The sequence below is a fragment of the Panthera leo genome (assembly GCF_018350215.1).
Source record: "Panthera leo isolate Ple1 chromosome F3 unlocalized genomic scaffold, P.leo_Ple1_pat1.1 chrF3_random_Un_scaffold_30, whole genome shotgun sequence".
NCBI lineage: Eukaryota > Metazoa > Chordata > Mammalia > Carnivora > Felidae > Panthera > Panthera leo.
The window spans coordinates 658,857-803,035 of record NW_024962231.1 but is presented as its reverse complement, the minus strand read 5'-3'; the positions used below and the strand labels follow the sequence as shown (position 1 = coordinate 803,035).

Genomic DNA, 144,179 nt, shown 5'->3' with positions numbered 1-144,179 from the left:
AAGAAGGGCATTATATAATAATTGTAGGGTGTATCTATCAAGAAGAACTAACAATTATAAATGTCTATGCTCTGAATACGGGAGCCCCCAAATATATAAAACAATTACTCACAAACACAAGCAACCTTATTAATGAGAATGTGGTAATTGCAGGGGACTTTAACACTCCACTCACAGCAATGGATAGATCATCTAGACACACGGTCAAAAAAGAAACAAGGGCCCTGAATGATACATTGGATCCAATGGACTTGACAGATATATTTAGAACTCTGCATCCCAAAGCAACAGAAGATACTTCTCGAGTGCACATGGAACATTCTCCAAGATAGATCACATACTGGGTCACAAAACAGCCCTTCATAAGTATACAAGAATTGAATCATACCATGCATACTTTCAGACCACAATGCTATGAAGCTTGAAATCAACCACAGGAAAAAGTCTGGAAAACCTCCAAAAGCATGAAGGTTAAAGAACACCCTACTAATGAATGAATGGGTCCACCAGGCAATTAGAGAAGAAATTTAAAAATATATGGAAACAAAGAAAATGAAAATACAACATCCAAATGCTTTGGGATGCAGCGAAGGGAGTCCTGAGAGGAAAATACATTGCAATCCAGGCCTATCTCAAGTAGCAAGAAAAATCCCAAATACAAAATCTAAGGCGCACCTAAAGAAAATAGAATCAGACCAGCAAAGATACTCCAAACCCAGCAGAAGAAGAGAAATAATAAAGATCAGAGCAGAGATAACAATATAGAATCTAAAAAAAACTGTAGAGCAAATCAATGAAACCAAGAGTTGGTTTTATGAGAAAATAAACAAAATTGATAAACCTCCAGCCAGGCTTCTCAAAAAGAAAAGGGAGATGACCCAAATAGATAAAATCATGAATGAAAATGGAATTATTACAACCAATCCCTCAGAGATACAAGCAATTCTCAAAAATACTATGAAAAATTATATGCCAAGAAACTGGACAACCTAGAAGAAATGGACAAATTCCTCAACACCCACACACTTCCAAAACTCAATCAGGAGGAAATAGAAAGCTTGAACAGACCCATAACCAGCGAAGAAATGTAATCAGTTATCAAAAATCTCCCAATAAATAAGAGTCCAGGACCAGATGACTTCCATGGGAAATTCTACCAGACATTTAAAGCAGAGATAATACCTATCCTTTTCAAGCTATTCCAAAAAATAAAAAGGTAAAGAAAACTTCCAGACTCATTCTATGAAACCAGTGTTACTTTGATTCCTAAACCAGACAGAGACCCAGAAAAAAGCAGACAACTACAGGCCAATATCACTGATGAACATTGATGCAAAAATTCTCAATAAGATACTAGCAAATAGAATTCAACAGCATATAAAAAGAATTATTCACCATGATCAAGTGGGATTCATTCCTGGGCTGGAGGGCTGGTTCCACATTCGCAAACCAATCAATGTGATACATCACATTAATAAAAGAAAAATACGAACCATATGGTCCTGTCAATCGATGCAGAAAAAACATTTGACAAAACTCAGCATCCTTTCTTAATAAAAACCCTCGAGAAAGTTGGCATAGAAGGAACATACTTAAACTTCATAAAAGCCATTTATGAAAAGCCCACAGCTAACATCATCCTCAATGGGGAAAAACTGAGAGCTTCCCCCCTGAGATCAGGAACAGGACAGGGGTGTCAACTCTCACCACTGTTGTTTAACATAGTGTTGGAAGTACTAGCATCAGAAATTAGACAACAAAAGGAAGTCAAAGGCGTGAAAATTGGCAAAGATGAAGTCAAGCTTTCACTCTTTGCAGATGACATGATATTATACATGGAAAATCCAATAGACTCCACCAAAAGTCTGCTAGAACTGATACATGAATTCAGCAAAGTCACAGGATACAAAATCAATGTACAGAAATCAGTTGCATTCTTATATACTAATAATGAAGCAACAGAAAGACAAATAAGGAAACTTATCCCATTCACAATTGCACCAAGAAGCATAAAATACCTAGGGATAAATCTAACCGAAGATGTAAAAGATCTGTATGCTGAAAACTATAGAAAGCCTATGAAGGAAATTGAAGAAGACACAAAGAAATGGAAAAACAGTCCGTGCTCATGTGTTGGAAGATTAAATATTGTTAAAATGTCAATACTACCCAAAGCTGTCTACACATTCAATGCAATCCCAATCAAAATTGCACCAGCATTCTTCTCGAAACTAGAACAAGCAATCCTAAAATTCATATGGAACCACAAAAGGCCCCAAATAGCCAAAGTAATTTTGAAGAAGAAGACCAAAGCAGGAGGCATCACAATCCCAGACTTTAGCCTCTACTACAAGGCTGTAATCATCAAGACAGCATGGTATTGGCACAAAAACAGACACATAGACCAATGGGATAGAATAGAAACCCCAGAACTAGACCCACAATAGTATGGCCAACTAATCCTTAACAAAGCAGGAAAGAACATCCAATGGAAAAAAGACAGTCTCTTTAACAAATGGTGCTGGGAGAACTGGACAGCAACATGCAGAAGGTTGAAACTAGACCACTTTCTCACACCACTCACAAAAATAAACTCAAAATGGATAAAGGACCTGAATGCGACACAGGAAACCATCAAAACCCTAGAGGAGAAAGCAGGAAAAGACCTCTCTGACCTCAGACGTAGCAATCTCTTACTTGACACATCCCCAAAGGCAAGGGAATTAAAAGTAAAAATGAACTATTGGGGCCTCATAAAGATAAAGAGCTTCTGCACAGCAAAGGAAACAATCAACCAAAACTAAAAGGCAACCAACAGAATGGGAAAAGATATTTGCAAATGACATATCAGACAAAGGGCTAGTATCCAAAATCTATAAAGAGCTCACCCAACTCCACACCCGAAAAACAAATAATCCAGTGATGAAATGGGCAGAGAACATGAAAAGAGGCTCAACATTGCTCCTCCTCAGGGAAATACAAATCACAACCACACTCAGATATCACCTCACGCCAGTCAGAGTGGCCAAAATGAACAAATCAGGAGACTATAGATGCTGGCGAGGATGTAGAGAAATGGGAACCCTCTTGCACTGTTGGTGGGAATGCAAACAGGTGCAGCCACTCTGGAGAACAGTGTGAAGGTTCCTCAAAAAATTAAAAATAGACCTACCCTATGACCCAGCAATAGCACTGCTAGGAATTTACCCAAGGGATACAGGAGTACTGATGCATAGGAGCCCTTGTACCTCAATGTTTATAGCAGCACTTTCAACAATAGCCAAATTGTGGAAAGAGCCTAATTGTCCATCAACTGATGAATGGATAAAGAAATTGTGGTTTATATACACAATGGAGTACTACGTGACAATGAGAAAGAATGAAATATGGCCCTTTGTAGCAACGTGGATGGAATTGGAGAGTGAGATGCTAAATGAAATAAGCCATACAGAGAAAAATAGATACCATATGTTTTCACTTTTATGTGGATCTTGAGAAACTTAACAGAACCCCATGGGGGAGGGGAAGAAAAAAAGAACAAAAAAAGAGGATAGAGTGGGAAAGAGAGCCAAAACAAAAGAGACTCTTAAAACCTGAGAACAAACTGAGGGTTGATCGGGGGTGGGAGGGTGGGGAGGGTAGGTGATGGGCATTGAAGAGGGCATCTTTTGGGATGAGCACTGTGTGTTGTATGGAAACTAATTTGACAAAAATTTCATATAACAAACAAATAAATAAATAAATGTGAGACCTGAACACCATATATTTGTTTTTTTTATTTTTTATTTAAATTCCAGTTAGTTTACATATAGTGAAATATAGTTTCATATATACCATATGGTGATTCAACATTTCCATACATCACAGGGTGATCATTACAAGTTCACTCCTTAATCCCCATCACCTATTTACTCCATTCCCCACTGACTTCCCTCTTGGTAACCATCAGTTTGTTATCAATACTTAAAAGTCTGGGGGCGCCTGGGTGGCTTGGTCGGTTAAGCGTCCGACTTCAGCTCAGGTCATGATCTCACGGTCCGTGAGTTCAAGCCCCGCGTCGGGCTCTGTGCTGACAGCTCAGAGCCTGGAGCCTGTTTCAGATTCTGTGTCTCCCTCTCTCTCTGCCCCTCCCCTGTTCATGCTCTGTCTCTCTCTGTCTCAAAAATAAATAAACGTTAAAAAAAAATTTAAAAAAAAAATACTTAAAAGTCTGTATGGATTCGCCTCTTTCTCTTTTTCGTCATTTTTCTCATTGGTTTTCTTTCTTGAATTCCACATATGAGTGAAATCACATGATGTTTGTCTTTTTTTCTCACTGGTTTATTTCGCTTAGCCTCATACCCTCTGGCTCAATCACATGACTTTGCTAATAGCAAGAATCCATCGTTGTTGTTTTTGGTTTTGTTTTTGTTTGTTTTCTTTTCATGGCATAGTAATATTCCATTATATATGATACCTATATATACATTTCTTGGTCCATTCATTGGTCAATGGACACTTAAGCTGTTTGCAAATTTGACTATTGTAGGTAATGCAGCTATAAACATCTGGGTGCACATATTCCTCTGAAATACTATTTTTGTGTTCTTTGGGTAAATACCTAGTAATGCAATCGCTGACTCATGGGGTACTTATATTTGTAACTTGTTGAAGAAACTGCACACTGTTTTCCAGAGTGGCTGCACCAGTTTGCATTCCCACCAACAGTGTAAGAGGGTTACTCCCTCTCTAAATCCACGCAGAAATGTGTTATTTCCTGTGTTGTTGATTTTAGCCATTCTGACAGGGGTGAGGTTCATTGTAGTTTGAATTTGCATTTCCCTGATGATCATCATATTGAGCATCCTTAAAAAGGTCTGTTGGCCATCTGTATATCTTCTTTGAAAAAAAAGTCTTTAAATATCTTCTGCCCATTTTAAATTATATTAGTCAGTTTTGGGGTATTGAGTTTTATAAGTTCTTTACATATTTTGGATATTAACACTTACTAGATATGTCATTTGAAACTATCTTCTCCCATTCTGTAAATTGCCTTTTAGTTTTGTCGATTGTTTCTTTCACTGTGCAGAAGCTTTTCCTTTGATGAAGTCCCAAAAAATTATTTGTGCTTCTGATTCCCTTGCTTCAAGACACATATCAACAAAGAAGTTGCTACAGCTCAACTCAAAGAAGTTATTGCCTGTGTTCTCTTCTAGGATTTTTATGGTTTCAAGTCTCACATTTACATGTTTAATCAATTTTGATTTTAATCTTGTGTATGGTGTAAGAAAGTGGTGCAGGTTCATTCTTTCTCATGTCGCTAACCATTTTTCCCAGCACTATTTGTTGAAGAGACTGTCTTCTGAATAGGATATTCTTTCCTTTTTTGGTCAAAGGTAATTTGACTTAGGTGTGGGCCCATTCCTGGGTTTATATTCTGTTCTACTGGTCTGTGTGTCTATTTTTATGCAAGTAGAATATTGTTTTGATTACTCCAGCCTATTTATTATTTTCTTTACTTTTTCATTCAAGTTAGTTAACATACAGTGGAGTATTGACAACAGGAGTAGAACCCAGTGATTCATCACTTGCATATAACACCCAGAGATCAACCTATCAAGTGTCCTTCTTAATGCCTACAACTATTTAGTCCTTCCCAACTCTCAATTTCCCTCTATCAACCTCCTGTCGGTTCCCTGTATTTAATAGTCCTTTATGGTTTGCCTTGATCTCTGTTTTTATCTTATTTTTCCCTCCCTTCCCCATTTCATCTGTTGTGCTTCTTAAATTCCATATATGAGTGAAATCATATAATACCTGTTTGTCTCTGGTGACTTATTTTGCTTAGCTTAATACACTCTATTTCCATACACGTTCTTCAAATATCAAGATTTCAATCCTTTTCCTTGCCAAGGAGTATTCCATTGTATCTATAAGCCACATCTTCTTTATCTGTTCATCAGTTGATGGACATTTAGGCTCTTTCCCTAATTTGTCTGCTTCTAATACTGCTGATATAAATGATGGGGGTGCATGTGGCCTTCAAATCAGCATGTTTGTATCCTTTGTATAAACACCTAGTAGTGCAATTGCTGGCTCATAGCATAGTTCTATTTTTGGTTTCTTCAAAAACCTCTGTACTGTTTTCCAGAGTGGCTGCACCAAGAAGACCTAACAATTATAAATATTTATGATCCCAGCATCGGAGCGCCCAAAAATAGAAATCAACTAATTACAACCACAGTGAAATTTACTGAAAACAATGCTGTAATAGTATGTGATTTTAATACCCCACTTACAACATTGGGTCACTCCACCTTTGTAATATAACTTGAAGTCTGGTTTTGTGATACCTCCAGCTTTGCTTTTCTTTTTCAAGGTTGCTTTGGCTATTCAGTGTCTTTGGTGTTTCCATATTCATTTTAGGATTGTTTAATCTATCTGTGTCAAAAATGCTGTTGGTATTTTGAGAGGGATTGCATTAAATGTATACACTGTTTTGGGTAGTATAGCCTTTTTAACACTATATGCTCTTTAATCCATGAACATGGCTTATTTTTCCCATTTCTCTGTGTCATCTTCCATTACTTTTATCAGTGGCGTATAGTTTTCAGAGTACAGGTCTTTTCCCTCTGTCCTTTTGAAATTTTGGTTCAGTTTTAAATATCTGGTGCAATTGCAAATGGAATTGATCGCTTATTTTCCCTTCCTGCTGCTTCATTACATTGTGTAGAAATGAGATGGATTTCTGTACATTGGTTTTGTGTTCTGCAAGGCTACTGAATTTGTGTATCAGTTCTAGCAGTGTTTTGGTAGACTCATTTAGGTTTAGTACAGAGATTATCCTGGTATCTGCAAAAGGAGAACCTAGTATTCTTCCATGAAATTTGGATGTTTTTTTTTTAACTTTTAATTTTAATTTTTATTTTTTGTCTGATTGCTATGGGTATGACTTCCCGTACTATGTTAAATAGCAGTGGTGAGAACGCACATCCCTATCTTCTTCCTGAACATAGAGGAAAAGCTCTCAGTTTTTCCCCATTGAGGATAATATTAGCTGTGGGGTTTTTATAGATGGCTTTTATTATGTCGAGGTGTGATCCCTCTACGCATGCTTTAATGAGGGTTTTTTTAAATAAATGGATGCTTGTCAATTAATTTTTGTGTGTCTATTGAATTGATTAGATTGTGCTTATCCTTTTCGTATTCATATGATGTATCATGTTGATTGATTTTTTAATATTGAACCAACCTTGCAGCCCAGGAATAAACCTCAGTTGATCCCGGTGAATATTTTTTTAATGTATTGTTTGGATTACTACTATTTCGTTGAGGATTTTGCATCTCTGCTCATCAGGGATATTGGTCTGTAGTTCTCTTTCTTAGTGGAGTATTGATCTGGTTTTGGTATCTGTGTAATGCTAGACTCATAGAGTGAATTTTCAAGTGTTCTTTCCTTTTCTATATTTAGGAAAATTTGAGAAGGATGTGTATTAACTGTAGTCTAAATGTTGATAGAATGTTCCTGTGAAGGCATCTGGCCTTAGATTTGTGTTTTTAGGAGATTTTTCATTACTTACTCACTCTCTTTGCTGGGCATCAGTCTGTTAAAGTTTTCTATTCTTTCTGTTTTGGTAGTTTATATGTTTCTAGGAATTTATCAATTTCTCCAGTTGTCCCGTTTGTTGGCATAGATTTTATCTTTATATTATCATATAATTGGTGGCGGTTTTGTGGTGTTGGCTGTTATTAATCCTCTCTCATTTGAGGTTTTTTTTTATTTGGGTTATTTCTATTTTCTTTGTGATATTATGACTAGAAGTTTATCAGTATTATTTTTTTCAACAAAACTAGCTCCAGATTTCATCGATCTGCTCTCTTTTTTTTATTGTTTGTTTGTTTTTTTACTTTTTATATTAAGTATTTCTGCTCTCCTCTATATTACTTCCTTCCTTTGGCTGGATTCATTTGTTGTTTGCCTTCTAGCTCCTTTAGGTGTAAAGTTGGGTTGTTTATTTGACCTTTTTCTAGCTTCTTGAGGTAGATATGTATTGCTATATACTTCTCTCTTATGCCCATTCTTCTTGGATACCAAAGGTTTGTACCATTGTATTTTCTTTTTCATTTGCTTCCATTCATTTCTAAAATTCCTACTTTGATTTCCTGGTTTACTCACTATTGTTTAGTAGCATGTTGTTTAACCTCCATGGATTTGTGGACTTTAGAATTATTTTCTAGTGATTGACTTCTAGTTTCATAGTGTTGCGGTCAGAAAATATGCATAGTAAGATTTCAATCTTTTGTATTTGTTCAGGCATGTTTTGTTACCTAGTATGTAATGTATTCTGAAGAATGTTCCCTGTGTGCCCTTTATAAGAATGCATATCATTCTGTTTTAGGATGAAATGTTCTGAATATATCTATTAACCGGCATACCATTCAAATCCATTGTTTCCTTTTTGATATTCTCTTTAGATGATCTTTCCATTGAAGAAAGTGGGGTTTTAAATCCCCTAAGCTTATTGTAGTACAATGGATTAGTTTCTTTATGTTTGTTATTAATAATTTGATATATTTGTGTGGTACCATGTTGGTTGTGTAAACATTTACAATTCCTTTGTCTTCTTCTTGCATTGATACTTTTATTATTTTCTACTGCCATTCTTTTTTTATTCTTTTTAATTTTATTTTTTTTATTTTTTACAATTTATATCCAAATTGGTTAGCATATAGTGAAACAATGATTTCAGGAGTAGATCCCTTAATGCCCCTTACCCATTTAGCCCATCCCCTTCCCACAACCCCCCCCCCAGTAACCCTCATTCTTCATCTCTTGTTACAGTCTTTGTTTTAATGTCTAGTTTGTCTATATAAGCTTTGATACTCTAGGTTTCTTTTGACATCCATTTACACGATTCACATTTCTCCACCCCTGCCTTTCAATATGCAGGTGAATTTAGGAATAAAATACACCTTTCTAGGTCACTTGTAGGTGGATCTTTTTTCCTTATCCATTCTTAGACTCTTTACCTTTTGACTGGAGCATTAAATCCACTTTCATTCAAACTAATTATTGATAGATATGTTTAGATAGTGTCATTCCATCACTTGTTTTGTTATTGTTGCTGCAGTTTTTCTCTGATACTTTCTTGTCATTGTCACTCCTGTCTCTTTTGTTCACTCAAACAGTCCCTTCTATTATGCCTTGCAGTGGTCACAGACTCATTCAGTTTTCATTTGCTGTGTGCTGTGTGTGTTGGCTGTGTACATGCCAACTCTTTTTTAATTTCTTGGTTTTTGATAATAGCCATTCTAATAGGTATGAGGTAATAACTCCTCATTTTCATTTGCATTTATTTGATGATTCGTGGGGTTTACCTTGTTGCCATTTACCTCTTTTGCCATCTGCATGTCTTCTTTTTATACATATCTATTCAGATTTTCTGCCCATATCTTATTTTAATTTTTCTAAGATTTATTTCATTTTTAGAGAGACAGCATGCAAGCAGGGGAGAGGGGCGGAGGAAGAAAGATAGATAATCCCAAGCACGCTCCACACTTACCCTGGAGCCTGATGCAGTTCTTGTTCCCACAACCCTGGATCATGACCTGAGCCAAAATCTAAAGTTGGATACTCAAACGACTCAGCCACCCAGGTGCCTCAATCTGCCCATATTTTAATGAATTTTTTTTCTTTTTTATTGAGGTATATACTTTAAAGGGTAAACCTCAACCAAATAAATACTTTGTAACTATTTTCTCACATTCAGTAAGTTGCCTTTTCACATTGTTTTTTGACATATAGATCAGTTTCAATCATAATATCAGTTATCTATAGTATTTTAATAACAATAACTTCCTGTAAATATATAACTAAAAGAAAAAAATAGAGGCTTGAATTTCTCTAAAGCACATCCAGTCCACTAAAGATGAAAGGCTTATAGAACAATTTCCACAGCTCCCCGCCAAATTTCCATACTTTATCCACTTGTTGTGACTTAAGGTATTTTGACTCAAGCTCAACCAAATATGACTAGGCAATGTGCTATTGAGAAGAACAACCTGAGCACTATGTTGAACAGGGATTCACTCATGCAGAAAGTGTACTGGTAATGATCATGAATATCAGTGACACTCAGAACCACCTGAGGGGAGCTGAACTTACTATGGTGAAAATATGTACCTAGTCAAGCCTGATGGAGAAAATTTCTCATTCATTAAATTGGATAAACTTATTTCAATGTAGTCAGTACACTGGGATGATATAACTAAGGTCAAATGACTGTTTCTAATATATAATAAATAATTGTATCATTCAAATATCCTCTGTAAATTTAAGCCCATTTTTGCCATGCAGCTACCACATCATTTCTTTCTTTCCCTTTACAGCAAAATTCCTGAAGCTGCGCTCCTTGTCTCCGTTTTTGTTCTATTCATTCTCTTTTAAAGGCAGTCCCTAGCTTCTAAACTTAAGATCAGATCCCAGGTTTAGCTTTCTTCCCTATCTGAACCACACACCTGATGCTTCTTCTCTAGATGCTTCTCATCACATGCTGTCTGGGACCCCACTCTCAGCTGTCTTCATTTCCTGGAAGACACTTCAAATTTAACAAGTCCAGAATTTACAATCTGAATTCCTTCCCTCCAAATTTCTCCCATTGTCATCTCCATCTCTGCTAATTACAAATTCACCTTCTAATTTCCAAGATGAAAACGCTTTTAACTTTTTGACTCCTCTCCTTTGCTTACAGGTTATCCTTACCCTAATTGTCCAATCTACAAAAGAAGACCATAATTAAAACACATTGACCAACTTCCTAGTAGCATCCAGGACCCTGTGACCACCATTTCCATTTAATTTCTCATTAGCATCATTTTCCCCCATGTTTTAAGTGATATCTGTTTATGTCTTGTTTATTTCATTTTGTTTTATATACAAGTTAGTTAATGTACACTGTGGTCTCGGCTTCAGGAGTAGAACCCAGAGATTCATCTCTTACATATGACACCCAGTGCTAATACTGAAAAATGCCCTCCTTAATTCCCATTACCCATGTAACTCATCCTGTACACCCTTCCAGTTAACCCTCAGTTTGTTGTCTGGATTTAAGAGTCTCTTATGGTTTGCATCCCTCTCTGCCTTTATCTTGTTTTTCTATTCCTGCCCTTATGTTCACCTATTGAGTTTCTCAAATTCCACATATGAGTGAAATGATATGATATCTGTGTTTCTCTGACTGACTTAATTGGCTTGTTGCAAATGGAAAGATTTCATTCTTTTCATCATGGAGTATGTACCCATTGTATCTATGTACCACATCTTTTTATCCATTCATAAGTTGATGGACATTTGGGGTCTTTTCATAATTTGGTTGTTGTTGCTAATGCTGCCATAAACATTGGAATACATGTGCTCCTTCAAATCAGCACTTTTGTATTCTTTGGATAACTTCTTACTAGTGCAATTGTCATTGTCTCAGGGTATTTCTATTTTATTTTTTTTTTTAAGAACCACACTGTTTTCCAGAATGGCTTCAGTGGTTTGCATTCCCTCCAACAGTGCAACAGGGTTCCCCTTTCTCCACATCCTTGCCCACATCTGTTATTGCCTGAGTTGTTAATTTTAGCCATTCTTACAGGCGTGACATGGTATCTCATCATGGTTTTGAATAGTATTTTCCTGATGATGAGTGTTGTTGAGCATCTTTTCATGTGTCTGTTAACCATCTGATGTCTTCTTTGGAAAAGTGTCTACATATGACTTCCGCCCATTTCTTCACTGGAATATTTGGGTTTTTTATGTGTTGAGTTTGGTAAGTTCTTTTTGGATGTTGGGTACTAACCCTTTATCTGATATGTCATTTGCAAATATCTTCTCCCATTCCATCAGTTACATTTTAGTTTTGCTGATTTTTTTCTTTGTTGTGCAGAAGCTTTTTACTTGATGAGGTCTCAATAGTTCACTTTTGCTTTAATTTCCCTGGCTTCTGGAGACATGCCAGTTAAGAAGTTGTTGTGACCAAGGTCAAAAAAGTTTCTGCCTGCTTTCTCCTGTAGGGTTTTGAAGGTTTCCAGTCTCACATTTAGGTCTTTGATCCATTTTGAATTTATGTGTATAGTGTAAGAAATTAGTCCAGCTTCATTGTTCTGCATGTTGCTGTCCAATTCACGCAGCACCATTTGATAAAGAGAGTGTCTTTTTTTCCATTGCATACTCTTTCCGGCTTGTCCATGATTAGTTGGCCATATATTTGTGTGTCCATTTCTGGATTCTCTATTCTATTCCATTGATCTATGTGTCTGTTTTTGTGACAATATCATACTGTCCTTATTATTACACCTTTGTTCTATAGGTTAAAGGTCAGGATTGTGAATGCCTCCAGCCTTGGTTTTCTTTTTAAATATTAATTTGCAAATTCAGGGTCTTTTGTAGCTGCACGAAAGTTTTAGAATTGTTTCTCTAGCTCTGTGAAGAATGCTGCTGTTATTTGGATAGAGATTTCACTGAATTTGTAGATTTCCTTGGGTAGTATCTACAGTTTAACAATATTTGTTCTTCCAATCCATAGGCATTGAATGTTTTCCCATTTTTTTGTGTGTCTTCCTCAATTTATTTCATAAGCTTTCTATACTGTTCAGCATACAGATCTTTTAGCTATTTGCTTAGGTTTATTCCTAGGTGTTTTATGGGTTTTGGTGTCATTGGGAATGGTATTGATTCCTTGATATTTCTTTCTGCTGCTTCATTATTAGTGTATAGAAATGCAACTGATTTCTATACATTGATTTTATATCCTGCGACGTTGCTGAATTCATGTATCAGCTCTAGCAGTTTCTTGGTGGAGTCTTTTGACTTTTCCATGTAGAGTATCATGTTATCTGCGAAGAGTGGAAGTTTGATTTCACTAACATCTTTTACTGAATTTCCAGATTCCACCCCACTCTGCACTCTGATCTTTCAACCAAGCAGCCACAGTGACACTGTCACAATGTCAGGTTGCATATGTCATTCCTTTGGTCAAAACCCTCCACTGGCTTCTAATCTCAAAGTAAATTTTTCATCCTGTTTTTCCACCTCTAAGTTACTAAGGAGCCCTGATCTTTTCTTCAGCTGATGCTTATTTTATGAGCCTTCAGTACTACACTACACTTGAGGACGTAAAATTACTTCTCCATTCCAGGTGCAATTTCCACTGCAGTTGTTTGCACCTTTTCCTTCTGCCTGCGATTTTTTTCTTTCAGGTTCCAACAGCACTCATGCCCTTACTTCTTGAGGTTGTTCCCTCCAAAGTCTCCTTCCCCCTAAGAACTTCCTTAGTCCTGTCTTCTCAACTGTTTTTTCCTGCCCTCAACTTCATTCTCTCTTTTCTAGGTACATTGTCCTCTTTTAGTTAGCTCTCTAAGAATGACATAGATTTTTATATGTTTACATAATTTTTTACTTAGTGTTCACTGTAACATAACCACCATTAAAATAGTGAATGGTGTCTGTTTTATTCCAAAGCTGTTTTCTCAGCTTATACAACTGTACTTTGAGGTCTGGATGAGAAGGCAGGTTCTTAATTCTCATCTGAAAATAGAGATTAATGGGGAACATGTGTGCAGACCACTAGAAAGTACTTGAACCTGTAGGGTGCATTAAGGAAATGTGACACGCTATTCTAGTAATCAGAAGTAAGAGTTACTGTTTTAAATTTTGTTGACAAGAATTGAGACAATATAATCTACCAGGGCAACGTGACATAGGAAAACAAGTTCACCCATGGGAAAGCTTGGAACCCAGATGCTCTTCCTTCTTTGTTGTTCTCCAGAAATAAGCTCATTTTTTCCCTTTGGTGGCTCCTATGTCTAACCATCCAAACACTAGGTCTTCTTTAGCTTCTATAGATGACACGATAATTATGGAGATGAGCAACTGAAATCCCTTCCTTAAAACTATCTTGAACCGGCCTCTTCTTATATACATGAATGCACTGTAATGACAGTCATGTAAGTCTGTATTTCTCCATTTTATTAAAATGAATGTTCAAAATTCAAGACGGGAGGTGAGATAAGGAAAATTCTTTCAAAAAGATGTTAAGGGAATCCAATTCACATATTCGACCTCTTAGTGAGTTATAACACATTCAGTAGAGGTTTCAGAGTAGAAAGACCACTTTTTTAAATCTTATGAGACAATAAATTTATAGATTTTTGAAAACACCTTTATAAATTTGTGATTGTTTTGAATTGCAAATACACTTGTCTTTTTCTTATTTTACTTGTTTTTCCCAAGGTCACTTCTATATGTTTTTAAGAAGACATCTTTTATCTCTTTTCAAAAAAAAATTCTTTATTTTTGAGAGAGAGGCAAAGAGAGAGTGAGCCGGGGGTGAGCAGGAAGAGGGAGAAACAGCATCCAAAGCAGGCTTCAGGTTTTGAACTGTCAGCACAGAGCCCGATGGGGGTCTCAAACCCAGGAATTGTGACATCATGACCTGAACCAAACCCGGACACCCTATCGATTTAGCCACCCAGGCACCCCAGAACTTTTATCTTTAAAACAGAATTTGTTTCAACTAATTTAGAATACTTTAATCACATGCCTTTACTCTTTTAACCTTGTAGTTATATAAGGTTCTGGAAAATGAAGATCTTTTAACATAAATACATAGGGATTTAACCTACTAAGGTATGGAAAAACATGAGATGTGGTGGTCAGAAAAAAACACGGCTAGTCAGCAGTCTTGTAGTTTACTGATTATTTAATACGATTGTAATCAAAGCCTTCCAGTAGTTTTTTGTCTCTTGTTCAGTGAACACTTTCCCTTCTTTTATTTTTCATACGGGAACTGAGAAATTAATTTCTGGAAATTATAAATACCCGTCTCAGAAAACAATGTGTTTCTAGCTTCACCCTACACTAAATAAATTGCTACACAATCATAGATGAATTTTATTTATTCAATTTTATATGGGTATCTGATTTCTTCTTTGGCATTTGTACACTCAACAAAGTTCTTCTTATGACTAACCTTGGTGAGGAAAATGATTTCCTTTCCTGGCATTCTTAGCTCTGTTTTCCATGTTACCAAATAATGTCATTGTTTCCATTACCAGAAACCCTCAAAATTACGTAATTCTGTCAGTGTCCAGTCACATGTCTCACAATGATATTCATAGAGTATGGTAAATATAATGAAAATGAAACTCTTTATTAGTGTAATCATAAGCAGAACACAGTATGTTATTTTGTCATGTGGATCATATATTTAAATAAATATACAATAGACTGAACGCAAATATCTGTAAAAATAATTGTAATCATTATATAACATAATTCTAACAATCCCATATTATTGTCAATATAAGGGAACAGATTTTATCAAACTTTCCTTTTTTCAAAAGAACATATTCATCCTATGAAAAATAGCACATGCTTTTTTGTAAAAATCTTCTTCATTTTATTACATCTCTAGTTCAATGAACTGATCTAAGTGCAAACTTTATGGTTAGTGTCTTGTTCCATCCATTAAGTGCCATTTTTTCCTAGAAATATTGACAATTATGCATATATTTGGGGACTTGTAATATTGAGAATTTCCTAAAATGAAAGCCAGTGGAATGAAGATAAACTTGACTTTTATTATCTGTCTTCTACGAATGTTCAGGAACATCACTTCTTCGACAGCAAATTTATCACTGTTCATAGTGAATGCTCCTATATGCATTTAGATGTTAAAGTTGTTAATGTATCTAATAGGACCCCATTTTCCTTCACACTCTGGTCTATCTCTAGGTGACCTGTATGCATTTTTTCTCTATTTCATTTTTTCCCATATCATCACTATATTATTGCAAATTCCACAATTTGTTCATGTTGGAGTTTCCAAATCCATCAGATAAAAATGCAAGTCACAGAGTTAAGCATTTAGATAAATTTTAAAAATTGAGGTGTACAAGTATGTTCGTTCCTGGGAACTATTAGTTACTCAGTTCCCGCGGTAGATACAAATTTCCAAATATACACTAAACTTCATTATAATTTAGCTGCCCACCCAAATGAGTGGGAACCACGTTACTTTCCAGTCCATACTGTCCTCAAGAGTCTCAGCAAAAATAATGCATATGATGGTCAAGAAGATAAACTCTTTTTCAGGATTTAATCATCATTTACAGAATAAGGGGCATGAATTACAGTAGATGAGCTGAATATCCCTTGGAACTTAAATATAATGGATTTAAATTCTTATGAATGTTATTTTATCTAATCATTTTGTTGTTGAAGGACTTCTGATGTATGTGGCATATCCACATATCAGTTATGTACTCATCATATATGGAGCTAATCAATAATTATACTTATATTGATGGTTAGATTATGCCTAAACATTCTCTGGCTACATGTCCAAGGACACTGTTCCTTGGAAAATGAAGATCCTTATTCCTTTAAGTCAACATCCTATAGTGCTTTCCCTGAGTCCACCAGGACAATAAAAAAAAATGTACTGAGGTTTCAGATGTATGTTGGCGGGAATTATCAGTTGTCTTGTTCTATCACATACAACATATGTGTCCATCTATTAGATTAGGCTTGGTAAAAAATAGTATCAATCATAATCAACTATACATTTTAAAATAAGTTTACACCATACTAGGTTATCTTAGATTTTTTAGACCAATATTCTATCTCAAGCATGGGATTCTGAGCATGTGCCAAGAGGAAGAAATGTCAACATTTCTGCATCCGATTATATATTTATATGTATTGGCCATCTAGTTATAAGTGATTTTGAATATATAATTGAACACCATTCCATAACAAAGAACCAAAACTGGAGTGAATGTGGCTTTTTTTTTCTATTTTATTTGCAGCATTCAACTGATCACTGGACTAAAATACAGAAATGATTGTGCACGTATCAAGGAATAATAAAGTGAAAAGTGATGGAGAGTTATTTGGTGAATTTTAACAGGATGTCTTGATACTGCAGATATCTTGATAACATCCTGAGTGGAAATTTTTTCATTTTTGAGGACCTAAGTATTTTTCAACTTATGGGAGCATATCCATGTGGTACATGAGGACTTCAGTACATGATCCCCCATGATAATGTTTTAAATATGAAATTTATTGTCAAATTGGTTTCCATACAACACCCAGTGCTCATCCCAGCAGGTGCCCTCCTCAATGCCCATCACACACTTTCCCCTCCCTCCTTCCCCATCAACCCTCAGTTTATTTTCCATGATAATTTTGATGCAACCTCACTGATGTCACTCTTGCTCCTTCACCCAATGTGCAGCATGATCTGATTTTCCCATACCAAATCTTGTACTCATTCATTTTGATTTTCAGACTTTCATATAGAAAAAAAGTCTTCCTTAAGTGGACTTTTAAGGATCTCCTATTGAGACTAAAGACTTTTAAAATATTTTAATTTTCTCTTATTCATTATATATATATTGCCTATGTGGTCAATTCTAACTTAAATAATTTTACAATGGTTTTAATATATATTTCCCTGTGTACTGGCTTTAAACAGATTTTTTTTTCAACCTTTTAGGTCATCTCTCTTTCCCTATCAATGCTTTATTTATTTATTTATTTTTTAAAAATTCTCTTGGTGTGTCATTTTTGTGAACACCTAGTAGTACAATTGGTGGGTTGTAGAGAAGTTCTATTTTTAACTTTTTGAGTAACCTCCATAATGTGCTGCACCAATTTACATTTCCACCAATACGGTATGAGGGTTCTCCTTTCTCCACATCCTCACCAACCTGTGCTCCTCTTGTGTTTTGATTTTAACCATTCGACAGGTGTAAAGTGATATCTCATTGTACTATTCATTGGAGCTTGTACATGATAAGTGATGTTGAGCATCTTTTCATTTGGCTACTGGCTGTTGGCATGTCTTCTTAGGGAAAATGTGTATGCATGTTTTCTACACTCTTAGGGTATTTTAGTGTTCATTTATTTTTGAGAGAGAGACAGAGCACAAATGGGGTAGGGGAAGAGAGAAAGAGAGGGAAACACAGAATCTGAAACAGGCTCCAGGCTCTGAGCTGTTAACATGGAGCCCAGTGTGGCGCTTGAACTCGTGAACTATGACATCATGACCTGAGCTGAAGCCGGATGATTAAAAAAGGAGTCACCCAGACGCCCCTATTTTTGTGTATGGTGTATAAAAGTGGTCCAATTTCACTCTTTTGCATGTTACTATCCAGTGTTCCCAACACAATATGTTGAAAAAACTGTCTTTTTCCCACTGGCTATTCCTTCCTGCATTCTTGAAGATTGATTGACCATATATTTTTTGGTTGATTTCTGGGTTTTCCATTCCATTCAATTGATGTATGTGTCTATGTTTGTTCCACTACCATACTGTATCAATCCCTACGGCTTTGTAATCATATAACTTGAAGTCCAGGATTGTTCTGCCTCCAACTTTGCTTTGCTTTTTCAAGCAAAGGCTATTCGAAATTTTTGTGGTTGCATACACATTTCAGGAATTCACAGTTTTAGCTCTATAAAAATGCTGTGGTATTTATCGGGCTCCCGGGTGGCCCAGTCGGTTGAGCTTCCGATTTCAGCTCAGGTCATGATCTCACATTCTGTCAGTTCGAGCCCCAAGTCGGGCTCTGTGCTGTCAGTTCGGAGCCTGGAGCCTGCTTCGGATTCTGTGTCTCCCTCACTCCCTGCTCCTCCCCCACTCATGCTCTGTCTCTCTATCAAAAAAATGAATAAACGTTAGAAAAAAAGCTAGTGGTATTTTGATAGGGATTACATTAAATATGTAGATTGCTTTGGGTAGTATAGCTATTTTAACCATATTTGTTGTTCTGTCCTTGATCACAGAATGTCTTTCTGTTTCTTTGTGTCATCTTCAATTTATTTCATCTGTGTGTCATAGCTTTCAGAGTACAGGTCTTTCATTCTCTGGTTAAGTATATTCCAGGGATATCACTGTTTTCAGCGCAATTGCAAATCAAATCGCTTCCTCAATTTCACTTTCTGTTGCTTCATTACTTTGTATACGTTAATTTTGTATCCTTGGACCTTACCGAATTTGTGTATCAGTTCTAGCGGATTTTTATAGTCTTTGAAGTTTTCTGTATAGAACATCTGTCATTAGTGAAATATTGACTGCATCCTTACTGATTGTATGTGTTTATTTTTGTCTTATTGCTGAAGCTAACACTTCCATTCCTATGTTGAATATTAATGTTGGAATTGGACATCTCTGTCTTGCTCCTGACTACAGGAAGAGCTGTCAGTTTTTCAGCATTGAGGATGATATTAACTGTGGGTCTTTCATATATGGACTTTATGATGGTGATGGATGTTCCTTCTATCCCTATGTTGTTGAGAATTTTTTTTAATTAAAAAAATGATGTTATATTTGATCAATTGCTTTTTGTGCATTTATTGAGAGGTTTCTTATCCTTTCTATATTGATGTGGGGGATCACTTTGATTAACTATAAATATTGAACCACCGCTGCAGCCCAGGAATAAATCCCACTTGACACTGGTGAACAATTCTTTTAATATATTGTTGGATTCAACTTTCTAGTATCATTTTCAAATTTTTGCATCTATGTTCATCAAAGACACTGGCTTGTAATTCTCCTTTTAAGTCAGGTCTTTGTCTGGTTTTGGATTGAAGGTAATTCTAGCAACGTAGAAGGAGTGTAGTTTTCTTTCCATTTCGATTGTTTAGAAAAGTTTGAAAAGAATGGGTATTATTTCTTCTTTTAATAGCTGGCAAAAATCCCATGGGAAGCAATCTGGCCCTGGAATTTTGGGGATATTTTTTAATTATTATTATTGATTCTATTTCCTTGTTATGAATTTTTCTATTAAGAAATTTTCTATATCTTTCTGTTTTACTTTTCTTAGTGTGTGTTTCCAGATATTTAAATTTTTTTTCCAGATTTCCTAATTTGTTGGCATACATTTTTATCATATACCATTAAAATTGTTTGTATTTCTGTGGTGTTGGTTGTGATTTCTCCTCTTTCATTTGTCATTTGTATTATTTGGGTCCTTTTATTTTTCTTTTGATAAGTCTGGCTAGGAGTTAATAAATTTCATTAATTCATTCAAAGAAACACCTCTTACTGTCATTGATCTGTTATGCTGGATTTGCATTTGTTTGTTTCTACATCATTTATTTCTGCATTAAAATTTATTGTTTTCTTTCTCCTACTGGCTTTAGGCTTTATTTCCTGTTCCTTTTCTCGCTCCTTAGGTGTAAGGTTAAGTTTTGTATTTGAGATTTTTCTTGCTTCTAGAGGTAGGACTGTATTGCAATATACTTCTGCCTTTTTTTTAAATATGAAATTTATTGTCAAATTGGTTTCCATATAACACTCAGTGCTCATCCCAACAGGTGCCGTCCTCAATGACCATCACCCACTTTCCCCTCCCTCCCACCCCCATCAACCCTCAGTTTATTCTAAGTTTCTGAGAGCCTCTTATGGTTTGCCTCCCTCCCTCTCTAACTTTTTTTTTTCCTTCCCCTCCCTCATGGTCTTTTGTTAAGTTTCTCAGGATCCACATATGAGTGAAAAACATGGTGTCTGTCTTTCTCTGCCTGGCTTCTTTCACTTAGCATAATACCCTCCATTTCCATCCGCGTTGCTACAAAAGGCCATATTTCATTCTTTCTCATTGCCAAATAGTATTCCATTGTGTATATAAACAACAATTTCTTTATCCATTCACCAGTTGATGGACATTTAGGCTCTTTCCATAATTTGGCTCTTGTTGCAAGTGCTGCTATAAACATTTGGGTTCATGTCCCCCTATGAATATGCACTCATGTATCCTTTGGGTAAATTCTTAGTAGTGCTATTGCTGAGTCATAGGGTAGATCTATTTTTAATTTTTTGTGGAACCTCCACACTGTCTTCCAGAGTGGCTGCACCCGTTTGAATTCCTACAAACAATGCAAGAGGGTTCCCGTTTCTCCACTTCCTCTCCAGCATCTACAGTCTCCTGATTAAACACATTTTTAAAATATGCATTGCCTTCTTGGTCCTATAAGAATAGAAATACATATTTTAAACATGTTTTTCTTAAAGTAAATTAAGGAAAGACAAGATATATAAATTCTTACTGTTTTTTATTTTTTATAATTCTTGCAATGTTTACTTAGTTTGAAAGAAACAGAGAATATGATGGGGAAGGGCAGAGGGAGACACAGAATCCAAGGCAGGCTCCAGGCTCTGAGATGTAAGCAAAGGGCCTGATGTGGGACTTGCACTCAGGAGCCATAAGATCATGACCTGAACCAAACTCGGACACTTAACTGAGTCACCCAGATGCTCCCCTACCGTCTTTTATAATTATAAAATCATTTATACTGGTACTAATTGTGTGTGTGTGTGTGTGTGTGTGTGTGTGTGTGTGTATGCATGCACGAATACACACACAAGTACGTGTATTCTGATTGTGGTCATAGTTTTCTAACTGAAGAACTTCCTCTAGTATATAAGGTGGCTATCACCAATTTAGCTCAAGTTTTCTTTTTCTGGGATGTCTTCATTTTTATTTTTCATAGTTTCCTGGGTACAGGATTCTTGGTTGAAAAGGTTTTTGTTTGTTTGTTCATTTGTTATTGTTGTTGTTTTCTTGTTATTTATTTTGGAGTGCTTGTTGGAGGAGGTCATAAAGAGGACAGGAATGTTGGTTGACCTGTGAGCTACAATTGGACATTTAGAGAATCCTCACCCTTTTCCCTGTCTTTGGAAGTTATCTGCTACACCAATCCTATGGTGGGAGCTATTTCAAGGACCATAGCCTTGGAGAGTAAAGCGTATTTGAGACCATCTGGATGGTGTTCATGACTGAGCCCAGTCATGTGCTACGTAAACTTCAAGATTTTGGTGAGAGGATCCAGAGATCTACTCATCTACTCATCTTGCAGCCAACCTAACTGAAGTTTGTATGTGCTACTGCTTATTAAATCTTCCATCTACCAATCTGGACTGTTCTGCCTATTTTTTTTTTCTTTTTCTTATCTCTTGTCCTCTGTGAGTATGGGGTCCAGTTTACAACCCAAAAGCTCTATACAAAAAAATTTAAAAGGAGTTTAAAGAGATTTCAAGATGGTAACAAATACTAGACCTAAGAAATTGTCCTGGATTCGACAATGTCATAGTGATAGTGGCGAATAATAGATTGAGCTGGATTTTGATGGCAGAAATAATTGTAATTTTAGACTGTAGAATACTGTAAAACAGGTATTTCTCATGTCAAATGATTTTTTTTTGGAGAAGCACAAAATGATTTGTGAGAAGTATACTATATTGAGTTCAAACAGGCTAAGAACTGGTATCCTATTCATATATTCATAACTTTAGAAATACAAAAGTCACCAATTTAAGAAAAATGATGTTTTGATAAGAAAGGGAACAGAAACATGTCAGTCATAACTATGGTTAGTGTTAAGGTTAAAGTTAGTTATAATAAAGATGGAGTTGATCCATATCACAGACAAAAAAATAGAAATGGCAGTTGCTAAGGAGTGTTCGGTCTAATACGGAGTGTGTGACATAAAACAACCCGTTGGGTACAAGCATCAGAACGGACTAAGTTATGGGCCAGGCATAACACACCACCACGAGATCCTGACGCTTCATATCAAAGTAAGATATCTTTGCACAGACATTTCATATTCCAACCCCCATCTCTGCTTGGATGGAGCTGTCCTTTCTGCCACCTATAAGTTCCCCTGGAAAAATGGGTGGAGGAGTGAAAAACAGCCCGAATTTTTCTCCCCATGCCAGATTGCTTTTCCCTCCCAGAGCTGTGTTCTTAGGAGGACAAGATTTTACCCAGTACGGGTCAGGACGGGAGGACATTTTCCTAATTCCTCAAATGAGCTTGTAGTTTAGTTTTGACCTAAAATAGAGACCAGTTGGGAAACATGTAAAAGACACTTGGAATCACTTAAATTAGTGTGGTACCCTGGAGAATCTTCCATGGTATTCTACTTCTTTTGAAATTAGGATGGTTGATTATTTTTTCTTGACAGTAACCAAAACAATACAATCCACCGGGACAAGGTGGCCATTCAAAATGAGATCATACATGGAAAATTTGGGAAAGCAACTGCTTCTTGTCTGTTCTTGCCCAGGAGTGAAATAAGTTTAGTTTCCCTTTCGTGGCTCCAAGTATAGCATTTCCAAGCCAGGGCTTGTCCTAGTTCTACAGGTGACATGATAATTATGGACCTGAAGGGAGATGATCTACTGGAGTCTTTCTCTTATAACAGTATAATGTGGGACACATCTCACAAACAGACTCACCCCAAAGACAGTCTGGTGAGGGTCTATTCCTCAGGCGTATTAACCGAGACTGCTAAAGAAGCAAGTGGGTGATGGGATGAGACAGGATATTCTTAACAAAGTATTATAACTTCCTTATAATTCCAGGCATTTTCCAGCAAAGCATACTTAGATACAGCAGACATTATAAGACTAAAAGACCAATTTTATGAATCATGGGAGGTTAACAACGTTTAGATTTTTGGAATAATTTTTATAATTTTTGATATATTTTGAACTAGAATTGATTTTCTCTTTTTCTTATTATACCATTTTTTCCCTCAGTTTATGTGTTTGGGTGTTATTATGTGTTTTGATATATAAGGAATCTGAAATAACTCAAAATGACAGTTATACTTTGTTCCTTTAAATCATTTTTAACATTTTGGGACTCATTACAATTATTAGGTCATAAAAGTGATGTTTTAAACATTTTTACATGAATTCTATATTAGCATATTAATGTAAATATTTTATTTTATTCCTTTATAGTGGGTTCTAACATAGAAAAATTTTCCTGTTTACAAAAAATTGATCTGGGAATTCCACTTTCTGGCACTTATATAATATTTGCAGAAATAATGAAGTTAGTACATGATATGATGAATGTTCATACAAGATTATTACAAGAATGCTTAGTCTGCATGGTTTCAAATTCCATTATTTCCTAAAATAAATTAAATTTACATATTTTAAATATAGTAAATCATAAGATGTCCTTTACATTAATTTTGTTGAGATAGATTGAGAACAGAGCAATAGTTTGGCAAAATGGAAAGACAAAGCATTATCTTGTGATAAAATTTATTTTCTTAATATTGTGACCATGCTGTTTCTTCTTAACACTTCAAATGGTTATTTGTTCAATGGAAATTTTATTGACAAATGTGCAGGTAAACTATAATTTTATTATTAAAATCCATAACTACAGTAAGTGAATTCATTTGGCATAGTGTCTTCCAGTGTGTATGCTCTAAAAGTATGAGAAAGAATTGGTGTAGGATAGAGAAAGATATGATGATAAATGTCATTGCCTATTTGGATGAGGACATCAAGCTCTCTTGGATTTCAAACACTAAAAACCCTCTATGCCTCTGGATATAAGAAAATGTTAAGATTTCAAGAGAGAACTCATGTAAAAAAAAGTCTACCCTTCATGCCATTAAGGAGGATTATGTCAAGAAAGAGACAGCTTGACTGATTCTAATTAACATACTTAGAAAACAGAATATACTCCTCCAAATTCCAGTTTCAAAATTGGTGATATCCCTACATGTTAATTTTTCTATACACTTGATGAGACTCCCTTTTATTACTTTGTGGAACAGAGTCACAATGATAAAATACTTTGCAAGATCTTGGAATAAAAAAGTGTTATACTTTTCTGTCATCCTCTGTTGTGATGGTCAGAAAGGCACACCACCAAGATTTTTACATTTTTCCAAAATTTATTGCATGATATTTCTGATAAAACTCTTCCAGCATTTTTTCTGTCTCCTAATTCTGCAGTGATATTTCCTTCTTGTGATTTTCCCCAGGGAAACTAAGAATTAAATATCTTGAAGTTACAAATCTCCTTGTCAGCAAACATAGTGGTTTCAGCTTTACCCTACTCTAAGATCAATTGCCAGACTACTACATGCATTTCAGTTATTCAATGACTTCCGATTCTTATATTTATTAATTTGGGACTTGTACCTTTTTTAAAAATAAATTTTTATGGAAGTAATTTTAATGAGAATGGTGTTTTCTTTTCCTGAAATTGGCAGCTGTACTTCTCAGGTAGAAACCTATTGCCACTGAACCAAAAAATATCCCCTCATTTAGTTACCTGCAATTCCAACAGTCACTTTATGTGTTACAATGTCCAGTCATAGAGTATACAATGCTGTTCATATAATATGAGACTGATCGCTAAAATGATACTTTTTATTTGTATAGTAATAACACAAGCATAATATATTTTTTAAATTTTTTTAACGTTTTATTTATTTTTGAGACAGAGAGAGACAGAGCATGAACGGGGGAGGGGCAGAGAAAGAGGGAGACACAGAATTGGAAGCAGGCTCAAGGCTTGAGCCATCAGCCCAGAGTCTGACGCGGGGCTCGAACTCACGGACCGCGAGATCCTGACCTGAGCTGAAGTTGGATGCTTAACCGACTGAGCCACCCAGGCGCCCCAAACAAACATAATATTTTATTGCACAGATAATATTCTGAAAACTACAATGGGAAGTGAGTGTTCCAATATCTTGTACTTCATAAAATAATGCAAATTTAAAATTGGATTATTAAAAATTTGGTAAAACAGATGTTACAAAATTCTGTTACTTCAAAAAGCATTTTCATCTACACAAAATAGCCTTTAAGTTTTTGAAATTTATGTACTTTTTTCTTTCTTATTGTCCTCTTTACTCCAGACAGCTGACCTAAACCCATAGACTTTATGATCGGTCTTCTGTCTGGTACATGTAACAGTGTTATTTTCCCCACCATTATCTGGTATTGTGTACATACTTTGGGACTTCCAATATTTATTATAGGCTGGGTAAAATTCAATGCAAGAGCTTAAATTTGACCTGCATTTTGCCTTCTGTGAGGGATCAGCTGCAAGGCACTTAGCTCGTCCAGCTTATTATTGTCACATAGTAAATTATCAGATGCACATCTGATTTTAAGTTCTCAATGTATCAGTTTGGATCCAATTATACTTTGCACTCAAGCCATCTATAGATGACAGCCATGGATTAATTTTGTTCTAATTCTTCTGGGTCATTACTATATTATTGGAAATCCTAACATCCTTACATCGTGGAGCTATAGGCTATTTTTTTTAAAAACAGAAAACACATCACTAAGTTTAAATTAAAGAGAAACAAAGATGACCTTCTTTTTTTTTCAATATATGAAATTTATTGTCAAATTGGTTTACATACAACACCCAGTGCTCATCCCAAAAGGTGCCCTCCTAAATACCCATCACCCACCCTCCCCTCCCACCCACCCCCCATCAACCCTCAGTTTGTTCTCAGTTTTTAATAGTCTCTTATGCTTTGGCTCTCTCCCACTCTAACCTCTTTTTTTTTCCTTCCCCTCCCCCATGGGTTTCTGTTACGTTTCTCAGGATCCTCATAAGAGTGAAAACATATGGTACCTGTCTTTCTCTGTATGGCTTATTTCACTTAGCATCACACGCTCCTGTTCCATCCATGTTGCTACAAAGGGCCATATTTCGTTCTTTCTCCTTGCTGTGTAGTACTCCATTGTGTATATAAACCACAATTTCTTTATCCATTCATCAGTTGATGGACATTTAGGCTCTTTCCACAATTTGGCTATTGTTGAGAGTGCTGCTATAAACATTGGGGTACAAGTGCACCTATGAATCAGTATTCCTGTATCCCTTGGGTAAATTCCTAGCAGTGCTATTGCTGGGTCATAGGGTAGGTCTATTTTTAATTTTTTTTTAAATTTTTTTAACATTTATTTATTTTTGAGACAGAGAGAGACACAGCATGAATGGGGGAGGGTCAGAGAGAGAGGGAGACACAGAATCTGAAACAGGCTCCAGGCTCTGAGCTGTCAGCACAGAGCCCGATGCGGGGCTCACGGACCGCAAGATCATGACCTGAGCCGAAGTCGGACGCTTAACCGACTGAGCCACCCAGGCGCCCCAATCTATTTTTAATTTTCTAAGGAACCTCCACACTGCTTTCCAGAGTGGCTGCACCAATTTGCATTCCCACCAACAGTGTAAGAGGGTTCCCGTTTCTTCACATCCTCTCCAGCATCTATAGTCTGATTTGTTCATTTTGGCCACCCTGACTGGCATGAGGTGATATCTGAGTGTGGTTTTGATTTGTATTTACCTGATAAGGAGCGACCTTGAGCACCTTTTCATGTGCCTGTTGGCCATCTGGATGTCTTCTTTAGAGAAGTGTCTATTCATGTGTTCTGCCCATTTCTTCACTGGGTTATTTTTTTTCGGGTGTGGAGTTTGGTGAGCTCTTTATAGATTTTGGATACTAGCCCTTTGCCTGATATGTCATTTGCAAATATCTTTTCCCATTCCGTTGGTTGCCTTTTAGTTTTGTTGGTTGTTTCCTTTGCTGTGCAGAAGCTTTTTATCTTCATAAGGTCCCAGTAATTCATTTTTGCTTTTAATTCCCTTGCCTTTGGGGATGTGTTGAGTAAGAGATTGCTACGGCTGAGGTCAGAGAGATCTTTTCCTGCTTTCTCCTCTAGGATTTTGATGGTTTCCTGTCTCACATTCAGGTCCTTTATCCATTTTGAGTTTATTTTTGTGAATGGTGTGAGAAAGTGGTCTAGTTTCAACCTTCTGCATGTTGCTGTCCAGTTCTCCCAGCACCATTTGTTAAAGAGGCTGTCTTTTTTCCATTGGATGTTCTTTCCTGCTTTGTCAAAGATTAGTTGGCCATACGTTTGTGGGTCTAGTTCTGGGGTTTCTATTCTATTCCATTGGTCTGTGTGTCTCTTTTTGTGCCAATACCATGCTGTCTTGATGATGACAGCTTTGTAGTAGAGGCTAAAGTCTGGGATTGTGATGCCTCCTGCTTTGGTCTTCTTCTTCAAAATTACTTTGGCTATTTGGGGCCTTTTGTGGTTCCATATGAATTTTAGAATTGTTTGTTCTAGTTTCGAGAAGAATGCTGGTGCAATTTTGATTGAGATTGCATTGAATGTGTAGATAGCTTTGGGTAGTATTGACATTTTGACAATATTTATTCTTCCAATCCATGAGCAGGGAATGTCTTTCCATTTCTTTATATCTTCTTCAATTACCTTCATAAGTTTTCTATAGTTTTCAGCATACAGATCTTTTACATCTTTGGTTAGATTTATTCCGAGGTATTTTATGCTTCTTGGTGCAATTGTGAATGGGATCAGTTTCTTTATTTGTCTTTCTGTTGCTTCATTATTAGTGTATAAGAATGCAACTGATTTCTGTACATTGATTTTGTATCCTGAAACTTTGCTGAATTCATGTGTCAGTTCTAGCAGACTTTTGGTGGAGTCTATAAGATTTTCCATGTATAATACCATGTCATCTGCAAAAAGCAAAAGCTTGACTTCATCTTTGCCAATTTGGATGCCTTTGATTTCCTTTTGTTGTCTGATTGCTGATGCTAGAACTTCCAACACTATGTTAAACAACAGCGGTGAGAGTGGGCATCCCTGTCGTGTTCCTGATCTCAGGGTAAAAGCTCTCAGTTTTTCCCCATTGAGGATGATATTAGCTGTGGGCTTTTCATACATGGCTTTTATGATGTTTAAGTATGTTCCTTCTATCCCGACTTTCTCAAGGGTTTTTATTAAGAAAGCATGCTGGATTTTGTCAAAGGCCTTTTCTGCATCGATTGACAAGATCATATGGTTCTTATCTTTTCTTTTATTAATGTCAGGTATCACGTTGATTGATTTGCGAATGTTGAACCAGCCCTGCATCCCAGGAATGAATCCCACTTGATCATGGTGAATAATTCTTTTTATATGCTGTTGAATTTGATTTTCTAGTATCTTACTGAGAATTTTTGCATCCATATTCATCAGGGATATTGGCCCATAGTTTTTTACTGGGTCTCTGTCTGGTTTAGGAATCAAAGTAATACTGGCTTCATAGAATGAGTCTGGAAGTTTTCCTTCCCTTTCTATTTCTTGGAATAGCTTGAGAAGGATAGGTATTATCTCTGCTTTAAACTTCTGGTAGAACTCCCCTGGGAAGCCATCTGGTCCTGGACTCTTATTTGTTGGGAGATTTTTGATAACCGATTCAATTTCTTCACTGGTTATGGGTCTGTTCAAGCTTTCTATTTCCTCCTTATTGAGTTTTGGAAGAGTGTGTGTGTTTAGGAATTTGTGCATTTCTTGCAGGTTGTCCAATTTGTTGGCATATAATTTTTCATAGTATTCCCTGATAATTGTTTGTATCTCTGAGGGATTGGTTGTAATAATTCCATTTTCATTCACGATTTTATCTATTTGGGTCATCTTCCTTTTCTTTTTGAGAAGCCTAGCTAGAGGTTTGTCAATTTTGTTTATTTTTTCAAAAAACCAACTCTTGGTTTCGTTGATCTGCTCTATCGTTTTTTTTAGATTCTATATTGTTTATTTCTGCTCTGATCTTTATTATTTCTCTTCTTCTGCTGGGTTTAGGCTGCCTTTGCTGTTCTGCTTCTATTTCCTTTAGGTGTGCTGTTAGATTTTGTATTTGGGATTTTTCTTGTTTCTTGAGATAGGCCTGGATTGCAATGTATTTTCCTCTCAGGACTGCCTTCGCTGCATCCCAAAGCGTTTGGATTCTTGTATTTTCATTTTCGTTTGTTTCCATATATTCTTTAATTTCTTCTCTAATTGCCTGGTTGACCCACTCATTCTTGAGTAGGGTGTTCTTTATCCTCCATGCTTTTGGAGGTTTTCCAGACTTTTTTCTCTGGTTGATTTCAAACTTCATAGCATTGTAGTCTGAAAGTATGCATGGTATAATTTCAATTCTTGTATACTTATGAAGGGCTGTTTTGTGACCCGGTATGTGATCTATCTTGGAGAATGTTCCATGTGCACTCGAGAAGAAAGTATATTCTGTTGCTTTGGGATGCAGAGTTCTAAATATATCTGTCAAGTCCATCTGATCCAATGTGTCATTCAGGACCCTTGTTTCTTTATTGACCGTGTGTCTAGATGATCTATCCATTTCTGTAAGTGGAGTGTTAAAGTCCCCTGCAATTACCACATTCTTATCAATAAGGTTGCTTATGTTTGTGAGTAATTGTTTTATATATTTGGGGGCTCCGGTATTCAGCACATAGACATTTACAATTGTTAGCTCTTCCTGATAAAAAGGTCCTGTAATTATTATATAATGCCCTTCTTCATCTCTTGTTACAGCTTTTAATTGAAAGTCTAGTTTGTCTGATATAAGTATGGCTACTCCAGCTTTCTTTTTGCTTCCAGTAGCATGAGAAATAGTTCTCCATCCCCTCACTCTCAATCTAAAGGTGTCCTCAGATCTAAAATGAGTCTCTTGTAGACAGCAAATAGATGGGTCTTGTTTTTTTATCCATTCTGATACCCTATGTCTTCTGGTTGGCACATTTAATCCATTTACATTCAGAAAGATACGGGTTTAGAGTCATTGTGATGTCTGTATGTTTTATGCTTGTAGTGATGTCTCTGGTACTTTGTCTCACAGGATCCCCCTTAGGATCTCTTGTAGGGCTGGTTTAGTGGTGACAGATTCCTTCAGTTTTTGTTTGTTTGGGAAGAACTTTATCTCTCCTTCTATTCTAAATGACAGACTTGCTGGATAAAGGATTCTCGGCTGCATATTTTTTCTGTTCAGGACACTGAAGATCTCGTGCCAATCCTTTCTGGCCTGCCAAGTTTCAAAAGAGAGATCAGTCACGAGTCTTATAGGTCTCCCTTTATATGTGAGGCATGTTTATCCCTTGCTGCTTTCAGAATTTTCTCTTTATCCTTGTATTTTGCCAGTTGGACTATGATATGTCGTGCAGAAGGTCGATTCAAGTTACATCTGTAGGGAGTTCTCTGTGCCTCTTGGATTTCAATGCCTTTTTCTTTCCCCAGTTCAGGGAAGTTCTCAGCTATTATGTCTTCAATTACACCTTCAGCACCTTTCCCTCTCTCTTCCTCCTCTGGGATACCAATTATGCGTATATTATTTCTTTTTAGTGTATCACTTAGTTCTCTAATTTTCCCCTCATACTCCTGGATTTTTTTATCTTTCTCTCAGCTTCCTCTTTTTCCATAACTTTATCTTCTAGTTCACCTATTCCCTCCTCTGCCTCTTCAATCCAAGCCGTCGTCGTTTCCATTTTATTTTGCATTTCATTTAAAGCGTTTTTCAGCACCTCCTGACTGTTCCTTAGTCCCTTGATCTCTGTATCAAGAGATTCTCTGCTGTTCTCTATACTGTTTTCAATCCCAGCGATTAATTTTATGACTATTATCCTAAATTCACTTTTTGTTATATTATTTAAATCCTTTTTGATCAGTTCATTGGCTGTTGTTATTTTCTGGAGATTCTTCTGAGGGGAATTCTTCTGTTTGGTCATTTTGGATAGTCCCTGGAGCGGTGCGGACCTGCAGGGCACTTTCCCTGTGCTGTGGTGTATAACTGGAGTTGGTGGGTGGGGCCGCAGTCAGACCTGGTGTCTGCCACCGCTGGGGCCACAGTCAGACTGGTGTGTGCCTTCTCTTCCCCTCTCTTAGGGCCGGGATTCACTGTGGGGTGGCGTGGCCCATCTGGGCTACTTGCACACTGCCAGGCTTGTGGTGCTGAGGATCTGGTGTATTAGCTGGGGTGGGTAGGCAAGGTGCACAGGGGCAGGAGGGGCAGGCTTAGCTCACTTCTCCTTAGGTGATCCACTTCAGGAGGGGCCCTGTGGCAGCAGGAGGGTGTCAGATCTGCTGAAGGAGGTTTGGCTCTGCAGAAGCACAGCGTTGGGTGTTTGCTCAGAGCGAGCAAGTTCCCTGACAGGAACTGGTTCCCTTTGGGATTTTGGCTGGGGTTTGGGCTAGGGAGATGGCGCTGGCGAGCGCTTTTGTTCCCCGCCAAACTGAGCTCTGTCATCCCAGGGCTCAGCAACTCTCCCTCCATTTGTCCTCCAGCCTTCTGGATTTCTGAGCAGAGCTGTTAACTTATGACCTCCCAGATGCTAAGTCCCGCTTGCTGTCAGAACACACTCCCTCCAGCCCCTCCGCTTTTGCATGCCAGACTCGGGGGCTCTGCTTGGCCGGCAGGCTGCCCCTCTGCCCCGGCTCCCTCCCGCCAGTCCTTGCAGCACGCACCGCCTCTCTGCCCTTCCTACCCTCTTCTGTGGGCCTCTCGTCTGCACTTGGCTCCGGAGACTCTGTTCTGCTAGTCTTCTGGTGGTTTTCTGGGTTAGTTAGCCAGGTGTAGGTGGAATCTAAGTGATCAGCAGGACGCCGGTGAGCCTAGCGTCCTCCTACCCCGCCATCTTCCCTCCTCAATGATGACCTTCTGATATCTTGATGACAACTATCAGTTGTTTGCTTCTAGAAGTTAAATTAAATTTTCACAATTTGTACTGAATGAAGTTACACTTTACACCCTAATCCATGGGAACCATAATTAGTTTGTTGTCCAGACTCAGCCTTATTGAGCTGAAGAGCCTCCCTGGAGAAACATAACATTTGATGATCCAGAAGATCAAAGATTTTGTCAGTGACATAGTCATTTTCAAAGTTAAAGATATGAATTAGAAAGCAAAAACTGGAGAGAACTTGGTGTGAGATTTAAAAAAAAAAGTATTGTCAGTATTTAAGAGTCTCTTATTGTTTGCCTCCTGGATTGATGGGGGGGTGGGTGGGGGAGAGGGGAAAGTGGGTGATGGGCATTAAGGAGGGCACCTGTTGGGATGAGCACTAGGTGTTGTATGGAAACCAATTTGACAATAAATTATATATACAAAAATGAATTAATCAATTAGAAATTTTCAAAAAGTATTAGAATTCTTATTTATGTTATTTTATTTATCTGTCTACACGATGTGCCATAAGCTATGTGTGGTATATTAATAAAATGATTCAGATATTTTGTTAATAAGTAAATTTATCTGTAAGAAGTCTCTTATGCCCATATATTCTGTTATGGTAGTGGAGCATGATCCTTTTAATGTGGAAAGCATCGTGCCATTAAATGAATGCTTTCCTCTTGCTTTTCCTGTATACCACGTAAAAATAGAACCCATCAATGCTGAGGTTGCTGATGTATTTTGGTGGCCTCTATCAGTTGTTTAGTTCTTATAGATAGGGTAAATGTGTCCCTTTTTAGGTCAGGCTTATGAAGAAAATGTAAAATCCATTAAATCCACTACAAAATGGGTCCTTTATAAACTCCTGCTTGGGAGGCAATTTTAGAAAATGTTCAACCTCAGACATTAATTTCCAAGCATGAGCCAATAACATTAATAGCAAACATTTCTGTATTGTCTCATATATTTATATGTATTGACCAGTATAGTTATAAATGCCTTGAATATATAATTGAACATTTTTCCACCTCAGCGTATCTGTGATTGTGATGGTCTTTCATTATACTGCACCATACAGCTTAAATTTTGTAAATCATGCATTAAATCATATTGATAAAATAATTATGCCTGCTTCCAGAAAAATAATATAAAATCTTAGGTGCAAAATTATTCAGTTACAAACTTTGTAAAAATTATGATTTGAGATATTTTAGAGGAAATATTTTACTCTTGATACCCTAAGTATTTTTCAAGGCATATGGATATAGACCTATATTAAGTAAAGTTTCAGAAAAAAGGAATTAATACATAGTTATTTCTATGCAACTTCATGAGTGTAACACAATAGATAAATGTTGTTTTTATCCTTTTGAAAATTGATAGTTGGGCTAGCATTTAACTCCTGATATGAAAATAATTTACATTAGAGATCTCTGGAATGGAAATTAAACTGGGAGAGAATCAATTTGTAGTTGTGGGAAGATAATTTTGATAGGGTTGAGTTAAGGAGAACAATTCTCTTCCCACAACTATTTTTGTGACTTTATCGCCAGAACCTGGACATATTTTGGATTTAATGGAAAATGGAATATAAGTTTATGGAGGCTGGCAAGATTACTAATATCCTTGTTTAAAATACAGAAATTAGGGGAGGCTGGGTGGCTCAGTCAGTTAAGCGGCTGACTTCAGCTCAGGTCACGATCTCATGGTTCGTTGGTTCGAACCCCACATCGGGCTCTGTGCTGACAGCTTGGTACCTGGAGACTGCTTCAGGGTCTGTCTCTCTCTCTCTCACTCTCTCTCTGCCCCCTTCCCCGCTCAGTATATCTCTCTCGCTAAAATAAACAAACATTAAAAAAATAAAATAAATAAAGTAAAATACAGAAATATATGGGATTGTTAAAATGTGTCACATATAATCACAATGGACCACAAACTTGGGAGAATAAGAAAGTTAGAAAAAATCAAAGTGATGCAATGAGACAAAAACTCAATTCGGAAATTACTTTTTTTCCCATTATTTGCTTAGATTAGTCTTTCCTATTTGTAAAAAAAAATAATTCAGTTTTCCCTATAACTATCTTTTTTAGAGATTTTATATGCACATCACTGTCATGGGTGCTAAATATTAAGTAAGTTAACAGAAAACAAGCAAAATGTTTTGCAAAGAGGAGGACTCGGGTACAATAGGAATATTCGTAATGGAAAACTTATGTAGGCCTGACTGTGAGTGTGTTGGTGTTTGATATATATTAAAGTCATTTGGTGTAGAAAATATTGCTGAGGCAATTACTAAAAATAATGAGGTGAAAACCCTGATGGCTGTGAGGATTTTGACTCCTGAAGAAAGAACACTGGTGATAAGTAGTTTATTTTTTTCCCAGATATACAAAACATTTATTACTTATGCCATTAAGACAAACTCTGTTCCCTTATTTTTACCATTAAATAATGTGGTTTTTTTTCAAGCTGGCATTGGACTTTCAGCCAACTTTTTTCTCATTTTCTTCCACATCTTCACACTTCTGAATCACAGACCTAAGCCTACTGACCTGATCGCATATCACTTACCCCTTGTCCAAATAATGATGCTCCTCATCGTACTGTGATTGTTGTCTCCAGGCCTGTTTAACTCACTGTTTTCTCAGAATGACCTCAAATATAAGGTATTTTTCTACATGTACAGGGTGAGGAGGAGTCTCTCCATCTATACTACCTGCTTTGTGACCATGACTCAAGCCATCACCATCAGCCCTAGCACCTCCTGTTTGTCCTGTTTTAAACATAAATTCACAAATTATGTGATCTATATTTTTGTCTTCTCATGGTGCCACAGTTTGCCTTGCAGTAGTTACCTGATCTTCTACACTGTGGCTTCTTCCAATGTGAACCAGACACAACTGCTGTCTCTCAGCGAACTTTTCTCACTATCCCCCATGAAATTTGTTATTCATGAACTGTTTTCCACCCTGAAAACATCTTGTGATATCACCTTTATATGGATCGTGCTTCGTTCAAGCGTATACATGGTAATTCTCTTGTTCAAGCCTCATAGATGGTCCCAGCACCTTCATATCACCAACTTCTCCCCAAGAGTCTGCCCAGAGAAAAGAGCCACACACAATTATGCTGCTGGTGAGTTTCTTCGCGGTCATGTACCGGATGAACCTTATCATGTCATCATTGGCAATACTGCTTTGGGTGAATAACTCAGTCATCTTGGGTATCCAGAAGCTTGTGGTCAATGTCTATGCCACTGTCAGCCCTTCGGTGCTAATCATTTCTCATACAAGAATAACTAATATTCTCCAATTTATGCAATGAAAATGTCATCCATTTTTAAAAAGTTAACGCTGCAAAAAAAAAAAAAAACAACAAAAAACTGGATACTTTTTTTACCCATTAAACAAGTGTGTGAAATAACAAAATAACACTTTTAATTATATTTGAATGCTCTTAAAACCAATATTGCCAATGATGATATAGTTATTTTAGTCCCATGTCCACCATTACGTTCTATTACCATACAGTGGACCTTACCCATTCATTTTGATTCTTAGACCTTTCTACAAGATACCTTTTCTTTCCTCTTGAAGTATACTATTAGGAAGCTCATATTTCTCTAAAGGATATTAAAATGCTGATTCCAATGGGCACATGCACTCCAATGTTTATAGCAGTGCAATCAACAATAGCCAAGTTATGAAAAGAGCCCAAATATCTATCACTGATGAATGGATAAAGAAGATATGCTGTCTATACCCCAGAATACCACATGGTGATCAAAACAAATGAAATCTTGCCATTTGTGAAAACGTGGATGGAACTAAAGTGTGTTCTGCTAAGAAAAATAAGTCAGTCTGAGAAGGACAAATGTATAATTTCACTCATATGTGGAATTTAAGAAACAAAACAGATGGGTATAAGTTAGGAAAGGGAAAATAATGTAAAAACAGAGAGGGTGGCAAACCATAGGAGACTTTTTTTTTATTTTTATTTTTTTTGAAATTTATTGTCAAATTGGTTTCCATACAACACCCAATGCTCATCCCAAAATGTGCCTTCCTCAATACCCATCACCCACCCTCCCCTTGCTCCCACCCCCCATCAACCCTCAGTTTGTTCTCAGTTTTTAAGAGTCTCTTATGCTTTGGCTCATGAGACTCTTTAATACAGAGAACACATAGGGTTTCTGGAAAAGAGGTGGGTGGGAAATGGCAAAATGAGTGATAGGCATTAAGGAGGGCACTTGGGATGAATACATATGATGAGGGCATCATATGTAAGTGATGAATCACTAAATTCTACTCCTGAAACCAATACTGCACTATACGTTAACTAGTATTTAAATTAAAAAATATATATACATACGTAACATGGGGGAAAGAAGGAGTAGAAAATTGTTTGCTGGGATAGTGTGTGTGGGGAAATAGGGAGCGGCTGGTAAAAAGGTGCAAACTTTCAACTATAAGGTCTGAGACTAATGTGAAACTTGGTGACTATCATTGATAACACTGTATTGTATAATTGAAATTTGCTGAGAGTAGAACTTAAATTTTGTATCAGAAATAACCATGTGAGATGATGGATGGGTTAACTAGACGATGGGATTGCTTTCACAATGTATATGCATATCAGATCACCAAAGTGTATACATTACATGTCATACAATTTTGTCACTTATACCTCAATAAAGCTGAAATTTAAAAATCAAGTCCTTAATGTAGTCAAATTTCTCAGGCTTTTACTTTTTTTTTTTTAACGGAGCAAGTTATTTATTTATTTATTTATTTACTTTATTTTTTATTTTTTTAAATTTACATCTAAATTAGTTAGCATATAGTGAAGCAATGATTTCAGGAGTAGATTCCTTAATGCCCCTTACCCATTTAGCCCATCCCCCCTCCCACAACCCCTCCAGTAACTCTCAGTTTGTTCTCCATATTTATGAGTCTCTTCTGTTTTGTCCCACTCCCTGTTTTTATATTATTTTTGTTTCCCTTCCCTTATGTTCATCTGTTTTGTCTCTTAAAGTCCTCGGTGCTTGTACTTTTGAAAATAGTATTCTTATTTATTAAAGTTATTTAATTATCCAGTTTTGGCTTGAATAATTTGTATGGGCATCAATATTTTTTTTTTCTTTCTTTTCTGGCAATACAATAGCTGTGGAGATTTTGCTCTCCTATTTGTAAGTTTTCAATCTCTCTGTCTCTCACCCTCTCTCTCTCTCTCACTGTTTTTAATCCTTTTTTTCAACTTGTGGAGTTTCTCTGTTTTACTAACATATATTTTAATTATTTTATTTATCTCTCTTTGGCACACCCCTCTTCTAAATTCAAGTCTTCATGTCAGGTGTTTGAACTCAAGAATTTATAATTCACTATTTATTTGATTATTCATTTTTTATTTTACACATTTAGTGAAACAGTTGGATGTGTCTATTGTCTTATTCCTTCTCATGCTAGTATTCATGTTTCTACAACTAATATGTACATACTTCATTGTTTTGGACTATATTCTTTAGTCATTGAGTTTCATACTCCAGTTTACTCTTCCTCTTATCATCTCAGTTTAATTTAATCTTTAACTCTTATATATGTATTAAGTGTATTATGTTTAGAATTTTTACTTTTTATATGACCATTGCCAAGCTTATGGTGTCTTGTTATTCCACAGTATTTTGATTTTGTTTTTCCTACATATTTTTTAAACATTTTAAACATAATGCCAATATCTGACGTTTATGTGGCATCTAATTTCTGACACACCATTCTGATTTTGTATTTTCTTATGGGCTTTATGTTGACTTTTTATTTATTTTTGAGAGATAAAGAGACACACCAGGAGTGGGGAAGAGGCAGAGAGAAAGAGAGAGAGAGAGAGAGAGAGAGAGAGAGAATCTGAAGCAGACTCTAGGCTCTGAGCTCTCAGAACAGAGACCAATGTGGGGCTCCTACCCACAGACTGCGAGATCATGACCTGAGTTGAAGTTGGCCGCTTAAATAAGTGTGCCACCCAGGTGCCCTGGGCTTCAAACTTTTTAATTTGATTCTTACTTTTGGGAAATATCACATTTGAAAGTCAGTGCATTTTTTTATTCCATTTGTCCTGAGGGAAAAAAAAGTTCAACACACATGAATTTTAAGTCCCTGTGATAAACCATTATCTGAAGGGAACACTTGCTTCTTAGTCAACTCATCTAGATATTCCCTTGATGTATTTCTGCTCTAGAGGAGATCTCATATTTTCCTTCCAATTCTATTCATCAGGTTTTAGGGTTCTTGTAACTTCTTGAGCGTTTTTAGCTACCTACATTAAAAGATTAGGAAATAACTAATATTTTACCTAAAAGCACATATATATACAGTAACTACACTAGTAAACTATTTCACAAAGATATTTTTGGCAGACAACAACATCTCATGACTCTCAACTTTGTATATTTGTGTAATTATAAATATACTTATGGTAATAATAATTTGTAGAGTATAAATAATTTTTGTTAAGTTTTGAAAATTTATTTTATGTTTTACACAATTTCCTGGTATGATATACTCCACTGTATTTAATATTACCTGTATATGGCAAGAATTAGTTATTTTCTTAGCATTATGCCACCATTAATATAGTTATTTACCTGAATTTATGTCTTTGACTTCAACGCTCTTTTAGCTCATGCTCCCCCTTTCACTTCCAAGGTCATTTTGAAAAATCTCAGGTTTAATTTTTATTTATTCTACAATATACTTAAAATTCTATTAACATCCTGTGAGATTTATGTTTTCATGAAGTTAATTATGATTAATAGGTCTACAGCCATTATCATTATAATTTATGCTTTTTATTTGAAAATTATGTGTATCCTATATTCACTGGTTTAAAATGTTAATATTTTGTAGTTATCTCTAATTAAAGAAACTGCTTAATAAAGTCACTTGAAATTCTTTATATTTATTGTAATATACAAAACAATTTCTTATCTATGATGTCTTAAATGTCACGTAACATGATAAAGATGTACCAAGTTGGCATCTTCCATAAATTTAAGTTGAACATTTTTAACTCAAGTGCCACCTAAATGTATAAAAGACTAGTGTCTAACAGACTGTATTTTCTAAGTTGGTTTTACCCACTGCGATTCATGAAATGTTTATTTTTATAACTTTCTTAATTTGCTATGTCATTTTTCATTTTTTTATGGAAAATTTAGTATTAGGTCTTAACTCAATATTTATTTTGAAAAAAGAGCAGGATCCTTCTTTTGTTTTGATAAAATCTAAATTCAAAAGACATTATTCATAAATTCAGTTTGTATTTAGCATCTATTTTGGTCACACAATAACTATGAGTATTTATATTCATAACCTGTATCCTACAACAGTATAATCATTGGATCATTAATTGGTTTCTCCAAATCATTATTCTCATGTTTTATTCTTCCTGATTAGTTTATGCCAACTGACTAGAAAATCATGAAACAAAGAATACTAAACATTAGCAATAAACACCTCGATATGCACAAGGTACAAAGATAAATCAAGAAATAAAATATCTGAATAGACATTTAGAGAAAGAAATATATAAATAGATTTATAGCAAGAAAATGGATTAATTAAAAATAACTTCACAGATAAAAACGAAAACCTAAATGACTTAATTGGTAATTTTGCCAAATATTTAGTGAATAATTGATCCAAGTCTGCACAAACACTTCCAAAAAATACTAGAAGTGGAATACTTCCCAGGTAATATTAGGTGATTAGTATTACTCTGATTCCAAAAGCAGACCAAGGCATGATAACAAAAGAACATGACAGATTATTATCTCTTGTATATAGACTCATGTTCTCAAAAAGAAAGCAAATGAAATTCACCAAAATATATACAAATTATACTCCATGAATTTTGAGATTATTTCACACATAAAACATAGGCTAAACTTCCAAAAATCAATGTTTTCCAGAATGGAAAAAAAAAGGAACTAAAACTGCATTTTGTTACACATGATATGATTCGGTATATCAAATTTGTAGGGAGTTACCAAAATTTCACAAGAAATAATAAACAAGTTGAACAAGATGCAAGATACAAAATCAATATTAAATACAAACCTACAATATATATTTATATACTAGCAATGAAAAACATTGAAAAGGAAGTGAAAAATACATCCATAATTGTATTAAACAAATAAAAACATTTAGAAATAACTTGAAGAAATGAATTTAAGGTATTGAAAATAAGGAGATATAAATTTAAACTTTTTACAAGTAGGGGCACCTGAGTGGCTCAGCTAGCTGAGGGTCTGTCCTCAGCTCAGGTTATGATCTCAGGGTTTGTGAGTTTGAGCCCCACATTGGGCTCTCTGCTGTCAGCCCAGAGCCCTCTTTGGATCCTCTGTCCTCCTTTCCTGTGTCCCACCCCATTCACGCTTTCTCTCTCAAAGATAAATAAAGCTTTAAAGGACTAAAGTTTTTGAAAATAAAATATTCGTAGCTACATAAACTTTAAAAATCAAAAAAATTAGAAAGACATTAGATGTTTAAGGATAAAATTACTTATTATTTAAGAGTAGGAGGACTTGAAGTTTGCCTCATCCTTCAAACACAGCTAGATAAATATTAAATCATTCTGGACACCCAGAAAATCAATTTGAGGACTTAGAGAACAAAATTGCAATTCTATAAGAATCATTCAAGGTAGGAGATGCAGAGAATTGATTTCATGTAGATAAGGACTGAGGGTGTTGAAGGTGTTGCAGATGGGAAGGAACCCTGCTTACCTTGTCTACCACAAGACATTATAAGCAGCAGAGTAAAAAATCTGAAGATTTAGAAGTTCACCACCTTCAGGGTTATGACAAGCTCAGTGATGGTCTTGTGGGGAAGAAGGGCAGAGACACTGGATTGGACAGTGTGGTCTGAGGATCTCCTGGGTCACACAGGGGAAAGGCTCCTCCACTTGGAGTGCATTTGAGAGTGGCAGCGAGGACTCTATGCGGACAGAAGGAAGGGTGGTGCCCACCTGCTGCACCATCCCAGACATAGGAGCAGCAGCTGGGGACTGTGAGTCTTGGTGCCAGCTTTCTGCTCCACTTTGCCACAACTTATGAACCCCTGGGCGATTGAGCTAATGTTTTCCTGGGAGTCGATAGGAAATAGCAGAAATGTATTGAAGTCCTCCCCCAGAATCAACACTGGGCCACCGCACACAAGTCTCTAAAATTTGGAGTTTAGAAACCCAGCCTGGTGCCTGTGATAAAACAACTCTTACACACACAGGGTGAAAGTAAGGATCTGGTGGAAGCTGGGTACATAAGAAGGGTGATTATTTATATTCTTTGAGGACATACTGATGAGTGGCAGGCACAAGCTCTCCACCTCTGGGACAAGAGAGAGGGTGAGGGAGGAAGAAAAAAACCTTTCACTCTTTGCAGATGTCATGGTACTCTACCTGGAAATCCCAAAAGACTCCACCAAAAAAAAAACAAAACAGCTAGAACTGATACATGAATTCAGCAAGGTGACAGGAAACAAAATCAACATAAAGAAATCAGTGGCATTTCTATACACCAATAATGAAGCAACAGAAAGAGAAATCAAGGAATCGATGCCTTTTACAATTAAGCCAATAACTTTAAAATATGTAGGAATAAACGTAACCAAAGAGGTAAAATATCTCCATGCTGAAAATTATAGAAAGCTCATGAAAGAAATTGAAGAAGACACGAAGTAATGGAAAAACAGCCCATGCTCATGGATGTAGAGAAAGAGGAATAATCTCTTTGCACGGCTTGTGGAAATTCAAACAGGTACAGCCACTCTAAAAAACAGTAGGGAGGTTCCCCAAAAAATTAAAAGTAGAACTACCCCACAACACAACAATTGCAATACTAGGCATTTATTTAAAGGATTGAAAAATGCTGATTTGAAAGGGAACTTGCATCCCATTGTTTATAGCAGCACTATCAACAATAGCCAAATTACGGAAAGAACCTAAATGTCCATCACTGATGACTGAATAAAGAAGATGTGGTGTACATATATACAACGGAATATTACTTGGCAACCAAAAGAATGAAATCTTGCCATTTGCAACAATGTGGATAGAAATAGATTGTATTATGCTAAGTTAAGTCAGTAAAAGAAATACATCATATGATTTCACTCATATGTGAAATTTAAGAAACAAAATAGAAGATCATAGGGGGAAGGAAGGCAAAATAAGATAAAAACAGAGATGGAAGCAAATGATAATTATGAGACTCTTAAATACAGAGAACAAACTGAGCACTGTTGGAGGGATATTGGGTGGGGGTCTGGCTAACTGGCTGATGGGCATTAACGAGGGACATGTTGGGATGAGCACTGAGTGTTATATTTAAGTAATGAATTGATAAATTCTACTCCTCAAATCATTATTAAAGTATGTGTGAACTAACTTGGATTTAAATAAAAATTTAAAAACTAAAAGAAATAATCTAAACTAGTGTAAGAGAAATTATTAAAAAGAGAGAGAGGGTGAAGTCATTTTGCCCTCACTCATTAAGACTGACAAAACTCAGTGAGCTAAACATTGCCACCAACTGGGGACTGGAGCAAAATACACCAAACCCAGTCGCTTTATGCCCTGCAGGTGCATCTCTAAACAGGCAAGTGAGGATAAGACACAGTGCAACAGGACCTTCCCACAGAAGACTAGCACAAACCACTCACATGCACCAAATCTACTGATCATAGACTGCTGCAAACCTTCAGTTTAGTGCAGATAGAATCGGCACAGAATATATATATTCTTTCATTATTTGGATCTACCTTATTCTTTGAAAGATTTTATTTTTAATTACTCTCCATTCCCAACATGGAGCTTGAACTTACCCAAGTTCAAGAGTGGCAAGCACACCAACTGACCTAGCCAGGTGCCCTAGATCTAGCTTCTTTAAGAAACATAACAAAACACTCCTAAGATCAAGCTTGCTTGCTTGCATGCTTTCTCTCTCTTTTTCTTTCTTTCTTCCTTTGTTTCTTTTTCCTGGACAAAATGACAAAACAGTAATTCACTGCAACAGATAAGAACAAGGAGTAGAAGTAATGGACATGGATTTAATCAACAGAGTTATAGGTAAAATACAGACATAAAATTTAAAGCGACAATTATAAGTATGCTAGCTTGGCTTCAAAAAAGAAAAGACTATAGAGAATCCTTTACAGCAGAGATAAAAGAGTTAAAATCTAGGCCGAAGTTGGAAATTCTAGAACTGAAATGCAAACCATACGGAAAGCCATAAAAAGAGGGTGTATAAATCAGACGTATGAATCAGTGATGTAGAAGATAAAAGTATGCAAAATAATGAAGCTGAAAACAAGGGGGGAATTAAAGTATTGGATCATGAGAGTAGACTGAGCAAACTCAGCAAATTCTACGAATGTAATCACATTCATATGAAGCAGTCCCAGCAGATGAAGAGAGAACCAAAAGGGCAGAAGGTTTACATGAGCAAATTATAGGTTAAAGCTTCCTGAATCTGGGGGAAAGACACAGACATCAACATTCAAGAAGCCCAGAGATCTCCTGTTAAATTCAACAAAAGCCAGCCATCATAAGACGTATCATAATCAAATTCACAAAATACACAGTCAAGGAAAGAATCCTGAAGCCAACAAGGGAAACCAAGTCCTTAACCTACAAAGAAAAGAGATCCAGTCTGCAGCAGATTTCTCCAAAGAAACTTGGCAGGCCACAGCGGAAAGTCAGTATATATATTCAACATGCTGAAAGTATGCAGACAAGACTACTTTATCCAGCGAGGCTGTCATTCAGAATGGAAGAAGTAGTTTCCCAGACAAATAAAAACTGAATAAGTTTGTGACCACTAAACAAGCTTTGCTAAAAAATATTAATGGGTACACTCTGTGTGGAGAAAAAAGCCCAAACAATAAAGACTGGAAGGGAGCAGAGAACATCACAGAAACACAAGCTTTATAGGTAACATAATGATATTAAATTCATGTCTTTCAATAATAACTCTGAATATAAATGCACTAAATGTTCAGATCAAAAGACATAGGGTACCAGAATGGATAAAAATAAGACCTAGGTACATGCTGCCTAAAGAGACCGATTTTAGACCTAAAGACAACAGCAGATTGAAAGTTAGGGATAGATGGGGCACCTGGGTGGTTCAGTTGGTTAAGCATCTGACTTCAGCTCAGGTCATGATCACACAGTTCATGATTTGAAGGCCCACATCTGTCTCGGCACTGGTGGCACAGAGCCTGCTTTGGGCTCTCTCTGCCCTTTCCACACTTGCATGCTCTCTCTCAAAATAAATACATAAACTTAAAAAAACATAAAGTAAGGTAATGGAGAACCATCTGTCATATGAAAATATTTCAAAAGAAATCTTCAATAGCCATACTTATATCACACATACTATATTTTTAAAACAGAGTGTAACAAGAGATGAAAACTGGCATGATATAATAATCTAAGGGATCTATCCATCAATAAGTTTTAACATTTGTAAATAATTGTGTCCCCAACATGGTAGATACCATACTGCAATACAATACAATACAATACATAATACAGTAATCTAGGAGACAGTGATAACCCACTTAGGGAGTGGACAAAGTATCCAAGCAGAAAATCAAAAGGAAACAATGACTTTGAATGACACACTAGACCAGATGGATTTAACAGATATATTCAGAATATTTCATCCCAAATCAGCAGAATACATATTATTCTCAAGTGCACATGGAAAGTTATCCAGAATAGATCACATACGGGTCACAAAACATCCCTCAACAAATGCAAAAAGATCGAGGTCATAGCATGAATATTTTCAGACAACATCGCTATGGAACTTGAAGTTGACCTGAAGGAAGAATTTAGAAAAGCTACAGATATACGGAGGTTAAAGAACATCCTACTAAAGAATAAAAGTGTCAACCAGTAAATTAAAAAAAATACATGGAGACAAATGAAAATAAAAATACAACAGTCCAAAACTTTTGGATTCAAAAAAGGCAGTCCTAAGAGGGAAGTGTATTGCAAATCAGGCCTACCTCAAGCAGCAAGAAAGATCTCAACTAATCACACTAGCCTCATACCTAAAGGAACTAGGAAAGGAAGAGCACACAAAGCCTAAAGCCAGAATAAGGGACATAATAAAGACTAAGAAAAAATAAATGGTATGCAAACAAACAAACAAAAATAATAGCACAACGGGGCAACTGGGTGGCTCAACTGTTCAAGCGTCCAACTCTTGATTTAGGATCAGCTTATGATCTCATGGTTGTGAGATCTAGCACTGCATAGGGGCTCTGCTGTCAGTGGAGAGCCTGCTTGGGATTCTCTCTTTCACTTTCTGCCCCTCCTCTGCATGCTTTGCCTCTCTCTCAAAATAAATAAATACACATTTTTAAAAATACCAGTGGAACAGATGACTGAAACTAAGAGTTGTTTCTTGAAAAAATTAATAAGATTGATAAACTCTGAGGCAGACTTACCAAAACAAAAAAGAAAGAAAATAAATAGATGGAATATTGAATGAAAGAGGAGAGATCACAGCCAACACCACAGATATAAAAATAATCATAAGATAATACTATGAAAAATTATATGGCAATAGTCTGGCAATCTGGAAGAAATGGTCAAATTCCTAGAAACTCACAAAGTACCCAAATTGAAACATTAAGAAATAAATATTTGAGAAAACATATAACTAGCAAAGAGATGGAATCAGTATTCAAAAATTTTCCAATAAACAAAACTCTTGGTCCAGGTGACTTCCCACGTGAGTTCTCCAGACATTTATAGAAGATTTAGCCCATATTCTTCTCAAAATTTTCTAAAAATAGAAATGGAAGGAAAACTTCCAATCTCCTTCTGTGATATGCTAGAATTACCTGAAATCCAAAACTGCACAAAGATCCTACAAGAAAGTAGAAATACAGACCAATATCCCTCATGAACATGGATAAAAAAATTCTCAACAATAGAGTAACAAATCAAATCCAACAGTCATTAAAAGAATTATTCACCATGATCAAGTGAAATTTATTCCTGGGACGAAGGGCTGATTCAATGTTCGCAAATTAATCAACATGATAAACCACATTAATAAGAGATAAGAATCATATGATTATCCCAATATATGAAGAAAAAGCATTCGAAAAAATACAGAATCCATTATTGATTAAAAAAAAAAAACCTCAAAGAAGGAAGTAAGGGGCCCTGGAAGAAGATGGTGGCGAAGGAGGATGCTGGGCTCACAGCGTCCTGCTGATCATTAAGATTCCACCCACATCTGCCTAAATAACCCACAAAACCACCAGAAGACTAGCAGAACAGACTCTCTGGAGCCAAGCATAGATAAGAGGCCCACAGAAGAGAGTAGGAAGGACGGAGAGGCAGTGCGTGCTACACGGACTGGCAGGAGGGAGCCAGGGCGGTTGAGGGGCAGCCCGCCCTGCAAGGCAGAGCCCCTGAGTCTGACTTGCAAAAGCAGAGGGGTGGGACAGAGTGTGTTCTGACAGCCAGCGGGACTTAACATCTGGAATGTTATAAGTCAACAGCTCTGCTCTGACAGCGGGAGGGCTAGAGGACAATGGGAGGGAGAGGTGTTGAGCCCCAGAGGACAGAGCTCAGCTCAGCGGGGAACAAAGGAACTGGCCAGAGCCATCTCCCTTGCCCATCCCCCAGCCAAAATCGCAAAGGGAACTAGTTCCCGTCATGGAACTTGTCTGCACTGCGCAAACACCCAATGTTGTGCTTCTGTGGATCCATCCCTCCAACGGGTCAGCCTCCCTCTCGGTGCCACTGGGTCCCTTCCGCAGTGGACCACCAAAGGGAAAGCAAGCTGAGCCTGCCCCTCCAGCCCCTGTGCACCTTGTGGATCCACCCCGGCTAATATGCCAGATCCCATAGAAGCAGCAAGACAAGCCTGGCAGTGTGCAAGTAGCCGAGACAGGGGCCATACCACTCCACAGTGAGTCCTGCCCCTGGGAGAGGGAAAGATAAGGTACACACCAGTCTGATTGTGGCCCCAGCGGTGGGCTGAGGCAGACATCAGGTGTGACTGCGGCCCTGCCCACCAACACAAGTTACTCCAGACACCACAGGGGAAGAGCCCTGCAGTTCCGCGCCACTCCAGGGACTATCCAAAATAATGAAACGGAAGAATTCTCCTCAAAAGAAACTCCAGGAAGTAGCGGCAGCTAATGAACTGACCAAAAACGATTTAAGCAATATAACAGAAAATGAATTTAAACTAATAGTCATAAAATTAATCGCTGAGCTTGAAAAAAGTATACAGGACAGCAGAGAATCTACTGCAACAGAGATCAAGGGACTAAGAAACAGTCAGAAGGAGCTAAAAAATGCTATAAATGAGGTGCAAAATAAAATGGAGGCGACCACAGCTCGGATTGAAGAGGCAGACGAGAGAATAGATGAATTAGAAGATAAAATTATGGAAAAAGAGGAAGCTGAGAAAAAGAGAGATAAAAAAAATCCAGGAGTATGTGGGGGGAATTAGAGAACTAAGTGATGCAATGAAACACAATAATATGAGTATACTAGGGATTCCAGCATAAGAAGAAAGAGAGAAAGGTGCTGAAGGTGTACTTGAAGAAATCATAGATGAGAACTTCTCTGATGTGGGGAAGGAAACAGGCATTGAAATCCAAGAGACACAGAGAACTCCCTTCAGACATAACGGATCAATCTTCTGCATGACATATCATAGTCAAACTGGCAAAATACAAGAATAAAGAGAAAATTCTGAAAGCAGCTAGGGATAAACGTGCTCTAACATATAAAGGGAGACCAATAAGACTAGTGACGGATCTATCTACTGAAACCTGGCAGGCCAGAAAGGAATGGCAGGAGATCTTCAATGTGATGAACAGAAAAATATGGCGCCGAGAATCCATTATCTAGCAAGTCTGTCACTTAGAATAGAAGGAGAGATAAAGGTCTTCCCAAACAAACAAAAACTGAAGGAATTCATCAACAATAAGCCAGCCCTACAAGAGATCCTAAGGGTGATCCTGTGAGACAAAGTACCAGAGACATCACTACAAGCATGAAACATATACACATCACAATGACTTTAACCCATAGCTTTCTATAATACCACTGAATGTAAATGGACTAAATGCTCTAACCAAAAGACATAGGGTATCATAATGGATAAAAAAAGAATACCCACCAATTTTCTGTCTACAAGAGACTAATTTTAGACCTAAGGACACCTTCAGATTGAAACTGAGGTGATGGAGAACTATCTATCATGTTAATGGAAGTCAAAAGAAAGCTGGAGTAACCATACTTGTATCAGACAAACTAGACTTTCAATTAAAGGCTGTAACAAGAGATGAAGAAGGACATTATATAATAATTACAGGGCCTTTCCATCAGGAAGAGCTAACAATTATAAATATCTATGAGCCGAATATGGGAGCCCCCAAATATATAAAACAATTAATCACAAACATAAGCAACCTTATTGATGAGAATGTGGTAATTGCAGGGGACTTTAATACTCCACCTACAACAATGGATAGATCATCTAGACACAGGACCAATAAAGAAACAAGGGCCCTGAATGATACATTGGATCCGATGGACTTGACAGATATATTTAGAACTCTGCATCCCAAAGCAACAGAAGATACTTTCTTCTCAAGTGCACATGGAACATTCTCCAAGATAGATCATATACTGGGTCACAAAACAGCCCTTCATAAGTATACAAGAATTGAATCATACCATGCATACTTTCAGACCACAATGCTATGAAGGTTGAAATCAACCACAGGAAAAAGTCTGGAATACCTCCAAAAGCATGGAGGTTAAAAATACCCTACTCAAGAATGAGTGGGTCAACCAGGCAATTGGAGAAGAAATTAAAAAAGATGTGGAAACAAATTAAAATGAAGATACAACAATCCAAACGCTTTGGGATGCAGCGAAGGAAGTCTTGAAAGGAAAATACATTATGATCCAGGCCTACCTCAAGTAACAAGAAAAATCCCAAATACAAAATCTAACAGCACACCTAAAGGAAACAGAAGCAGAACAGCAAAGATACCCCAAGCCCAGCAGTAGAAGAGAAATAAGAAAGATCAGAGCAGAAATAAACAGTATAGAATCTAAAAATAGGGTAAAGCAGATCAATGAAACCAAGAGTTGGTATTTGGAAAAAATAAACAAACTTGATAAACCTCTAGCCAGGCTTCTCATTTTTTTTTTTTTCAACGTTTTTTATTTATTTTTGGGACAGAGAGAGACAGAGCATGAACGGGGAGGGGCAGAGAGAGAGAGGGAGACACAGAATCGGAAACAGGCTCCAGGCTCCGAGCCATCAGCCCAGAGCCTGACGCGGGGCTCGAACTCACGGACCGCGAAATCGTGACCTGGCTGAAGTCGGACGCTTAACCGACTGCGCCACCCAGGCGCCCCTAGCCAGGCTTCTCAAAAAGAAAAGGGAGATGACCCAAATAGATAAAATCATGAATGAAAATGGAATTATTACAACCAATCCCTCAGAAATAAATACAAGCAATTATCAGGGAATACTATGAAAAATTATATGCCAACAAAGTGGACAACCTGGAAGCAATGGAGAAGTTCCTAATCACCCACCCACTTCAAAACTCAAGCCAGAAGAAATAGAAAACTCGAAAAGACCCATAACCGGCGAAGAAATGGAATCAGTCCTCAAAAATCTCCAAACAAATAAGAGTCCAGGACCAAATGGCTTCCCAGGGGAATTCTACCAGACATTTAAAGCAGAGAGATTACCTATCTTTCTCAAGCTATTCCAAAAAAATAGAAGGGGAGGAAAATTTCCTGACTCATTCTATGAAGCCAGCATTACTTTGATTCCTAAACAAGACAGAGACCCAGTAAAAAAAGAGAACTACAGGCCAATATCCCTGATGAATATGGATGCAAAAATTGTCAATAAGATACTAGCAAATTGAATTCAACAGCATATAAAAAGAATTATTCACCATGATCAAGTGGGATTCATTCCTGGGATGCAGGGCTGTTCAACATTCGCAAACCAATCAACGTGATACATCACATTAATAAAAGAAAAGATAAGAACCCTATGATCCTGTCAATGCAGAAAAAGCATTTGACAAAATTCAGCAAATCCTTTCTTAATAAAAACCCTCGAGAATGTCGGGATAGAAGGAATGTACTGAAACATCATAAAAGCCATTTACGATAACCCCACAGCTAATATCATCCTCAATGGGGAAAAACTGAGAGCTTTCTCCCTGAGATCAGAACACGACAGGGATGTCCACTCTAACCACTGTTGTTTCACATAGGGTTGGAAGTTCTGGCATCAGCAATCACACAACAAAAGGAAGTCAAAGGTGTCAAAATTGGCAAAGATGAAGTCAAACTTTCACTTTTTACAGATGACATGATATTATACGTGGAAAACCCAATAGACTCCACCAAAAGTCTACTAGAACGGACACATGAATTCAGCAATGTCGCAGCATACAAAATCAACGTAGAGAAATCAGTTACATTCTTATACACTAATAATGAAGCAAAAGAAAGACAAATAAAAGAAACTGATTCCATTCACAATTGCACCAAGAAGCATAAAATACCTAGGAATACATCTAACCAAAGATATACAAGATCTGTATGCTGAAAACTATAGAAAGCTTATGAAGGAAATTGAAGAAGACACAAAGAAATGGAAAAACATTCCGTGCTCATGGGTTCAAAGAATAAATATTGTTAAAATGTCAATACAACCCAAAGCAATCTACACATTCAATGCAAATTCAATCAAAATTGTACCAGCATTCTTCTGGAAGCTAGAACAAGCAATGCTAAAATTTGTATGGAACCACAAAAGATCCCAAAGTGTCAAGGTAACATTGAAGAAGAAGACCAAAGCAGGAGGCATCACAATCCCAGACTTTAGCCTCTATTACAAAGGTGTAATCATCAAGGCAGCCTGGTATTGGTACAAAAACAGACACATAGACCAATGGAGTAGAATAGCGACTCCAGAATTGGACCCACAAAAGTATGGCCAACTCATCTTTGACAAAGCAGGAAAGGGTATCCAATGGAAAAAAGACAGTCTCTTTAACAAATGGCGCTGGGAGAACTGGACAGCAACATGCAGAAGGATGAAACTAGACCACTTTTTTTACACCATTCACCAAAACAAACTCAAAATGGATAAAGGACCTGAATGTGAGACAGGAAACCATCAAAACACTAGAGAAGAAAGCAGGGAAAAACCACTCTGACCTCAGCTGCAGCAATTTCTTACTTGATACATCCCCAAAGGCAAGGGAATTTAAAGCAAAAATGAACTATTGGGACCTCATAAAGATAAAAAGCTTCTGCACAGCAAAAGAAATAATCAACAGAACTAAAAGGCAGCCAATGGAATGGGAAAAGATATTTGCAAATGACATATCAGACAAAGGGCTAGTATCCAAAATCTATAAAGAGCTCACCAAACTCCACACCCGAAAAACAAATAATCCAGTGAAGAAATGGGCAGAAAACATGAATAGACACTTCTCTAAAGAACACATCCAGATGGCCAGCAGGCACATGAAAAGGTGCTCAACGTCGCTCCTCATCAGGGAAATACAAATCAAAAACACACTCAGATATCACCTCCCGCCAGTCAGAGTGGCTAAAATGAACAAAACAGGAGACTATTGATGCTGGACAGGATGTGGAGAAATGGGAACCTTCTTGCACTGGTGGCAGGAATGCAAATTAGTGCGGCTGCTCAGGAAAACGGTGTGGAGGTTCCTCAAAAAATTAAAACTAGACCTACCCTATGAGCCAGCAGTAGCACTGCTAGGAATTTACCCAAGGGATACAGGAGTACTGATGCATAGGGGCAACTGTACCCCAATGTTTATAGCAGCACTCTCAACAATAGCTAAATTATGGGAAGAACCTAAATGTCCATCAACTGATGAATGGGTAAAGAAATTGGGGTTTATATATACAATAGAATACTACTTGGCAATGAGAAAGAATTAAATATGGCCTTTTGTAGCAACGTGGATGGAGCTGGAGAGTGTTAAACTAAGTGAAATAAGTCATATAGAGAAAGACAGATACCATATGTTTTCACACTTATGTGGACCTGAGAAACTTCACACAAGACCATGGGGGAGGGGAAGGGAAAAATGTTAGAGAGGGAGGGAGCCAAACCATAAAAGACTCTTACAAACTGAGAATAAACTAAGGGTTGATGGGATGTGGGAAGGCGATGAAGGTGGGTGATGGGCAGTGAGGAGGGCACCTGTTGGGATGAGCACTGACTCTTTCATGGAAACCAATTTGACAATTAATTTAATATTAAAAAAAATAAACATAGATCTACCCTATGACCCAGCCATAGCACTGCTAGGAATTTACCCAAGGGATACAGGAGTGCTGATGGATAGGGTCACTTGTACCCCATTGTTTATAGCAGCAGTTTTACCAATAAACAAATTATGGAAAGAGCCTAAAAGTCCAGCAACTGACGAATGGATAAAGAAGATATGGCATATATGTGTGTGTGTGTGTGTGTGTGTGTGTGTGTGTCTGTGTCTGTGTGTGTGTGTGTGTGTCTGTATATATATATATATATATATATATATATATATATATATACACAAATACATATGGGACAGAATGAAATCCAGCCATTTGTAGCAACGTGAATGCGTGAATGAACTGGAGGGTATCATGCTAAGTGAAATAAGTCAGACAGATAAAGGCAGTTAATGTTTTCACGCTTATGTGAATCTTGAGAAACTTAACAGAAAAACATGGGGGAGGGGAAAGGGGTAAATAACAGAGGGAGGGAGGCAAACTGCAAGAAACTTAAATGCTGAGAAAAAATGAGGGTTGATGGGAGGTGGGGGAGATGGGAAAGTGGGTGATGGGCAGTGAGAAGGGCACCTGTTGGGATGAACACTAGGTGTTGCATGGAAACCAATCTGACAGTTAGTTGTATTTAATATATAAAAAATGAATGGATACATTAACCAGGAAATGCTGAGAAAAAACGAAGGTTGATGGGAGGTGGGGGAGATGGGAAAGTGGGTGATGGGCAGTGAGGAGGGCACCTGTTGGGATGAACACTAGGTGTTACATGGAAACCAATCTGACAGTAAGTTGTAGTTAATATATAAAAAAAACAAATGAATAGGTTAACCAGGAAATCAGCAAATACTTTAAAAACATATACATGGAAGCAAATGAACTTGAAAACACGACTGTCCAAACTCTATGTGATTCAGCAAAGATCATCTTAACAGGAATATACATAAAATTCTATCTCAAGAAGCAAGATAGGTCCCAAATATACATCTAACGTTACACCTAAAGAAACTAGAAAATGTGCAGCAAATAAAGCCAAAAGTCAGCAGAAGAAGGGGAATGGTAAACATAAGAGCAGATATGAACAATATTTGAAACCAACAAACAAAACAGTACAATAGATAACTAAAAGTAAATGTAGGTTCTTTCAAAGAAAAAAAAAACTGATAACATCCCTAGTCAGACTTATCAGGAAGAAAATAAAGAATACTGAAATCGAAAAAATCACAAATAAAAGAGGGAAGACCACAATGTATGTCAAAGAAATATAAACAATTATAAGACCCTGGACCAGTTGGCTTCCCAGAAAATTTCTTCCAGGCATTTAAAGAAGAGTTAATACCTACTTTTCAAAATTTTCCCCGAAAATATAAATGGAAGGAAGGCTGGCAAACTGATTCCAGAACACCATCATTACCTTGGAACCAAAACCAGACAAAGATGCCACACACACATACACACACACACACACACACACACACACACACACACCAAACAAACAAACAAGCAAAGGAGACTTAACGGCCGATATCCCTGATTAATCTGGATGCAAAAATCTCAACAAGTACTATCAAATAGAATTCAACATTACATTAAAAGAACTATGCACAGAGATCCAGTGGGATTTATACCTGGGCTGCAGGGATGATATAAATATTTCCAAATAAGTCAACGTGATATACCACATTAAGAAAAGTAAAGATAAGAATCATGATACGCTAAATAGATACAGAATATGCATTTGACAAAATACAGCACTCTTTCTTGATAAAAAACCCTCAAGAAAAGAAAGATAGAAGGAACAATCCTCAACATTATAAAGGCCATATAGGAAAGACCCACACCGAATATCATCCTCAATGGTAAAAGCTGAGATTTTCCCCCCTAATGTCAGGAACACGACACAGATGTACATTCTCACGGCTGCTGTTCAGTATATTACTGGAAGTCCTAGCCTCAGCAATCACACAACAGAAAGAAATAAAAGACATTCAAATTGGCAAGGGAAAAGTCAAATTTTCACTCTTCACAGATGACACGATATTCTATGCTAAAACCCCAAAGACACCAAAAACTGCTAGAACTGATTCATGTATTCAGAAAGCTGCAAGGTATAAAATCAATATACTGAAACTGGTTGCATTTCTTTACACCAATAGTGAAACAGCAGGAAGAGGAACCAAGGAATCAATCCCATTTACAATTACACCAAATGATGTAAAATACCAAAAAATAAACCTAACCAAAGAGGTCAAAGACCTATATGGTGAAAAATATAGAAAGCTTATGAAAGAAATTGAACACCCAAAGTGGGGCACCTGGGTGGCTGAGTCAGTTAAGCATTTGACTTTGGCTCAGGTGATAATCTCTGAGAGTGTGATTTAGAGCCCTGTGTGGAGCTCTGTGCTGACAGCTCAGGACCTGGAGCCTGCTTCAGATTTTGTGTCCTCCCCCCCCAACTCACACTTTGTCTCTGTCTCTCAAAAATTAATAAACACTTAAAAATTAAAAAAAAATAAGACACAAAAAAGCATAAACATTCCATGCTTGTAGATTGGAGAAACAAATAGTGCTAAAATGCTTATACTACCGAAAACAATCTATACATTCAATGGAATCCTTATTAAAATAACACCCGTATTCATCACAGACTTTGAAGAAACAATTCTGAAATTTTTATGGAAAGAGAAACATCCCCAAGTAGCCAAAGTAATGTTGAAAAGGAGAAACTATGGAGGCATCACATTGTGGACATCAAGCTGTATTACAAAACTCTAATCATCAAGACAGTATGGTATTGGCACAAAAACAGACACATAGTTCAGTGGAACAGAACAGAGAATCCAGAAATGAACCCACAATGTGTGACCAACTAATCCTTGACAAGACAGGAAAGAATATCTAGTGGAAGAAAAGACAGTCTCTTTTGCAAATGGCGCTGAGAAATCTGGATAGTGAAATGCAGAAAAATGAAGCTGGATCAATTTCTTATACTATAAACAAAACTAAATTCAAAATATATGAAATCCCTAAATATGAAGAAGGAATCCGTCAAAACCCCAGAATAGGAAACAGACATTAGCCTCTTTGAACTCTGCAACAGCAAATTCTTACTAGACATACCTCCAGGAGAAAGGGAAACTAAAGGAAAAATGGACTATTAGGACCCTATCAAGATAAAAAATCTGCACATCAAAGGAAACAAACAACAAAACTAAAGGACAGCGGAAGGAATGGTAGAAGAGATTTGTAGATTAGATATCAGATAAAGGGTCAGTATCCAAAATAGATACTTATTAAACACAACAACCAAAATACAAATAATCCAGTGAAGAAATGAGCAGAAGGCATTAATGCACAATTTCCAAAGAACACACCCAGAGGACCAACGGACACAGAAAAGATGCTCAACATCACTCATTATCAGAGAAATACAAATCAAAATCACAATGAGATACCACCTCACACCTATTAGAATGGCTAAAAAAACAAGAGAGGAAACAACATATTTTGGTGAGGATGTGGAATTAGGAGAACCCTTTTACACTTTTGGTGGAGATACAAACTGGTGCAGTCACTCTGAAAACAGCATGGAGGTTCCTCAAAAAATTAAAAATAGACCTACTGTATGACCCAGCAATTGCACCAGTAGGTATATACCCAAAGGATACAAAAATGCTAATTCAAAGGGACACATGCACCACAATGATTATAGCAGCACTATTAACAATAGCCAGAGTATGTAATGAGGCAAAAGGTCCATTGACTGAGGAATGGAGAAATATATGATTTCACTCATATGCGGAATTTAAGAAACACAATAGATGAATATATGGGAAGGGAGGGAAAAATGAGATAAAAATGGAGAGAGAAAAACCATAAGAGACTCTTAAATACAGAGAACAAACTGAGGGTCGCTGGAGTGGTGTTTGTTGTAGGGATGGGGTAATTGTGTGACGGGGATTAAGAAGGCACTTGTTCAGATAAGCCCTGGTCATTATTGAAAGGGATGCATCACTGGGTTGTACTCCTTACAACAATACTACACTACAAGTTAACTAATTTTAATTTAAATAGAAAAAATATATATAAAATACAAAAGTAAAAGAATCCTTATAATGTACAGCAAGGATAATAATAAAATATAAGAACATCCCAGAAAGCTAAGTAATTCAAGTGAAGGATCTAAAGAAGCAATCAAAATCAGAGACCGTCTCGCCATCCAGATCTTGACTGACTACAGGGAGCTCAAACCTGTGTGGTACTCCAACTCGTCCTCAGGGTGATTGGTACAAAGAGACTAGAGATACCTGCACTGTGATATGTCCCAAAGTTCACAATGAAATTATTAATGGTGAAACACAATTAAATTAGTTTTGGGTATAGGGTAGAAGAAATTACATGTCACAAAATAAATATATCAGCAATATGTTTAAATTATTTGATAGTTATTGAGGAGGGCACCAGTTGGGATGAGCACGGGGTGTTGTATGGAAACCAATTTGACAATAAATTTCATCTACAACATATAAAATATTTAAGAAAAGACAGGAAAAATAGGAAATAAAAATAATGTCGAAAGACACACTATACACTTGTAAGATATATTGTGAAGAAGAGGCCTAATACAACTAAATCTTGAAAATTAAATAACTCAATTTAGTACACAATAATTTAGTTAAATATTATATTAGTCTGAGTTGATGAAAGAAATAATAAACTAGAATACTGAACAAAAATGTTGAAGCCAAATCCATTCAAGAGAGAACATTTATAGAGAATAGAATTGTCACTATATTATATGAAGATCAGAATGGGAAGAAATAAGAATCATTTAAATGTTTCACTACTGTATACAAATTAAAAAACAAAACTAAAAAAATGACGATTATAAATTTCTAATTTCAAAACTAGGCATGAAGTTACAAATAAGAAATTAATTGTAACAAAAGCAGATAAATAAAATACTCACCAGAAATATTACTCAAACTGTGTAAATAAAAGAAATTAAAAAATATATAGGTTGTAACATGAGACAAAGTTTACAACCTTAAAATAAGAGAATGATAAATTAGAAAACATACAGAGGTGAGAGTACACTCTCTGCAGCCCTAATAGAAGCTGGAACTCATAGAAATAAATATAAATAGTGCTGAGAAAAGTGTTGCTCAGTTAAAATTAGAGGCACAGCTAAATATCTTGAAGTAAAAAGAGTAAACAGAATTTTCAAATGTTGTATTACCAATAGGTAATGCATTGTAATAGAGTACAATAGTCATGCTTTAGAGTGTATTTCACTGTATTGTAATAGAGTACAATAGTCATGCTTTAGAGTGTATTTTACTTTTATAGAGAAAATTTTCCTTAAGAATGTTTGAGAAATAAAATGAAAGATAAAGGAATGTTCAACACATGGCAATATTGAATCTTACTTGATACTAAACTCAAAAAAAGCTTGTGGGTAATTGTTACCAGAGGTTTCAAAAATATTTATTATTTATACACAGTAAACCTTTCAATGACATACAAATTAAAATTGCATTTAAATGTTATATATAAATAAACACTCTATAATTTGAATGAAATCAAAATGATCAGTTCTAGATAATGATTTCCACAATATGTACCTATAACTTGATTGTAATTTTCCCACACATTCGAAACACATTTTCTATCCTTTTATCAGAACTTATTAGCACCAACGCACTGACAGTGGCATAGACATTGGGCACAAGCTTCTGGAAATCCAGAATGACTGTGTCATATGCCCATAAGAGAGTGGAGGAGAAGGAGATAATGACGCCCACCTAGTACATGACCACAAAAAAAACTTGCCAACAGCAGGATCGTTTGGGTGGCCCTTCTCTCTGGAGAGACTCTTGAGGAGAGGCTGATGCTGGGAAGGTGCTGGCACTGCCTCTGAAGCCTGGACAAGAGAATCACAATGTACACACTTGAGAGCAGCATGCCTCCAACAAAGAAAACATCCCTGGATATTGAAAACGTGAAAAACAGTCCCCTGATGATGGAGTTTAGGCGGGAAAGTGAGCAGTGTTTACTGACACACAGTAGATTGCTCTGGGTCACATTAGAAGGAGCAGCAGTATACAAGATGCAGGCACTAATGAGAGACAAACTGAGAAACCATAAGATGATAAAAGAATGGAAGATGTACTTTTTGCACATTTGTTTAAAGCTGGCCAACCAGGAGGTGCTAGGGCCGATCATGATGGCCTTGAACATGCTGAGGAGGCAGGTGGTGCTCAAGGAGAGACCCCGTGTCACCCTGATCATGCAGAATAAAGCCATGCATTTGAAATCATTTAGAATGTTCAGTACTTCAAACAGGCCTGTAGACATTAAAAAACAGTGCAGTGAAGAGTTTCATTATGTGGACAAAGGCCAAGTGATACATGATCAGGACAGTTGGCTTAGGTCTGTGATCCAGAATTAGCATGAAGATGTCGAAGAGAAGCAGGAAGGTGTTGGCAAAAATTCCAATATGAACTTGTAAAAACTGGCCTATCTTCATACAAATATAATGGACGATATCATCATCACAGTGACAAAGAAAAAACATATTTTGTTTATCTGAAAAATTAGACCTCACGTTATCAATGCCATTTATTCCTTTGTCAAAATCATCACCACAGATCATTTTTTGTTTTACTCAATTAATCATTAAGTCTATGTTGTATAAAGTCTTAGAAATAGAGTCTCAATATTATTTGTGCACCATTTGACTGTGTGTATATTATGTACATACGTAGCTATATGTTATCTTTCTATATCTACCTCTCTATCTATCTGTCTGTCTATATTTGTCATGTAAATTGGGAAGGAGAGAAGGAAAGAGAGGAAGGAGAGAGACATAGAGAAAGAGAGATCTCATATCCATATTAATGCCAGGATGATGTCTCCATTCCCCATTCTCCCCATACAGTATATTCATTTCTTTTTTTTAAAGTTTGCTTTCCTGTTCTGCATTTTTCTGTCTCATATTCAGCATCAAGGATCCTAATAGTCATTAAAGTTTGCAAAGATGTTTGTATAGTTCAACTGTTGCACATTTTACACTAATGGGAAAAGAATTACAAAAGAAACAATTGGGGGGAAAATTATGCCCAGGCAAGTCTTCCATCACATACTGTGACACTTTTTCTTCTTCCTCCTTCCAAACTTAGAGACCATCATGATCGCGTTTGGTCTATCCTGTTAATTCAGCACAATCTCCCCTTAAAATTAGATAATTATTAATAATCTTTCAACAAAAACCTTAATTCTCATTGTCATACAACCTAATGATTCATATCAGGGATATGAAGATTTGCATACAAACATACGAGAGGATGGAAATAACTATTTTATTACGAATCCTATTAACAAACTTTATTGACATTGCACCTAGCACACTCCCCTTTATTTTCATCATGGTGATTCATTTTATAATCTCTTTTTATATCAGTAGGGAATTGCTGAAGTTCAGCTCTCAATTTTCAAGAGGACAAGAGGACAAACAACTAATATCCACTTTATGATGTCCACAAAATTGTTTTAAAATATTTTTATGGACACCTTTGCAGGGAAATTCATTTAATAAAAGGATACCCTCTCGTGCCATTTAAAAATTTCCAATAGGGGCACCTGAGTGGCTCAGTCAGTTAGGGTCTGACTCCTGATTTTGGGTGTGGTCATGATCTCAGGGTAGTGACTGATGTAAGCCTCTGCACTGACAGCTCAGAGCCTACTTGGGATTCTCTCTCCCCTCTCTCTCCCCTTGCCACCTCTCACATACTCACTCTCTCAAAATAAATAAATAATCATTTGTAAAATTGATTTGTATAATTGGACATATTGGATATACACACACACATATATGAATATATGCTCATCCTCATGTGTGTGTGTGTATATATATATATATATATATATATATATATAGGATATATGAATATATTGGAGATATATATTATCACATATATATGCTCATCCTCATGTCTCTTCAGGATATTTCCAATATCAGAATACTTTGTAAAATGTCATTGAACGCTTTTGCAATTATCTTATCATGGTATTTGTCCTATATGTAGGCATAATTATTTTACTCAATTAACGTGATAAGAATATTTAGCTGTATACATATTTCATTTATTCTTCTATTGAAATGAGAGAGTACTCACCTTTGTTTTCAGTGAAGAAATTTTGAGAGTGAATGTTCTTGGCTGAAATTCAGAATATCACTTGCTCTATAAAATTGCTGGGGTAAAAAATTGCTCTATAATCACCTGATATATGGGATTTTATAATGCAGTAATTATGCATTTGATTAAATGGCTGTAACTATGTTACCAAATAATTATTATGTGAGAAATTTATCAAAAAGTCAGAAACAAAAAACTAACTGTTGCCACAAATATATATCTGTACCACAGAGCACTTGGGTTATGCTGTCCTATTAGGCCCTAGAGACTAGAACTTATCTATTAGGCTATACTGACTTAAAGGCACAATGATATCCAAATTGTAGGCATTATATTGCAGTGTCAGTAAAGCCACATTTGGGTGATGGCCACTAATATACATGTATAATTACTTAGTAAGTGTATATATGAAATATTATTTTATTTTATTTTATTTTTTAATTTATTTTTATTTTTTTTATTTTTTAAAATTTACATCCTAATTGGTTAGTATATAGTGCAACAATGATTTCAGGAGTAGATTCCTTAGTGCCCCTTACCCATTTGACCCATTCCCCCTCCCACAACCCCTCAAGTAACCATCAGTTTGTTCTCCATATTTGTGAGTCTCTACTGCTTTGTCCCTTTCCCGGTTTTTATATTATTTTTGTTTCCCTTCCCTTATGTTCATATGTTATGTCTCTTAAAGTCCTCATATGAGTGAAGTCATATAATTTTTGTCTTTCTCTGACTAATTCCACTTAGCGTAATACCCTCCAGTTCCATCCACATAGTTGCAAATGACAAGATTTCATTCTTTTTGATCGCTGAGTAATACTCCATTGTATAGTATATATAAGACACTTCTTTATCCATTTATCCGTCGATGGACTTTTGGGCTCTTTCCATACTTTGGCTATTGTTAATAGGGCTGCTATAAACATAGGGGTGCATGTGTCCCTTCAAAGCAGCACAGCACACCTGTATCCCTTGGATAAATATCTAGTAATGCAATTGCTGGGTTGTAGGGTAGATCTATTTTTAGTTTCTTGAGGAACCTCCATACTGTTTCCCAGAGTGGCTGCACCAGCTTGCATTCCCACCAACAATCCAAAAGAGATCTTTTTTCTCCCCATCCTTGCCAACATCTGTTGGTGCCTAAGTTGTTAATGTTAGCCATTCTGACAGGTGTCAGGTGGGATCTCATTGTGGTTTTGATCTATATTTTCCTGATGATGAGTGATGTGGAGAATTTATCTGGATGTCTTCTTTGGAGAAGTGTCTATTCATGACTTTCGCCCATTTCTTCACTGGATTATTTGTTTTTGTTTTTGTTTTTGTCTTTTTTTTTTTTTTTGGTGTTGAGTTTGATAAGTTCTTTATAGATTTTGGATACTAACTCTTTATCTGATATGTCATTTGCAAATACCTTCTTCTATGCTGTCGGTTGCCTTTTAGTTTTGTTGATTGTTTCCTTTGCTGTGCAGAAGCTTTTTATTTTGGTGAGGTCCCAATAGTTCATTTTTGCTTTTGTATCCCTTGCCTCCAGAGACGTGTTCAGTAAGAAGTTGCTGCAGGCAAGATCAAAGAGGTTTCTGCCTGCTTTCTCCTCGAGGATTTTGATGGCTTCCTGTCATACATTTTATGGACATACATACATACCTCAATGTATGAGGTCTTTCATCCATTCTGAGTTAATTTTTGTGTATGATGTAAGAAAGTGGTCCAGTTTCATTCTTCTGCATGTCGCTGTCCAGTTTTCATAGCACCACTTGCTGAAGAGACTTTTATTCCATTGGATATACTTTCATGCTTTGTCAAAGATTAGTTGGCCATACACTTGTGGGTCCTTTTCTGGGTTCTCTATTCTGTTCCATTGATCTGAGTGTCTGTTCTTGTGCCAGTACCATATTGTTTTGATGATCACAGCTTTGCAGTATAGCTTGAAGTAAGTAATTGTGGTGCCCGCTGCTTTTGTTTTCTTTTTCAAGATCGCTTTGGCTATTTGGGGTCTTTTCTGGTCCCACATAAATTTTAGGATTATTTATTCTAGCTCTGTGAAAAATGCTGATGTTACTTTGATAGCGATTGCATTGAACATGTAGATTGCTTTGGGTAGTATTGACATTTTTACAATATTTGTTCTTCCTACCCAGGAGCATGGAATCTTTTTCTATTTTTGTGTGTCTTCTTCAATTTCTTCCATAAGCTTTCTATAGTTTCATTGTATAGGTTTTTTACCTCTTTGGTTGGATTTATTCCTAGGTATTTTATGGTTTTTGTGCAACTGCAAATGGGATCGATTCACTGATTTCTCTTTCTGTAGCTTCATTGTTGGTGTATAGAAATGAAACTGATTTATGTGTGTTGATTTTATATCCTGCAACTTTGCTGAATTCATGAATCAAGTCTAGAAATTTTTTGGTAGAATATTTTGGGGTTTCCATATAGAGTAGCATGGCATCTGCGAAGAGTGAAAGTTTGACCTCCTGGCTGATCTGGATGCCTTTTATTTCTTTGTGTTTTCTGATTGCAGAGGCTAAGACTTCTAATACTATGTTGAATAACAGTGGCGAGAGTGAACATCTCTGTCTCATTCCTGACCTTGGGGGAAAGCTCTCAGTTTTTCCCCATTGACCATGATATTAGTGTTGGGTCATTCATATATAGCTTTTATGATCTGGAGGTATGATCCTTCTATCCCTACTTTCTTGAGGGTTTTTATCAAGAAAGGATGCTGTATTTTGTCAAATGCATTCTCTGCATCTATTGAGAGGATCATATGGTTCTTGTCTTTTCTTTTTCCGATGTGATGAATCACATTAATTGTTTTGGGGATATTGAACCAACCCTGCATCCCAGGTATAAATCCCACTTGGTCATGGTGAATATTTTTTTTAATGTATTGTTGGATCCAGTTGGCTGATATCCTGTTGAGGATTTTTGCATCCATGTTCATCAGGGAAATTGGTCTAGAGTTCTCCTTTTTAGTTGGGTCTCTGTCCAGTTTTGGAATCAAGGTAATGCTGACTTCATAGAAAGAGTTTGGAAGTTTTCCTTCCATTTCTATTTTCTGGAACATGTTGAAGAGAATAGATGTTAACTCTTCCTTAAATGTTTGGTAGACTTACCCTGGGAAGCCATCTGACCCTGGACTCTTGGTTTTTGGCAGATTTTTGATTACTAATTCTATTTCATTACTAGTTATGGGTCTGTTCAAATTTTCTATTTCTTCCTGTTTCAGGTTTGGGAGTGTATATGTTTCTAGGAAGTTGTCCATTTCTTACAGATTGTCCATTTTATTGGCATGTAATTGCTCATAATATTCTCTTATTATTGTTTTTATTTCTGCTGTGTTGGTTGTGATCTCTCCTCTTTCATTCTTTATTTTTTTATTGTGTCCTTTTCTTTTTCTTTTTGGTCAAACTGGCTAGTGGTTTATCAATTTTGTTAATTCTTTCAAAGAACCAGCATCTGGTCTCATTGATCTATTCTACTGTTTTGTTTTTGTTTTTGTTTTTGTTTTGTTTTTGGTTTCAATAGCATTAATTTCTGCACTAGTCTTTGCTATTTCCTGTCTTCTGCTGGTTTTGGGTTCTATTTGCTGTTCTTTTTCTAGCGCCTTAAGGTGTAAGGTTAGGTTGTGTATCTCAGAACTTTCCCCCTTCTGTAGGAAGGCCTGGATTGCTGTATACTTTCCATTTATGACCGCCTTTGCTGCGTCCCAGAGGTTTGGGGTTGTGGTGTTATCATTTTTATTGACTTCTGTATACTTTTTAATTTCCTCTTTAACTGCTTGGTTATCCCATTCATTCTTTAGTAGGATGTTCTTCAGTCTCCAAGTATTTGTTACTTTTCCAAATTTTTTTCTTGTGGTTGGTTTCGAGTTTCATAATGTAGTGGTCTGAAAATATGCATGGTATGATCTCAATTTTTGTTCTCACTTAGGGCTGATTTGTTGTCCAGTATATGGTCTATCCTGGAGACCATTCCATGTGCACTGGAGAAGAATGTATATTCTGCTGATTTAGGAGGAAATGTTCTGAATAAATCTGTTAAGTCCATCTGGCTCAGCATGTCACTCAAAGCCATTGTTTCCTTGTTGATTTTCGGATTAGGTGATCTGTCCATTGTTGTGAGTGGGGTGTTGATGTCTCCTACTATTATGGTATTACTATCAGTGAGTTTCTTTATGTTAGTGATTAATTGACTTATATACTTGGGTGCTGTCACATTTGGCACATAAATGTTTACAATTGTTAGGTCTTCTTGGTGGATGACCCCTTAGTTATGATATAATGCCCTTCCGCATCTCATGATACAGTCTTTATTTCAAATTCTAGATTGTCTGACATAAGTATGGCTACTCCAGCTTTCTTTTGTTGACCATTAGCATGATAGATGGTTCTCCATCCCTTACTTTCAATCTGAAGATGTCTTTAGGTCTAAAGTGGGTATCTTGTAAACAGCATATATATGGATCTTGATTTCTTAGCAATTCTGTTACCCTATGTCTTTTTTTTATTGTTTTAATGTTTTTTTTTTTTTTTATCTTTGAGACTTAGAGAGAGAGAGCATGAATAGGCAAGGGGCAGAGAGGGAAGGAGACACAGAATCTGAAGCAGGGTCCAAGCTGTCAGCACAGAGCCCAACATGGGGCTCAAACTCGCAGACCATGAGATCATGACCTGAGCTGAAGTTGGACACTGAACCGACTGAGCCACCCAGGTACCCCTACCCTATGTCTTTTGATTGGAGCATGGAGTCCATTGACCTTTAGAGTGAGTACTGAAAGATATGAATTCATTGCCATTATGATGCTTGTAGAGTTGGAGTTTCTTCTGGTGTTCTCTTGTACTTTCTAATCTTTGGTGCTTTTGGTATATATACCAAAAATACCATATATTTTTCATCTTTTCTCCCCTCAGAGAGACCCCCTTAAAATTTCTTGCAGGGCTGGTTTAGTGGTCACAAACTCCTTCCATTTTTGTGTGTCTGGGAAACTTTTTATCTGTCCTTCTATTTTGGATGACAGCCTAGCTGGATAAAGAATTCTTGGCTGCATTTTTTTTTTCTGATTCAGCACACTGAATATATCTTGCCACTCTTGTCTGGCCTGCCAAGTTTCTGTTGATAGGTCTGCTGAAAACTTGATATTTCTTCCCTTGTAGGTTAGGGAATTTTTTTTCCCTTGCTGCTTTCACGATTCTCTCCTTGCCTGAGTATTTTGTGAATTTGACTGTGATATGCCTTGTTGATGGTCAGTTTTTGTTGAACTTAATGGAAGTCCTCTGTGCTTCCTGAATTTTTATGCCTGTGTCTTTCCACAGATTAGGAAAGTTTTCTGCTAGGATTTGCTCACATAACCCTTCTACCCCTATGTCTCTCTCTTGCTCTTCTGGGACCCCTATGATTCTGACATTGTTCCTTTTTAATGAGTCACTGATTTCTCTAATTCTTATATCCTGCTCTTTTGCCTTAATCTCTCTCTTTTTTTTCTGCTTTGTTATTCTCTATAAGTTTGTCCTATATATCACTGATTCTCTGTTCTGCCTCATCCACCCTTGCCACCTCTGCATCCATCATGAGGGCAGCTCATTTATAGCATTTTTAATTTCATTCTATTTTTTACTTCTTTTATCTCTGCAGAAAGGGATTCTCATGTATTTTCGACTCCAGATAGTATTCTTATTGTCGTGATTCTAAATTCTGGTTCAGAAATCTTGCTTGTATCTGTGCTGGTTAAATCCCTGGCTGTCGTTTCTTCATGCTCTTTCTTTTGGGGTGAATTCTTTCGTTTTATCATTTTGAAGGAAGAAAAGGAATGAATGAGGTAGAAAGTTAAGATTGAAAAAAAATAAAATTTAAAAATATTAAAATTTAAAAAATTAAACACACATACACAAAAATTGAATAAATGATGCTAAATTCTGTGTGTTTGGTGTGGGTGTTGAAAGCAGTGTGACAGATTATAGCAAAAAGAGAGGGAGAGACAAAAAAGGGAAATCATTTGAGAATTGGAAAAAATGAATACACTGAAGAAGACTAAAATGAGATGATGGTAGTAAAATAGAATTTGAAAAAAACTACACAAATGTAAAGAATAAAGTAAAAAAAAAAGAAAATTAATGAAAATGAAACATAAATTTGAATCATTTCCTTTCCTGTATTCAAGGAAAAGAAAAGGAAAGAAAAAGAGAAAAAAGATTTTAAAAAGATTGAAAGAAGAAAGAAGGAAAAAGGAAATATTTTGAAAATTATAAAACTTAGATACCCTGTAGTAGACCAAAATAAAATGATGGAAGTCAATAGAATTTGAAAAAAAAATACATAAAGGCAAAAAATATAGTAAAAATTTAAAGAAAAACATTTAATACAAATTGAAAGTAAAAATGAAATTTTTCTCTTTCTGAATTCAAGAAAAAGATAACGAACGAAAAATTAAAAAATAGAAAAAGAAAGAAATAAAAAGGAAATTGTTTGAAAATTTGAAAAGGTGAATACACTGAAGTAGACTAAAATAAAATGATGGAAGTAAAAAATAATTTGAAAAAATTTACTCAAAAGTAAAAATAAATATATAGTAATAAAAATTAAAGAAAACTATTTTTAATAAAAATTGAAAATAAAAATGATTTTTTTCTTTCAGTATTCAAGAAAAAGAAAAGAAGTGTAAAAGAGAGAAAAAAAATAAAAAAAAAGAAAATTGATTTGATGGACCTGCTAACAGATTGAAGTATGATTGAAATTACTTGGTCCTCCCCTAGAAGTCATTCTAGACTAGAAGTCTAGTCATTCTAAAGTAGCACTTTAGAGTCTATACACTAAGCTGGCAGTAAGACTTGAGTTCTTGGGAATGAAGTTGTCCCAGTTGGGTGGGGATCAGTGTAAGAGCTCCATTCTCCACTAGATGGTGCTGCTAGCCTACTAGGGTGGATTTTTGCAGAGCTCATGGGTGCTTATAGGCATGTGCGGGAGCAGTGAAAATGGCTCCATCTAGCTATCCAGCCTGTTCTCCTGGATCAGCAAACATGCACCTGTCCCCTGTCTTCAGCTTTCCTCCACTCCCCATGTTTTCACTCTCCGTGACCAGGCCCCAGGCAGTACCTTTCCCCCAAGTTTTGTCTCAGATGCGACTGTTTTCCCCAGCCCCGTACTTCCAAAGGACTGCGGTTTTGACCAGGAATTATCCAAGAAATGAAAATGAAAATGAGGAGCCATTACCTTATACCAATTAGAATGGCGATTATCAAAAACCAAGAAATAAAAAAGAGTTGGTGTGTTTATAGAAAAAAGAAAAGGGAACACTTGAGTACTATTGGTGGGAATGTAAATTCATGGAGTCACTATGGGAAACAGTATAAAGGTTTCTTTAAAAAATTAAAAATAAAACTAAGACATGATCCAGCAATTTCACTTCTGAGTATATACTGAGAAATAGTATAAACACTAATAAATATACACACATCTTCATGTGCATTGCAGCATTATTTACTGTAGCCAAAATATGAAAACAACTTGTGTCCATTAAATAGATACATGGACAAAGAAAATGTAGTGCAAATATGAAGGGACTATTATTCCGTCAAAAAGCAATCTTGCCTTTTAGAACAGCATGGATAGATGGGTCTTATGGGCAATATTCTATGTGAAATAAATCAGACAGAGAAATACAAATACCACATGAAATATTTATATGTGGAATCTTAAAAAAAATAGAGCTCATAAATACAGAGAATAGACTGGTGGTTGCCAGAGGTGGGGGTATGAAAATGATCAAAAGGGGTAATGGGGGAAAAAGGTACTAATGCCCAGTTATAAAATAATGTCATAAGAATATATGATACAGTTAATAATATTGTATTGCATACTTGAATGTTGCTAGAGGTACCTTTTAACAATTCTCATCACACACACAGAAAATATAACTATGTATGGCGATGGGGGCAGGAGTTACAATGGTTTAGAAGTAGGGAGACCCTAAGCTTGTCTCATGCTTTGAACACAGCTAGATAGTTATCAAATAATTCTGAATGACAAAGAAATCAATCAGAGTCTGAAATGAACAAATACTCAAAACTTCATGTAGAAAAGGGACCACCATTTGGAAGGTAAGAGATGCAGAGAGTTCCCCTGGGGACATATTCCTCTGAGTCCAGCCACCAGGAGGGAGCCTGCTTACAGAAGTTACAGCAAAGTAGTGTAAGGAACATAGTGCAAAATCTTAACCTTTCAGCAGTTTGTCACAGTGGGGGAAGTGCATGGTTAAGGGGCTCAAGTGGTGAAGCACGATGGAATCCCAGGAGTGAAGTGTGGTCTGAGGGTACCTTGGGTCACAAGAAACATAGATCATGCCAAAGTGCTGTGCTATTTCGAGACATAAGAGAGGGGACTTGCTCCAGCTGAGGGCTACATGCAGGGGTGCCTGCTTTCTGCTCTGTTATGCATGAAACTGAACAGGAGCTTAGTCATGCAATTGTTTTGTTTGCTTTGTTCATTCATTTGTTTGTTTTGCAAAGGCCAGCAAAAGCATGGCCAGACCCTCCCGCAAGAAGCAGCAGAAGTCCCTTCTGAGAGAATCCCTAAAATTTAAGTTTTGAAACTTAACTTAATGAGAAACATGCTTGAAGGAGTAAAAGTAGGATGGAAGAAACATACGAATGAATTAATCACCTAGAAGACAGTACTGGAAGGTAATGAACTGAACAAAAAGGGAAAAGAATTATGCAAAATTGCAATAGACTTGGGACCTCAGTGACTCCATCCAACATAATAACATGTATTATAGGAGTGACTGAAGAGAAGTGGAAAGAAGTGGAAAATTTACCTTAAGAAATGATAGCTGAAAAAATTTCTAATTTGGAAAGATAAACAGATACCAGACTCAGGAGACACAGATAGCCCCAAACTTAATCAATAACAGCAGACCCAAATCAAGATACGTGGTCAATAGATTTACAAATTACACTGAGAAAAACAACATCTTAAAAGCAGGAAAACAAGAGAAGTCATTGACTTACAAGGTAAAGCCTATAGGCTAGCTGTAGATTTCTCAACAAAATCTTGACAAGTCAGAACTGAGTGGTATGATATATTCAAAGTGCTCATTGGGAAAAATCTGCTACCAAGTATACACTATACAGAATGGGTATCATTCAGAGTAGAAGGAGAGATAAAGAGTTTCCCAGACAAATGAAAACTGAATGAGTTTCTGACCACTACACCAGTCCTGAAAGACATAATAGAAGGGACTGTTTGAGACAACAAAAGAGATCGAAGTGACAATGACAAGAAAGTATCAGAGAAAAATTCCAGAAACAATAACTATCAATAAATACCTATCAACAAATATAAACTATCAACAAATATCTATCAATAATTTGCTTGAATGAAAATGGGTTTAATGCTCCAGTCAAAAGGTAAAGGGTTTCAGAATGGATAAGGATACCAGATCCACCTGAAAGGGGCCTAGAAGAGATGCATTTTCGACCTACAGTCACCTGCATTTTGAAAGTGAGGGGATTGAGAAGGGTGAATCATGTAAATGAATGTCAAAAGAAAGCTAGAGTATCAAAGTTTACATAGAGAAACTAGACATTAAAACAAAGACATTAAAACAAGAGATGAAGAATGGCAGTACAAAATAATAAAAGTGTCAATGCAAGAAGAAGACATAGTAATTGTAAATGTTTATGCAGCCAACATGGTAACACACAAATATATAAAATTATTAATAGCAAACATAAAGTAACTAATCCATTGTACTAAAGTAAGTTTAGGAATTTTAAAACCCCACTTACTTCAATGGAAAGATCATCTGAACAGAAAATAAACAAAGAAACAATGGATTTGAATGATACACTGGATAACAGATACATTCAGAACATTTCATCTTAAATGTGCTTGCTCATGTAAGCATGCTACACATTCTTATAAAGTGCACACAGGGAACATTCTTCAGAATATATTACATACTAGTAACAAAACATGCCTCAACATATACAAAAGATGGAAATCGTACTGTGCATATTTTCTGACAACAACACTAAGAAACTAGAAGTCAATCACTAGAAAATAATTCTAAAGTCCACAAGTACATGGAGGTCAAAAAACATGCTACTCAACAATAATGAGTGAACCAGGAAATCAAAGTAGGGATTTTAGAAATGCATGGAAGCAAATTAAAAGGAAAATACAATGGTACAAACCTTTGGTATCCAAGAAGAGTGGGCATAAGAGAGAAGCATATAGCAATACAGATCTACCTCAAGAAGCTAGAAACAGCTCAAATAAACAACCCCACTTTACACCTAAAAGAGCTAGAAAGCAAACAACAAATGAAACCAGCCAAAGGAAGGACATTATATAGAGGAGACCAGAAATAAACAATATAGACACTAAAAAACAAACAATCAAACAAAAAAGAGAACAGATCGATGAAACCTGGAGCTAGTTTTGTGGAAAAAATAATAATACTGATAAACTTCTAGTCATAACATCACAAAGAAAATAGAAATGACCAAAATAAATAAAACCACCAATGAGAGGATGAATAACAGCCAACACCACAAAACTGCCACCAATTTTATGATAATACAAAGAAAAATGATATGCCAACAAATTGGACAACTGGAGAAATGGATAAATTCCTAGAAACATATAAACTACAAAAACTGACAGAGGAAGTAGTAGAAAACGTTAACAGACCGATGCCCAGCAGAGAAAGTAAGTAATGAAAAATCTCCCAAAAACACAAATCTAGGGCCAGATGTCTTCACAGAAACATTCTATCACACATTTTGGCAAGAATTAATACCCATCCTTCTAAAATTTTCCTAAAATATAGAAAAGGATGGAACATTTGCAAATTTACTCTATGAGTCCAGCATTACACAGATATCAAAACCAGATCAGTACTCCACTAAGAAAGAGAACTACAGACCAATATCCTTGATGAGCAGAGTTGCAAAATTCTCAAGGAAATAGTAGTAATCCAACAATACATTTAAAAACTGATTCACCATGATCAAGTGAGATTTACTCCTGGGCTGCAAGGGTGGTTCAATATTACAAATCAATCAACATGATACATCATATCAATAAGAAAAATGATAAGAACAATCTAATCAATTCAATAGACAAAAAATAGTTGACAAGCATCCATTTAGTTTAAAAGCCCTCATTAAAGCATGTGTAGAGGGATCATACCTCAACATAATAAAAGCCATCTATGAGAAACCCACAGCTAATATTATCCTCAATGGGAAAAAAAAAACTGAGCTTTTCCTCTATGTTCACAAAGAAGTAGGGATGTGAGTTCTCACCACTGTTACTTAACGTAGTACGGGAAGTCATACCCATAGCAATCAGAAAAAATAAAAACTAAAATTGAATAAACATTTAAAAAATCCAAATTTCACGGAAAAATACCAGGTACTCTTTTTGCAAATAACAGGATAATATCTGTACTAAACCTAAAAGACCCTCCAAAACACTGCCAGAACTGACACACAAATTCATTAACCTTGCAGAACACAAAATCAATGTACAGAAATCCATTACATTTCTATACAATGGTAATGAAGCAGGCGGAAGAGAAAATAAGCAATCAATTCCATTTGCAATTGCACCAGATATTTTAAAATAAACCAAAATTTAAAAAGGACAGAGGTGAAAGACCTGTACTCTGAAAACTGTAAAACTCTGATTAAAGTAATGGAAGATGACACAGAGAAATGGGAAAATATCCCATGTTTGTGGATGAAAGAGCATATATTGTTAAAAAGGCTATACTATCCAAAACAGTCTATACATTTAATGCAATCCCTCTCAAAATACCAACACCATTTTTGACACAGAGAGATTATACAATCCTAAAATTAATACGAAAACACCAAAGACACTGAATAGCCAAAGCAACCTTGAAAAAGCAAAGCAAAGCTGGAAGTATCACAATACCAGTCTTCAAGTTATATTACAAAGGTGGAGTGACCCAATGTTTTAAGTGGGGTATTAAAGTCACCTACTATTACAGCATTGTTTTCAGTAAATTTCTTTGTGGTTGTGATTAATTGATATATATTTGGGCACTTCTATACTGGGATGATAAATATTTATAATTGTTAGGTCTTCTTGGTGCAGCCACTCTGGAAAACAGTACAGAGGTTTCTGAAGTAATTAAAAATAGAACTATGCTATGAGCTAGCAATTGCACTACTAGGTATTTATACAAAGGATGCAAACATGCTGATTTGAAGGCCACATGCACCCACAATATTTACAGAAGCAGTATTAGAAACAGACAAATTAGAGAAAGAGCCTACATGCCCATCAACTGATGAATGGATAAAGAAAATGTGGCATATATTCCTTGGCAAGGAAAAGGAATGAAATCTTGCTATATGAAGAATGTGTATGGAAATAGAATGTATTAAGCTAAGCCAAATATGTCAGCCAGAGACGAACAGGTATCATATGATTTCCTCATATGTGGAATTTAAGAAGCACAGCAGATGAAATGGGGAAGGGAAGGAAAAATACGATAAAAACAGAGAACAAGAAAACAATAAAAGACTATTAAATACAGAGAACCAACAGGAGGTGGATAGTGGGATAGTACGATGGGCTAAATAGTAGTAGGCATGAAGAAGGACACTTGATAGGTTGATCTCTGGGTGTTATATGCAAATGATGAATCACTGAGTTCTACTCCTGATGTCAATACTCCACTGTATGTTAACTAACTTGAATTAAAAAAGTAAATGTAAAATAAATAAGTAAATAAATAAATAGATAAATAAATAAATAAATAAATAAATAAATAAATAAAATGCTGGAGTAATCAAACAGTACACTACTGGCATAAAAAATAGACACAAAGACCAGTAGAACAGAAGAGAAAACTCAGGAATGAACCCGCACATAAGTCAAATAATCCTTGACAAAAAAGGAAAGAATATCCTATGCAGAAGACAGTCTCTTCACAAAAATACTGCTGGGAAAGTGGATAGCGACCTCTGAGAGAATGAAACTCTATCACTTTCTTACACCATACACAAAATTAAAATCAAAATTGATTAAAAATGTAAATGTGAGACCTGAAACCATAAAAATCCTAGAAAATAACACAGGCAATAAAGTCTTTGAGTTTAGCTGCAGCAACTTCTTTGTTGATATGTGTCTTGAAGCAAGGGAATCAAAAGTAAAAAATAAATTTTTGGGACTTCATCAAAAGGAAAAGCTTCTGCACAGCGAAGGAAATGATCAAATAAACTAAAAGGCGACTTACAGAATGGGAGAAGATAGTTTCAAATGACATATCTGGTAAGTGTTAATATCCAAAATATATAAAGAACTTATAAAACTCAATACTCAAAAATTGATTAATATAATTAAAAATGGGCAGAAGATGTAGAAAGATATTTTTTCAAAGAAGACATACAGATGGCCAAGAGACCCTTTAAAAAATTCTCAATATGATGATCATCAGGGAAATGCAAATTCAAACTGCAATGAGATATCACCTCACCCCCGTCAGAAAGGCTAAAATCAACAACACAGGAAATGACATGTGTTAGTGTGGATGTAGAGAAGCAGGAACCCTCTTACACTGTTGGTGGGAATGCAAACTGGTGCCTCCACTATGGTAAACAGTATGGAGTTTCTTCAAAAACTTTAAAAATATAAGTACCCTGTGACTCAGTGATTGCATTACTAGGTATTTACCCAAGGAACACAAAAATAGTATTTCAGAGGAATATGGGCACCCAGATGTTTATAGCTGCATTACCTATAATAGCCAAATTTGCAAACAACTTAAGTGTCCATTGACCAATGCATGGACAAAGAAATGCATATATAGGTATCATATACAATGGAATATTACTACACCATAAAAAGAAAACAAATAACAACAACAACAATGCATTCTTGCTATTAGCAAGGTCATATGACTGAGCTAGAGGGTATGAGGCTAAGCGAAAGAAGCCAGTGAGAAAAAAAGACAAACACCATGTGATTTCACTCATATGTGGAATTCAAGAAAGAAAACCAATTAGGAAAATGACGAAAAAGAGAAAGAGGCAAATCCAAACACAGACTCTAAGTATTGACAACAAACTGATGGTTACCAAGAGGGAGGTCAGTGGGGAATGGAGTAAATAGGTGATGGGGATTAAGAAGTGAACTCGGAATGATCATTGTGTGATGCATGGAAATCTTGAGTCATTATATGGTATGTATGAAACTATATTTCACTATGTGTAAACTAACTTGAATTTAAATAAAAATTAAAAAATATATAAATTGTTTTCAGGTCTCACATTTAGGTCTTAAGTACATTTTGATGTTATTTTATATATAATTAAGAAATAACGAAGGTGCTTTCTTTTGCATGTATCTTTTCAATTTTCTAATGATGTAAATATATTGACCATACAAGTGTGGGTCTCTATTCAGTTTCATTGATCTATATAACTGTGCCAATACCATGATGTTTTGTGTTTTTTATCATTGTAGTGTACCTTGAAATCTGAGATTGTGATGCCGCCAGCTTTGTTCTTTTTTTTTTTTTTCGAAATTTCTTTCTATTTGGATTTGTTTGTAGTTCCATTCAAATATTAGTATTCTTTATTCTACTTTTGTGAAAAAAATGCTATTAGCATTTTGATACGGAGTCCATTGTATCTCTAGGTTACTCTGGTCATATGTATATTTTATCAATATTAATTCTTCCATTCATGAGGATCGTATAACTTCCCATTTGTTTGTGTCATTTGTCATTATTTTGTTGTTTGTTTGTTTGTTTAAATCGTATTATGTTACTATCTAAAAGGAAATTTTCACTGAACACAATTTAAAACATTTCAATTGGGCTTCTCACACCCTCACACATGATGGTGAATGATTTTTGGATTTAAGTTACACTGAAAAAGAAGGAGTCTTAGGTAGATTATAAGAAGGTATTCTCATTTGAAAATAAATATAAGTATACACTTTCAGTCGCTGTGTTTGTAAATATCCGCTCTCTGACATTAAACTTCCATTATCCTTTACTTGCTGTTTCTAGAGAATTTTTTTCCTCTAAGCAATTAGAAGTGAAGGAAATATACATTTAATTTTTACATTTTCAACATTAATTACAAAATATTTCAGATTCCAAAAGTGTTCAAAATATATATAGTCTTAATCCCCATCACCCATATTATCCAATCTCCCACCCACCTCTTCTCTGGTGTCCCAACAGTTTGTTTCCGAGAGTTAAGTCTGTTTCTTGGACTGTTTCTCCTTTCCTCCTTTTATTAATTTGCTTGGTTTCTTAAATTCTGCATATGAGTGAAATAAAATGGAATTTGCCTTTTCTGGGTTATTTTTCTTAGCGTTATACTGTTTAAAGAAGAAGGAAATCTTGCCATTTGCAATAACAGGATGGATCTAGAGAATATAGTGCATATATCCCATCCTATGAAAATGCTTTCTACTCCCTAAAAGTCCAGAGCAGAGGACAACCCGGGACTTGGAGGACTGAGGACCTTGGTTTGCAGATTGTGGCAGAGCAGTGGATGTCAGTGTGGGGACCAAGGTCACGAGCCTCCTTGCTGGAGTCTCAGCTCCTCCTTAGGAAGTGTTTCCAAGGCAGGGCTGAATGCAGGAGTATACCTCATGAGTAACCTAAACACCAGGACAGAGGTGGGAGACAGGGCACCAGGAAGGATTCTGAGAATTCTCACATGGAACCTGAATCCCCCAGGCTCTGTTCATGTGGAGATGCAGAGACAGTCTGAGGCAGAGACAAAGCATGGACCCAGGAGAGAGGAAACCAGGAAAAACCACAGACCCGCATAAAGCAACTTGGAAATGACACCCCACCATTCTCTTCTATCCCTTAGAACAAAGTCACATGGGCCACCCACCCAGGAGGGGAGGGCATGACAGGAATGTGTGACCAGGATTCAGGAATGCTAGGAGACACTATAGGGACTGCCCATAACATTGGCCCAGAGGAGGCACTGGGACTTGAGCCCAAATATCATGGGAGAGACCACGTAAGTGTGTGTCAGGTGGGGACAAGACCTGAACGAGTTCATTTCAACTTTCCAACCGGGCCTGGGAACCAGGCAGGAAATGATGGCTGTATCTGGACCCCAGAGCAGACCCAGGCCCTTTTGAGTGTGTTCCATGCTGTGTCCACCTCTTTCTCACCTTTCCATGGCTAAGTGTGTGCATGAGCCTCATGTGATAGCAGGTATGGGGCATCTCTATAGGCAGATCCCCTGGTGGTGTCCCTAGAAGTAGATGCCAGAATGACCACACAGTGGAGATGGCGAGACTGGGGAGGCCCTGAGAAGGACGGAATTTGTGCAGGGTCACACTTCTGCTTGGGAGAAGGAGCCTGGCCTCAAGCCAGTGCTGTATCCTCAAAGCTGGGGTACTGGCTGCACCCAGGCCTCCTGGGGGCTTTGAGGGAGTTGTGTTGGTGTCCCTGTATGGACAGGGCATGGGGTGGAGTGGAGCCCTTTTTCAGCCTGAGGGAGTGGCTCTTGTATGAGGAGGAAGCCCAGCAAGGGGACCCCAGGCAGTGACCTCACTTCCTTGAGAGCAGAGCACAACAGAATTCAGAACCCGGTAACCAGGCACCCACATTCTGGAGACAGCGTCCTGCTGGGCTTATTTGTTTGGAAACCTGCACATAAGCAACATGCTCTCCTGCTGTGTGCCCAGGACACGAGGGTAAAGGCTCAGGAGCGCCAACAGTGACACTGTTTCCCGATCCTGGTGACACTGTGTCATGTCTCATACTGGGAGCCTCTGGATTCTAGCTTGGAAAGACCCAAAGGTAACATAGGGAGTCCCAGTTCTGACCAGTCAAACCTGTTACCTTTCTTACTTATCTGTGTGGCCCCACTTCCCCTCCCTATGTGTATGTGTATGTGTGTAAGGAAGGGTCATGTGTGGAGGGCCCACCTGAGCAGGTGCAGTCTGAAGAGGGGTCAGATGCCCAGTGGCCATCATGCTCACAACCCATGTCAAGGCTGGCTGAGGGGGACAGGGTGTTCTAGGGACTACTCTTGTCCCCAAAGTTCATCCTGAGCCCTGAAGTTGTATGTCACTGCGTTCTGGGTGCAGGGCTGTGCAGAGGTCAGTGTTCAATCTGGGAGCAGCAGTGGGAGAAGGCAGAAGGACCCTGAAGATGTTCGAGCAGGTCTGTGATACCTCTGGGCCAGCTGCTATTCAAAGCCTTTACAGAAGACTACAGATGAGATGAGGAGGTGGCTGGCAGACCCATGCTGTCTACCCTGTTGAGGTGCCCATTTGTCCACCCAGGAAGGCCACCCTGGACACAGGGAGAAAGTGACCAATGGGAAGTCTCTAGAAACACGGCCTGGAGATTGCCTGGAGTGGTCACAGTCTAGACCACTGCAGAGGACAATGGTCCACCAGATGCTGGTCCAGGAGCTAGAGCCCACGTAGGCAGAGCCAGAGGGTGAGAAGGCTGAGGGTGGGTGATGGTGGTGTATGGGGCCAGTCAGAGATTGGTCACCCAGGGAAGAGCCCCCAGGTCGTGGTGGGGGATAGGAGCAAAAACTGACCTCAGAGTACCCAGCTGTGGATTGCAGGAGGAAAGAGGTCCTGGTGCGTGTTCCTGGCTGCAGCTTCTCTGGGAGGCTCAGGGGTGTGTTCTGTGCCTGCAAAGGGACCTGGAGAGGCAGGCATGGGGGTGATCTTTCTCATCTCTCAGCTGGGGACGTAGACTTTCTCCAAATTTCACTCTGTTTTATACTGAAGAGTCAGCTGCAGGAGCAGAAGCCACTGTGTCTCCAGAGCTTGAGGCAACACCATCTCTGGCATCAGCAGCTCTGTAGGGAGAGGCGCTCTTTGGAGGGACTCCTGCAGGAGTCCAGGAGCCAGAAGATGGCCTGGCACCTGTGCAGGGACAGCCAGCAACTGTGCAGAATGAACCAGCTCCTGCTCCGTATTTTGCCTCTGCTCCTGCCTCTGCTCCTGACCCTATTCCTGCTCCTATTCCAGCTCCTGCTCCTGACACTCTTCCTGATCCTGCCCCTGCTCCTGACAGTGTTTTTGCTCCTGACACTCTTCCTGTTCCTGCCTCTGCTGCTTCCACTGTTCCTTCTCCTATTCCAGCTCCTGCCCCTGCCACTGCCTCTGCCCCTCTTCCTGTTCCTACCCCTGCCATTGTTCTGCCCCTGTCCCTGTTCCTGCTCCTGTCCCCAGCCCTCCCACAGTCCCTGCCCCTGACCTTGCTTCTGCTCCTGTTTCTGTCATTACTCCTGCCCCTGCCCTTGGTCCTGTTCTTGCCTTGCCCCTGGCCAACACCCCAGCAGAATGCTTCTTCCACTCCCCATTTGTGCTTTCCTTCTGCTATATTTCAACTATTATTTTATCATTTTGTGTTTTGTATAGTCTTTATTATTAATTTAAAAAGTTGTTTACATGATTGAAATTGTACAATTCCTGGGCATTGAGTACACTCACAACCCTCTGCCACCACAGCACACAATATTGTTGCAGAATATCTCAGTCCCCAAGGGACACCATGTACCCAGAGCCCTCATTCCCCATTGCCCCCTCCCCATACAGCCTCTGGGAACCACTAATCTCCATTCTCTCTCTTTTCCTTAACTACTCTGGATGATTCCTATACCTGGAACCTCGCAATAGATGTCTTTGTCTCTGCCCACACATTCTAAGATGGGACAGACTAATTTTTGTATTTTGTGTATATTTGAAATAGATTTTTTACTCATTTGATATTGAAATCCACAATGGATTTAAAATTGGATGTGCAAAAATGAGACTTCTTTGGTATGAATTGTCATAACCTTGGGGTACAGACCCATGTTCCTTCTGTGACACCACAGCCTGATGCCAGACAGAACATGGCTGTTCCTCCTATGGCAAAAACAGAAAGAGAAGAATGCAGAAAGCTGGGCAGTGACATCACAGAGGGGAAAAGCATTCCTCACAGCCCAAGTCCAGAGAAAGGTTTCACAGGCCTCTGTTCCCAAAATACTCCAAAGTCATGGTGTTCCTGGGATGAAGAGCAAATACATGCAAGTCCAAGGGGAGGCAAACTCCATGGGGAGCAGTTGTCAGAGATGTGGGATGTTCCTGGCAGGACTTCAGGAAAATGAAACCCTAAGGGGGCAGTGCTGGTCACCCTCAGATGGTCAGGTTTATGGTCTGGGGACAGCAGCCCAGGTGACAAAATAAGGAAACCAAGCCCCAGGAGATCCACAGTGAGAAGTCCTGACCTGAAGGGGAGCAGCTGTCCAGTACCAGGAGACTCCATGGAGCCCAGCTGGTCTGTTGCTGGGAGAGACCACAGAGTCCAGGTGGCCCAGTACACAGATAGCCTACAGAGCCCAGTGTCCTCCCTTCCCCAGCCACCATGTCAGGTCCCAGGAAGATGGGTTAGCTCTGCTCCCCTGTGTTCAGAGGGACCTTATGGCAGGAGGATGGGGTGCCCAAGGAAGAGGGACCTGAGTTCCAGAATGATGAGGTGCAGGCCTGAGGTTAGGACAAATCCAAAGTGGAGTTAGGACACTCCAAAGGAGAGTGGGGAGTCTCACCTAGCTTGTCTTACTAGTGATCCCAGGCTGTGCATTAGCCTCAGTTTACCCATTTGTGACCAGAGGACATAACTTGGCCTTCTTGATGGGTTGCTTGTTGGAATCTCTGAGAGATGAGGTGATATCATTGCCTGGTGCCTGGAGGACAAAAGAGCCACATGGCAGGCTGTCACTGGATTATCCAGCGAACAGGCTCTTGAAGACCCTGTTCGGGCCTCTGCCTAGTACCCAGATTCTGGGAACATTCAGCATTGCCTGAGGAGATGGAGATGATCCAGGATGTCAGCAGTTCCCATGTGAAGGAGGGTCAGCCATGGGAGGAGAGCAGGACACATCCTGTGTCAATTTCCAGGGCCTGGGGATTACATACTCTGACCTCACCCCACATAAAGTCTCCTGCTGTGTGGACCTGACCCTCCCTCATTCACTTCCTCACTGTCTCTCCCATTCACTCCCTCATTCACTCACCCTTCTCCTAATTCAGTCGGTGACCTCCGGTCCTTGTCATGTGCCCTGCAAGGTGACTCCATCAGTGACCCAACAGGGTCCCCACATGTGGCATCTTCCTTTGCAGAGTCTGTACATTCCTGTGTTATTTCCCCTCTGACAAGGCTCAGGTCTGCAGGGTGACCATGTCCCCCAGACCAACTGTGTTCCCAGGCCTCGAGGTCCTCAGGGTGTCCATGCTCCCAAGGTGCCAGGAGAGGTTGCTACTGTGGGGAAGGACTGAGCCATCTGGCCGACCTCAGGGTCACAGATGCTATTCTTCCACTTAGGTAGTTGGACTGCGGGGCCATGAGGAGTCATCAGCGAGAATGCAGCACATTGTTGGCTTCAGTTTCGCACATCCAAGACAAAGATTCTAACAGCACCTGACGCACACCGTTGTGCGGTCAAAGTGACAGTCCCCATATGTGTCACTGTGCTGCTTGTATTCTGCTCTGTTTGCATTTGATTATCATCTGTCCTGACTTGAGAGGTCGGGGGCCACCTTCTGTGTGACAGGGTTGTAAACAAGGAATAGGGAGGTCTTACTCTTTCACAGATTTGGATTCTGGAGATTGTTTTTTGTCAATCAAGAGAGCGGACCCACAATTGAATTCAAGAGTATCTAATGTCCAGGAGGAGAAAAGAACCCGAGTAAGGGTCCTCGCTCTGTATTTATTAGGATCAGAAGGCCTGCAAACGTGATGGACGTTATAGCTAATGAAATCCCTGGAGTTTGTTTCTCGGGAGATTTTTTTTTTGTTTAATGATTCAATTTTATTACAAATTATTGGTCTGTTCAAATGTTTTATTTTTCCTGATTCAGTTTGGAAGATTGTATGTTTCTCATAATTTATCAGTTTATTCCATATTGTTCAATTTGTTTGCATATAATTTTTAATAATATTGTCTTATAATTCTCCCATTTGTTGTATGTTGTTGATTCTTATTTCTCCTCATTCATTTATGGTTTCATTTATTTGTCTTCTCTTTTTTTTGAGAAGTCTAGCACAATTTCTGAGTTTTATCTATTTTCCAATTGATTCATCATTTTTGAAAATCTTTTTAAAGAACCTGCTCTTGAATTCATTAATAGTTCAATTTTTTTTCTTAGTTTGTCTTTCTAGATCATAGATTTTTTTTTTTAATTTTGCAACCAGAAAATTCTGGGACTGTCATTGGTGGCATTGTTTATGATTAGGTGGCAAGTGGTGCAAATAGACTTTGTTCACTTTGCTTATGTAGTAAATCTTATGTTTTGTAAACATTTCAAATTTCCAAATTATTTTTTTTGCAGAAAATTTGAGATAAAGCTACAGATATACTCTGTTTCCACACATGCATTGCCTCCTCCATGTACCCATCCTCTACTGGAGTAGTACAATCTGTTACAATTGATGAACATACTTTGGCTCATCATAATCACCGAAATTCCAGAGTTTACATTATTGTTCCCTTCTGGTGTTGCACATTGTGTGGATTTGGAGAAATGGATATTTGTTTGTATGCACCATTTTGGAATCATACACAGTGTCCCCATTGTCCTAAAAGTCTCCTGTATTCCAAATATTCAACACTGTTTCTTCTTGTAAATGGGGCAATCATTGATCTTTTAATTTTCTCTGCAATTTTGATATTTACAGAATGTCTTAGAGTACAAGTCATGCATATGCAGCCTCTTTGACTGTTTACAGGAAAAAAGTCACCACTGAAGTAACAGATGGTGTATGATACAGAAACTTACATGCAGGTATGACAAGGATAAAGTTTAAAGTTAATTTTAAAAAAAGTTGTTATAATTGTAAGTGTATGCTCTGAAAAAGAATATGCCAAAAAAACTGGGCAATGTGGAAGAAATGAACAAATTCCTAGACACTTACCAACTTCCAAACTGAAACAGTAAGGAATCATAAATTTAAGTAAACCCACAACCAGCAAGGAAATTGAATCAGTATCAAAAACTTCTCAACAAACAAGAGTCCTGAGCCCGATCAATTCCCAGGGGAACTCTGCCATATATCCTCTCCTTCTCAAACTATTCCATAAAAATAGAAGCGTAATTGATGGGTATTGAGGAGGGCACATTTTGGGATGAGTACTGGCTGTTGTATGGAAACCAATTTAACAATAAATTTCATATTTAAAAAAGGTTTTCTTAAAAAATAGAAACAGAAAGAAAACTTTCAAACTCATTCTATAAATCCAATATGATCTTGATTACAAAGGCAGACAAAGGCCCCATTAAAAAGAAGAATTACAGGCCAATATCCCTGATAAACATGTATGGAAATATTCTCAACAAGATACTAGAAAATTGAATTCAAGTACATTAAAAGAATTATTCACGATGATCAGGGATTTATTCCTGGACTGCAGGGCTGGTTCAATATTTGCACATCAATGAAGGTGATAGAACCACAGTAATAAAAGGAAGAATAAAATGATATTATCCTGTCAATAGATGCAGAAAAAGCATTTGACAAAGTACAGCATCCATTCCTGATTAAAAACAACAACAACAACAACAACAACAACAACAACAACAACAAAGTAGGGGCAGATGAAAAATCCCTCAACATCACAAAGACCATAAATGAAAGACCCTCAGCTAATTTCACTTTCATTGAGGAAAAACCCAGAGCTTTTCCCCTATGGTCAGGAACAAGATAAGGGTGCCCACTCTCACCATTAGTAATTAATAAGTAGTAGAAATCTTAACCTCAGCAATCAGACAACAAGAAGAAATAAGGGTCATACAAATTGGCAAGGAAGAAGTCAAAATTCCAGTATGTGTGAATGACATGCTACTCTATGTTCAAAACACAAAAGATCTCCACCAAAAAATTTCTAGAACAAATCCATAAATTCAGCAAAGTTGCAAGATATAAAATCAATGTGCAGAAATTTGTTGCAATTCTATACCATGTAACAAAACAACATAAAAATAAATCTAGGAATCAATCCCATTTACAATTGCACCACAAAACATATTATTCTTAGGAATACACCTAACTAAAGAGGTATATACTCTGAACACTACCACCCAAATCAATCTGAAAATAGACTACCCAAATCAAGGTACACATTCATGCTATCCTTAACAAAATACCACCAGCATTCTATGCAGAGCTAGATCACACAATCCTAGTTTGTATGGAACCACAAAAGACCCTGAATAGCCAAAGCAATCCTGAAAAAGAAAAAGAAAACTGGAGGCATCACAATTCTGGATCTCAAGCTATATTCCAAAGCTGAAGTCATGAAAACAGTATGGTACTCGAACAAAAATAAACACAGACTAATTACTGAAACTGAATACAATACTCAGATATGGACCCTCAACTATATAATAAGCTCATCTTCAAGAAAGCAGGAAAGATTATCTAATGGAAGAAAAAAAACAGTCTTGGGTGCCTTGGTGACTCAATCATTTATGAATCTGACACTGGCTCAGGTCATGAACTCACCTTTTGTGAGTTCCAGCCCCATATCGGGCTCTGTGCTGACAGATCAGAGCCCTGAGCCTGCTTCAGATTCTGTCTCTATGGCTCTGTGTCCCTCCCCCACTTGTGCTCTGTCCCTCTCTCTCAAAAATAAATAAAGATTAAAAAAATCTCTTCAACAAATATTTTTGAGAAAACTGTACAGTGAAATGCAGAAAAATGAAACTGGATCACTTTCTTACACCATGCACAAAAATAAACTCAAAATGGATGAAAAAACAAATTTTGAGACAGGAAACCACCAAAATCCTAGAGGAGAACACATGCAGCAATGTCTTTGACCTCTCCTACAGCAACTTCTTACTAGACATGTCACTGGAAGCAAAGAAAATAAAAGCAAAAATGAACTATTGGGACTTCATCAAGATTAAAAGCTTCTGCACAACAAAGGAAACAATCAGCAAAACTAAAAGTAAACTGAAGAAATGGGACAAGATCTTTAGAAATAACACATCTGATAAAGAGTTTGTATCCAAAAATCTATAAAGAACTTATTAGACACCCACCTAAATTAAAACAAACAAAAAAAAACAATAAAAAAACAACAATCCATTGAACAAATGGGTAGAAGACATAGATAAACACTTATCCAAAGAAGACATCCAGAGAGCTAATGCTCACATGCAAAGAAGCTCAACATCATTCATCATCAAGGAAATACAAATCAAAACCACAATGAGATATCATGTCACACCTAAACAAAAGTCTTAAATTAACAACTCAGGAAACAACAGATGTTGTCAAGGTGGGAGAGAAAGGGGAATCTTTTTGCACTGTTGGTGGGAAGGGAAACTGATGTAGTACTCTGATAAACAGTATACAGTTTCCTTAGAAAATTAAAAACAGAACTACCCTATGGCCCATCAATTACACTACTAGGGATTTATTCAAATGATACCAAAAAGATGTTATGACGGGGCATATGCTCACCAAAGTTGAAGTGAGGTCCTTAACCACTTTTCAAAGTCAGACACTTCAATTCCACACGGGAAAACTGAAGAGTACTTCAGCTTGTTCATGCTGTACTCCTGAGTGTAGCAGCAGTGGGAAGTCTGTACTTCAGGGTAGAGGGATGGAGGGGCTGATCCAGGCACAGGTGCAGGGCTGCTCCAGGTAGACTCACCAGAAACAGGGTTGTGAGAATATCACAAGACAGTCAAGTTGAAGCAGAGCATGGCTCCACCTCAACTTGTATAAGCCTTTGTAGACCCCTGTTTTCTGCTGTGAAAATGAAGAAAGCACTGTGGGGAGTTGCTATGCAAATTCATGGTGATGGTCATCCCAACTCCAATTCATCAAATGGCCCCATTCTGCCTGCTCATGCCCACAACCAATGTGTCTTCATAGACAACCTTCCTGCACACACATCTCCCTGGCTTTGTTTCTCTCTGCCTGTGCAGCTGTTCTCCCTGTGGTAGCCTGAGTGAAAGCTGAGAAAATCCCATGTATTCCACCCTGGCCCTGAACCGTGGCCATGTGGATTCCAAGACACATGTTACTTGTTTGACCCTACCCAACAGGGTCCCCCAATCCTGCAGTCACCCACTCTGTCACTATCTATTTCTACTGGAGTGCTCCTCACCACATCCATGTGCTTGGGGCGTTCACATTCCCTAGCAAACCGCTCAGGGTAGGTTTCCCTCCACAAACTAGTCCATCACTCAGCACTCTACATCCAGCCCCTGAGCTATCATTGAAAGATACAGTCTAATAGAATCTAGTTCTATGCAATATGGAGTAATATCTGAACAGTAGCTCTTCATCCAAGGGCTCCACTAACCCCACAATCTTTATTAAATGCCTTCACGCATTGTCCTTGTGAACAGGACAGAGAACTACCCTGAACCCAGAGTGGGCTTGATTTGTTGTTGGGTAAACAATGCATTAAATCCAAATGGATACGAGACTCAGGGCAGATGCAGCCTCAGGACAGCATGGTAGGGGGTGGGGAGTAAAGCCACAGCTCTGAAATGCCCAGGAACACATATATGGGGCACATTTCAGACTCCGGGTTCCTCACACAGACATCAAGTAGGCACTGCCCATGGGCACCTACCAGCCCATGCTCCTTAGGGCAACAGGTGGGGTGTGGTGGTCACTGGTATCCTCGTGTCCTACGTTGGGCTCTGTGCCCAACCTTCAGCTTCTCCTTCCTGAGTGACTTCAGCCTTCTGTATGGACTGCTCTGCATAATGGCTCACTTAGGCCACTGGTACAGGGGCAGAAGTGCTTGCCAGGTAGGTCACCCCCAAGGCACGCTGAACCTCTGTGTGGCCGGCCTTGGGGGATGCAGGAATTACTTCTGCCCAAAATTCTGCAGGAGCAGACGGTGACCATACAGGACACAACCTCTTTGCTTTGCAGGTGGATTTGGAGGCTGTAAGGGAAGTTCTTCCAGCCAGGATGGCTGTGAGAATACTGAAGGCACAGCATGAGGTTGGAGAAGTCTCTGTCTCCAGACAAGACAGCCCAGGAGCAGGCATGTCCCCATGCCGCAGGCATTCAGCTTCCCTCAACACAAGCCACTGAGCATAAAAAGAGCTTGGGATCAAAGTGGGTGGAACGGTAGGTTTACTGGCTTCTCACCTTTTGAAATCAACAGGTACCTATTTTAACTACTCCAGTGCCTTTTTTTATACAAGTTGAATTTCCCCTCCCCGTCCCCATATCTGGTCCTACATCTCTTCAACCAAGTGATCATTTAAGAAATGTCTTGGATGCCCTGTGGCTCTGCAGCCTCAATGGGGTTGAGACCAGGCAACTGTGCAGCTGTAAGTGAGGGGTTTCTGGGGCGGGGCAGCCTGCTCACATACTAAGATCTGCACTGTAGCCTCTGGCTCCTGCTGTCCTCTTCTAGAAGAAAGGGATTGTGGCAGCACGGAGCCAAAATAAGAGACTCACACGCCTAGAACCAAGTTTGTCTTTTGCCCCTCATCACTCCTCCACCTACAGCACCCCCTAATACACCCAGAACGGTCCTTGGGGAATTTACAGCACAGTCAGCATCAGCACCAGGACCTGGACTCCTTGCCCTCAGTGCAGTCAGTGAAGGGGCCAAAGGAAATCTCAGGAAATAGGATTTGGAGATGGGGTATGCTGACAGCTCTCGACCTGTCCACCAGCATGGAGACTCCATCCTCAGGATGAAAGGTATTTGGCCATGACCAGGGCTCCAGGGAACCCATGGCTTCCTCAGGGCTCTAACAGTTCTGAGCTTTCAGAACCGTAATCCCACCACGGCAAAGCACGCATGAGGAGAAGGATCATGGAGGAGCATCATGAATTTAGGACCTTAGCTTTAAGCCTTGTCTCTTCCTCACACTCAACCGTGCACTGCTGGCACAAGGCACAAGGTGTCCTTGGACTGAGGTCCCCAGAATTAGCTGCTAAATGAAAACCCAGTCCCTTTCTCCTGACACCTTGAAGAGCAAACACGTCACCTGGGGTTATGGTGCAGGCACAGTGGGCAGAGGGAGCAGGTGGCTTGTTGCTGAGTCAGAATTAGCTTGATTTTTTGTTCCTGCTTTCCTTTCCCACTGTTGTCTCTGCAAATTACTGATTTTGTGCCTGTGGCTTCCATTGAGTTTTCCAGAAAAAAAGGAGTTATTAATGTAAACAATCTTGGCCACAGCAACAAAATGTCCTGAAGTGTTGAATTGTCATTTTATCACCAGGGCCCAACCTTTGCTTTCAGTAAAAGAAAAGAAGATGTACTTTTTCTTGAGGAAAAAAAGAAGTAATTGTATCCTAAAGTAATGTTGATTATTTAGTGAGAGAAAACTTAGGGTTGCCTGGGGCGCCCACTGCATTGGGCATTCGACTTAACCTCAGATCATGATCTCGTGGTTTGTAGGTTTGAGCTTCGCATTGGGCTCTCTGCTGTCAAAACAGAGCCCACGTAGGGTCCTCTATCTGCCTCTCTCTGCCCCAACCCCACTGGTTGTCTCTCTCTCTCTCTTCATAATAAATAAAGAAAGTAAAAAAAGAAAGAAAAATGAGGAGGGAAAATTTTAGGACAAGAGAGAACTCCAGACTCAAAGTCTGTGACAGATCGTGACCCTGACGTGACTAGAAGTCAACGTGCTTAGAAGTGAACATGGCCAGAAGCTGACACAACTCAAGGACATCAAAACTCTGCAGAATGACAAAAGATCTCTACAAAAAAATGCACCAGACCTCAATCTTTCCCTGACGATGTCAGAGAAAAGTGAAACTATATTAGGATTTGCTGCCATGGGACTTTTGAGAGAATTTTTATGGGAGACTTCCTATCCCCAGAGCAGAAATAATAACATTCATATTTTACAATCATTGAGATAGGTTCACCAATGTACTCAATCAGAAAGCACTCCTTAAGTTATAAATGATTAACAAGCAACAATGCACTTGGTTCCCCAAACAAGGAACTTATGATCTGGATATCTAGGAAAGAGTACAGAAAACATTAAAAGCTCAACATTCTGAGGGGGTAATGCCCTCAACCCCGAAGTAATCCTCACTCAGTCCCTTGTCCATTCTGCCCTTGTTCCCTTGAGTTCAGACAATGTATATGAAGATGTAGAATTACCCAATAGAGAGGGGAAATAAACTAAGCTTTTATAGTCAGCCTGTGCCTTTGGTGCCTTTATAGCCAAAAGATACTCCTCCCCCCACTCAAAAGGGTTAGAAGGTATTGAGCGTCCAGAAACCTCACTGACTAGTTCTGATAAAGTCCTCACCCCAATGCAAAAGTACATTAAGGATGCCCACAAGGCCGGTGACTTCCAGCCATTTCACACTGTGAGGCAAAATGGGCAATATGTCCATGAAGTCCTGCTCTGCCAAATAGTAAAAGAATTGCAGAAATCAGTTCAGTTGAATGGTCTCCACGGCCCTTTTAAAATCATCAGTTTAGAACCTATTTGTGGCACTTATTCCATGTCTGCCTGTGATGGGGGCTCTCTTATGAAAATCATTTTGAGCCCAGCCGTCCATGCTGTGTATGTCCAAGTGTTTTATATGCTTGTGTGACTCATGTCATGCATAACTTTGATGCTGCTATCCTTGTGTCTTTTGAACAATTTTATGGCCCAGGACACTATTCCCAACTAAGGCAGCTAGCCCAGCTTCGAATAATTGTCAAACAACAATGCACTAAAATAGTGTGTCATATTCTACACAGGCCATCCCTATTGAAGGGGACTCTAACTGTCTCTCCCCGTTTCTCCCAATATCTAACTTTATGTGGGAGCTTCTCTCTCATTCATTTCCTGGGCCAATGACTATAATGAATAGAGCCAATTATCTCTGATTAGTGTACCTCAGGATGGAGACTTTAAGGAATATGCCCTAGCAGCCGCTGAAACTCCTTTTTCTTTGGGGAATGTCCCTGTCTTCTCTGGCCTGACATGGACTGCCTAACCACTAGTGCAAAACCAAATAAACAAAACAAAACAAAAATCTGTACCTGGTGACAGGCTTTGGGACCATGAGAACTCTTTCTCTACCTTTGTCTGCCTCCAGGCTACTTGGTGGCACCTCACTTTTGCTGCCTTCCCTTCCCCCTCTAACAATTTCTGCACCACCTGGGGTGAGGTCTGCATATCTGGCTCTTCAGTGTCTCAGGCAGCATTACCTACTACCTCCACATTGTCAAAGAGCAAAAAGTTTCCCCCTTAGACTTTCACCACCCACTTCAGATTTCCTCACTGGTTCCACAGGAAAAAAATGACAATGGTAAACTTTTAAGAGGACAGAAATGAAATAAAATTAGGATAGACGTGCATTTTATTTATTTTAATATAATTGATTGATAAATTGATTTGCAGACAACACCCAGGGCTCATTTCTTTTAAATGATCAGAATTGAATAATAAACATTCATTCTACTAAGGTTTACTGAAGGTCAAATTAGCTCATGTTATCTGTGTTCCAATTTGTTACCAAAAGGATAACGTAAAGCAATGTTTAACTTTGTCTATCTATACTTTTCATGGGTAATTGTTTAAATGCCCTTCAGGGACTTTGGTATGCTTACACGTTAGTTTTTATTTAAATGATAAATTAAGTTAAGTCCATTGGACATTGAGGTCTCTACCACAACAAATAGAATGCTGAAGCATTGCTTAGTAAATATAGATTTGTGCTATGGGTTTCTATGGCAAAAAAAAAAAAAAACAACCTAAGGTTACTAAAATGTATTAAAAATATAATTTGTGGTTCATAAGTCTGTCACCTACAAAATTTCTGATATAGCAGAGTTCACAAATGTTACTGCTAAGTTTTCACTAGAGACTAAGGTCTCTAAGCTTTAAAATTCTGCTAAATGTAATTAGGCTAATGTAAATAAAGAAAGTCATTCTGTGTATAAAAGACTAAGAGATATGTAAAAATGGATATGAAAATAAAAACATATTTTGTTAAAGATATAAATAAAAATAAATAAATAAATAAACAAACAAACACGATCTTAACAAATAGGGTTAAAAAAAACAGAATAGCATGCCCTTTTGAGTTGTTTAATTAAGGCTTGGTCAGAATTATGCATTCCTTTTAATCTATAAGGCGAAGCAATTGTAAAATGAGAACATAAGCTCAAATATATGTCAAAAAAGGGGGGGATACCTTGGCTGTCTGCATAACAACCTCAGCTCCTTTTTCTGCTGTGATTATTCTTAACTTTTAAAATCTTAATCCTCAAGGACTAACCACAGCTATGCCACATTCTTCAAAATCAGAGAAACCTTCTCATCCTATGGTGCTATGCAAAACCCCTGGAGGGGGGCCCACACAGACTGGGCCCACTAAACTTCCACCTGGGGTGAGGATATGCTTGTGTTCTTTTAGGACTGTGTTCTTTCTTGGACTTCTGTGGGTTCCCTCTCAGTTGGTAAAGCTGTACCTTGGCATGGTGGAGACCACCATATCTTCCAAATGACCAGGACTTCCAGAAAATGAGTCTCAATGGGAAACCACGCCCCCCTTTTTGGAAGAACCCTCTTCATTGACTCTTCACCCTGAAGCCACTTCGCAAATGCAAGTCTTTGTCCCTGATATAACATTGGGAAGCCTCAAATGTCTGTCTAACCAAGCAAGCATCCTCTTACAACACAATGGTATTGCATATACTTCTGAAATGCATCTGATAGCCATGATCTCAATCACTGACAGGAATTCGATACAGGTAACCCTGATTCTTCTCCTTGCCCTCATTTGTCCAGGCCAAGCTCAATATTTAGATTATGCTCATCTACATAACACACCTATATGTGACAAGCTTAACACTCCTAGATGGGGATATACCTATTAGCAATAATGACATGGAGATCATAGGAGGAGCCAAGCTTAAACCACCCTTCCAAGCTGAACAAGGGTATTGGATTTATATGCCCAGACCACAATGGTGGCTTACTTCAGAACCTCCTTCGGTGTGTTACTAAACTGAGCAACTTATATGCTTGTCTCAAATGAAGAATCAACTGACATTTACATGTATAGCCCAAAACCTCTCCAAGGCCAGACAATTTAAAATTTTTCTCAGCCACAAATTTTGATATACCTCAAAAACAAACTTATCTCACACTCCTAATCCTCTAGCTTGCTCTAGTCTCAAGTATTCATACCACCGCTGGAATAATATTCCTTGGACAACCTGGTACGGAGAGACTGAGCATAATATTTGCTAGGTCACTTGGACTTTAATTGACTGGGGTCCCAGAGGCCACCTTGAAACAAAATATTCGAATAAGACCATATCCTTCGACCAGTCTAGTAAGAAAAATATTTTTTTTTTGGAAGGACAGAGGTTGGTCTGGCCCTATATTTCTACTCATAAAGGAAAATGTAAAATGGTTGTTAATCTTTGAGCCCTAGGCCTTCCCTTCTTGACTCATAGTGTTAGCCATGATGAAATTTATATAAATAAACATATTAACAAAACATGGGCCTCCTGGCACAATGACCAACTTGCATGAGCCAGTATTTGCATTCCTTCTCCCTACATTCTCTTTATTACCTCCCTTTACAAACCCAACCAATAGAAAATAAGTGTAACATTTCTACCACCATGGGTGGGTTTATGTCCTGAGTAAATAAATATAACATCTACCAATTAAATTTATTCTCTTTATTAGTTCTTAGTGTGTCTCAGACTGGGTTCCTTTTAATAGCTCTGAGCCCTGTATGCATCCATCAGGACGAGGCTCACTTTCCAAGCTTGTTAAACACTGGTATTCAGCTGTAAGGCAAAAATGATTTGTTGGCCGTTTAATCATGGGCACCTTAGCAGCAGTAAGCATTATCCCCTCTGCCACTGTCACTGGAATCAGCCTGCATCAAACAGCCCATGTCCTCGTTAAATTTGTGGTCAATACTACCAAAAAAAATTAATAAACCAAATTTCTATTGATAGACAAGCTTTGGCCTGCCTTGAAGCTTTTGAAGCTGCAGTGGAGTTTATTGGAAAAAGGCCTTGTTCCTCCACTCTACACTGCCCCGTGACCCTAACTACCAGCATATTTACATAACTGCCATTCCTTATAGTCACTCCCAATCCTGGGATGCTTTCCAGACACATCTTTACAGTGTTTTTTTTTTCATTTGTATGCCTCTAACATTATAGGAAATTTGGTTGTGACATTGAGCCAACAGCTACAATATACAGACGACCAAATTAGAAATGAATGGCCTGATTCGTGGGCAATGTGGCATGAATTAAATCTTTTCTCACTTACAGCCAGCACACATGTCAAATTCTGGATAACTCTGGGAAGCAGAATAATTATACCGTGTCTCTTTTTGTATCTTTGCAGAGTCACCCGCCAAGCCACCCAAAAACAAAAGAAGGACCAGGAACTTATCATGATGGTCTGTGAACAAAAAACTAGAGAAAACCAAGAAAAAAAAAAAAGGTCGGACTGTGGGAATTGAGTATAGGAATACTTGAGCTTGTACAAATGGGTTAACAAGGCTAAGGATGAAAGCATCCAAGTTTAGGTAAGCAGGGCAAAAGTGCCCTGGGCATGGAAAAAGACAGAGGAATAGGAAGTCGCAGGATGAAAGCATCCAGAAGAGGTAAGCAGGGGGAAAGCACCCCCAGCATAGAACAAAGACACAGGAATAGGAAGACACAGAGTGAAAGCATCCAAGATTACGTAAACAGGGCGAAAGCACCCCCAGCATAGTACAAAAGCAGAAAGCTGCTTTCAGAAGATGGAAGCTCCAGACTAGGTATACAGGTAAAGAGGGATAAAGACAGCCTCAACAGGGTGAAATCATCTGGAGCAGAGATAACTAGGAACAGAAACCTGCCTTCTTAACTCTGAGGTAGCATTCTCTGTCTTATCCGTAGGCAAATTAAGATAAACAGCCAATGTGTCTCTTGCCTGTCATGAACAGCCATCTGCTGGATGCCAGGATTTTTTTTTTTGACCCAAACCCTAACACCACATAACATAAAAAGCTCCTTTCTCTCACACACATAGGTTAATAATGACGCTTTTATTCTTTCTACACATCCATCATGTTGGTAAGCCTTCTGATGCTAAAAATACAGAGCAAGGACCCTTACTCAGGGCTCTTTTCTCCTTCCTGACAGTAGCCACTCTTTTATTCAGTTCTGCATCCACTCTATTTCTAGACAAGAGAAACATTGAGAATCCAAGTCTGTACAAAAGCAGGATCCTCCCTGTTCCTTGTTTATAATCTTATCACACAGAAGAAGGACCCAAACTCGCCAAGTCGGGACAGAACATGATCAAATGCAAAGAGAGCAGGCTGCAAGCAGGGACACAGGATGGGAACTGTCACTTTGACAGCACAAGGGTGTGTGGCAGGTGCTTTTAGGGTCTTGGTCTTGGATTTGGGAAACTGAAGCTGGCAATGCACTGCAGTCCTGCTGATGACACCTCATGCCCCCAGAGTCCACCTGCCCCTGCAGAAGAGTCGCATCTGTGACCCTGAACTCTGCCAGAGGATTTGGTCCTTCACCACAGTCACAGGAACATCCTCTCTTGACAGCCTGGGAGCACAGATATCCTGAAGACCTCAAGCCCTTGGGACAGAGCTGGTCAGGGGGACACGGTCACACAGCAGACTTGAGCCTCATCAAAGGAGGTAGAGCGCAGGAAGGCACAGACTCTGCAAAGGAAGATGCCTCATGTGGTGACCCCTTGGGGTCATGCTCATGGATGGAGTCAGTGTGCTGGGCACATGGCAGGGACCAGAGATCAACTGCTAAATGAGGAAGAAGTGAGTGAATGAGGGAGTGAATGAGAGAGGGAGTGAAGAAGTGAATGATGGAGGTCAAGTCCACACAGCAGGGGAATTTATTTGGGCTGAGGTCAGAGGGTGTAACAGCCTTGGCCCTAGAAGGTGGCACAGGGTGTGTCCTGCTCTCCTCCCATGGCTGGCCTTCCTTCATGTAGCACCTGCTGACATGCGGGATCATCTCCATATCCTCAGACAATGCTGAATGTTCCCAGAGGTGGGAACCAGGCAGAGACCTGAGCAGGGTCTTCCAGGAGTGCCCTGCCCTAGAGGATCATGTGGCAACCTGCCAGGTGGCTCTTTATGTCTTGTAGGCACCGGGCAATTATTCAACCTCATCTCTCAGAGAGTCCAACAGACAACCGATCAAGAAGGCCAAGTTACGTCTTACAGTCAGATGTGGACACTAAGGCTAATAGCACAGCCTGGGTTCACTAGTAAAACAAGCTAGGTGAGCATCCCAGTACCCTTGACTTTCGATTGTCCTAACATCAGGCCTGTATCTCAGCATTCTGGAACTCAGATCCCACCTCCTGGAGCACCCCACCCTCCTGCCATGAGGCCCCTCTGAACTCAGGGGAGCAGAGCTGAGTCATCTGCCTGGGACCAGACATGGTGGCAGGAAAGGGAGGACCCTGGGCTCTGTAGGTTTTCCCAGTATGGGACCACCAGGGCTCTGTGGTCTCTCTTGATACCAGATGACCTGGGCTCCATGAACTCTCCTGGTACTGGACAGCTGCTCCCCTTCAGGTCAGGACGTCTCACTGTGGATCTCCTGGGACTTGGTTTCCTTATGTTGTCAACGGACCTGCTGATCCCCAGATCATAAAACACCATCTGAGGGTGATCAGCACTGCCCCATAGGGTTTAATTTGCCTGAATTCCTTCCAGGAACTTCCCACATCTCTGACAACTGCTCCCCATGGAGGTCACCTCCCCTTGGACCTGCATGTGTTTGCTCTTCATCCCAGGAACACATGAACTTTGGAGTATTTTGGGAACAGAGGCCTGGGAAACATTTCTCTGGAGTTGGATTGTGAGTAACACTTTTCCCCTATGTGGTATAACTGTCCAGCTTTCTGCATTTCCTTCTTTATGCTTTCACCAAAAGGGCAACAACCATGTCTTCTCTGGCATCAGGCTGTGGTGTCACAGAAGGAACAGGGGCCTCTACCCCAAGGTTATGACCAATTTTACCAAAGGGCCCTAATTTTTTCACATCCAACTTTTAATCCTTTGGGGATTTCAATATCAAATGAGAAAAATTCTGTTTCAAATAAACACAAAATACAACAATTAATCTGTCCCATCTTACAATGTGTAGGCAGACACAAAGGTATCTATTGTGAGGTTCCAGTTATAGGAAAAGATACAAAGATAGCTGAGAACTTCCCTCATCTGGGGAAGGAAACAGGCATTCAAGTCCTGGCAGCACAGAGAATTCCCTTCCAAATCAACAAAACCAGGTCAACACCATGACATGTCATAGCGAAACTGGAAAAGTACAAAGATTAAGAGGGAATTCTGAAAGCAGCTAGGGACGAACGGGTCTTAATTGACAAGGGAAGACACATAAGGGTAGCAGCAGACCTATCCAATGAAACTTGGCAGGGCAGAAGGGAGGGGCAGGAAACAGTCAATGTGCGAAATGGGAACATATGCAGCAAAGAATCCTTTCCCCAGCAAGGCTGCCATTTAGAATAGAAAGTGACAGAAAGGCTTTCCAAGACAAGCAAAACCTAATTGAATTCATGAACACTAAACCAGTCCTGCAGGAGATCCTAAGGGGCAACTCCTTGAGTGGAAAGCAGCAGAGACTACAAAGGACCAGAGGCCTCACCAAAAGCATGAAACCTTCAGATAACACAATGACACTAAATCCATATCTTCAACTAGTCACTCTGAGTGTGAATAGATTCAATGCCCCAATCAAAAGACACAGGGAATCAGAATGGATAAAACACAAAACAAAACCAAACAACAAGATCCATCTATATGCTGTCAACAAGACACTGATTTTAGACCCCAGGACACTTCCAGATTCAAACTGAAGGTATGGGGAACCACCTATCATGCTACTAGAAGTCAAAAGAAAGCTGGAGTCGCCATACTTCCAACAGACAGACTAGATTTTAAACCAAAGACTGTAGTAATGGATTCAGAAGGGCATTGGATCATAATTGAGGGGTCTATCCATCAAGAGGAGCTAACAATTGCAAATGTTTATGGCCCCAAAGCGAAACGCCCACACATATGAATCGATGAATCAGAAACATGAATAAATGTATACATACAAATACCATGATTGTAGACGACTTAAAGACTCCTGTCATGGCCATAGGTGGATCGCCAAGGCAGAAAATCAGTAAGGAAACACAGATCCAATGTGTCATTCGACCAGATGTATTCAGATATACATAGATATATATTGGCCTTAATATATACATTTATATACATGGATATCAGTACAGATATATTGAAATCTTTTCATTTCACAACAGTAGAATGCACATTCTTCTTAAGTGCACATAGAACATTCTCCAATATAGATCACATCCTGGGTCACAAAACAGCCCTCCACAAATATAAAAGGACTGAGATCATACCATGCATATTTTCAGATCACAACGCTCAGACACTTGGAATCAACCACAAGAACAAAAATTGGAAAGCCTCCAAATGCATGGAGGTTACAGAACTTCCTACTCAAGAAAGAATGGGTCCACCAGGCGATTAAGGAAGAAATTAAAAACCATAAGGAAGCAAATGAAAATGAAAACACGCAATCCAAACCCTTTGGGATGCAGCAAAGGCAGTCATTATAGGAAAATACATTGCAATCCAGGCCTATCTCCAGAAGCAAGGATGGTCCCAAATACAGAAACTAACTTCTCTCCTAAATGAACTAGAAACACAGCAGCAAAGAAAGCCCAACGTCAGCAGAAGAAGAGAACCAAAAAAGAGTAGAGCAGAAATAAATCCTATAGAATCCAAAAACAAGGTTTCACACATCAGTGAATAAAAGAGATGTTTTTTTTTTAAATAAACAAAGTTGATAACACCCTAGCCACACTTCTCAAAAAGAAGAGAGGCCCAAACAGATAAAATCACAAATGAAAGACGAGAGATCACAACCAAAACCACAGAAATACAACAAGAATCCGAGGATACTATGAAAAAGTATATGCCAACAACATGGACAACCTGGAAGACATGGACAAATTCCCAGACACCCACACACTACCAAAAGCCAAACGGGAAGAAATAGAAAAAGTGAACAGACCCATAACCCGTGAAGACATTCAATCAGTTATTAAAAATGTCCCAACAAATAAGAGTCCTGGGCAGGATGGCTTCCCAGGGGAATACTACCAGACATTTAAAGCAGAGTTAATCCTTCTTCTTCTTCTCAACAAGATACTAGCAAACGTAATGCAACGGTATATTAAGAGAATGATTCGCCAGGATCAAGTGTGATTCATTCCTGAGCGGCAGGGCTGGTTCAATATTCACAAATCAATCAACATGACACATCCCATGAAGAGAAGAAAGGATAAGAACCATATGATCCTGTCAATAGATGCAGAAAAAGCATTTGACAGAATACAGCACCCTTTCTGAATACAACCCTCAAGAAAGTCGGTAGAAGGAATAGACCTTCAAACCCTAAAAGCCACATATGAATGGCCCACAGCTAATAGCCTCCTCCATGGAGAAACACTGAGAGCTTTTCCCCTGAGATCAGGAAAACGAAGGGATTTCTACTCTCACCACTGTTGTTTAATATGATGTTGGAAGTCCTAGCATTAGACATCACACAACAAAATGAAATAAAAGGCATCCAAGTTGGCAAAGAGGTCAAATTTTCACAGTTTGCAGATGACACAATACTCTATGTGGACATCCTGAAAGCCTCCACCAAAAAAACTGCTAGAATGGATACATGTATTCAGCAAAGCTGCAGGATAAAATATCAATGCACCCAAATCGGTTGCATGTCTATACACCAATCATGAAGCATTAGAAAGAGATATCAAGGAATCGATCCCATTTACCACTGCACCAAACCATAGCATTAAACCTAACCAAAGAGGTAAAAGATCTGTATGCTGAAAACTATAGACAACTTATGAAAGAAACTGAAGAAGACACAAAGAACCTGGAAAATATTCCATGCTCATGGGTTGCAAGAACAATCATTGTTAAAATGTCAATACTACCCAAAGCAATCTGTACATTCAGTGCAATCCCAATCAAAATAACAGCAGCATTCTTCACAGAACGAGAGCAAACAATCCTAAACTGTGGAGAGAACCACAAAAGACCCAGAACAACCAAAGTAAGGTTGAAAAAGAAAACCAGAGTGGGGGAGTCATCACAATCCCGGACTTTAGCCTGTACTACAAAGCTGGACTCCTCAAGTGCACGGTATTAGCTCCAAACAAGCACAGAGGCCAATGGAATATAATGGAGAACCCAGAAATGGGCCCACAGACGTGTGGCCAACTAAGCCCCAACAAAGCAGGAAAGAGTAGCCAATGCAAAAATGACAGTCTTTTTAGCTAATGGTGCTGGGAGAACTGGACAGCAACATGCACAAGAGTGAACCTGGACCACTTTCTTACAGCTTACACAAACATAAACTCCAATTCATGAAAAAGGTAACCGTGAGACAGGAAACAATCAAAATCCTAGAGGAGAAAACAGGCAACCACCTCTCTGACCTCAGCTGCAGCAATTACTTACTTGACATGTCTCCAAAGGCAAGGGAAATAAAAGCAAAAGTGAACTTTTGGGACCTCATCAAGATACAAAGCTGCCACACAGCAAAGGCAACAATCAACAAACCTTAAAGGCAACCGACGGAATGGGAGAAGATATGTATTTGCAAATGGCATATCACATAAAGCGTTAGTATAAAAAAGTCTACAAAGAACTTGCCAAACTCAACACCCGAAAACCAAGTAAGCAAAGAAAGGGGCAGAGGACGTGAATAGACACTTTTCCAAAGGAGACATCCAGATGGCCAACGGACATATGCAAAGATGCTCAACATCACGCATCATCCAGGAAATACAAATCAAACCCCACTGGGATACCACCTCAATCAGTCAGAGTGTGGTGGTGACATTCACAACTCCGGAAATAAACAGATGTTGGCGAGGATATGGCGAAATGGGAACCCTCTTGCACTGTTGGTGGCAATGTAACCTGGTTCAGCCGCTCTGGAAAACAGTGTGGAGGTTCCTCAAAAAATTAAAAATAGAATTACCCTACAACCCAGCAACAGCACTATTAGGCATTTATCCAAAGGATACAGGAGTGCTGATTTGTAGGGGCACATGTACCCCAGAGTTGATAGCAGTTCTATCAACAATCGCCAAATTATGGAAGGGGCCCAAATGTCCATCAACCGATGAATGGCTAAAGAAGAGGTGGTGGTCTATCTACAATGGAATAATACGACTCGACCATGAAAAAGAATGGAATCTTGCCATTTGCAACACTGTGGAAGCAACTGGAAGGTATGATGCTAAGTGAAATGTCAGTCAAGAGAAAGATATCATATGTTTTCACTCATATGTGGAATTTGAAAACTTCACACAAGACCATAGGGGAAGGGAAAGAAAAAATAGTTACAAATACCTAGAGGGAGGCAAACCATACAACGCTCTTAAAAGACAGAGAACAAGCTGAGGGTTGATGGGGGTGGGGAGTTATGGGGGCGGAAAAAAGGGATGGTGGGCATTGAGGAGGGCACATGTTGGAATGAGCCCTGGGGTTATCCGGAAGTGATGAATCACGGGAATCTACTCCTGAAGCCAAGACTACACTGTACACACTATATATTACCTAACTGGACACTAAAGTGTAAAATAATAAAAATAAAGAATAAATAAAGAATAATAATGAAAACAGGGGAGGGGCGCCTGGATGGCTCAGTCAGTTAAGTCTCTGAATTTGGCTCACGTCATGAGCTCTTGGTTCATGAGTTCGAGCCCTGCATCAGGCTCTCTACTGTCAGCACATAGCCTGCTTTGGATCCTCTGTGCCCCTCTCCCTACCCCTCCCCTTCTCCCTCATGTTCTCTCCTCAAAAATAAACAAACACTAAAAATATTTTTAAAGAGTAAAATAATACAATCACAAAAGCAGGGGGATAAAAAACATGAGATTCAAGATTTCAACTCTATATTTCAACGTTAGTTTAAGGATGTAAAATATGCTTTTACTAATATAGACAAATATTCATTTCTGTAATGAATGGCATTAAGAGTCATAAAATGTTTTAACTGTGAAACATTAATTCAGGATTTTATAAGAATACTGCTTTTTAAAAATTAATCTTGGGACACCTGGGTGTCTCAGTCAGTTGAGCATCCAACTCTTAGTTTGAGCTCGAGTCATGATCCCAAGGACGTGGGATCAAGCCCTGAGTCAGGTCCACACGAAGCATGGAGTCGGCTCGCGATTCATATGCTCCCTCACTCTCTCTGAAGAATCAACATTAAAAAAATAGTAAAACAAATAAAAAAAATTAATCTTAAGGGGCAAGACTTAAAGTATAGAAGAGAAATACAGGATTACAGAATTTTGAGCCATTTTCCAGAACTACCATGAAGTCTAATATAAATATAAAAACCGATTTAAAATTTCATATAGTTTTATTATTCCACTGGGAACAGCATATGAAGAGCTCTAATTTCCTATCTACACCATATTGGAAGGTAGTTAAGGACCCGAGAAGGAATCTAGCATTAAGCAACTAATATGTTTATGATCATCCAATTTGAAGATTTTAAAGTCTTCAAGTACATGTGTGATTATCAAGCAGGACTGAACATTCCCAGGCAGAAAGAAGAAAGGGACTAAAAAAAAAAAAAATCAACTCAGCAGTCTTTCTCAGTTTTACACATGAAAGAATTTACATGCTAAATTGAACAACTATGAATACTAAAGTTTCCCCTGAATAACATAAAATGTATCTTGGGGTGCCTGGGGGACTCAGTCGGCTAAGCATCCGACTTCGGCTCAGGTCTTGATCTCATGGTTCCTGAGTTTGAGCCCCGCGTGTCAGGCTCTGTGCTGACAGCTCAGACCCTGAAGCCTGCATCAGATTCTGTGTCTCCCTCTCTCTCTGCCCTTCCCCCACTCATGCTCCATCTCTCTCAAAAATAAATATTGTTTTAAAAATGTATCTATTTTCGGAAATCTTCAAAAAAGTAAAAATCATCTCCTATAAAGAATTTTGAATACTCTCTTGGAAACCTTTCCTGCCTTATGATTCTGTCATGACAAAGAGTTCATATTAGACAAAAATTTATACATGTTGAGTTCATTCATTTGGTATGTGTGCATGTGTCTATTCTATGCAGATACTATTAAAAAAAGAGTGGCACCTGGGTGGCTCAGCTGGTTAAGCATCCAACTTGATTTTGGCTCAGGTTATTCAAGCTGTGTGTCAGGTTTGACACCAGCAGCACAGAGCCTGCTTAGGATTCTCTCTCTCTCTCTCTCTCTCTCTCTCTCTCTCTCTCTCCCTCTGTCTCAATCTCTCTCTCTCTCTCTCAAAATATATAAACAGTTGAAAACTTAAAATTAAAAAAAGATAATTCAGAATGCAGAAAACATATTTTATATATTTTTTTTCTTTCAGAGTGTGGCAGCTTAAGTGGCACCTGGGTGTCTCAGGCAGTTAAGCATCTTGATTTGGGCTCAGGTCATCATCTCGCAAACCAGTTTGTGAGTCTGAAATATGTGTCGAGCTCTGTGCTGACAATGAAGAGCTTGTTTGGGATTATCTTTGTCTCTCCCCTCTCTCCCTGTCCCTACCCTGCTTGCTCTTTCTCTCAAAATAAATAAGCTAAAAAACAACAACAACAACAAAAAAAAAACAAATTCAGTGTTGCAGCTTCAAATTTAGTTTTTCATTTCACAGATAAAGAACCTTATTTACATCACCAGAAATTTTACTTAATTAAAAGAATAAATGTTTGGGGCGCCTGGGTGGCGCAGTCGGTTAAGCGTCCGACTTCAGCCAGGTCACGATCTCGCGGTCCCTGAGTTCGAGCCCCGCGTCAGGCTCTGGGCTGACAGCTCGGAGCCTGGAGCCTGTTTCCGATTCTGTGTCTCCCTCTCTCTCTGCCCCTCCCCCGTTCATGCTCTGTCTCTCTCTCTGTCCCAAAAATAAATAAAAAACGTTGAAAAAAATTAAAAAAAAAAAAAAGAATAAATGTTTATTTCCTTTCTTTCTACTCAAAAAGACCTAAAATATACCAAGATTATACCACACAGTAAGTTACCTTAGAAACCCCAAAAAGACAATAGCCAAAAAGTGAAAATTCGCAATCAACCTGGTATGGCCTGAAACAGATTTCACTTTGCATTCCTTAGAAACAGGTTTTGCTAAACTAAATCTAGGATATCACCTTTATTAAACTGAAACGTAAGGGCAAAAATTTCTTCCAGTTCTTCACAGACATCAGCTGTAAGTCATTCAGAAGAGTCTAAGCATTTTTTTTTGTTACCTGGCTTTTTTTTTCTTAATTTGCACTTAAAATATTTTCTCCCACATTTTATAATTTAAAGAGCATCTGCTCTGCCTTAATCCCACTATTGCTGCTGTGATTTTATGATACTTTCTCTCAGCTCTTCATACTTTAAGTTCCTCTCGCCCCTCTAAAATGAATTCTTCCCCTTCACCCCCCTCCTCATCTTCATATGCATCGAGCTATTCTTTCCAGCTGCTTTCTCCTTCTTTGCTTCCATAAAGGCATACCCGAGAATTGTCTACTCCCACCAAGCTTTATAAATTTCAATCCTGTACCTTCCTCTCTGTTGTCATTACACTGATTTCTATTATGATCTTGAGGACTTCCGTTTCTTCCTAAGATTCTTTTCATCATTATAAGGAGCAAGATGATAGTATGGGGTGGGGGCAGTATAAAACAAAACAACTTACCTTTGCAAGACCAAGGACAGCTAACGTCTTGAGAGAAGGTTTCAGAAGAGATTTAGATGATGGTAAAATAGGAAGACAATCACCATAAACTCTGGCTGGTGGTTTGGAAAGAGTTTCAGCCACATCTTAATTTTCAGAATCAGGATTGTTGTCCTCAGATAAGGTTCCGCCTTCTGGTTTCACAGTGCCACGTTTTGCCCTCACTTAGTAGAAAACAAAGTAAAGAGGACATGAAAATATCTGTAACTTCAAATAAGTGAATAACACAAGAATGGACAAGAATTAGTGAATAATAAAAGTCTCCCAATAGCTTAATGTTTTTCATAAATTGCCAAGAAGAAAGCAGTAGCTTTGCTACGCGTGGTTTCGGGACATTCTAGAATAGAATTAATAGCTTTAAGGATTACAAGAATCCAATTCAATAAAATCATTGTAATATTCACCATTACCAAATGAGCACCATTACACAAGGAACACAGGTTTTGGAATCATTCAAATGTAGATTCACATCTCAGTTATGCCGTTTACTATTTATTACCAGTCTCCATTTTCTCATGTGGTGAGGATTACAAGAGATCTCATAGGTAGTGTCAAAATGTTACTCGCCGTACCTGTAACTGATTAATATCGGGTAAATGCTTTACCGAAGTAACCTCAGATAAATATTGAACCCTAGGTACTTGAAAGCATGTTGAAAATACTAACACTAAGAAATTTAAATATGTTATCTTGTGAAGTGTTTGCATGATTTATACTGGCATGAACTATCTCTTGTAAGAGAAAATATTCAAACTTACTCTTCAGTGGTATCGTATGTTGGTAAGTTGGAATTGCAAATAGTTTAAGTAGCTTCTGCTTCTTAAAACACTAAAGACAAATATGACTGTTAAATATAGCTCCTTATAGGACCCCTGTGTGGCTCAGTCAGTTAGGTGACCCACTTTTGATTGCAGCTCAGGTCACGAACTCACGGTTAGTGGGGTTCAAGCCACACATCAGGCTCTGTGCTGACAGTGCAGAACCTGCTTGAGATTCCCTCCTTCCCTCTCTGTTTGCCCCTCCATACTAGCACTTGCTAATTCTCTCTCTCTCTCCCTCCCTTTCCAGGAGAAATACAAACATTACGAAAACATTTAGCTCAGATCCTTCCAAGAAAGAGGAAAAAAGAATAATAAACCTTGTGGGTCAATGAGTCATGGATGAAAACCACACACAGACAATAGAATTCCATAACCAATATGTTGACAATGGATTTGACAGAAAGTGATGTACTAAAAGAACAGACACTATAGAAATGTTTTCTGCAAGGAAATATTATTATAGGGGTAAACCATGAAAAAAAAGCATGGTGGGGGGAACACGTAGGTGGCTCAGTCAGTTCAGCGTCCAACTTCAGCTCATGAGTCATGATCTCAAGGTTTGTGGGTTTGAGCCCCATATTGAGCTCTGTGTTGACAGCTGGGAGCCTGGAGCCTGCTTTGGATTCTGTGTCTCCCTCTGTCTCTGCCCCTACCATGCTTGCACTCTGTCTCTCTCTCTCTCGCTCCAAAATAAATAAACTTTAAAAACATCAAAAATACCTTTAAAAGCATGGGGGGAGAAGAGGAAAAAAGGAAAAAAAAATAAGACATGACCAATCAATCAAGCATGAGCTTGGGACAAGGAAGAAAAGGAGAAATGTGAGCAAAATAAGGTAAGTGGAAACAACATACACTTTTTAATGGGTACATAAGTAGGATTGGGAATATACTATGAACAATAGTCTCTTTTAAACCTTTTAAAGATATATATAAAATCTATACGTGAAACAGAGGCTTCAATTCACAGTATATCCCTAATAATACTGACTTTTATCACTCTACAGTTATCTGGTTATAAACACTGTAATAAAGAATTTAAGTTTTTTCACTATAAAAAATGTTCAATTACTGGCATCTATCACTTCCGAAAAGCTATAAATTATTACTAGACTAACACAAGAACAGAAAAAGAGAAGTTCCTAACACATCAACTTTCACTATGGAAAAAGAATTGGGAATGAGAATTCTAGGACGAAATGTGAACCATCAAAGGATGCATGTAATGGGGCACAGATGGGGTTACACAAACAAAGGGTGAGGACTTTTTCTCTGCAATTCTAAGCTCAGAATGGGAGGATACTAAAAATAAACTGTAACCTTCTTTCTTATGTAACTCCTGATTTCCTCAGTAGAATTCATTTGCGTTTATATGTATTAAACGCTAAAACGGAATATAAACTGAAGCCTTACTTTTTAAATTCAAATATTTAATTGTGATATATCATGCGTATTTCGTTACTTTTCAAATTCCATTCTATGGAATTCCATTTCCCTATTCATTTATTCACATTCGAAAACTATGACATTGCTCCTTCCAAGCAAGACTTTATTCTAGGAGCTCCAGAAGTCAAACAAGTATGTTTCCTAACCTCCAGTAGCTTATAATGATTTAGGGGTTTGAAATGAATATTTAAATAAATATCAGATGTCTGAAACTTTAAATTTTATAATCTGACACAAGGACCAAGAGGAGATATTTTTCAAAGTTAGAATATGGAAGACTTCTGAAATTAGAAATTTAACAACTTGGCTATGAAGAGCCTCTGCTCATAGAGCTACTCTTTTCAAAAACACATATTCTTCAGGGAGATTCACAATTTTAACTTACTCTTCCTGGAGTTATTTCAAAACTACAGGGAAACACCTTTGTGAGGTAAATGTTGAGAAATAATGTAAACATCTAAATTTCTACATTTTCTAATATGATTTTAGTCTAAATGTAGAACAAAGGATAGAGCCAAAGGAAAATCCTGTATCTCACCAAAATAAAACTTGCCCGGGGCGGGGGGCAACCTACAATAGATACTTGGACCCAATCACGTTTCATTTAGGCATGAGTATTATCAGTCATGTTAATATCACAGTAAGAATCCTTATCCTTAACCAAATGACATATTTCCTCCATTATGGGAAAGCTTTTCCCAATATAATTTGACGGTCATTATATATTTTCCAGCCCATTCTTTTATCAGCCTCCACCTCTAGGATTTACCAAAGTAAAACAAAACAAAACAAAAGAAAACAAAACATTCAAAGCGTCATGTATCTGTAAAGTGGATTGATCTTGCTAACTTTCCATTACACACATAAAATGATGATACACAGGCTCGTCTTAAATTTTCAGAGTAAATAAGGGAGAAAACTCAATTCAGAGCAGGAAAGTGAGTTTCACAGGAGGGTACTTTACCTTGGTACCAAAATCTAAGTCTTGGCTAGCTGATGTAGACCATGAATCATCAGGACCAGGTTTGTCGGAAAGCCTTTAGAGCAAAAATACACAACAAAAACATGTTCATTTATTTAAAACAAAATTTCAAAAATTAAATGAAAGTTCAGCTGTTTATTAAACGAAGTTTCTTGGTATAATTAAAAGTTGGCCTCTGATTTTTTCATTAAGTTTTATTTTCATTCCAGTAATAGTAACATCCAGGGTTATATTAGCTTATTAATATAGTGTTTCACCAACTACATACTCACTCCGGGCTCATCATGACAAGGGCACTCCTTCATCTCCATCACCTCTTTCACCCCTCCCACCACTCACCTCCTCTCTGGGAACCATCTGTTTGTTCTCTGCAGTTAAGAGCCTATTTCTTGGTTTGTCTCTCCCTTTTTTTTTCCCTTTGCTCAATTGTTGTTTCTTAAGTGCTACATGAATAAAATCATATGGTATTTCTCTTTCCCTGAATTTTCTCACCATACTACTCTCGGGCTCCATCCAGGTCATTGCAAATGGCAAGATTTCATTGTTTCATGGTTGAGTAATATTCCAGTGTGTGTGTGTGTGTGTATGGATTACATATACACACACATACATACATATAGGACTTCTTCTTCGTTCACTCATTTGTCAGTGGACGCTTGCACTGGCTATTGGAAATAATGCTGCAATAAACACAGGTGTGCGTGTGTCCCATGGAATTTGTGTTTTTGTATTCCCCTTGGTAGTATCCAGTAGTGCATTTACGGGATCATAGGAGATTCTGTTTTTAATTTTTTGAGGAACCTCCATACTGTTTTCCACAGAGGCCGTCCCCATTTGCATTTCCACCAATGGTGCAAGAGGTTTCCTTTGTCTCCACATCCTCGCAAACACTTGCTTCTTGTGTCTTGGAGTGTAGCCATTCTGACAGGTGTGACGTGGTATCCCGTTGTAGTTTTGGGGAGCATCTTTACATGTGTGTGTTGACCATCTGTATGTTGTCTTTGGAAAAGTGTCTGGTTATGTCCACTGCTCATTTTTAAACTGGGCTTTTTTGGCGGGGGGGGGGGATGTTGACTTGTATCAATTTTTTATACATTGTGGATACTAACCCTTTACTGGATTTGCAAAACATTTCCAAAATTGTTCTCCTATCCCAGAGCTTGCCTTTTAGTTTTGACGGTTGCCTTCACTGTGCAAAAGCTTTATAGGTTCATGTAGTCCCCATAGTTTCTTCTTGCTTTATTTCCCTTGGCTCAGGAGACATAACTAGTAAAATGTTGCTACAGCCAAAGTCAGAGAAATGACGGCCTGTGCTCTCTTCAAGGATTTTTTATGGTTCCAGGTCTCACACTTAGGTCTTTAATTCATTTTGAGTTTATTTCTGTGTATGGTAAAGAAATTGGTCCAGGTTCATTATTTGGCATATGGGTTGTCCGGTTTTTCCAACACCATTTGGTGAAGAGACTGCCTTTTCCCCACTGGATAGTCTTTCCTGTTTGTGGAAGATGAACTGACCATACAGTGGTGGATTTATTTCTGGGTTTTCCATTCTATTCCATTGAGCTATGTGGCTATTTTTTACGCCAGTACCCACCATACTGTTTGAATTACTACAGCTTTGAAAAAAACTTGAAATCTGAGATTGCGATACCTCCAGGTTTCCTCTTTTTCAATATTGCTTTGGCCACTCAAGGTCTTTTGTGGTTCTATACAACGTTTAGGGTTGTTTGTCTACCTCTGTGGCAAATGCTGTTGGTATGTTGACAGGGATTGCATTACATCTGTAGATGGCTTTGGGTAGTGTAGAGACTTTAGAAATATGTATTCTTCCCATCTATGAGCATCGTATGTCTTTCTCTTTCTGTCACCTTCAATTTCTTTCATAAGTGTTTTACGGTTTTCAGAGCATAGGTATTTCAACATTTGGACCCTGTTAAAGAAATCGTGGTTTATATACACAATGGAGTACTATGTGGCAATGAGAAAGAATGAAATATGGCCCTTTGTAGCAACATGGATGGAACTGGAGAGTGTTATGCTAACTGAAATTAGCCATACAGAGAAAGACAGATACCATACGGTCTCACTCTTATGTGGTTCCTGAGAAACTTAACAGAAACCCATGGGGGAGGGGAAAAAAAAGAGGTTAGAGTGGAAGATAGCCAAAGCATAAGAGACTCTTAAAAACTGAGAACAAGCTGAGCATAGATGGGGTGTGGGAGGGAAGGGAGGGTGGGTGATGAGTATTGAGGAGGGCACCTTTGGGGATGTGCTCTGGGTGTTGGATGGAAACCAATATGACAATGAACTTCATATATTGAAAAAAAAAAAACTTTCAGTTCTCTATTTTGCCTCCACCTCTCCTAACCTGTGAAATCTCCAGGAAAGACCCAGTCTGAGTTTGCATAACCAAGTGTGACAGGTAGGGAATTCTATGAAATGGTTGAAAATTATATCTATAAATGTTACCACAATGACTTCTCACCTCACATCTGTCAGAATGGCTCAGTTTCAACACACAGGAAACAACAAGGGTTGCTCAGAGTGTGGAGAAAAAGCCTGTGTGCACTGGTCATGGGATGTAAACTGGTATCGCCACAATGAAAGCCGGTATGGAGGGGCCTCAACAAATTGAAAATACAAATACCATAGGATCCAGTAATTCAACTACTGGGTATTTATTTACCCAAGGGAAATGGAAATACTAATTTGAAAAGACATATTCACCCCTGTCTTTATTATAACATTATTTACAATAGACAAGATATGGAAGCAACCCAAGTGTCCACCAATACATGAACAGACCACACACACACATACACACACACACACACACACACACACACACACACACACACAATGGAATATTATGCAGCTATAAAACAGAATGAGATGTTGCCATCTGCAACATCATGGATATACCTAGACGGTATGAGGCTAAGTGAAATAATTCAGAGAAAGACAAATCCTATATGATTTCACTTCTATGTAGAATCCAAAAAGGGGAACAAATGAACAGTGAAAAAGCTGAGATGAAAAACAGTGAAAAAGCATAAATGCAGAGAATTGACTGTTGCCAGAAGGGAGGGGAGGTGGGGGGATGGACAAATGGGTGAAGGGAAGACGGAAGTTCAGGGTTCCAGTTATAAATGAATGAATCACAAGGCTCAAAGGTACAGCACAGGGAATCTAGTCAGTGGTATCGTAATAGAATTATACATTACCAGATGGGAGCTACACTTATGGCGAGCATGGTGGAACATCCAGAGTTGTTGCATCACATATTACATTGTGTGTCAGGTAGATCTCCGTTTAAGTAAATATACCAAAGTTAAGGTTTCTATGTTATGAGTGGAAGTACTAACTAGAGATTAAAAGATTAAAAGCTCCCAAGGCCAACTTTGTTCCCACACTGGTCTTGGCTTATTTAGGTCCATAATAACCAGAAGACTTTCCAAGCCTTGAGGGGCATTCAGCTACCCAAGGAGTAGGGTGCGAACAAAATGGTCCCGGTAGTTGAGCCTCTATTTCTCTATACTGTGCCTGAATATTTTCTTCCCCATGAGCTCCCACTCCTACATCACTCTTCGGCATGGCTCTGTGGCATTCCCAACCTTTCAATCTTTAGCCTGTGAAGGCACAGACTCCTACAACAAGGATGGGCTCAAATGAGCGAGGGTAGCAGCCATGTCTTGCTCCTGGAGAACAAGCTAATTGGGAGTCTCAGTCATCCACACAGTCATCTCAACATAGGCATGTTATCACCTATCCAGATGAAGCTCCCTTGCTGGTTTGACAAGTCAGTCCTACCCCTGCCCAGCCCTACAGGTACATGGGAAGGGTATCACAGATTTAGGAAAAGAGGTGGAGTGAGGAGACAGCTTGCCTTGGGCCATACATCTCTGTTGTTCAGAATCTCCACCCCCACCCCCAATTCCTTGAGAGGATCTAAGTCATCCTTCCCAAGTTCGGAAGGGAGTAGATGGTATCATATTTCTATTTGCTGTAAACAGACTCTTCCCAGAAGCTCAAATGATTTTTGATCTCTCTCATCAGAAAATCTGAGGTATGCTCGCACCTTCAATGAAACCAACACACACAAAAGCAGAAACCTGGTCACGACCCTCTTGAACTCTCTATTTGAATATGCCTTTCTAAACAATTCCCCTAATCCTGGGTCTTTCATCCCTGTCATTCACGTTTATCTCACTTGGCATAAACCCCAATATTCTGATATCTTTTCTCAAACTCTTATTCCTATCCAAATCAGTGATGTTCTTCTTGAAACCTGGTCTCCTCTGCTAATTCGACTCTTACTCTCCTTCATTGTATTCATTAGACCCACTCCCCAGCTTTCTATTATTAAAACATTTTCCTGCAAGATGAAGACAAAAAACAAAGAAAGAAAAGAAAAGAAAGAAAGAAAGAACGAAAGAAAGAAAGAACCCGAATTTTAATTTCATTTCTGTCACTTATCATATCCAAACAGGTCACTTCAATCTCTTTTGAGTTTCAAATTCTCCATGGAAACAACCATTGGACAGGGAGGTTAAACATAGGTTGAAGTGCCAGAGGGTATTTTGATGAATTAATCTCTGAGGTTCCCCAAATCTTGAGATTCTAAGTGCTTGTGATTTGGCATCTGGAAAAATGGAGAGTCCTGAGCTGGCCGAAGTAGAAAAATTAATGGAAAAAAAAAAAAGAAATACCAAGAAAACCAGAGAAGAAAGTCAAAAGGCAAAAACACAGTACAGAAAAGTCATGGGAAAAAAATCTCCAAAAAAAGAAAAAGCTTCCTAGAACTTGTCAAGGGTACTAGCCTAAAGGGAAACCAGACTGGGAACTTAGGCAACACAGAATCATATAGCAATATCCTCGAAATAGAGGCTGAATTTAATTAACATAACATGGTCTACAATAAAATATCCCTCCCTTACAGAATGCTCATTTGTGTCAAGAAGAGGGGATATCACTACATCTGAGGTGCTGCCTGACTAGATCTTGCTTATTATGTAAAAGCCGTGACACCATGGCCATAGCTGACATCCACCCTAAAATCTCGGATGGTAAAAACAAGGGACTAGTTACCACTGCACTAATAACTTTTGTTAGCACTAGTGGTCAAATATATGAGGCCATGTGCTTGGACTAACCTGGGTTCTTAAGAAAACCCTAAATTAGAGTTCCGACATCATTACCTTTGACATTCTGAGTTGATCTGCCCTAGGATCTGTATCTTCATCTCAGTGCTGCTGAGGAACCAGAGAATGGATGTGGAAGCTACACAAGCTGACGGGCAAACCCCCAGGTCAGCTACTCATTAACTATGGAATCATGGGGCGGGTAATCAACCTCCCTGAACCACAGTTGCCAAAGTAATAAAAAGTAGGCTACAATAGCACAGCTACTTTGCAAAGTTATACAATGACTATATAACTGAACAGATGTTACGAATAGGATATAGTGTCTAGTCCAGGGTAGAACACTCAACAACTGCTTTTGTTCTCTGCGTTCCCTTAGGAAACACGTAATTTTCAGTTCATTCATTTACTTTCCTTTCCTTTCATTTTCCGTTTCACTTCATTTCATTCATTTATACTTTGAGAGTGAGTGCCCACAGAAAGAGGGAAAGATATCTCAAGGAGGCTGTCAGCGCAAAACCCGACGTGGGGCTTGAACTCACAAACCTGAGTTGAAATCAAGAGTCACACCCTTAACCGACTGAGCCCCTTCAGGTGCCCCAACAAATGTCATTTTTACAAATCCATAAAAATCCTACCTGGTTATAGAGTCTTCCTCAGTATTTTTATCTGCTCCTAAGGAAGAAAGCAAAATTCATGTTAAATCCACAATCGAAAAATAGAGGAAATTACAAGTGTACGGCTTATGATTTGTTAAAAAGTATTGCTTTGGGACCACACCTGGAAACGACACTACACTGAATGGAAATTATATGATTGGTAGTCTTAAAGCACTAAGAAATTTTACTTTATCCTCTTTATTGACCAAAAGCAAGAATAGGTTTTATTAGAATTTGACACCTACAGGTGAACTGATGTTTACAATGACCATCACTGATTGACTCTGACACTGGAGGAAAATGGTATCGTTAGGAGAATGATTATCATGAGCTGACAATGTCAAACTGAAACTGGCATGATGTTTCTGGACTTCCACTCCTAGAGGAGTTAAAAGAGAGTATGTTTATTTTGCTGTCACATGGCAGAACTTCCCCAGCCCTTCAGTAGAGACTGTTCAGTTTAGGATGAAACACCCCCTCACAAAGTGTGGTCTATAGCTATTGTACTTTGCAGCATGGCCAAACCATAGCAAACAGACTCTCCCTGGCCTTATTTCCAATGGCAAGGTAAGTAAGAAGGATTTGGCATTCCAGTTTGATAAAGTTCTAACCTCTTGAGATGGTCTCCTTCCATTGCTAGAGAGTCTATCTAGACCCACAGTACATCACAGAGGAGGATGATCCCAATGTGAGTGCTATGTAGTGGTTCATGATGTCATTTTTCTTAACCCTACCCATTAGGTGACACAAATCTAGAGAAATCATGCTTTTTTTCATGGAAGGCATATATCATCAGATCCTCTACTGATGAGCGACAAAACAAAAGGGCAAAGAATATCTTGAATGCGCACATTCAATTACGGAGGAAGTATAATTTTCTAAACATTCAAAGATATCCACTGTATGATTCTTACTATATGACACTCTGGAAAGAGCAAGACTATGAAGGTAAGGGTTGGGGTGAATATAGGGATAAAGGGGCACAGCACAGAAGAGTTTTAAGGCAGTGAAACTCACACAATACCACAATGGTGGATTCACATCATTACACATTTGTTAAAACTCATAGAATGTATAACACCAAGGCCGAACACTAATGCAAATTAGAGACTTTGCCTGAAAATGATGAGTTAGTGTCCATATAAAATGCACCACTGTTGTCAGGGTGTGTGGGTAGCTCAGTTGGTTCAGCGTCCAACTCTGGATCTGAGCTCAGGTCATGATCTCACAGTTCATGGGATCAAGTCCTGCATCAGGCTCTGTGCTGACATCACAGGATCCTTTCTCCCCTCTCTCTCTGCCCCTTTGCTGCTCACACACATGCATGTTCTCTCGCTCAAAATTAGACAAAGGAACTGAAAAAAATATACTACTAAATTGGACCACTGTCATGCAAGATGTTGACAACAGGGGAGGTTAGCCGTGTACGGGAGCATGGTATGGTATATAGAGACTCTCTGTACTTTCTATTATATTTTGCTGTGAACTTAAAACTGCTGTAAAAAATAAGGCTCATTAAATGTAAAATACAAAAACAAAAAAACACGGTATCCACTGAAGCTACCCTTACCATATATTAACGTGTGATACAGTCACCTTGAAAATTAAGATAGAGATCAAAGGAACAAAATAGGGGAACTGTCTTCCATATGCAAGTATATGAAAATACATGAAGCAAAATACAAAAATACAAAAGTTATTCGTATACTTAGGCAAGAAAACAATTAGTGAATATGATCAAATATCTTATAACTATAAACAGGGATTCAGCACTATAGGAATCAAACCTGGGTTTGCATATAATCAAGAGATTTTATTCTAATTTTAAATCAAAAATCATTATGCTTATCGTATCTAAGAATCATAATGAAAGTTTAGTCACTTAAAAAAAGATTATAATGACCTAATATTGCCCTAGTAATTTTTGTACAAATACCTACTTCATACGGATGATGAAACTGAAACCAGTACCATAGTAACCATCATATTACTAGCTAGTAAAATAAAATTTGAAGACACCACCAAAAATGACGTCAGGGCTATAATTCCTATACAGAACAGGTTTCATCCAGCAGGCCAAAGATGGCTACCCTCAGAACATCCTACTTGAATGACTGGCCCTTGGTTGTTCCCTGGGATCTTGGATTTAAGGAGGGTTCCCACCATTCCCTAGCTGGTTAAGAGTGGCTTACTCTGCCTAAGTGCTGGTACAATCATTGTGCTTAAGGCCGTACAATTGATTTCCTTGGTGGAAACCTGGAATTTTGGGACATGCTAAGGAGAAGATGCCTGTGTGATAAACATTTGATGAAACCTCAGGCACTGAGTATCCATAAGCTTCGTACTGGCAGACATTTCACTTGTGCTGTCCTAATATGATGTTGGAGGAATTTAGCACATCCTGCTCACTCCATAGAAAAAGATTCCTGGAAGCGTGTGCTTGGTCTCCTCTGGCCTTCACCCCATGCACCTTTTCTCTGTTCTGATTGGCCTTTCTAGCCTGTCCCCATACCAAACCACACGCAAGAGTACAACTATATGCTAAGGTCTGTGAGCTCTTCTAGTCAATAATCAAATCTGGGTGTCGTTGGAGTGGCTCTAGCACAGCTGTGTTATACGAAATTTTTATTATTTGGGTTGATGTCTTACACATGGTTAACAGTCAGAAGGTTATGTCACAGAATACCTTTCCTGGAAACTCTTTTTCTTGGTGTTTGCTTTGAAAATTCCTACATTCCTACATATCCATTTGAAGAAATGTTTAAAAGGAATAGATGAAATCATGATGTCAGAAAGTGTGAAACAAGCATCATTCTTATTTTACACAGAAACAACAAAAAAAAAGAGAATCCTGGTGGTTGCCACTATGTTCTACCATATAGAAGTTCCTCTCAAATATGAAAAATCATTTAATTTACTCCAACTAACTAGGACTTAGTTCATTTTTCTGGCAGAACGGAATCAAAAGAAGTAACAGGGATAGTTCTAGAAAAAACAGAACTATCAGACCCAGTTTAAAAACATACTACTGATTATAGTTTTCTGTTTCTTTCGTTTCCTTAATTTCTTAGAAAATTAAAAATATAGTTCACCTACTAAAGGCAGTTACTGCCGAAATAATCAAAAAGTCATAATTAATGTGTCCTCATTCCTGCTGCTCTCCTCTGTTCATCTGATAAGTCCTACTCATTCTTCATGTCCAATTTAAATGCAGAGGCACAACCTGGAAACCTCTGAATCTTCTGAGAGTTCTCTCTCACCCCCTAACTTTTTATATTCAGGAATCACAAATTCATAATAACTATACTGTTTTGGTCTCTGCTTTATCTTTCCCCTGCCACTGCCCTAGTCAAACATGAGTTCTTAACTGATGATTTTCGCAGGGAAAAATAAAATCCACCAAATATTATTGTTATTTCTAAAATGAACAAAAAAATTAACCAAAACAAATGAGAAACACACAAGGCTTAGGAGAAGAAATTAATGGAATAAATTGAACCCCCTGACGTTTTCAATCCACACAGCTGAAAGTTTCACAAAGGACTATTACTAGGCTAAGAAAACAAGAGCTTCCTTTGTCTCCCAGTCTCTTTATGTGGTTTCCTATAACCTATCCTCCTTACGAGGGTTCAGCAAACTATGGCCACAGGCCAAATCCAACCTGCCATCTGGTTCTGTAAATAATGTTTTATTGGGGCATAGTCCCATGTCTTCACTTACATATTGCTATGGCTGCTTTCATACTACAAGGGCAGAGCTGAGAGACCACATCACCTAAAATATTCACTGACTCTTTAGGAAAAAGGCTTGGTGATCTGTATTTTATGCCATAACCAGAGTGTCCTACTCAAATCTAATCTTAGTAGTCTTCTGCTTCAAATTCTCCAAAATCCCTGCATCAAATACTGCTGGCTCCCTCCCTAAGAGCCATTCCATATTCTTCATTCTTGCTAGAGAATCACAACTTTATTTGGATATTTACTGTCTCCATACACAAAGAAGGTGGCCTCACCCTGGCTCCAAAAAGAGAAAAGATTATTCTAAGCTAATCACAGTACCTGATTTACCAGGGACCAGTTTAGGAATGAGTATGTGACATAACCTAGTCTTTACAATGTTAGAGGAAGTCTACTGCAAGCCTCTTCCTAGTGAAAAGAAACACCTAAAGGAAAGCAGTCCTTCCCACCCACTGGATGTTGCCATGCGAGAATATGATACCTGGAGCTGCTGCTAATCAGCCAGCCCGGAAAGGAGAAATAAAAATACCACCAACTCCAAAAATGAACAAGAGACGACTGGCATCCTGATGACATCAGTGAACCATCAAAACATTTCTGGTTCCTACTGTTTTAGTTACTGTAGAAGTCACCTATTATTTGCCACTAAAAGCATTCTATTGAAGAAATTTCCCAAGGCTTATCGGGTAAGATCTACTCCTTTCTATAGCACGAACAAACTTCCATAAGCTTGTCTTACCTAGGTATTCACCTCATTCCCAACCATTGCCATAGCACACGTTTTCTACCAGCAAAACCCAACTGCTCATAAATCCTGCTAAGTTCACTCGTACACCTTCGCCTCTGCACTGCTGTGTACTCCGCCAAGCACGTAATCGTGACAGTTTACAAACAGTGTCAAACATACAAATGTTGGTCCTTCTGCCTCTCTATCTGGCAAACTGAACTCCTCACTCTGCACGCTTACTGTAGATTCTACCCCGTCTTTGAAAAATCGGATTCTTCACCGTGAACTTATGGTAACTGGAACAAATGCCAATGCAAAATAACAATGATAATTATAAGCTCTACGAGACTCTGGCACCTAGTAAGCACTAAATAGAGTAAATAATACAAATGGCAGTGGTAACAACAAAGTCCTGGGGTGCAGAGACTGGTTTTTGAATGTTTGTATTCTACAACAGGATAACACTTAGTAGCTAACAGGCACTTAAGAGTTACATGTGAAGTGAACAAATGGACATGAATAAAAATTAATTCCTTTGAAAATTATTTTTAAAAACCACAGAAACTTTTCTGTTTCAAAAACCGCAGGGACAGCTCTATTCTGTTATGAGCACTTTAATGATCAAAACGCTGTCTGTTCTATCTTTGCCTTTCCTGTAACTTCCAAAACTAACCTACAGAAGTCCTTTGGTAACAGTCTTCCAAGTTAAAGTTTTCTTCCTACTTTTCAGATTGTACAGTGCACTAGGTGCCACAACTAGGGAGCAACAGTAGCATTTGTGTGTGTGTGTGTGTGTGTGATTGTGAAACATCTTTGTGCTGTTATTATAATTTCTGGAGCCCAAGTTGCCCTATTTGAATACTTATGAAGATAAAATTTTGACTAATGGCAACAGATTATCTTATTCTAACAAAATTACAGTGTCATGACAATTCTCCAACAAACAGAAGAAAACATTGTTCTAATGAAGTCAACATATCTCATCCTGGATTTGTTGTTGTTGTTGTTTTTAAATGTTTATTTTTTTGAGAGATACAGAGCATGCATGTACAGGGGAGGGGCAGAGAGAGAAAGAAAAAGGAAAATGCCACACAGGCTCTGAACTGTCAGCAACGAGCCCGACAGAGAAGTCTGACACAGGACTCCAACTCACCAACTGTGAGATGATGATGACCTGAGCTGAAATCAAGAGTTGGACACTTATCCGACGCAGCCACCCAAGCGCCCCTCTCATTCTGTCTTGATTTATGAGGAGTGAAGTTGATAATGGTGAGACCTTGTTGATACAATATGTGTAATAACATATGCCTCTCAACAAGGCATTGCTTTTCTTCGGCACTCCTGGAAGCTATCTGTAAAAAACAATCTCATTGGCAGTGCTGCACACTAGCTAAGATTTGCAGTTCTTATTATTTGCCATTTGTTTATGGTACCAGGAAAGTACTGTAGAATTCCCAGTTTTAGGGCTGGTTCATTTTTTAATGAGACAAATCACTAGGTAACAATACTTACTAAATATAATCCATTTGTAAACATTTTATACAAGATCCATTTTTATAACAAGTGCAATCTGTTATAATATGCTTATGGAGGAAACATAAAACATACTAACTTAAAAATCTTTTTTTCCTCTGGGCACCTGGATGGCTCAGTTGGTGAAGCATCTGACCTTGGCTCAGGTCGTGATCTCGCAGCTCACGAGTTCAAGCCTCACATTGGGCTCTCTGCTGTCAGTGGTGGAGCCTGCTTTGGGTCCTCTGTCTACCTTCCTCTGTCCCTCTCCTGCTCGCTCTCTCTCTCTCTCTCTCTCTCTCTCTCAAAATTAAAGAAACAGTTAACAAAGCATTTTCATATTTATTACACAAAGATGTCACATGGTATTTTAGGGGTCATGACTAAAATAATGAATTTCTTTTCAGATAATACTGCCTCATATTTTCAATTACCTACAGTTAACTTCATAAATAATTCTGAACGTTAGACTATAAAGAAAGAAATTAAGAAAGAAAAAAATATGCATGCAATTTACACATTGGTGTTCTTTTCTTCATTGTTCTTTCATTATCAAAACACCCTTACTCTGACTTTACTTATGTTAGGACCACCAAGAGCAATTCACTATGTAAAGTCTTACCAGCATTGCTGTTTTGCAAAGAATTTTTAAGCATGATTTCTTCTTTATGTCGGCAAATTATTTTCTAACTGCTATGTATAAAAAAGGGTGATAAATAATATTACTATTTTAACGCTGATATGAAAAACATTTACCAAATACATCAAATTCTTAGAGTATTTCAAATAATAACAGCAAATATCAAAACTTGAATTACCCCATATACTTCAAATTTATACGTTCTAGAAGCTTTTCATTAAGTCTGTACTTAAAGAAGAAAAAAACAGGAAGATGAACCAGTCATGAATTGAGGGCATTCTAGCTTAGTAAATTAGAACTAGCTTGCCAGGGGCACCTGGGTAGTTAAGCGTCCAACTTTAGCTCAGGTCATGATCTCACGGTTTATGGCTTTGAGCCCCACGTCGGGCTCTGTGCTGATAGCACAGAGCCTGGAGCCTGCTTCGGATTCTGTGTCTCCCTCTCTCTCTGCAACCACCCCCACCCCAGCTCGTACTCCGTCTCCCTCTATCAAAAGTAAATACACATCAAATAGAAATGAGAATAATTAGAATTCGCTTGCCAGAATAGAAAGTGTTTGGAACTCAGAAGTTCTAGCTCTATAACCTATAGCTATTTGTTCTTGGAGAAGCCACTTCTCTTTGGCTCAAAATCTCCCTCTATAAAACAAGGGAAATTACTGCCTTATTTTACAAGGTTGATAAGAGGATTTAATGAGATATTATACCCAAAACATGGCCTCTCAGGCCACGGCCTCTTAGGTGATGCTCATTACTCTGGGAAGGGCAAGATAAGACCTTCCCTGACTTCAGAAAAGATGCTCCACAGGATTTAAAGCAGTGGTCCAGGGGCACCTGGGTGGCTCAGTCCGTTGGGCATCCAACTCTTGATCTCAGCTTGGGTCTTGATCTCAGGCTCGTGAGTTCAAGACCCATGTTGGACTCCACGCTGGGCATGGAGCCTACTTAAAAAAAAGGCAGGGGTACAGATCTGGTAACAAAGGAGAAAGGGAAGTCCGATCTCTTCCTGCAGCATCATTTGAACCTCTCTGACAGCTTAGAATGGTCCCAACTAACATCTTCTGGCAAAAAAAAAAAAAAAAAAAAGACAAACAAGATCCTCAAAGGGTAACTCATAAGGAAAGTCTAGGCTAAGATATGGGTTCCACATAAGGTCTTTGAGTGTGGAGGGACAGGGGTGTATGGCAAAAGCCAGGAGGCCCAGCTGCCCAAACAGGGTGCTGGTGCTTTGGGATAGCTGCTGAGCATATGTGCATGTGCAGTGAACAAAAGAAACTTTGTAACTTTGAAATCTAAGTGTGGATCACCATGAAGACTGAAAACTCTGGATCAGCAAGGGAATCCTGGGAGCAAAGGTCAATCACGACCTGACTGCAGCACCAGTTTCAACAGCAATGCCGCAGCAACAGAATCAAAGGAAACTGTAGAATGATCAGGATGTCCTTTTTTCCCCTCCAAACGACTTGTGAAAGAGGACTGTCTCTTTGGTCTTAGGGTGCTCCTTAGGTTCTTGGAAAATTCAAGGGACAGAGTACAGGAGATAGCCTTCAAAGGAAAGTAGAGGGTCTTCTACAAAACTGAACATTTCAAGACCCAAGTTACTAGTTAGAAAACACAGAGATGTAGCATTATCTGTGTCCCATGCAGAGGGGTTATACTTGAAATGAAATGGATAAGGTTAGGATCCTGGAGGATAAAGGTCTCAAAAGTCCTGAGATAAAGAATCCTGCACACATTCCTACTTCCAACTATTCTAGTCCTTTGCTTGATTTCTGGCTAATGTTGTGGACTAACCGACTGCTATTCCAAAACTGCCAGACCAAACTACGAAATCCCATCTGTTACATACGAAGTTAACAGTTAAATTATTTTAAGCCTCAGTTTAGTAATAACTAGCATTTTAATACAAACACTTACATATTAAAACCCTTAATATAAGCATATTCATCTGCAGCCCATCCATATACATCTTGAGGAAAGGGGTCAATACGTTGCTGAAGAAGAAGCCTGACTAAATTTGTTGAGTTATAATTTACAGCAAGCATGAAGGCTGTTCTAAAATAACAGAGATAACTTCACTCTTAGGAATTTAGAGTTATTTAAACAGCTAATTTGATATACTTTATCAGGTTAATATCTTGCCTATCTGTTCAGAATCGACCATTTACATGTTTCAGTGTTCATCTGTGTAAATGATCTCCAAGACTAAAATGAAGGGACAAAAAGGAAGCTTCTTGTCCCACTTGGGTAATGTATTATAGAGTTGCTAATTTAGAGTCGTTTGATAAACAAGAAACTATGCTAGGTCACTTATCTGAATAGGTAAAGATTTAAAAAAAAATAATTCCCCATGTCTTCTTCATCTGATACAGTGCACTTCAAAGCCATCTAGAGGTCAAGTAAGTATAAAAACTATCTGCAGGCTTGAAATGATAATATTTTAATGTGAATGCTAACAAAATAGGCATAATTATAGTTAACGATGCTGGTAAGCATATGGTAGGCACTAAATTAAATGCTATGTATATAAAATATGATTTACGCACAACCACCCTTGAAGGATATATTATTATCCTCCTTTTCATATCAGGAAACATATTTAGTGATGATACGTAACACTCCCAAGGTCACAACACCTAGCCAGTAGGAAAGCTATGAATCAACCTAGTCTTGTGTGAATCTAAAGCACATCTCTTCTTTCTTTATCACCTACCTATAACTTATCCTCATTAAAGGAAAAGTCTATACAGTTAAAGTTATCTTTCATTTTTCTACTCCTACCAATTGAAAATAAAATCAAAAATACATATACTGGACATGAAAAAGGATAAAACCTGATGAGACTTGGTAATAGTAATTAATCATCACTTAGAGATCACCTAACGACATTAGTTTTACTCAAAAAAGAAAAAAAAAGCAATTTAAAGAAAAGTGTCATCCAAAAGACACAACAACTCCTATTTATGTTTAAGATGCATCTTTTTTTTTAACATTTATTTGCTTTTGAGAGACAGAGCTCAAGCAAGGAGAGGGAGAGAGAGCGGGATACACAGAATCCAAAGCAACTCCAAGCTCCGAGCTGTCAGCACAGAACCCAGCGTGGGGCTCGAACCCACGAACCATGACATCATGATCACAGCCAAAGTCATAGACTTAACCAACTGAGACACCCAGGCACCCCAATATACATCTTTGAAGGAAAAATGTATATGAAATAGAAGTTCTTTTTTTTTTTTAAGTTTATTTACGATTTATTTTGAGAAAGAGAGAGAGTGCACACGAGAGTGTGGGCAAGGGGCAGAGACAGAGAGAGAGAGAGACAGAGAGAGACAGAGAGAGACAGAGAGAGAGAGATTGAGAATCCGAAGCAGGCTCTGCACTGTTAGCACAGAGCCTGATGTGGGGTTCAATCCACGAACCATGAGATGATCACCTGAGCCAAAGTCGGATGCTTAACCAACTGAGCCACCCAGGTCCCTCTATGAAGTAGAAGTTTAAAAAATACCATAAAAGGGTTAAGAAGGCCAATATTGTGCTATTAAGTAAATTAAGAGCTGAGAGTCCATCCTTTATAAAACTAAAATGAAATCCCTTTAGTTAACACAAAATCATGTGGCAGAAAAAACAAAACAAAACAAAACAAACAAAAAAAAAACCATTGCAGGAGCAACTGGGTGACTCATTTGGTTAAGCATCAGACGCTTGACCTCAGCTCGGGTCTTGATCTCAGAGTCATGAGTTCAGGCCCAGCTTTGGACTCCACGCTGAACATGGAACCTACTTAAAAATAAACACTGCAAATGACACGAGTCAACATCATCAAGGCATATGAATTCTGCTATACCCTGTTCTTCATGTTGCCCAGTCAGAATAATTGCTTTCTGCCTAACTGGTGATGTGTTTACATTTTTCACTATATAATTATAAATTAATATTCTTCTTCTGAAGTTAATCTTCCTGACTTGAATAATTATTACCACTCTAGAACCATACTAAGGTTGAAAAGAAAACTACTGCACCTTTTTAATTTATCCTCTGCATGTATATTTGCTGCCTTTTCTACTAAAACTTCCACTATTTGCTGTTTGTTTTCATTTACGGCAACTAGAAGTGGTGTGATGTTATCCTGTAAAAGAGCAAAAACAATTTAGAATTTACAAAATTACACCTTTCCATACGGAATTTTAAAACATACAAAAGATCCTCTAAACTGAAACATATAATACAAAAAGTAAATAAAAAATGGCCTCTTCCTTCCCACCACTGTGCTTTCACCTGCTGCTGCTTCTCTTTAAAATAGCCCTCCTCCACTGGGGCACCTGGGTGGCTCAGTTGGTTAAGTGACCAACTGCAGCTCAGGTCATGAGCTCAGGGTTTGTGAGTTCGATCCCTGCATTGTGCTCTATGCTGGCAGCGCACAGCCTGGAGCCTGTTCCAGATTCTCTCTCTCTCTCTCTCTCTCTCTCTCTCTCTCTCTCTCTCTCTCTCCCCTCGCTCTTTCTCTCTCTCTCTCAAAAAGAAATACACATTAAAAATTCTTTTTAATAAAATAGCCCTTCTCCACCTTCTTCAACAGATTATATGAAGTCATTCTCCCAAAATCACTTCAAACACTCACTGGTTCCAAGATCGTTGCTTCTATCACAGTACTTATCATGGTATACTGTAGTTATTGTTCCCTATCTAAACCAAGAGCTTCTTGAGAGCAGGGGCTATTTCTTATCTCTGTATCTCCAAACTCCAAAACACAGCAGTATATGCTTTAAGTACTTTTACTGAATTAATAACCTAAATGATGGTCTCTGGAGTAGTGTTTCTTAAATTATCTTCCAAAGAATACCTACTTTGCCAGAAGGTAAGTACTATGTCCCAATGGAAAGATTTCATGATCATCTATGTTTGAGAAATATTATAAAACTGCATTATATGTCTGGCATTACAGAAATCCATGTAAATCTGCTCAGTCCCCATTTGACAATCCTTTTTGTGGCAAACATTCACATTTGAGGAATCAGAGTTTCAGGGATATAGTTTGGAGAGATTTCCATAAAGGTGAAGCTTTTCCCCAAGTTATACAAACTTGCTTGTCTTCTGTCAGTGGTATCAGGATCCACTGACATCCGAGGTGTCAACATAAGGCATCACTGCTCCAAATGGGTCACTAAGGAGATGGGCTCAGAACTCCAAGAGTTAAGCTTCAAATGAACTTTGATTACTTAATATTAAATAGCCCATGGGCTTTCTCCTATTATAAAATGCTAAATTTTTATCTTAACTGTTAGGAAGCTCCATATGAAATTTTATTGTCAATTATAATAATCCTGGGACCCTAATACGTATCTACTTCTAAAAAAATTGTTTGTATTCTAGTTGTATTCCAGTTTCCACTGGAATAGCTACTTACTTTATATTTTAGGCAAACTATAAATCGCAAATAAAAATATAATGGCTTATCAATAAAAATTCAAACACTGATTTATACAGATCATTTTTAGCATAATGAAAGTGACTACATTATTTGCATTTTTAGGGAACAATTCTGAAGAGAAAGAGAATATTGTTTGCAATAGGCATAACCTATTCAACTGTAACCATGATTAATCTAATACGGTTTGCAAATATTCCAATAGGAATATGATTATTCAAATGTTGTTTCTTTTAATGTTTATTTATTTTTGACAGAGAGAGACAGAGCATGAGTGGGCAAGGGGCAGAGAGAGAGGGAGACACAGAATCCGAAGCAGGCTACAGTCTCTGAGCTGTCAGCACAGAACCCCACAAGGGGCTCAAGCTCAAAGACAGCGAGATCATGACCTGAGCCAAAGTCAGACGCTCAACCGACTGAGCCACCCAGGCGCCCCAGGAATACGATTATTTATAGTACACAGAAAGAAAAAGTGTCTTGTTTTCAAACTAACTTGTGGGGCACCTGGATGGCTCAGTCAGTTAAAAGGCCGACTTCGGTTCAGGTCATGATGTCATGGTTTGTGAGTTCAAGTTCTGCATTGGGCTCTATGCTGACAGTTCAGCCTGGAGCCTGCTTGGGATTCTGTGTCTCCCTTTCTCTCTGCCCCTCCCCCACTCATGCACGTGCTCTCTCTCCTTCAAAAATCAATAAACATTAAAAAAATGAATACAATACAAAAACAACTTAGAAAGTCTAACTTGGAAAATTCAATCCTATTCCGAAGACATTAACATAAAATACAAAATATATATTATAAATTAATATGGATTGCCTTGAAAACCTTGAAATCTTTATCAAAATAGACCGTAAGACAGAGGCGCCTGGGTAGCTCAGTCAGTTAAGCATCTGACTCTTGACTTTGGCTCAAGTCATGGTCTCATGATTCATGAGTTCAAACCCAGTGCCTCCTAGGGATTCTCTCTTTGTCAAAATTAACTTTAAAAAAAATCACCAAGGTTTCTTTGTGTCCAAAAGAGATATGATTAGCACAGTCATATATATATACATATGTGTATGTGTGTGTATATATATGTATATATGTGTGTGTATAAATATATGTGTGTGTGTTTGTGTGTGTGTGTGTGTGTGTGTGTGTGTATATATAAAATAAAACAGTAATTGTAAACACAATGCTTATGGAGGCAAAGTAGGTGACTCGAGTAAGTGAAGAACCTAAGTGGGGACAGTAGCAAACTGGAGACACACACACCTCATATAAAAAGGTCAGCCGCTGGAATGCATACCAAACAATAGTATGGGCTCAAAGTACCAGGTATGATTCTATAAGAAAAGTCTGAAATCCAGATTTCTGCATGAGTGTCATAATTTTAAATGTTGACTCAATTTATGGAGGAAACGAAACACATCCAGGGGCCAAATTTAGTCAATAGCCCACGGGTATTTTGGTTGTGCCTAAAGCAAATATTTGTATGGAAATCTTTCCTGAAGTATCAGTATCACGTTTTAGCAAAAACTTAGGTCCCAACACGTAATAACAATTGCTATTAAGACTCATAAGAGGGGAGCCTGGGTGGCTTAGTCAGTTGAGCATCTGACGCTTGACTTCAGTTCAGGTCATGATCCCAGAGTTGTGGGACTGAGTCCTGCATCAAGCTTGGCACTGAGCTTGGAGCCTGCTTGAGGTTCTCCCTCTCTCCCTCTGCCCTTCTCCCCCACTCACACTCTCTCTGTCTAAAAGAATCACCACAAAAAGACTAGTAACACACACCTTAAGAATTTTTCCAATGCTTCTTAAAACTGCAATCTATCTGTGTTTAATTCTCCCAGACTGTTAATCAAATAGACAAATTAGTTCACAACTATGCTGAAACTAAATTCTGGAAACAATTCCCAACTGTATTGTCACTAACTACATTTCCATGTTTAAAACTACCATTTGGATTATGCCAGGGCTATATGAATTTAACAGACATCATAAGACAGTCGGTCACATAGCTTCAACTAATAAAGAAGATTCAAGATTTTTCCTATTGCAATCAGGAAAACACTGCTTGTAATAACCAAATGGCTATGAATATGAGAGAGAGAGAGAGAGAGAGAGAGAGAGCAAGCGTGAGCGAGTGGGGGAGGGGCAGAGAGAGAGAGACTCTCATGTGTTTCTGCACCATCAGTGCAGAGCCCAATGTGGGGCTTGAACTCACAAACCATGAGATCACAACCTGAGTGGAAGTCGGACGCTTAATCAACTGAACAACCTGGGTACCCCTCCATTCAGTAGTTAGTTTTTTTTAATTTTTTTTTAAATGTCCACTTTTTGTGGAAGAGAGAGAAAGAGCACGAGCAGGGGAGGGGCAAAAAGAGAGGGAGACTACAGAATATGAAGCAGTCTCCAGGCTCTGTCTAAGCTGTCAGCACAGAGCCCAATACAGGGCTAGAACTTGTGAACTGTGAGATGATGACCTGAGCCTGAAGTCAGACGCTTAACCGACTGAGCCACCCACACACCCCAGTAGTTCTTAACCAAGAGTTGTAGCACAGTCTCAAAAAAAAATATTTCTAAATATCCATGTCTATGTATACATGTTACTAGATTCACTCAAACTCTTCAGGGGAGAGTTTAGGCTTGTTAAAAAAAAATTGGAACTTCCCCAGGGCACGGGGATTCACCACCACAATTCTAGCTGAGAGCTGGTGCAGCAATCACATCAGTCTCATCTATGTGGCCAACTCCCTCTATCATTTGAAGATTTAGCCAAAAGAATGACTTATCAAAACTGCATTTAATTTCCCTGAGCAGAGGTAGAACAGGGACTAAATGTAAAGTCAAAATGCAACTTGATTTCATTACTTTTAAACTTCTTACTTCCCATCAAGATATTCTAGATTTCAGAGCAGAGTTTAGACTCTTACCTAAGTGGGTGTTTCTGCCAGAATAGGATTATATGACAGTTAATTATTTGTTCTTTCTTCTCCTTGCCTACTTAATCAACCACCTGTTCACTGCCAATCTGATTTCCTCTGAGTCCTCCTACACTTGGTCTCTAGGCAGGTTTGCAACTCACTCTTTCCCTAAGTAACAATTATTCCCCTCAAAAATTGAAGACTCCTTGACTAAACATATAAACTGAAGGGGAAAAAAAACAATAAAACAAACAGCCTCTTCTTGTTATTTTCTCTCACTTGTCAAATTTCCAAATTGGCCTACTTAGTTCTGACTGCTCCCTCCTTTCCCCTTTTTTCTCGTAAGCCTTGGCCAATAAAAGATAAATCCCATTTTTATAAATCACTTTTTTATCAAATAGGAACTTGTCAACAGCAGCAATGTTTTTTATTGTAAAATGCATTTGTTTTCTTTGAGTTTTAATACAAATCCTAGGGCAAATTTTGCTTTCCTGTGTTGTTTTTCACTAATAAAAAAAAATTGGATGGGAAAAATATTTGAAAACAAAATAAGTTTTACCTTTAACAAATATATTGTTTTCATAAATATTTGCCATAAATACATAAAACAAAGCAGTATTCTCTGTTTCTTTAGAAGAATCCTCATTTAAAATGAAATCTTAGGGGTGCCTAGGTGGCTCAGTTGGTAGAGCATCCAACTTCGGCTCATGTCTTAATCTCATGGCTCATGAGTTCAGAGCCCTGCATTGGGCTCTGTGCTGACAGCTGGGAGCCTGCTTCAGATTCTGTGTCTTCCTCTCTCTGCCCCTCTCCCCCTCTTGTTCTGTCTCTGTCTCTGTATCTCTCTCTCAAAAATAAATAAAAAATAATAAGAAGGAAGGAAGGAAGGAAGGAAGGAAGGAAGGAAGGAAGAAGGAAGAAATCTTAGATAAATAAGTTATTGCCAAATATTTTCATTCAGGGAATCCTTGAACTTCCAAATACGTAAAATTGACCCTGCCCGTGTCAACCAAGGGTGTTCCTCTAGGGGCTTCAGCAGTGAGAGGTAATGCATGTCAAAGAAAAGGAAAGTGGGCCAGCAAGTGTGGCCATCATCTACTCCCCATGTATAGCTACAACCCTGCTGAGGAGCTACACAAGGTTGAGCAGGAGCTACTCTCTGAAGTGGGACACCCCAACATGGTACATGGGTGGCCGAGTGGCTACCAACACAAGTAGATGCCTTTGCTGGATGTCAAGACATGACCTGACCCCAATGCCCTCATCTTCAGAGCACCGGGGCCTGCAGTGCCCAGCACCTACAACCTGCTGCTTTCTCCTTCCGCTTGCACACATCCAAGCTCTCCCTTCTGGGTCTGGGTCCCCTTTCCTCCTCCCACCTATCCCCAGCAGCACCCCTTGCCTAAGCCCCTGCATTGCACCCAGCCTCCATCATCACCTCACTCCCCTCTAGACCTTTAGTCCTTTATGGGCTCTGAGACTACCATCCACTTGTAGGCACTAATGGAAATATTTTCTTTCTGGGATGGAAGGGTGGCTGGGAGATACAACTTTGCCCTTTCTGTGGGCACTACCTTTTTCTAGCCCTCCCTGACTTGGCATTGGAGTTATTTCCATGATGACAGGGCCTGATGTATAGAATTCAGTGAGTGAGTGAGTGTGTGTGTGTGTGTGTGTGTGTGTGTGAAATAAAACATTTTGAGGCTAACATATTCATGTATATATATAAAATTTCAAATATTGTATAAATTGTTATTTACCTTATTTCTTGCTTCAGTATTCACATTATATAGCAGCAGCTTCTCTATTATGGATATAGTATCACCAAAGGCCGCATAGTGGAGAGCAGTGTTGCCACTCACATCCCTAATATTTGGATAGGCACCATTTTCCAATAGTATGTTTACACATTTCTCTTCCTGGCACTGTACGGCCTGTCAGTGATATGCCAAGAAACAGAGTATAAATTCTGAGAATTTAAATTAAGCATGCCAAAAGGTTTCACCACCTCGTTTTGTTTCAAGGCAATAATTTCATTTGCATTCTAAGTAATGACATCAAATCTATCTCAGGCAGACATAGCTGGTACTACATACCTTCATGAGAGCTGTCCTGTTTTCATGATCACAGAGGTTAAGATGACATTTCCTCTCTACTAGGAGGGTCACCACTTCTGGATGGCCATTGGCACAGGCCAAATGGAGAGCAGTCCTAAAAAAGTGAGAGGACTTTTTAGGAAATGATAGTGCACTCTCTCAAAACTTGCAGTTAATTCAGGAATTTGTAAACATTAAGTAGCATGTTATTCCTATGCCTCCAAAACAAAGGTTCAGTTTTCCTCTGGAGAAAGTACAATATTTAGTAGTGATTACTCATCACGCTAATAAAAGAGCAGCCTGTTTGAAGACAAAGAGCATGACCTCGGGATTCAGCTCCACTTGGGTTTGAATCCTAGTTTAACTCTGTCACTCACTAGTTATTGCTTAGACTTATCCTCAATGTCCTCAACAAAAGGGGATAAAAATAGTAGTTGTCTCGTGTCACCTGGCTAGCTCCGTCTGAAGAGCATGTAACTCTTGATCTCAGGGTCGTGAGTTTGAAGCCACACAGTAGGTGTAGAGATCATTAAAAAAATAAAATAAAATAAAATAGAATAATTAATAATAAAATGAAATGAAATAAAATAAAATAAAATAAAATAAAATACTGAGTAGTTATCTCACAAGACCTCGTTGTGATGCTTAAATGAGGATCTATGCAAGTATTTAGAACACTTCCTAGCACAAATAACATCTCAATAGTTGTTGGATAATATAATTTTTACCATTACTACTGCTTTACATAGACAACACTTCAATTAGGTACCTTGATACAATTACACCTACTTTGCAGACATGTTTTAAGGATTAGCAAGAATACTGCATTTCAATGATTCTAACATGCTCATTTTGTCACATTTTAATATCTCTGACATTGGAATGCAATTTATAACTCAAAATGTCTTACAACTGAAAATGGCAGGACTTTAAAAAAATAATTGGTATATAAAATAGTGGGACACCATAGAATCTTGGTGCCTTCCATTATGTGAAATGATGGTATATACAATAGGTCTATTGCAGTTCTAGTCATATGATTGGCACTTAAATAAATTTTAGTTCTGAAAAGCATTATAGGAAAAGAGGACAAAATTAACAAAAGGAAAACATTTTTAAGAACTTCTTACTTTGCTTCTCAAGAAAGTTTAAGCCACAGGAAACTCAGGATTCCAATGACTAGGAACAGCTCATTTTATTAAATATTGAGGTCTACAGATTGTACAAAAATCAAGTATTTCCAGTGATCAATATTAGTAGTTACTACTCTCATAAATTTCAGAAGGTCAGGTAAAGGTTATCTTTTACAATTTCCTATCTTCAGAAAATTTGAAAGGAAGGAGGAAAACTTCCCATTGAGATTAAGTCCTAATAGTTCAATGTAAAATTTCTCATCTTAGGGGTGCCTTGCTGGCTCAGTCAGTAGAGCATAGGACCTTGATCTCAGGGTTGTAAATTTGAGCCCCACGATGGGTATAGAGATTACTTAAAAATAAAATCTGGTGCAGAGCCTGCTTTAGATGCTCTGTCCCTCCTCTCCCTTTCCCCTTCCCCCTGCTCATGCTTTCACCCTCAACAATAAATAACACTTAAAACATAAAGTAAACAAGATAAAAGCTGGGGCACCTGGGTGGCTCAGTCTGTTAAGCGTGCAGCTCTTGATCTGGGCTCAAGTCACGATCTCATGTTCACTGGCTCAAGCCCCGTGCTGGGACTCTTTGAAAAGTGTATTGCAAAAGTTCCTGCTTTCAGCACGGGGCGTGCTTGGGATTCTCTCTGTCCTTCCATTCCCCCCACCCCCACCCCCACCCCATCCCTCTCAAAAAATAAATGATTAAACTTAAAAAAAAAATATTTAGAAAATAAATAAATAAAATTCCTCCTCTTGCTCATACTGTGCAAAATGAAGTCTTTGAGAACAAAAGGATCTTGGGTAGAGTATTTCCGCTATATAATATATGTGCAGGTTCTAGGTGATAAATAAATGGATGGAAAGAGTGGATAAATACATTTGGAGAGTTCAATATTTTTAAAGAAAAGGTATATAAAGGAAAGCATACTTCTGAAACAGTAAATAATCACTTATATCTGCTAGGTCTTATTTTTTTCATAAGCACACAACTAATATATTTTATTTTCATGATTAATATAAATCATTTACCTATTACACGTAATAAAGCTACCTATAACAGAAAACATATGTATATGCTTAATATATGCATAATAAAATGTACAAGTGCAAATAAAAATACTCCCTTTACTTCTGAAGAGGCCAAAAGTTGTCCAAATATGCCAATGCTCAAAAAACATTTTAATTAACTCACTTTTCTTATTTTACATCCAAAAATATTTTTTAACACAAAGTGAGAAATTATTTTTATGTATATAAGATCAATATTCTTGCTCTTCTCCAGGATTACTTCAATGACAATAAACCCTTTCTGTTGATAATAAACTTTTAATAGGACCTTTATACACCTTTTCATGTAGAAAGCACAGATTTTCTTTGAAGGCAAAGAAAAATGCATGTAAATACAAAGGCTCAGAAATAACAAATGTCATCACATTTTGTGCATTTTTGGGCTTAACATAAAACTGCTTGTGTGTACCTATGATCACACTGATTTTTGTTCTCACTTAATGATCAACTAAAGCACAGCTCTGCATCTCTGTGTATATCTATTATCTATGCCACTTTCAATGATCACATATCCATCTTATGGATGTAATGACATTTACTTATAAAAGCCATTATACGAGTTCTTCTTAATACATTGCTATTTTAAATAGTGCTGAGAAAAGCAAAATGTATGCCATTTATCTCTAGTGATTTCCTAAAGATATTTTAGTAGAAATAAAATTGATGGGTAAAAGGAATACATATTTTTTAAATGTGGTACTTACACCAAATTGTCTATTGGAAAGTCGAAAACAACTTAAACTTTAAGCGGCAGTATAAGCACCATCACTCTATTTTCACAAAGGTTGTAGAAGGAAAACTGTATTTCAGTCCCTTTTTCACTTAAATTTCTTTTTTCCCAGGGACACTATATTTCCCTATGTCCACTGGTCCCTTGTAGATATGCAAAGAAATACTTTGCACGATTTCAAATTACAGGTTTTTGTTCGTTTTGATTTCAAAGACTTCTCTGTAAAACGAAGATAGATTCTGTTGTTGGATACAAATATGTTGTAAATATTTGCAAGTGCATTGTCTTTTATTTTAATAATATTATTTTCTGATAGAGGCTTTTAGTTTTTTATGTTGCTAAATCAATCTCCAGAATTCTTGATTTAAAAAAAATATTTTTTAATATTTATTTATTTTTGGGAGACAGAGACACAGCGTGCAAGGGAGGGGCAGAGAGAGAGGGAGACACAGAATCTGAGCTGTCAGCACAGAGCCTGAAGCGGGGCTCGAACCCACAAAGCACGGGATCATGACCTGGGCCAAAGTCAGACCGCTTAACCAACTGAGCCACCCAGGGGCCCCAATTTTTTTTTTTTGAGAGATAGAAATAGAGAGAGAGAGAGAGAAAGAGAGAGAGAAAGAGAGAGAGAGAGAGAGAGAGAGAGAGAAAGAGAGAGAGAGAGAAGCAACACAGAATCCCAAGCATGCTCCACATTGACAGCAGGGAGCCCGTCGAAGGGCCTGAACCGATGAACACCTGAGATTATGACCTGAGCCGAAATCAAGAGTCAGAGGCTTAACTGACTGAGCCACCCAGGCACCCCCCAAAAGTCTTGCTTTTCAAGTCATTCTTAAGATGGGTAAATAGGCATTTGTGGGATTTTTTTCTGTCACTTTTCTTATTTTGCATATTACAATTTTTAAATTGATATCCCATCTGGAACTTATTTTAGGGAGATAAAATTCTAACAAGTTTTCTCCAAATCGGCTGTTTCTCCACTACTTACGAATAATTCACCTTTTCCTACTAATATGAAATGTCACCAGTATCAAATTCAAAAGTCTTATGTATATTTGAGCGTTGGTCATGTTGTACTCTGCACCACTCCTTTATTGGTCTTTTCAGCTGTTTGTAAATGAATAATTTGTGGAAATTTCAGGTACATTTTGATATCTGGAAGGGCAAATCTACCTCCTATACAAAAACATAAGTTCTTAGGTTAATTCCAGTTTGTTAACACACAGTGTTCTATCACTTTCAGATGTACAAGATAGTGAGTCCAAAAATTTCCTTAATGACATCACAAGAAGAGCATGTGTAGCTCAAAATTCTTAAAACCAGGATGCTTTCATTTGCTTTACCTAACACTGACAAATACAGGAAGGGTACACATTTTGAGAAAAAGGAGTCCTCCTATTCAGAGCCATCTTCCACTTGAAAATGTCCTTCCAAGGTCCCTCAGGAAATAGCATACATACCTAAGTGTACACAGACATAAACTGGATACTGGATTTTGTCCCAAGAATTTCTAGCCCAGAAGTTGATTACAGGAATTATTTCTCCCATTATGCACTTTTCTATGACGTTATGGTGTTGCATCCACGCGACTCCTGAAACAATGCTACGGGCACCAGTGACAGTTGCAACAAAGTTTATTACAATGAGAGGCAAGGCCGACCCATTGGGACCAACACTCTTGATAAGAGTGTGGCCCGAACAGCCAGTTTACAGAGTTTTTAAAGCCGATCACATCGTTTTATCATTATCTGGGAAAAGAACAGATAAACAGTTCCCAGATGAGTTAGAAACAGTTGCCAGATGAGTCAGAGACAGTTATCGAATGAGGTAATTATTTTAGACTTTTTGCCGCTAAGTTGCAACCAGTGGATCTCCTTGACCTTGTCTCTGATGCTCTTTTTGAGGTTTTGTTCCCTTCATTGGTAAAGCCTGAGTCACAAGAGTATGAAGTATGATTTACAAGAATAAAAGCAAGGTTGTTATCTTTTGACCTTCAGTGTCAGAACAAAGTTGTTACTTTCAAGCTAAGCATTAGCCCTACAGTACAATTCAGCCCTTACAATGGTATGAAAATGAGTCCATTAAAAACAACATGTTGTCAACACTTAATTTCATGTGTATAACTATTGAAATTTGGGTAAATCACATCAAACTTGAGAGTCAAGTGGTCTATTCAGGAATTAACAAGTACGTGCCAGGGCAGCTGAAGACATTGTTTTTGCTGCTCATGCTGTCGGCCTGGTGTTAGACCACGTAGGGTTCCCACGAACGAGGGGCAGCGGGATCTCAGGAGGGAAGAGAACCCAGCACCCTGAGGGAGGGCTCGGATGCACAGGTAGAGCTAGGCCAGGTGTGCTCTTCTCCCAGGTCCGCCCCACCTCCTCCCTGCCAGCCTCCAAGCCCTTATTACCTGTTCATCTTGTCTCTATCATCCACGCCATTTTCCCCCAAGAACAGAATCTGCTGCACTTGCACTGTGTTGCCCACGCAGGCAGCCTTGTCGATCTTTCTGAGATCTCTTTCTTGGACATGGTAACCCAGCAGCAAGTTGTCAATTCTATTGTTCTTCTGCCCAACGCCCCTGCCCTGCCTCTGCAAGCCAGAAGCGGAGCCCAAGGGCGACATGCCCTTCTCCCTCCCGAACCCCCAAATCCTCTTCATTGTGAAGCCTGCGGGCTCCACAGAGACTTCACCCCGCCCTCCCTTTCCACTACCTCCCGAGCTCAACACTAGCGCCGGAGACAGGCCAAACCCGCCTGACCACAACACCCCAGCAGTGAGGATCCGCGTTTGGGTAGCTGTCACTTCTCAGTAACCGGCAACAAGCAATACCGCCAAACACAAGCGCGCTTGCGCACTTCAGAAGAGGCAACCACTGCGCATGCCACAGAGGCCTAACTGTCAAGGGTACTCACAGCTCCGACACCGGCCCAGCGCGGTGCAGAGAACAGAGGGGAGGGGGCTCCGGTGGGGGGTGGGGCGGGGTCCCTGGGTCCCAAGCCACAGAACCCAGCGAGAGCCAGCACCTCTGCTCACCACGCTCGGGTCTTGCCTTGGCACCCTTCTCGCCCCACGCGCGCCTCCCGAGGGGCCCCTCCCCCGCGCCGCGGCCCAGGGTGCAGCCAGGCGGCCGTGCCTGGACTGCGGGAGGGGGTGGAGGTGGGGGCGTGAGGCAGGGATAGGGGCCGGGCCCGGGGCCGCGACTCCCGAGAAGCCGGGAGCCCGCTGCAGCCGCCTCTGGATCCCGGGATGGGACTAGAGACTGTGGCGGAAGCCAGCATCTCCCAGCCTGGGGCAGCGGGGGCCGCGGAGCCAAAGCCGCCGCCACCGCTGCCGCCTCCGCTGCTGAGACCAGGCTGGAGATGCGTGAGTTGACACTGACGTCCCGGGGGACCCGCGCCACAGCCCCTCCATCCACGCACTCCTAGCCCTCCGCCTTGAACTCCGCCCTGCCGGCACAACCCTCCCCGCCCCACGTCTTCAGGGCTCCCACAGCCCCCTCCCTCCCTGAGCATGACCCTAGGGGCGGGAGCGGGAACCCCGGGCCGGGGGTTGGGGGCTTCGAGACAGGGAGGTGGGGGCCGGATGCCAGGGAGACTATTGGGCTCCCACTCCCACGCCCAGGCCCAGCGGGGCACTGTGAACGGAGGGGAGGGGGCTCCGGTGGGTGGTGGGGCGGGGTCCGGAGCTGCCGAGCCAGGCGGGAGCGGGCACCTCTGCTCGCCGCGCTCCGGCCTGCCTTTGGCACCCCTCTCGCCCCACACGCCCCTCCCGGGGGGCCCCTTCCCCGCGCCGCGTCCCAGGGTGCAGACTGGCCGCCATGCCTAGACCGCGGGAAGGGGTGGAGGTGGGGCCGGGACGCGGGGCTATGGGCCGGGCGCGGGGCCTCGATGCCCGCGATGCCGGGCGCATGCCTCAGCCTCCGCCGGAGCCTGAGATGGGGTCAGAGGCTGCAGCAGACGCCAGCATCTCCCCGCCGGGGCCTCGAGGACTGCGCAGCCATCGCCGCCGCCGCCGCCGCCGCCGTTGCCTGCATTGCTGAGACCAGGCTGGAGATGGGTGAGTTGACCCTGGCATCCCAGGGAACCCGCTCCACAGCCCCTCCATCCACGCCCTCCTCCTGGCCCTCCGCCTCCATCTCCGCGCTCCTGGCACAACCACCCTCCCACGGCGTCAGGGCTCTCACAGCCCCCTCCCTCCCTGAGAGTGACCCTAGGGGCATGAGCGGGAGCCCCGGGCCAGGGGTTGGGGGCGTCGAGACAGGGAGGTGGGGGCTGGATGCCAGGGAGACTATTGGGCTCCGATGGCCCTCCAGGCCCAGCTGGGCACTGCGAAAGGAGGGGAGGGGTCTCCGGTGGGGGGTGGGGCGGGGTCCGGAGCCTCCGTGCCAGGCGGAGCTGGCACCTCTGCTTGCCGCGCTCAGGCCTCGCCTTCGCACCCTTCTCGTCCCACACGCCCCTTCCGGGGAGACCCGCCCCCACGCTGCGTCCCAGGGTGCAGCCTGGTGGCCGTGCCTGGACCGCAGGAAAGTGTGGAGGTGGGGGCGTGAGAGGGGGATGTGGGCCGGGCGCTGGTTCGGGATGCCCGCGATGCCCTGCGCTCGGCCCAGACTCTGCAGGAGCTCGAGATGGGGTGAGAGGCTGTAGCAGACCCCAGTATCTCCCCGCTGGGGCCTCGAGGGCCACGCAGCCATCGCCGATGCTGCTGCTGTTGCCTCCGCTGCTGAGACCAGGCTGGAGATGGGTGAGTTGACCCTGGCGTCCAGGGTGACCTTAGCCGCAGCCCCTCCATCCCCGCACTCCTGGCCCTCAGCCTCCATCTCTGGGCTCCAGGCGCAACCCCCACCCCGCCAAGCCCTCAGGGCTCCCACAGCCCCCTCCCTCCCTGGGCGTCACCCTATGGGCTGGAGTGGGAGCCCCAGGACCAGGGGTTGGGGGCATAGAGACAAGGATGTGGGGGCGGGATTCCAGGGAGACTACTGGGCTCTGATGCCCCCTCCCCCAACAAGCTGGCCCCAGGACCTTTCCCAGGTCCTGGAGGGCAAAGCCTCATGCCTTAGATCCCTTCGCTAGGCCTGGGCAGGGGCGTTCCCTAGGCGCGGGGCTCAAAAGGCTCTTTTTGAGCTGTGTCCCCCACTCCCCAAGCCTCCAGCGGGTTCCTGGAACAGGGCGGGTGCGGAGGCTGGGACTGTGGCTGCTTGTCAGGCGGAGGGGCGTGGGGAGAGCACCCCTAGTCCTTTCCTTGGGTTTGAGGCGGGGGGGGGGGGGGGGGGGGGGGGGAGCGGAGCGGCAAGGCTCAGGTGTTTTTCATTGCACTGCCCAGGGTGGGGAAGGGAACCTGGCTGGAAGAGGGCTCTATCAATATCTGCAAATATGAGTTCTGGAAGCTGGGTTGGGGAGGGGAGCTTGGATGTAAGTCAGAATGGTGGCACCTGAGCTGGAGTGCCATGAGAAGCAGAAGTGGGTCTCAGCCAGCCCTAGTAGCTGGAGGTCAGGTGACTCTCCTGGCTCTGGAAGACTCCCTAGAAGGCCTGTGGGCAGGAATACTACCCTAGAGAGACCCCTCCATGGCCCCCCATAACTGGCACTGCCCCATCCCCATAGCACTCCTTGCCACTCCTGGGACACCAGTCCTGACCTGCCTTGATGGGGAGTTGTGGATACTGGCGGGTCACCTCCCCAGGCAGGGCAGGTACTGAAGATCCAGGCCTCCGAGTGCTGAGGAGATAGGCACAGGGTCTTGGGAAAGTTTTGAAGAGCTTCTGCCAGTCCAGGGAGGAGAGAGAAGTTGCTGGAAGAGTTGGCTTGCTCAGCACTAAAGGGAAGGGCACTCTAAGTAGAGGGAATGGCTGGAGCAGAGGATGTGAGATGTGAGCGCCTGGTCGGGGTGTAGAGTTGTGGAAGGGGGGGGTGGTCAGGCACGGGAGTGACCCACATGAACGAAGGGAAGGAGGGCCAGGTGGAAGTGAGGTGTCAAGCCATCCCAGCGAGCTGGCACAAGCAAGCTCCCAAGGACAGCGAGGAGCTGATGGGGGGGTGGGCAGTGCTGCCATCTGGCTCAGCAGCCCCTCTGGAGTCTGCCCAGGGTCCCTACTGTGGTCATGGCTGCTTGGCCCACATCTGCCGGTGGCTGGACCACCCCAAGCAAGTCTGCTTTCTGAGTCTCAGTGTCCACATCTGTCAAACGGGAGACTCCTCCACAGGGTTGTGGGGAGATCTGCATGAGGTGATGAGTGTAGGGAGCCCAGCACCTAAGAAGGTCTCAGGAAATCCTTGGCCGCTGTGCCAGTATGTTTACCTGGAAAACGGGGGCATTGATGTCAGCTGGTGGGCCAGGCTCACTTTACCCTGTGGCGATGAGGATACTGTGAGGGCTGGATGTGACCCAGGGAAGCCAGGGCTGGGGGCACTGCAAGTCCGTGTGCTCATGCTATTCTGGAAGAAGAGAGAAACAGTGGGCGGTGGCTGGGGCGGGGTGGTCCTCCTTGTGCCCCTACGGGCACCTTAGCCATGGCATTCAACGGACCCTGCTGTGTTCCCCAAGGCCAAAGCCTCTTTGTTCTCCATGCTGCACGATGCACCCCTTCCTCCTAGTCAGCACTAGCTCTGCACATGGGGGACCAGGGCTCCCTTCCAGAAGGTTCTTCAGACACTGAGACCAACAAACACAATATCTTCCTGTGAGGGGCACTGTCATGGGCAGTCAGGTGGAGAGGACACAAACCTTAGCCCCAGGAGAATGGAAACTAGTTGGGCAGCAAAACCAGTCGGGCCTCCATGGTCTTGCGTAGTACTGTGCTGGCTGCTTAGGGGTGTGTGTGGGGGGCCGGGGTTGGGGGGATGGGGGCCTGGGCGTTGTAATAATTGCACATGGGACAGTCAAGGGCAGAAGTGAAAAGCAAGGACTCCAGATCCAGTGGCCCAGGTTCAAATCTCAACTCTGCCACTTCTTACTGTGTGAACGTGGACTGGTGACTCTGCCTCTCTGTGCCTCTGTTTCCTTGCCTCTAAAATGGGAACGAGGCACACTAGTGCTATTTGAACAGCTTGGTTCAGTTTCTAGTGAGCATTTATGCCCCCTTTTCAAGAATGAGTCTCCCAGTTCACCCCTGCGTCCTGGAAGACTACACAGCCTGCTCCAGTAGGCTATGGTCTTCCTCTTGTGTGTGAGTCCCTATAGGCGGGGGCCTGCCTTTCTGTGTCCGTTACTTGGGCAGGGGGCAATGGTGTGCTGGCAACAGGCCCTCTGGGAGAAAAAGGTAGCTGATAAACAGCGTTGGCAGGTTTCCATGGTGTAAATATTCCAGCAAGGCCCATTTGAGGCTACCAACAGCTTAACCATCTCGCAGTGGGAGGTGGTCCATGCCAGCTTTAGCACCCAGGCATTCAGTAGGTGCTTAATAAATGATGGTTGAATAAGGAGAGAAGGCTCCAGAGACTTGGAGAGCTGTCAGGCCATACTGTAGCTGAGAGAGGGAGGCATCCGACAGGCTGAGGCCAGGACAAGAGACCACTCTGAATAAGTAACCCGTGGTGAGATGGAGGGCAGAGGGGAAGGAGGACTGGTGTCCTCCCTTCCTGGGAACCTCTGCACCTCTGACCCTGCGTCACTTCTGCTCTGGATCCTCTTGACTTTGGCCTGGTTTCGGCTGTCTGCACAGAATGACCTAACTGGATCCCAAGCATTAACCTGACAGAGCTCTGAGAAATGGTCCAGACGGGTCTCAAACGTCAGATTCTATTCCCTTGCTTATGCTGTTCCCTCTGCCTGAATGTTCCACCCACTTCTTCCTATGTGCCCTGAAACTCTGTCACCCTTTAAAAGCCTCCTCCACCCCAAATCCCACCGACCCTCCTCCCCTTCTGCTGTTTCTCTGGCCTTGCAGCCCCTCTCGTGTGCACCCTGCCTGCCCATAAAAATATTAGTAGCTGACATTGCATCTGGACAGCAACCTATGATAGAGGTACCGTGATAATCCCTTTTGCAGATGGGGGAATGGAGGCTCTGTCTTGTTAATGACCACCCATCTTTTGCCTCTTGGCTTCAGCATCTGTTCGTTGTTCAGAGAGGCTCCTTGTTGTGGGCTAGGCAGAGCACCACTTCTCTTTCTTCAGTGTGTTTGCTGTGGCGTGTTCCACTAGGCCATGGGTTCCCTATCATATAGGAGCTTAAATGAATGAATGAATGGAATGAATGAGTGAATTACTTTCAGCCCCAGGCAGCATCCCTGTTCTTTTACCCATTCCTCCTCCCTTTCCATCCCTGTGGGAGGAGACTGACCCTCCAGAGGGCATCCTCACACCATGGAGGGATGGTCACAGGGAACCTGCTTAGCCATACCTGCCAGAAGGGAAGGGGAAGTGAGGCTTTGGGTGGGGCTGAAAGCAGGCATGGTAGAAGGGTAGTGGACCACCCTCCTGTGGTCCAGAGTGGGGCTTACATGGGCCCACAGCACTGCCTGTAACCCAGGAAGTTAACGGGGTCCCAAAATATGTTTTCTTGCACTGCCCCAAATGGAAATTCCTCTGTTGGCCCACTTATTTTCATTTTATCTAGAAAAATAAAGTTGGAAATAATCATTCACACACCCTAATTACTCCGTTGCTTTATGAATTTAGAGCCTGTTTGGCTCTAGACTTTGGCTCCTGCTGGAGGAGGAATCCCCTGGGAGGGGCAGGATGAGGTGCCAAGGCAGGAGGCCAGAGCCTGCTCTGACGCTGGGGCCTCCTCGGGGTCTGCCCTCCAGTTGTCCTCTCCTAGCAGGCTGGGAACTTCCCAGAAGCAGCAGCCCAGATGGGGGTCTGAGCAAGGGAAGGTGGCCAGTGGCAGTCTCCAGGATTCTGGTTGACCGGGGCCCATAATGGATGACTCCCCAGGCTGTTCTACCCCACCTTGACCTCTGAGTCATAATAATTTGCTGCTATTTCTTGAGCACTTACTATGTGCTGGGCGCTGGGCCAAGCACTTTGTCGGCATCATCTCAGCTATGCCTGCTAACTTCCCTTGAAGCAGGTACTATTATTCTCCCCATTTGGCAGTTTGAGGGTGCCTGGGGCCCGGGGCTCAGGGCCGGGAAGTGGTGGGGCTGGGATTGTATCCAGCCTGTAGGACCCCCATAGCCAGATGGGGCCCCTTAGATAGGCCCCTCAGTCACTCAAAATGGAACGTCTCTGAAGCCTGGACGCCCGAGACAACCACGTCACTGGTGTCCTGGACTCCAGGCCACCCTCCTTGTGGCCCTTATTGCCACTCCCTTCTTCCCCATAGTCCTGGGACTCTGTCTCTGGAAGCCCCGTGTAGCCTCACCTGGGCGGCTTGGGGAAAATACAGACTTCCCAGGCCCTGCCACACCCCGCTGAGTCAGAATCCCACTACAGGAGAAGGGGCTGGAAACCCAGATTTTCAAATGTTGTCCTGGGGATACAGAGGCCTGCAGACTCCCAGAACCGCTGCCCGGACCAGTGGAGTTTAGGCTGCTTTAAGAGACTCCCTTGCCCTTAACCCAGATCCCTATGACCCTGCCCCCACTTGTGTTCTCAGCCTCTGCCCCCTGCTACCCTAACCCAGCACTGCATACATCACACCATACTCACCCCCCACGCCCCAATTTGCCTTTATCCAGGAACCTGCTGCTGCTGTTTCCTTCTGGAAACAGGTCCCAGCTGACCACAGACCCCCACAGAGCTTGTGTAATACTCTGGACTGGTCGATCGTGGCCCCACTCTTGCTAACCCGGGCCTGGCACCCAGCCTGGGGGAATCATGGTGGGTGAGCGATGGTGGCCTGGGAAGGCAGAACAAGGTGGGGGCTGCCCATGACAGGTGGGGCTTCTAGGCTGGGAGCACAGGCACTCTCTGGGGGCCGGCACGTTGCCTAACATGCAAAAGGCATTTGATGACTGTTTCTTAACTGTTTAATGAATGGTGCTGGGTCATGTGACAGGTGAGGGCCACTTCCGGAAGCAGTGCAGATTGGCCGGTTTAGGCAAAAGATGGAGAAGGTGCCTTCCGGGCCATCTCTGAGGACCGTGAATATTAATGGTCCGAACTCATTTATGGCTCGGATGGGAGTGAGGGGCTGGTGCTTTCTTGCTTTATTTCATTTCAGTATCTCAGGAGCCCTGGGAGGGAGTGCTGATGTAATCCTTATTTCGTTCAATGGAAACTGAGCCCTAGACAGGTGACTTAGTAAGGTCACACAGCTGGGAGGGGTCCTGCAGAACGGAGCCTTGCCCATTGTGCAAAAAAATAAATAAATAAATGAGTCTGCACTCTACAGTTTATGAAGCAGTAACACATTATCTCAGTTGGTTCTAGCTGTGGCTTGGAGGTGTGGCTCTACATTTTCACCTATGCCTACATCCCAGGGTCAGAAAACCTGCATCCAGGGGCCTTCTGTGTCTCTAAGGGGTGGTGTTGGGAAGAGATCCTGCCTCTGGGCTGGCGGGAGAGAGAAACAAAGAGGCAGTGTTGGGGGCTCTGGCACATAGTAGGTGTTTGGGAACCCCTGTGGTCAGTTCAGGCAGAGCCAGCTCTGGTCCCATCTGGACCTTGGAATAGCCCAGATCAGTCTCCAGTCTTTGAGCCAAGGACTACAGGGTGTGGGTGACGGGTCCAAGGTCATATCTGCCATTAGGACTAGAGCAGAGGGTGTGAGACTCCTCCACCATGGCGGAGAGGTCCAGGGAATGGGGCAGGGGCATTCTGTCTGTGCGGGATGACCTCTGTCAGAGCCATTAAACCACAGAGCCTGGCCCCAAAGGGCCCACAGGCAAACCCCTTCTCAGGGGTGTCCAGGACTGCTGTGGGGCCTGGCGTGTTATTGCTGTCATGGAAGTTCGAGGCCATACCTGAGTAGGGGCAGTGGTCCTGCAGCCACCAGTGGGGGATGTAACAGACTCTGTGGTATGCCTCCAGGCACTGGCATGTGGGGAGGGCAAAATGCACCAGCACCCCACCCAGACTAGAATCCAGGTGCTGGCTTCCCCCCCACACACCTCCCCCACCCTTGCCCCGCCCCACCGCTGGGCCTTTGCAGATGCTATCCCTCTGTCTGCAGTGGCCTTCCCCTCCTCTCCTGGCAGGTGCTGGCTCATCCTTTAAGACCTCCAGGAAGCCCTGCCTGACTCCCACCCCAAGGGCCAGGCTGAACCACCCTGCCAGGATTTCCATCTGGCTGCTCCACAAGATGCTGAGAACCTTGAGGGCCTGGTCTGAGATGCCAGTGGAGTGGACAGGGAAAGCAGCTGTAAGGTGCAGCCCAGTTCAGGCGACTGTCCCTGCAGCCCAGAGAGGAGACCAGGCTGGGGAGCCTTGAGGCCAGATAGCTAGCCAAACATGCCCATTTCACAGAGGGACTGTTGAAGGCCTGAGGTGCTTGGGACTGACCCAGAGCACCCTGGGGAGTGGTTGGTAGCCCCTTTGTGGCTTGTAAGAGG

General features: G+C 39.6%; 1 protein-coding gene across 10 annotated transcripts; it reads right to left on the bottom strand.

The window, feature by feature from the left end:
* Positions 1-34,442: 34,442 nt before the first annotated feature.
* On the bottom strand, positions 34,443-135,583 carry LOC122212807 (ankyrin repeat domain-containing protein 26-like). Of its 10 annotated transcripts, none has more exons than XM_042926781.1 (9): positions 135,153-135,583; positions 129,813-129,927; positions 129,477-129,650; positions 123,407-123,513; positions 112,752-112,788; positions 106,955-107,027; positions 103,688-103,890; positions 85,412-85,702; positions 78,937-80,630 (listed from the first exon to the last, which is right to left on the bottom strand). In XM_042926781.1, exons 1-5 carry the CDS (start codon positions 135,401-135,403, stop codon positions 112,779-112,781), a joined length of 657 nt encoding a protein of 218 aa, XP_042782715.1. In that variant the 5' UTR covers positions 135,404-135,583; the 3' UTR covers positions 78,937-80,630; positions 85,412-85,702; positions 103,688-103,890; positions 106,955-107,027; positions 112,752-112,778. The 10 variants fall into 10 exon arrangements, with proteins under 10 accessions (XP_042782712.1, XP_042782722.1, XP_042782713.1 ...); XM_042926782.1 differs by lacking the exon at positions 78,937-80,630 and adding an exon at positions 80,902-81,486; XM_042926778.1 differs by lacking the exons at positions 78,937-80,630; positions 85,412-85,702 and adding an exon at positions 34,443-35,426.
* Positions 135,584-144,179: the final 8,596 nt, after the last annotated feature.

What these genes read in the sequence shown, in the direction of transcription:
- LOC122212807 (XM_042926777.1), bottom strand. Translation starts at nt 135,403, where the DNA reads ATGAAGAGGATTTGGGGGTTCGGGAGGGAGAAGGGCATGTCGCCCTTG. An exon ending in GATAGAGACAAGATGAACAG is followed by an intron (nt 129,928 to 135,152) that starts GTAATAAGGGCT and finishes TCACTTTTTTAG; the next exon opens with GACTGCTCTCCATTTGGCCT. An exon ending in ATACTGAAGCAAGAAATAAG is followed by an intron (nt 123,514 to 129,476) that starts GTAAATAACAAT and finishes GCTCTTTTACAG; the next exon opens with GATAACATCACACCACTTCT.